Source organism: Pelobates fuscus, chromosome 3 (genome assembly GCF_036172605.1).
Source record: "Pelobates fuscus isolate aPelFus1 chromosome 3, aPelFus1.pri, whole genome shotgun sequence".
Classification (NCBI taxonomy): Eukaryota; Metazoa; Chordata; class Amphibia; order Anura; family Pelobatidae; genus Pelobates; species Pelobates fuscus.
Window position 1 is genome coordinate 115,047,602 of NC_086319.1, and position 144,179 is coordinate 115,191,780.

The 144,179-nt window shown below is 44.2% G+C and overlaps 1 protein-coding gene across 2 annotated transcripts; it reads left to right on the forward strand.

The window, feature by feature from the left end:
* The first annotated feature begins 9,272 nt into the window (after positions 1-9,272).
* Positions 9,273-103,874, forward strand: MAT2B (methionine adenosyltransferase 2 non-catalytic beta subunit). Of its 2 annotated transcripts, none has more exons than XM_063447434.1 (7): positions 9,273-9,520; positions 82,038-82,232; positions 84,985-85,099; positions 90,229-90,381; positions 90,497-90,690; positions 98,060-98,173; positions 101,733-103,874. In XM_063447434.1, exons 1-7 carry the CDS (start codon positions 9,491-9,493, stop codon positions 101,901-101,903), a joined length of 972 nt encoding a protein of 323 aa, XP_063303504.1. In that variant the 5' UTR covers positions 9,273-9,490; the 3' UTR covers positions 101,904-103,874. The 2 variants fall into 2 exon arrangements, with proteins under 2 accessions (XP_063303504.1, XP_063303503.1); XM_063447433.1 differs by lacking the exon at positions 9,273-9,520 and adding an exon at positions 74,395-74,494.
* Positions 103,875-144,179: the final 40,305 nt, after the last annotated feature.

Consider the following 144,179-nt stretch of genomic DNA (forward strand, 5'->3'; position numbering starts at 1 on the left):
ATTTCTGACCTCACTTCATATGATTCTCTCTATCCCTTTCATGATTAACTAATATACCCCTTAGATTAAGGTCCAATTCAGTGGCAGACACAGACAAATAACTTTATTGCAACTCTTTGCAACATTACATTATATTACAGTCTTAGTCTGCAATGATACAATTTGGATCTATACAATTGATACGGTTGGTCCTATTTTCAGGTTTCAGGTTGTAGAGGTGGTAGCGAATCGTGAGTAACTTATGCCTGTATGCCCCAACTAAGGTGGGGGTGAAGTAAATGGATGTGCTACTGTGGCGAAACCGACCTCGCCATGTGTCCGTGGAGGGAGCTGCTTGCCCGCCTCTTGCCTTTGGACTATGGCCCGGGAAGATGTGGCCCTTTAATTACAAGTTTTGGGCTTAATGGATATTTGGTGTGCTGCTGCTGGCCCTTTAACTCCCAGAGAAAGGGTTTGTACTTTTAAATTGGCACTTCGAATGCCGTCGAAGTGCCGAAGTAGTCGAAGTGGCCGCCATTCGAAAAACGAACACGTGGCGGCGGCCATCTTGGTTCCTTCCATGTGGTCAGTGGTATGTGTAGCCAAATTCATGGAACTGAAATCGGCTACACAGTTCATGTTTGTGACATGTATATTTTAGAAGTTATAAATATTGTGTAAAAACGGTATTCCTCTGCCAGTGGTAATGAGATTACCCATTGTGTTCAGTAATCATATCACAGGCAGAGGGGAGGATTTTGTGTGGGAGTGTCTGTGTGTATTGTACGGATTGATCGGTTGTTCTGTAATACCCTGTGGGCTGTACTGTGGTTGTGGACTGGGAATAAAAGAGACTGTATTTGCCAGGACAGTCATATTCTGCTTAACCCTCAAACCGAAGTGTCGTCTCGTTATTGGGGGAATTGGAATGTATGCTGACTGCCAGTAGTGTAACCCTTTTGTATGGTTTTCCTGTTTGGCTGTTTCCAGGATTCGTAGAGTTTGCAGTTCGGGAGATTGGTGCTTACAGTTGCTGCCTGTGCATCTGGAAAGGGGAATATCGCCTAAATGGTTTTTAACCTCTGGTGAGCAAAACAGTCGGTTACAATTGGTGGCAGCGGTGAAATTGTTCCTACAGCCAGAAGGACAGCTACAGGTAACACCATCCCCTGGATTTACAAACTGAGGGCAACGTTAGTACCCGTACAGCGACCCTATCTACAAAGGAACTAATGTCGGCAGAGCCAGCATGGCGTCTGACTACACTCAGGAGGAGTTTGACAGAAAGGTTGCCAGACGGCTGTTTTACTTTGGACCCAACCCCCCTGAGAAATACATACTGAGCGCGAGGAAATTAGCAGCAGAGTACCTACAGGCCATGGCAGATATAGCCAAAGGTGTCTTCCGCCCTCCCCAGTGGCAGAGTGCGTAATGGGGAGTCAAAGGTGTCGTCCTTCCTCCCCAGCGACAGTGTGTACCCCAGGGAGCTGAAGGTGCCGTCCTTCCTCCCCAGCAGCAGTGTGTACCCCAGGGTGCTGAAGGTGCCGTCCTTCCTCCCCAGTGGCAGTGTGTATCCCAGGGAGCTGAAAGTGCCGTCCTTCCTCCCCAGCGGCAGTGTGTGTCCCAGGGAGCTGAAGGTGTCGTCCTTCCTCCCCAGCGGCAGTGTGTATCCCAGGGAGCTGAAGGTGTCGTCCTTCCTCCCCAGCGACAGTGTGTACCCCAGGGAGCTGAAGGTGCTGTCCTTCCTCCCCAGCGGCAATGTGTATCCCAGTGAGCTGAAGGTGCCGTCCTTCCTCCCCAGCGGCAGTGTGTGTCCCAGGGAGCTGAAGGTGTCGTCCTTCCACCCCAGCGGCAGTGTGTATCCCAGGGAGCTTAAGGTGTCGTCCTTCCTCCCCAGCGGCAGTGTGTGTCCCACGTTGCTGAAGGTGTCGTCCTTCCTCCCCAGCGGCAGTGTGTGTCCCAGGGAGCAGAAGGTGTCATCCTTCCTCCCCAGCGACAGTGTGTACCCCAGGGAGCTGAAGGTGTCGTCCTTCCTTCCCAGCGGCAGTGTGTACCCCAGGGAGCTGAAGGTGTCGTCCTTCCTCCCCAGCGACAGTGTGTACCCCAGGGAGCTGAAGGTATTGTCCTTCCTCCCCAGCGGCAGTGTGTACCCCAGGGAGCTGAAGGTGCCATCCTTCCTCCCCAGCGGCAGAGTGTCCTGCAGGGAGCACAGACCGTCGGTCTCGCCCCCCAGCCGCAGGACAAAATATTGAAAGGGGAGACAGTCGCCCCCCCCCCCCTTCTCCAGCAGAGAGAGTGTCAGTGAGAGGAGTCTGCTAACCCCTCTCTCCAGCGGCAGGCTACGGTTCAGGGAGAGGAGCTTGTTACCCCCTCTTCCCAGCGGCGGTCTACGGTTCAGGGAGAGGAGCTTGTTACCCCCTCTCCCCAGCGTCAGCCTAACCCACCAAGGGGAGATGTTAAGCCCCACAACTGTGCAGATGGGAGCAGAGTCTCTGCACTTACAGCACAAGGGGGAGGGACGGTCGGTCCTGTCTCCCAGCCACAGAGCGGTGTATCCAGAGGGGAGACAATCGGTCTCCCCCTCCCACATCCAGGCTCCAACCAGACTACTTCCGTAGTAGCGATGGCACCAGGGCAGAGTACCGCTGGTCTCTGCACACTCAGCAAGCTGCCAAGGCAGCCTACCAGTTTCCCGTACAGCCGTGGTGAGGCACCTGGACATGGACAAGTTCCCACGTTATCCAGGTGGAGTAACCATTTATTGTAGGTGGGCTGTACTGCTGGATTAACCAGGGCACTGACCGGCAGGAGGTCAGATACCCTGTTAGTCTGGGGGGTAAAGGGGAGAAGTGAGGCGAAACCGACCTCGCCACGTGTCCTTGGAGGGCACTGCTTGCCCGCCTCTTGCCTTCGGACTATGGCCCAGGAAGATGTGGCCCTTTAATTACAAGTTTTGGGCTTAATGGATATTTGGTGTGCTGCTGCTGGCCCTTTAACTCCCAGAGAAATGGTTTGTACTTTTAAATTGGCACTTTGAATGCCGTCGAAGTGCCGAAGTAGTCGAAGTGGCCGCCATTCGAAAAACGAACACGTGGCGGCGGCCATCTTGGTTCCTTCCATGCAGTCAGCGGTATTTGTAACCAAATTCATGGAACTGAAATCGGCTACACAGTTCCGCGAACACCGCTAAGCCTTACCTTCTCCCACGTTGATTTTGCAGCCGCAGAGACTAAGTCCCGTTCCAAGAGTCTGAAATAGACCGACCGCACAGCCCAAATCTATGGAACTGTTTTGGGCATGAAAATGTGCTTGCGGTCGGTCCTAAAGGACTTCCATATAACTTTTTAACCCCTGAACCGATTGCCCTGATTTTTGAGTATGTGTTTATTTCTCGTATGCGGATTATGCAAATGTATGTTTTATGTTTGTGACATGTATATTTTAGAAGTTATAAATATTGTGTAAAAACTGTATTCCTCTGCCGGTGATAATGAGATTACCCATTGTGTTCAGTAATCATATCACAGGCAGAGGGGAGGATTTTGTGTGGGAGTGTATGTGTGTATTGTACGGATTGATTGGTTGTTCTGTAATACCCTGTGGGCTGTACTGTGGTTGTGGATTGGGAATAAAAGAGACTGTATTTGCCAGGACAGTCATATTCTGCTTAACCCTCAAACCGAAGTGTCGTCTCATTATTGGGGGAATTGGAATGAATGCTGACTGCCAGGAGTGTAATCCTTTTCTATGGTTTTCCTGTTCGGCTGTTTCCAGGATTCGTAGAGTTTGCAGTTCGGGAGATTGGTGTTTACGGTTGCTGCCTGTGCATCTGGAAAGGGGAATATCGCCTAAATGGTTTTTAACCTCTGGTGAGCAAAACGGTCCGTTACAGCTACCATGCTGTATGCCCTTTACCTAGGGGGCTGCGGGGGGGGGGGTGTGTGGGGGGTTGGTATTCGCTGTGGTGATTGTCAGCCTACTCTGCCCTTGCTTGTGCTGTGTTCATGCCTGTGTGGTGTTGCCATATGTGAGCAAAAGGTTAAATTCCAATCTACAGAATTAACTCTACTATCATCGCAAACTGGATTAGAATTGGTTTGACAGGGCGGTCTTTTGGGGTTTGCACCCTGCAGTCACGGTATTTCTGGATGTGGGTTCATCTCTCTTGGGGTGAATGTCATGATGTTAGCAGGGTCCCATGTGGTTGTCTGCTGCTTGGAGGTTGAAGGTGTGGCTGGGTGCAACAAGCCCAGTGTACCCAGGAAAGTCTGTGCTTCTCCCATATTCTATAGCGTATGTGCAGTCCCGCTTTGAGTCACTACTAAGGAGCCATTCGCTCCCCAGCGGTATGCCAGTCCTGCGTTTCCCAGCTGGGTTGTGACCGGTCCATAGCTTTTACGGATCTGGAGGGTGGCTCTTGTAAGATCCTGGTAAAATGTGAGGCTTGAGTTCTCGTATGTGAGTGGTGCCTTATCTTTTATTGCCGCCATAATTTGGAGCTTATCGGGTAGCGTGAGGCATCTGAGAATGACGTCTCGTGCCAAGGTTGTCATGCGTTGAGTGGGGTTTGGGAGGCGGTATACACGGTCTATGGTCATGCGTTTGGCCACAGTGTGTGACATGATGGTTGTCAATAATCTTCTAACGTAGTGTGGCAGTTCTTCCGCGGTGATCGTTGAGGGGATGCCCTTGATCTTGATATGCGTGCACCTCTGGCGGTCTTCTAGGGTTGCGAATCGGAGTGACAGTGTCTGATTTTGGGCTTGGAGCGCTTGCACAAAGGTATTTACATTGGTAAGGTGGGTTTGTACTGTTAGTATTTCCTCCTCTGAAGCTCACACTCTCTCAGTGACCGCCTGTACCTGTCTTTAATTGCGCAGAGTCAGCCGCCAGTAGCTTATGGATTTCTGCTAGGAGTTTTAGATCCCTCTTTGTGGTAGGTGCTGAGTCGTCTGTCTGTTCTTGCAGCTCCGCTTGAGGGATTTGTGAGGGTTGCGAGTTCTCAGGTCTGTCACGGCCTGCTGCTGTACCCAAGTCCCTGATTGGCAGGTTTCCTCGGGAGTGGGTCTGTGTTGGGCAGGCCTTTGTAACATGGCCCCTATGTCCTGACCTTCTGTCTGGTTTTGGGGCTTTTGGGAGCGCCTACCTTTGCCTGGCATTACTGCTGCTGAGGCTGATGGAGTCTGGGATTGCTGTCTGTCTGCTCCGCTCACGGCAAAGCGACCCAGGAGTTCCTCTAGGCTGCGAAGCGCTCGGTAGGCCTCAGGCCTGTGCTTCCTCCTTGCTGTTTTTGGTTCCTGGAAAAAAAGGCATCAGACGGTTCTTCTTGCCCTGCTGGATCCGGTGCGGTTTTTCTTGCCTCATTAGGGATTAATAAAATGTATAGTTTCTATCTTGCTCTTAATTTATCAAGAAACTCTTAATCTATTTAAAGTAGAGCAGCTTTCTCAATGGTACTAGGTCTAATAGTGGGTCGGTTTATTTAATTTACCCCTTCCAGTCCTTCTTTCTATACAGGGTTTTAATTAGCATTACAACTAAAGTTACTCCAAAATGTAACGTTGATTAGTAAAGAGATCTTTCTTAGCACAAAGTGGTCCGCAAAAATCTATAGAAAACATGATGTCATTCGGCATTTAATAAATTGTATTGTGATTTCAAAGGCTCACAAAAATACCTTTTACTGGCATAAATGCTATGTTTAGTGAGACCAGGTGTAAGGGCTCACTAGGAGAGTGCTGCCATTAAAATTGGCAACTAGCAATTTTAGTACCACATCCAAAAACAGCACAATTTGTCTTTTTGCAACTGGCTGCAAGCTTTTTGTATATTGGCAAGTATATTAGGGGAAGAATTCCCGGAGTGTTGTTCCCAGTTCTTTTGCTACTTAGATAGGATTTGGGAGGCCTATGGTAAAGATTGTTGCGGGAGGGTTTTTCGAAGGGTTTTTTTATTCCACTCAAGGATAGGGTTGTCGTTTGTCATTTTCACAACTAGAAGTAGTTTTTTCAGTACCCTGGGGTGGTTTGGGACAAATTGTTTAAGGAGTTTCAACTGGGAAGGATAGCGGGGCCAGACTTACGGATTTTGCCATTAGGGTTTTTTCCTAAAAAGGATGTGGGTAAGTTTAGGTTAATGATGACATCGACACAGAGATCTGTTCTGTTTCCTATGCATCATTCGACCATGGGGTTTAGTTTGTGAGGAAACCAGGTTTCCGTCTCCCTCATGGTGAAAGCGGATATTGAATCAGCTTTTCGGTTGTTGCTAGTCCACTTGGGCCGTCATCATCAACTGAGTTGTTTTTCGACTATGCTTATTATGTGGATCTTTGCTTACCCATGGGGTGCTCAATATCATGTGCTTATTTCAAGAAATTCAGTACCTACCTTGAATGGGTGGTTAGGGAGGAAACAGGTGGCAGGTCCATGGTTCACTTTCTAGATGACTTTTTGTGCGTCGGACCCGCCGATTCTGGGGCGCGCAGTTATGTGTTATGCTCGTTGGAATGGGTAACTCACTTGTTTGGGGTTCAATTGGCGGCCGAAAAGACTGTGGGCCCAACGACTTATCTCAGTTTTTTAGGCCTGGAAATTGATTCAGTGGTGGGGAAATGTCGTTTACCATTCGATAAGCTGGCTGCGAAAGTGAGGGCGGTATGGAGTGCACAGAAGGTGACGCTGCGGGAAGTACAGTCGCTGCTGGGAAGCCTTAACTTCGCCTGTTGCGTTATTCCAGTGGGCAGGGTTTTCAACCATTTACTGGCGATGGCCACATGTGGGATTCGATCCCCTCACCATTATGTTCAGGCTTCTCATTCAATGAAGGAGGATTTGAGAGTTTGGGACATGTTTCTTGAAGACTTTAACAGGAAGCTTTTCTTTCAGGGCCCAGTGTCATGGCCGTTACCAGTAATTCCTGTCTCTTCCGGGTTGACGGACTGTAGCCACACCCCCTCTCTGACGCGGTCTCATTACGCTACATAATGCGACCTCGCCAGACAACAGACGCTGGATTAATGAACAGCGTACCGCGGAATTAAACCGGCTGCCACTCTTCTCTACAATTTTCCTGTGTACCGAACATATATGTGTCATTTCGTTCTAACTGTATTTTGATATTAATATATATTGATATTAAAATACATGTAGAACGAAATAATATATATATCTATATACATATCACTATATATATATCACTATATATCACTATATATATATATATATATATACCTATATATCAATAAAAATTGTTTAAAAAAATTATATATATATATATATATATATATATATATATAATATTTTTACATAATTACGTCATTTTATTGATTACAATTTGCAGGACATGCCTGACAAGCCAGGCAGAAAGTCCAGGGAACTAAATTTGCTATCACTATATTTAACCCTGTAACTTTCCAAGACACCATAAAACCTGTACATGAGGGGTACTGTTTTACTCGGGAGACTTCGCTGAACACAAATATTAGTTTTCAAAACAGTAAAATGTATTACAACGATGATATCCTCAGTGAAAGTGAAATCTTTTGCATTTTTCACACACAAATGGCACTTAACGATATAATTGTTGTGATACGTTTTAATGTTTTGAAACACTAATATTTGTGTTCAGCGAAGTCTCCCGAGTATAACAGTACCCCTCATGTACAGGTTTTATTGTGTTTTTAAAAGTTACATTGCCATATATAAGGCTTGCGTTTCAGTTTTTTCACATTGAAATTCGCCAGATTAGTTATGTTGCCTTTGAGACCGTATGGTAGCCCAGGAATGAAAATTATCCCCATGATGGCATACCATTTGCAATAGTAGACAACCCAAGGTTTTGCAAATAGGGTATGTCCAGTCTTTTTTAGAAGCCACTTAGTCACAAACACTGGCTAAATTTGGTGTTCAAATTAGTTGTTTGCATTTTTCACAGACAAACAAATATTAACGCTAACTTTGGCCAGTGTTTGAGGCGACTGGACATACCCCATTTGCAATACCTTGGGTTGTCTACTATTACAAATGGTATGCCATCATTGTGGAAATTTTCATTCATGGGCTGCCTTACGGTCTCAAATGCAACATAACAAATCTGGCGAATTTCAATGTGAAAAAACAGAAAAATGTAACATGCTATATTTGACCCTGTAACTTCCTAAAACACCATAAAACATCTACATAGGGGTTACTGTTTTACATGTGAAACATCACTGAACACAAATATGTGTACATTTCATTGCAGTAAAAGCAAACAGTATTATGGCATTCACAGTTAAAATGTCATGTAGAACTAAAAAAATTAAAAAAAAAAATATTTTCTCCCATTTTTTTCATATTACATTATGTTTCATAGCTAAATATTTGATATTGAATGAAAGCCCTGTTTCCCCTGAATAAAATGATATATAATAAGGGGGGGGGTGCATTTAATATGAAAGAGGTGAATTACGGTTGGACAGACATATAGCGCAAATGCCAGGTTTTGTTTACATTTTGTCTTCTTCACAACGTGTACATTTGGCTCAGTCCTTAAGGGGTTAAGTGTTCCCTTTTTTTTGTTTGAGCATTGTATATTCTAGATATCTCTGTCCTTGGACCCAGACAGAACAAAATCTCAGGTTAGTTCTGGAGAGAGAGGGATTTTTGACTATAGTTTTTAAGTAAGATCACAGATTTATCACAAATAATTTGTTAAAGGGTTAATTCATTCAAACTGGGGAAGATGTTCCTTTTTGCAGATTGCATAAATGTACAAAAACAAAACTTGAATTTGGGGTGGAGGGGGTTACTTGTCAATCAAACATTTTCCATGTTATACTGAACTCACTTTTGATGGGGAATTAACAGACAACATTGAGATATATATATATATATATATATATATATATATACAAAAATCTGTATCTGTACAAATAAAAAATAAAAACATATGTTCCAAATCTACAGCTCCACTAAATGCATTACAAGGTAATGCAAAACATGAGGCAAAAAAGGGCAAAACACCAGACAGTCATGAAAGGGTTAAATCTGCATTGCTCTTGGTAGTTTACCAGGCATCTGTTACTATTTCTAACAACAATACTATCTAAATCAGACCTTTGAAAAATGTGCACCAATTAAAGATATACCTCATTCTGAACGAATAATAGACTATTTGCAAGTAAAAAATGCACGAATGACTTATCAGACTTCCAGTTTCAATGCACCTCCCACTCAGAAGACACAAAAGAGGAATTACATCATCTCCCATCAAGAAACACGTTTTTCATTATTTTTTTCTCTTAAACAAGCTTTTTCTGCCAATCTCAGATTTTATTTTCGGTTTAAATTACTGAACCATAAACAGTTAATGCGTAACCTGCATGAGGGCTAAAGTCTGCCCATAGTGTGCAAAGTGCATTCACATTTTCTACACATCTGTTTCCCCGGCTTAGCAAGACAAAGGCTAAACAAAGACCTGCAGCTACTTCCACTCCCCACGTTGTTTTTGTAACATACTACACTTGAAAATGCCTGAATTGCTGATGGAAATAGAGGAGGTAAGGCACTGTCTTCATAGATCAAGGAGGACAGATACATTTGTAACTGTTTTACAATTACATCTTGTCTTGCCTACTGAGATACATAATTTGAAATGCATCTACTCTTGGTACACTATGTTCTTATTAGTCTGGATAATTATTTGTACAAATGTACTGGGTCTTTTAATTTAATGCACCTGTCAGTTTGATTTGTAATACTGTACCATATAAAGTTTTTAAATAAGAAATACAAATTAATAATACAAATACAGTACTCGTTTTTCTGTTATTAGAAACAACACTGTTTAAACTGTCTCTGTTGTTACAGAATAGAAAAAAAAAGATTTTAAATAGAATTATAAATGTTTGTTTCATAAAGTCAGTATGTTTTTTTTAGTTTTTTTTAATTCTTTATTTTTCTTGTGCATAGATTGACATTAAGCGTGAAGAGTCACAATAGCATCAACAAGCTTGACCACAACATTACAGATTGTGACAGATTAGCTGGCAATTTTTTTTTTTTTGTACATGAAAATATCAAACGAGTAGGCATCAAATAAACACACATTGTTTAAGAGTAATAAACAAGCAGAGTCAAGTTATGTCAGATAGTGGGATGACAGTCAACACATTTTAGACATTTTAGATTTTTATTGAGTAGGCTGACAATAACGCTGTCAAGGAAGAGGTCTCGTAACATGCTAAACAATAATTATTGTTACGACAGATTTTACATTGGTGTTATATTAATGTGCCCCTCTTGAGCTAGAAATTAGACAATAGTGATGTACCGAACTGTCCGCCGGCGAACAGTTCCCGGCGAAATTAGCGTGTTCGCGTTCGCCGCGGCGGGCGGACACATGCGCAGTTCGATCCGCCCCCTGTTCGTCATCATTGGGCAAACTTTGACCCTGTGCCTCTCGGTCAGCAGACACATTCCAGCCAGTCAGCAGCACTCCCTCCCTTCCACACCCTCCAACCTCCCTCCCAGCATCCATTTTCGATTCATTCGGAAGATGCATGCTTAGTGAGAGGAGGGAAAGTTTAGCTGCTGCTGATTAGATAGGGAAATTGATAGCTAGGCTAGGGTATTCAGTGTCCACTACAATCCTGAAGGACTCATCTGATCTCTGCTGTAAGGACAGCACCCCAAAAAGCCCTTTTTAGGGCTATAACATCAGGCTGCTTTTTTTTTTTTTTCCTGTGTAATGTAATTGCAGGTGCCTGCCTGCCAGCTTCTGTGTGAGGTTCACATTGGATACTGTGCCTATTTGCCCAGTGCCACCACTCATATCTGTTCTAACAATAGGTTAAGCTTTACATTTAAAATAAATTATTTTTTTTCACTGTAATAGAAGAGCAGTTGCCTGCCTGCCAGCTTCTGTGTGAGGTTGGATGCCTTGCCCATTTGCACAGTCAGTGCCACCACTCATATCTGTTTTAACAATTGGTTAAGCTTTAGATTTAAAATAAATAATTTTTTTTCACTGTAATAGAAGAGCAGTTGCCTGCCTGCCAGCTTCTGTGTCAGGTTGGATGCCTTGCCCATTTGCACAGACAGTGCCACCACTCATATCTGTTTTAACAATTGGTTAAGCTTTAGATTTTAAATAAATCATTTTTTTCACTGTAATAGAAGAGCAGTTGCCTGCCTGCCAGCTTCTGTGTGAGGTTCACATTGGATACTGTGCCCACTAGCCCAGTGCCACCACTCATATCTGTTTTAACAATTGGTTAAGCTTTAGATTTAAAAGAAATATTTTTTTTTCACTGTAATAGAAGAGCAGTTAGTTGTCTGCAAGCGTCTGTGTTTCAGGCCTACTTCAGCGTGTGCTCTGCAGACCTGTGCCAGCGTGCTTTGACAGTTGCCACTCATATCTTGTGTCTCTATAGCGTGCTTTTACAACCAAAATTTTGTTTCCACTGTAATAGAAGAGCAGTTGCCTGCCTGCCTGCCAGCTTCTGTGTGAGGTTCACATTGGATACTGTGCCTACTTGCCCAGTGCCACCACTCATATCTGTTTTAACAATTGGTTAAGCTTTACATTTAAAATAAATAATTTGTTTTCACTGTAATAGAAGAGCAGTTGCCTGCCTGCCAGCTTCTGTGTCAGGTTGGATGCCTTGCCCATTTGCACAGTCAGTGCCACCACTCATATCTGTTTTAACAATAGCTTAAGCTTTAGATTTTAAAGAAATCATTTTTTTTCACTGTAATAGAAGATCAGTTAGTTGTCTGCAAGCGTCTGGGTGTCAGGCCTACTTTAGCGTGTGTTCTGTAGACCTGTTCCAGCGTGCTTTGACAGTTGCCAATCATATTTGGTGTCTCTATAGCGTGCTTTTAAAACCAAAATTAGTTTTTCACTGTTATAGATTGAATAGCAGTTACTTGTCTTCAAGCGGGTGTCTCAGGCCTACAGTGTGTGCTCTGCAGAACTGTTCCAGTGCACATTGCCAATCATATCTGGTGTCTCTATAGCGTGCTTTTAAAACCAAAATTTGTTTTTCACTGTTATAGATTGAATAGCAGTTACTTGTCTTCAAGCGGCTCTGTCAGTCCTTCCTTCAGCGTGTGCTCTGCAGAACTGTTCCAGTGCACATTGTCAATCATATCTGGTGTCTCTATAGCGTGCTTTTAAAACCAAAATTTGTTTTTCACTGTTATAGATTGAATAGCAGTTACTTGTCTTCAAGCGGGTGTCTCAGGCCTACAGTGTGTGCTCTGCAGAACTGTTACAGTTCACATTGCCAATCATATCTGGTCTCACAGTAGCTTGCACGCATAGTACCACTAATCCCCCAAAAAATGACAGGCAGAGGCAGGCCACCCCGCAGGGGCCGTCGTGGTCGTGGTGCTGTGATTCCCTTTTGCCCTAGAATAATGCCCAGTTTTCAGAAGCCACGTACCCCGAACTTGAAAAGTTCTGAGGACATAGTTGACTGGCTAACACAGGACACCCAATATTGTACAGCCTCCACTCGGAACCTTGACGCACCATCCTCCTCCAGCTTAGCTTCAGGCACCTCTCAAGATAGCACTCACCCGCCTGCCGCCACCACCAAAACTAGCACCACAGCCGCTTTACTTGGTATGTCAGAGGAGTTATTCACACACCCGTTTGAAGAAATGAGTGATGCGCAACCATTATTGCTAGAGGATGTAGATAACAGGGATATGTCTCAGGCAGGCAGCATTAAACACATGGAGGTACGGTGTGATGATGATGATGTTGTACCCGCTGCTGCTTCCTTTTCTGAGTTGTCAGATACAAGCGAAGCGGTTGATGATGACGATGCGTCCATGGATGTCACGTGGGTGCCCGCTCGGCAAGAAGAAGAACAGGGCGAAAGTTCAGATGGGGAGACAGAGAGGAGGAGGAGGAGACGAGTTGGAAGCAGGGGGGGGTCGTCGCAAGGAGCTAGTGGCACAGTCAGACAGCATGCATCGGCACCCGGGGTCAGCCCGACAGCACGCCAATCAACGCATGCTGTGTCCACCACCAGAATGCCGTCATTGCAGAGCTCAGCAGTGTGGCATTTTTTTTGTGTGTCTGCCTCGGACAACAGCGATGCCATTTGCAACCTGTGCCAAAGGAAACTGAGTCGTGGGAGGTCCAACACCCACCTAGATACAACTGCTTTGCGTAGGCACATGATCTCACATCACAAACACCTATGGGATCAACACATGAGTACAAGCAGCACGCCTACTCTAAGCTGCCATCCTCCTCCTGGTCCAGCATCTTCAGCCACGTCAACCACTGCTGTCCTTCTTGCCCCCTCTCAACCATCCGCCACTCCGTCACCCGCCTTGAGCAGTTCCCGCTCATCTGCCCACAGTCATGTGTCTGTCAAGGACATGTTTGAGCGTAAGAAGCCAATGTCACCAAGTCACCCCCTTGCCCAGCGTCTGACAGCTGGCTTGTCCGAACTATTAGCCCGCCAGCTTTTACCATACAATCTGGTTGAGTCTGAGGCGTTCAAAAAATTTGTAGCTATTGGGACACCGCAGTGGAAGGTACCCGGACGGAATTTCTTTTCACAAAAGGCAATCCCCAACTTGTACTCGATTGTGCAAAAGGAAGTCATGGCATGTCTGGCACACAGTGTTGGGGCAAGGGTCCATCTGACCACTGATACCTGGTCTGCAAAGCATGGTCAGGGCAGGTATATCACCTACACTGCGCATTGGGTAAACCTGCTGACGGCTGACAAGATAGGAATGCGTGGCATTGCAGAGGAGTTGGTGACACCGCCACGAATTGCAGGAAGTCCTGCTGCCACCTCCTCTACTCCTCCTACTCCATCCTCTTCCATAACCTCCTCGGCTGAGTCCTCTTGTGCCGCTGCTTCTTGCTCCACATCAACGGCACCCCCCCAGCTCCCCAGGTACTATTCCACATCCCGGATACGGCAGTGTCACGCCGTCTTGGGTTTGACTTGCTTGAAAGCAGAGAGTCACACCGGACAAGCACTCCTGTCCGCCCTGAAGGCACAGGTGGAAAAGTGGCTGACTCCGCAGCAACTGGATATCGGCAAAGTGGTGTGACAACAGCCTCTGGGGAGCTGGGAATTTTTTTGGCACGTTACTGGACGCTCATGCGCAATGCCTGTAGGCTCATGCGTCCTTTTGAGGAGGTGACAAACCTAGTCAGTCGCACCGAAGGCACCATCAGCGACATCATACCATTTGATTTCTTCATGGAGCGTGCCCTGCGAAGAGTGCTGGATCAGGCTGTAGATGAGCGTGAAGAGGAAGAGGAAGAGTTGTGGTCACCATCACCACCAGAAACAGCCTTATCAGCATCGCTTGCTGGACCTGCGGCAACGCTGGAAGAGGATTATGAGGAAGAGGAGTCAGAGGAGGATTGTAGCTTTGAGGAGGAGGAGGAGGAGCAAGACCAAACACAACAGGCATCCCAGGGTGCTCGTTGTCACCTATCTGGTACCCGTGGTGTTGTACGTGGCTGGGGGGAAGAACATACCTTCAATGACATCAGTGAGGAGGAGGAACGGGAAATGAGTAGCTCGGCATCCAACCTTGTGCAAATGGGGTCTTTCATGCTGTCCTGCCTGTTGAGGGACCCTCGTATAAAAAGGCTGAAGGAGAACGACCTGTACTGGGTGTCCACGCTACTAGACCCCCGGTATAAGCAGAAAGTGGCGGAAATGTTACCCAATTACAACAAGTCGGAAAGGATGCAGCATTTGCAAAATAAATTAAAAAGTATGCTTTACACAGCGTATAAGGGTGATGTCACAGCACAACGGGAATCTAACAGGGTGAGAGGTGGAAGTCATCCTCCTCCTCCTCCTCCCACGACCACGCCGGCAAGGACAGGACGCTTGAAAGACGTGTTGTTGATGGAGGACATGCAGACCTTTTTAAGTCCTATGCATCGCCACAGCCCTTCGGGATCCACCCTCAGAGAGCGACTCGACCGACAGGTAGCAGACTACCTCGCCTTAACTGCAGATATCGACACTCTGAGGAGCGATGAACCCCTTGACTACTGGGTGTGCAGGCTTGACCTGTGGCCTGAGCTATCCCAATTTGCGATAGAACTTCTGGCCTGCCCCGCTTCAAGTGTCCTGTCAGAAAGGACCTTCAGTGCAGCAGGAGGTATTGTCACTGAGAAGAGAAGTCGCCTAGGTCAAAAAAGTCTAGATTACCTCACCTTTATTAAGATGAATGAGGGATGGATCCCGAAGGGACTGACACTGGGCGATACATTCGCTTAAAAAAGGCCTGATGAGATGAGCTGCCTTGGGCTAAAAATGGTCCACACGCTGCTGTATTTTAGCTCTGAATGACGTTTGACTTGCGTGACTTATCCGCCACCAACTAGGGTTCAAGCCGCCATGTTTTAGGGCACTTTCTGCCTGTGAAACAAACATCAATTTTTCTGGCCGCTGCTACAGCAGCGGCTGCAACAATACCAAATTTTTCAGGCATGTGTACATGCCTAATTTTTAGGCCCACTGGTGCAGCACTGTGGCTTCAAAAAACAAACCAAAAATTAAAATCCTCCAAGATGGCACCAATATAACAGTGGTCTAAGCATCTTACCACCTTGGCCTAAAAAGGGGAGGTGATTCAACAATTAAAAATCTCTGCCATTTACACGTCCACTTATAGGAGACGCGGAAGGTATTAAACTGATATGAACAATACTCCACTCCTATCAGTAGGTACGTCCCATTGTGATTTATGCCCCCCCACCCACCGCGCAGGGGTGGGGGCCGAGGGGGGGAGGACAGTAGGTCACCCCATTGTGATTTATGGCCCCCACCCACCGCGCAGGGGTTGGGGAGGACAGTAGCTCCCCCCAGTGTGTATCAGGGGCTTTGAGGACAGGTGTCAATCCATACCTGCCAAGTGACCCTATGTAGGGGGAACAGTCCCTATTCTGCTCTGTGTCAGTGTGTATCAGGGGTTTTGAGGACAGGTGTCAATCCATACCTGCCAAGTGACCCTATGTAGGGGGAACAGTCTCTATTCTGCTCTGTGTCAGTGTGTATCAGGGATCATTAGGATAGGTGTCAATCCATATCTGCCAAGTGACCCTATGTAGTGGGAACAGTCTCTATTCTGCTCTGTGTCAGTGTGTATCATGGTCTCTGTGGACGGTGAACAGTCTCTATTCTGCTCTGTGTCAGTGTGTATCAGGGATCATTAGGATAGGTGTCAATCCATATCTGCCAAGTGACCCTATGTAGGGGGAACAGTCCCTATTCTGCTCTGTGTCAGTGTGTATCAGGGGTTTTGAGGACAGGTGTCAATCCATATCTGCCAAGTGACCCTTTGTAGGGGGAACAGTCTCTATTCTGCTCTGTGTCAGTGTGTATCAGGGATCATTAGGATAGGTGTCAATCCATATCTGCCAAGTGACCCTATGTAGGGGGAACAGTCTCTATTCTGCTCTGTGTCAGTGTGTATCATGGTCTCTGTGGACGGTGAACAGTCTCTATTCTGCTCTGTGTCAGTGTGTATCAGGGATCATTAGGATAGGTGTCAATCCATATCTGCCAAGTGACCCTTGGTGTCACTTGGGGGTGTATCCAGACACATAGACACCCCCGTCTGGATAACTATGATGCCTAACACACATTTAAACATTTATGGAGACTTACGCTTAAGCATGGCTCTCTGAGCATTTAAGTTTATGTAGATGAAGTAGTAATATACAATTGATTTAGGACACAATATCGGTCTACACAATAGAAATTTTACACAGGAATATGCGGACAATGTATTATATTATTATTTCATTCTATTTAATTCATTCATTATTACTTTTTCAGCACATGCAGCCGAACAACATAAAATACAAAATACATCCGATAAGATATAGCTCGCCGTGTGGAACCTAGTCCTACACAGAGGTGTCTCAGCCTCTGATTTCTACTATAGCAGCATACAAAGCTCTCTCGATCCCCCTCCGGCAATGAGCCGGTTAAATTCTGGATAGAGACATGTCGGATTTTAAGGCATATGATAGGCTGATTCAGAACAGCCTATTTACATATGCCCACGTGGGACCCGATACGTAGTATCAACACGGCTAAACCTTGTTAAAACATTGCCGTGCAACATCGGAACCAGGCACTCCTGATCTAACACATATAAAATGTAGCCATACAACTTGCTACAGTCTCCTGAGTCTCTGTCAGGGCTAGCAAAGTAGTGCCCTTAATTTACTTTCGGCACATATTTTGCCTAACGGTGCCAGATAAACGTCAGAATACAGGGCAATGATTGGCTGGCTTAGTCCAGATCATTAGCATATGCCTAATAGGGATTTTGGCGCCAGATATCGGCTTTCTGATTGGATATTTTTCAAGTTACTGGGATTTGACTACATATAAAAGGAGACTTGGAACAGTCTCCTATTAGCCCCTGACGAAGGTGCATCTAAGCAAGCACCGAAACGCGCGTCGGGTTCTATGGGCTCCTTTTTCATTTACTTTATTTTCACTTAGGACTATCTATCACCATGTGTAGGCAACCAACATTCTAAGTATGGTTCTGCACATGGAGTCACTTTAATCTCTGTCTTTTCACCTCTCTATTTGGTCACTACGTAACAGTCTATTGAGATTAAATTCCCACAGACTGGACTGGGGTATACATTGTATATACTGTAACCATTATTGATTGGAGTTACATTTTACCTGGCACTAGACTTTGGGGGATATCCCAAATTCCCTGCTAAATGCTAGATCTATCTAATCAATATACCAAGGACAATAGCTACTTACTGCCCCATATGCCGCACTGGTCAATGACTCAATTTTTCTACAGTGTTGTTACTGTCTATACCAAGACCTCTACAGGTCAAGAGCATTTAACCAGTCATACTGGCCACTGCATAATAGTCTGTATAAGAAATATTCCCACAGACTTAACTGGTGTTTAAACCTGTATCCTCTGTAACCATTATTTGTTTGGTGTTACAGTTATCTAGCACTAAGGTTTTGGGGGGGTACATCGTATTCCCTCCTAAATACTAGATTCGTCTACCGACCTATACAGGATAATAGCTATACATTGCCCATATGCCGTGTTGGTTTATGACTCCCTTATCTACAGTGACAGTCACTGTCTATACACAGACTATTTCAGGATAAGAGCCATTAACCATTCACATAGCATATAAGAACCATTTTAGGTTCTTCGTAGTGACCTATTCCCTAGATATCATGTCAGCCATCTGACATACACTTACTCTATGCACTCTTAACTCTGGACTTGACCTTTTGTTGTAGCCTAATAAAGTCAGCAGTCAGTTGTTTATTTCAGAGTTGTATAGGTAATAGGGTTTATTAACCTTTATAGAGGTGAGCCATTAAGGCAAGTTTTCACTGATTTTTTTCACACATTTTTTAATATTAATTATTTGATTATCTCTATTACACTGTACATATCCATCTACCTATATCCAGTATATACTCAGCCAGTCTGGATTTTTCCAGCTCTTTGAGTATTTTGTTTGTTCTATGGATTAAAAGCAGACTCTGCATCAACTGTGCAATTTTCCATGGGAGTTTTGCCATGGATCCCCCTCTGGCATGCCACAGTCCAGGTGTTAGTCCCCTTGAAACAACTTTTCCATCACTATTGTGGCGAGTAAGAGTCCCTGTTGGTTTTAAAATTCGCCTGCCCATTGAAGTCAATGGCGGTTCGCGCGGTTCGCCGGTTCGAGAACATTTGCGGAAGTTCGCGTTCGCCATTCGCGAACCGAAAATTTCGGGTTCGCGACAACACTATTAGACAACCTCCATATTTGGGTCATCCTGGCTTGTTAACTAAGAGGCAAAACAAAACAGTCTCACAACAGGACATACGATTCATTACATTGTACCGGCAAGAGCACCAGCTGGCATGCTGGAACAACTCGACTGGCATAGAAACATTAAGGCTGCGGTAAACTAAGGGATAAAATCAGGTGGGAGTGTGAAGGGGATGGGCCATCAGTGTACATATTCTAGCTCGTAGTGTCCATGGCAGGTGACACGGAGGTCTAACTTTGAGTCCAGTATCAGGATCAGCCAATTCCCGTCGACGGTAGTGATGGTACCGGTTCAGGCACGTCTAGTCCTCCTGCCATCTCGGTGCTCCGCTTGGAACGGTATAGCCGCTGGCGTCGGGTGGATCCGTGGTGATAGAGCTGCTGCCGCCTCGCTCCCTCAGCCCAGGCTGGGACGGGAGTCATTCCCCTGTGCCTATGGATCCCCCCGCGACGTGCGGTAGGATCGTGTGCCCTCGTGAGCACCGATGCCCGGATGACCTTTCGGGTGTATGGGCGGTGTGTAGGGTGCTTTCTTTTGTGGCTTCCCAGTCCAGATAGGAACCGGACGATCCCTGTTACAGTCTGCTGTTTGACTCGGGGTGTTGAGCGGTGAGGTGGCTGTGAGGGAACCGGAGGCCTGGCGCAGCGGCCATTTTGCGTGTACCTCGTGGACTTTGAGGTAGGTTGTTACCTTGCTTAGGTTTCGCTTGCTGCCTTTGACGCTGGGCCAGTTTTCTCCAAAACTCATTGAATATCGCATCCAGCCTTGCAGAGATGTCTGCTTGCTCAGTGAGGCAGTTAGTCTCTGTTCTCCCAGGGTTGTGTGCGAGAGACTGTGACTGCTGACTTTGGTGCCTTCTGTGGCTATATGGGTTCAGTCGGCTGTGTAGTAAGTGACCCCAGCGGGGACCGGGATAACCCCCGGTCCAAAGGAGGGGGGTGACAGGGCTGTTATGAGCCTGCTGTTTGGTGCCTGTTCTGTGCCGAGGGATCGTCCGCCTCCCCCAGACACATGGCCCCGGTCAGAGCTAGGCCGCATGGCCGGACAGAACGGTATCTTGGCGTGTGTATAAGAGATGGGTTTCCCCATTGTCTCTGCTTGTTTCTGCTTCGTCCTCCGGTCAGCTTGAGCTTCTTTGGGTGTCGATTCGGACAAAAATTGCCTATTTTTGCTCATTAGTGCTGGAGCTCTTGGAAAGTGCTGCCGGCCATCTTGGCTGTCAGGCCCCGCCCCCTAAAGTCAGTATGTTAGTGCAAAGATATATTGTTTAGAATTAAAGGGACACTATACTCATCAGAACAACAACAGCTTAATGTAGTTGTTCTGGTGAGTATAGTATGTCCCTCAGAAAAAAGGCAGTGTTTACATTGCTCCTTAGGGACACCTCCAGTGGCAGTCACTCAGATGGCCACTAGAGGTGCTTCCTCCTTGTGCAGCACTGATGTTCAGCTTCTCCATGCTCTGCACCAAGATGCTGAACCTTCCCCTTAGAGATGCATTGATTCAATGCATCTCAATGAGGAGATGCTGACTGGGAAAGCATTGGCTTGGCTGAGATAATTAGTTCTGATGATGTGAGCCAAGGAGGTGGATTGAGGATGGAGCCAACGCTGGTGGTCTCGCATTGTGCTGACATCCAGATAAGCAAGATACCTTTTTGTTAGGGGGGGCAACTACCTAAATAGTTAGTTAACACTGTAGGGCTAGGAATACATGTTTCCTTTGGGAAACCTATTCATAAAATATATATTTTGTAGATCAAATGGGCTCCAGTAGTTTATAATACTGAGATATTTATATTCAAATAAATCTGTTTATTATATCACTATAATGATATCATTATAATATAATGATATTATATATCATTTGAAGCATGAGAAACCAAAAGTAATTATAGAGATCAAATATATTCCATACTTTGTGCTATCCAAAACACTTGCAAATGTATTGAATTAAACTAGTCTATCTATTTCTATTTGTTGGGAATTCAAAATTAAATAATCACTGTCATGCCGTACTTACCCTTTGCCAATCACTTTCTCTTCTCTTCAGCTTTCCTATTTTGTCTCTCTTTTTCCCCCCATCTATTTCTTACTAAAAACAAGAGACAAAGTAGGGATTACTTTGTCTTATGTAATTTTCCTACACTTCTAGACACTGGGCAGATCCATCCATCCCCCTAGCTCTCATCAGTGGCCCTGTGATGGAGGATTTAGCGGGATCCTCCATAGACCTCAATGCTGTACACTTGCACGTGCGCAACAGTACAGCAGTGATGTCGGCTTCAGCGCCAGGAGCTAAAGAAGACCCTCTTGAAGAAGAAAGTGGCACCCACAAGGGACAGCGTCAGGTAAGTAGAACTCACATTTCCCTGCTTCCCGGCCACCAGACCCCCATCAGCAATGTCACCATTGCGAATCTTTGCTAATTCTGCAAAATCCCCAGATGGTGGCAGTGCTGCTTTCAATTTAGATGTTTACATTAGCTGTACTAAAAACACAGGTGATTTGGAGAATTTTTCCAATTTGGTTATTTTGGCCTAAAAAATTAAGCTCTCTATAAATAAAAACTTACCTATAACCCAGTGCCCGGTGAAGGTGTTATAGATACTCTCCAGGGCTGCTATCAGAAATTTTGGGGCCATTTTCATGTATTTTGGATTTGTGCTGCCCTAGACATGACGAAACTTGGGCACACCTCCATCTCCCTCAATCTAAATTTGCCCAACCACTTCCTATTAAGGCCACACCTCTTCCTTTTTAAGACCAACACGCACTTTGACTGACAGATACATACACACTGACACACCCACTCAGCGACAGACACACTCTCAGATACACATACACGGACATATACACACACTCAGTGGCGGCCCTAGACTTTGGGTGGCCTTAGGCGAAACTCAAACATGAGGCCCCCACTAACACCCAAAGTGTATAAGTTGCTGTAGTTGTATTGAAGGATGGGCTTGCAGAGCTGGATACAGAGAGCTAGTCTCTGTATTCATTGTCCAGAGGCTTGCAGTGTCACGGCTCCCTTTGCCGCTGTGTTGTGAGCTCTCAGGCTGTAGTTATGGCATAATTTGCAAACGAAATTAATTTGCAATAAACAAATGTAATTAGCAATTATGCTAATCATTTATACACAACTGCGGGGTATGATTACATAGTCGTGTATACATGTATGTACGTAGTGGGCATTGGATAGCATTCTCCCAATCCCCCCATAAAACCATAACTTACCCCTTCAAATAACGACAGACAACTCCTTGGGAAAAACAGGCCACAACATTTATTAACATAACCAAATACTGTATAACTCCTTAAACGTATAACATAATAATAAATTAATAAATTAACATAAACACTTTTCATACCGTCATACAGTAATCAAGAAACTGTCCTTGCCCATCTAACTTCCCCAAAGCTCTCACCTCCCCCCCTCTGCATAATAAAACCTCCCCCCCTCTGCAACACTTTTCAGGGCTCCCCACCAGCCAGTTTTCCGCTAGGTGGGGCCCAACCATAATGCTCCCCACCGGTCGACTTACAACCCAGTGGGGACACGTCCAACCTGGTACCTCCTCCAGGTTCACCATGTCAGGGTACCTGAGGTCTCTACCTCTAAAAGAGGTAGAGACTTAGTAGTTTATCCGTCCAAACGAGCTGTTTCCTTCGTTCCTCGCGGTTCATCCAGTCACTTAAACACCGACCGCGAGGAATCCACGTCCTTTTCTAGCGGGACGCTCAATACGTGACGTCATGACGCTATCACGAGCGACCTGCCACTCAAGTGTCCGATATCCAATCGGTACTTGTCAGAGGTGTGTCTACCATCCGGAGCCAGGGTATTTAAGCTTACTTCTCTCTTCAGCTCATTGCCCTGTCGTGGTTCTAGCTTGTCTAGTCACTCAGTGCTCTGGTATTCTAGTTTGCTCTATTGGTTTTGACTCGGCTTGTCGTACTACTCTGCTTACCTCTGTTATCCCTTGACCCGGCTTGTCTCTCGCTTATCTGTCTTCTCGTTCCCTCGACCTCGGCTTGTCTCTGACTATTCTCTATTACTCTCGGTACGTTAGTCCGGCCATTCTAAGGCCCGGTATACGTACCTTTCCACTCTTTGTACCCTGCGTGTTGGATCCCTGTCCCGATCCTGACATTACGACAGGGCCAATGGATCCTGCAGGTACAAACAGTCAGCTTGGTTCTTCTGATCCCAGGTTTGACGCCATGGAGCATAGGATGGATCAGATGGCTCTAGCACTACAGGCACTTTTGTCTCGTGCTAGTAACCCACCTGAGGAGACACGTACTCCTTCTATTTCTCCTGCAGTCTCAGGTCTAGAGGTAGCCACTGTAGGTGCTTCTTCCCGTATTACCCCACCAGTACGTTATGGCGGGTCACCGGAGAAGTGTCGTGGCTTTCTGAACCAGATTAGCATCCATTTCGAATTACAACCCCGCTCTTATCCTACAGATAGAGCGAAGGTTGGATTTGTTATTACTTTACTCATTGAGAAAGCTCTGAGATGGGCCAATCCTTTATGGGAGAATGATAATCCACTAGTCTATAATTATAATGCCTTTGTAGCTGCGTTTAGAAGAACTTTTGACCCTCCTGGTAGAAAGGTCAATGCAGCTAGATTACTGTTGCGCCTTAGACAGGACAATCGAACACTTGTGGATTATGCACTAGAGTTCAGGTCCTTGGCGGCAGAAGTTAAGTGGAACGAACAGGCTTATATAGATGTGTTTCTGAATGGGTTATCAGATGTAATTCTTGACGAGGTCGCTACTAGAGAACTCCCTGAGAATTTGGAGGATTTAATTTCTTTTATATCTCGTATTGATGAACGCCTAAGAGAGAGGCAGAACACTCGAGATAGGACCCGTAGACCCTCCTTTAAACTAGCGCCTACCTTTCAAAATTCTGAGTTCGAGGACTTACGTATTTCTGAACCTATGCAGATAGGCAGTACTCATCTCACAGAGAGGGAGAGACAGTACAGGAGAAGGGAGGGTTTATGTATGTATTGTGGAGTCAGAGGTCATTTACGCCTAAATTGTCCTAATCGTTCGGGAAACGCTCGCACCTAAGTTTCTCTAGAGGACAGGCCTTGGGTGTTTCTACTTTGTCCTCTATTCACAACTACAAAGAGCTCAGGCTTCTGTTACCCGTTTCTTTAAAGTGGGAAAAGGGAGTAGTAAAGACTATGGCACTAATCGATTCTGGAGCTGCTGAGAGCTTTATAGATCAGGGTTTTGCTGCCAAGCATGCTATTCCATCCCAGTTAAAAGAGACACCACTGGCTGTTGAGGCCATCGATGGTAGACCGTTACTTGAGCCTGTTATTTTCCGTGAGACCATACCGATTAACTTAACTGTTGGCATCCTACATAGAGAGGACATATCCTTACTGCTCATTTCTTCTCCGTCTATTCCCATAGTCCTGGGGTACTCCTGGTTGAGGAGACATAACCCTATTATTAATTGGGAGTCAGGGGAGATAGTTTCATGGGGACAGAATTGTCAAGAGAAATGCTTGCGGAAGGTCTCACCTCTCTGCTTAACCAACACCTCGGCTAACTCTGACAATCCTACAGAGACACAAATTCCGCCTCAGTATCTCGATTTAAAGGCAGTATTTGACAAAAAGAAAGCCGATACCTTACCCCCACACAGGTCCTTTGATTGCAAAATTAACCTACTCCCTGGTACCATGCCGCCCAGAGGTCATGTATACCCGTTATCTACGAAAGAGAACTCAGTTCTAGAGGAGTATATTCACGAAAATTTAGACAAGGGATTCATTAGGAGGTCCTCCTCCCCTGCCGGGGCTGGATTTTTTTTTGTTAAAAAGAAGGATGGTTCTTTAAGACCTTGTATTGATTATCGAGGCCTAAATAAGATAACCATTAAAAATGCCTACCCGATTCCCTTGATCACCGAACTCTTCGATCGTTTGAAGGGCTCTACAATTTTCACCAAGTTAGATCTCAGAGGGGCATATAACTTGGTGAGAATCCAGCAGGGACATGAGTGGATGACGGCATTCAATACTCGATATGGCCACTATGAATATACAGTTATGCCTTTTGGGTTATGCAATGCACCAGCTGTATTCCAGGATCTGATAAATGAGGTTCTTAGGGAATTTCAGCAAGATTGCGTCATTGTATACCTAGATGATATACTCATACATTCTAGTGAGATTGAGACTCATCACAAGCAAGTCAGGAGGGTTTTGCACAAGCTTCTCCAGCATGGCTTGTACTGCAAGTTGGAGAAATGTAGCTTTGATCAAACCCAGGTAACCTTTCTCGGCTATGTGATCTCTGGGGAGGGATTTAAGATGGATCCGGAGAAGCTCCAGTCCATTCTAGAGTGGCCTTTACCCAAAGGTCTTAAAGCCGTTCAGAGATTTATTGGTTTTTCTAATTATTATAGGCGCTTTATTAAGGGTTATTCTTCAATTATCGCGCCTATCACCAATATGACCAAACAGGGGGCTGATACTAAGAATTGGACTACTGAAGCTCTTCTTGCGTTCAAAACTCTCAAGGAGCTTTTCGCTTCCGCTCCAATTTTAGTTCACCCCGACACTTCCCTGCCTTTCCTACTTGAGGTAGACGCATCAGAGACTGGTTTAGGTGCTGTCCCATCTCAAAGGTTGGGTGTTGATAAACCATTACATCCTTGTGGATTTTTCTCTAAAAAATTGTCTGGTACAGAGAGCAGATATGACATTGGTGACAGAGAATTACTAGCGGTTATCAAGGCTTTGAAAGAGTGGAGACATTTATTGGAAGGTACATTACATCCTGTTACCATTCTAACGGACCACAAAAATTTGTCTTATATCGGAGAGGCCAAGCGTTTGTCCTCCAGGCAGGCTCGTTGGTCGTTATTTCTTACCCATTTCAATTACGTTCTGACTTACAGACCTGGGTCAAAGAATTCTAAAGCCGATGCGCTATCTCGCCAATATGAGCCTTCTGCTTCAGTTGAACCACTTTTGTCCTCCATTGTACCCAAATGCAATATTATTGCTAATACCAGTCTCAAAATCCATTCTCCGCTACTTGACCAGATCTTGAAGTCACAACATCTGGCACCCGGAAACACTCCTGAGGGAAGAAACTTTGTCCCTCCTGAACTCCAACTGGAGCTCTTACAATGTTTTCACGAAAGTAAAGTAGCTGGCCATCCTGGTATTCGCAAGACATACTCTCTGATATCCAAGGATTTCTGGTGGCCTTCACTACGAAAAGATATTGAGGAGTTCGTCGCAGCTTGTGAGACTTGTGCCAAGACTAAACAACCTCATACATCTCCTTGTGGTCTGTTACACCCCTTGGACATTCCTGAGAAACCTTGGTCCTGTTTGTCCATAGACTTTATCGTAGATTTGCCTGCTTCCAAGAGACAGACTGTTATTCTCACGGTGGTGGATAGATTTACTAAGATGGCCCATTTCGTGCCATTACCTAAACTTCCGACTTCTCCTGAATTGGCAGAGATTTTTGCGAGAGAGGTTTTTCGCCTACATGGGATTCCTTCGGAGATTGTTTCTGATAGAGGTTCTCAATTTGTCTCACGTTTCTGGAGATCCTTTTGTTCTCAAATGGGAATCAAATTGAACTTCTCCTCTGCCTATCACCCTCAGTCTAACGGAGCTGCTGAACGTACCAATCAAAAGATCGAGCAGTATCTGCGTTGCTTTGTTTCCGAACACCAGGACGATTGGGTCGGTTTGATTCCTTGGGCGGAGTTCGCACACAATAACCTTGTTTGTGATTCAACTCGTTCTAGCCCTTTCTTCATGAACTATGGCTTTCATCCTTCAATTTTTCCTGCGGTTTCCTCTTCTCAGGGGATACCGTCGGTTGATGATCATGTCGCCAACCTGAAGAAATTATGGGATCAGACTCGGCAAATTCTGTTACATAATTCCTCGTTGTTCAAGAAACACGCTGACAAGCATAGAAGAGCGGCTCCTGTCTTTGTTCCTGGGGAGAGGGTGTGGCTGAGTACTAAGAATATTCGCCTAAAAGTTCCATCTATGAAATTTGCTCCTCGCTACATAGGTCCTTACAGGGTTCTCACTCGTATCAACCCGGTTGCGTATCGCCTTGCTCTGCCCCCTGCCTTACGCATTCCTAACTCTTTTCATGTCTCCTTGTTGAAACCTCTTATTTGCAACAAATTCTCCTCTAAGGTTTCCTCACCTCGTCCTGTTCAGGTGGAGGGTCGGGAGGAGTACGAGGTCAGCTCCATCATTGATTCCAGAATTTCAAGGGGTAAATTGCAATATCTGGTCAACTGGAGGGGATATGGTCCTGAGGAGAGGAGTTGGGTACCTCAGGAGGACGTTCATGCTTCTCGCCTTCGCAGAGCATTTCACCTCCGCTTCCCATCTCGTCCCGGTTCCTTCCGCCCGGTGGGCGTATCTGAGAGGGGGGGTACTGTCAGGGTACCTGAGGTCTCTACCTCTAAAAGAGGTAGAGACTTAGTAGTTTATCCGTCCAAACGAGCTGTTTCCTTCGTTCCTCGCGGTTCATCCAGTCACTTAAACACCGACCGCGAGGAATCCACGTCCTTTTCTAGCGGGACGCTCAATACGTGACGTCATGACGCTATCACGAGCGACCTGCCACTCAAGTGTCCGATATCCAATCGGTACTTGTCAGAGGCGTGTCTACCATCCGGAGCCAGGGTATTTAAGCTTACTTCTCTCTTCAGCTCATTGCCCTGTCGTGGTTCTAGCTTGTCTAGTCACTCAGTGCTCTGGTATTCTAGTTTGCTCTATTGGTTTTGACTCGGCTTGTCGTACTACTCTGCTTACCTCTGTTATCCCTTGACCCGGCTTGTCTCTCGCTTATCTGTCTTCTCGTTCCCTCGACCTCGGCTTGTCTCTGACTATTCTCTATTACTCTCGGTACGTTAGTCCGGCCATTCTAAGGCCCGGTATACGTACCTTTCCACTCTTTGTACCCTGCGTGTTGGATCCCTGTCCCGATCCTGACACACCATAAGAGACAGGGGGAGGATGAGACCTTATTTATCTAATCTACCATCCCTCATTTGGCAAGGACATGCCCCCGCCTTGCTGTGATCACCCCCCCGGCCCAAAGCAGCAAGTGGCTAACTGGCACTGAGGTCAGTCTGCTTTGTCACCACCCACTTCCTCACATCTCCCACTCCCACACATAGCACATAGCCAATCATGTATCATCCATCCCACACTCATACATGTGCCCCCGTCAGCTAAGCTGTGCACTCTCTCTGGGGCCTTTACTGCCAGTGTGTGTATTTCTAATTGTGTGTCTGGTATTGTCTACCTGTGTATGTGCATGAAAGTGTGTGTCTGACTGAGTATCCTTGTATGTGAATATATGTCTTTACGAGCATGTGTCTGCGACCGTATGTGTGTGGGGTAGCTGCTTGTGGTGTGTATGGGGGCTGCCGGTGAACTTTGTGCATGTGTGTATGATGAATGTCTTCAGTTTGTGACTGTGACAAGGTCAGTGAAGGGGTAACTGTGGCAAGGTGAGTCTGACAGGGTGAGGGGGGTAAATGAGACATGGTTGGGGGGTGAGTGTGTGATGAGGGAGGGTGAGAATGATGGGGGGGCAATTGTGACATGGTTGGAGGAGGAAGTGTGACAGCACATGGGGAAGTAAGTTTGACAGGATTGGAGGAAGTTAATGTGACAGGCTGCATGTCGCATAGTTGGGGGGTGTATCACAGGGTTGGGGTGTATGTGACATGTTTGGAGGAGGCAGTGCAACAGAATGAGGGGAGGTGGGTGTGACAAGATTAAGGGGGTTAATATGGCAGGATTAGATTAATGTGGAAGGGTGAGTGTGGCAGGGTTGGGGGGAGTGTGTGACAGGGTTTTTTGGGGTGTGTGTGGCACAGTTCGAGGACAGGATTGGAGGGGCTTATATGGTAGGGTGAGTGTGGCAGGGTGAAGGGGATGAGTGGGGCAGACTGAAAGAGGATGAATGTGACAGGATTGGGGACTGTGTGCGACAGTGCAAGAGAAGGGGAGTCTGACAAGATGGAGCAAGGGTTAATGTGATAGGGTAATAGTGAGTTTGGTAAGGTTGGAGGCAGGCCCGGACTGGCCATCGAGCACACCGGACAAATGCCCGGTGGGCCGCGGTGGCCATGGGCCAAGGCCAGCAGGGGAGGTCACAGGATCTCCCCTGCCGGTCCATGCAGGGCCGGCACTTTCCAAACGCCAGTCCCGCTGTTTTCCATGATGGGAAAAAAAGATCTCCCTCACTGGCCCACTTGCATAGACATGCGGCTGGGGAGGGAGAGGAGGAAAGGGCGGAGCTCTATCTTGCAGCTCCGCCGGGCTCCTTTCACGAGATCCAGAGTGTTGCCATGGCAACTCCACGATCTCACGAGAGTGAACTCTAGCCCCGCAGCCTAGAGTTCACTCACCACTAGGACCACCAGGGATGGTGTGAGAATGCCCCCCCCCCCCTCTCCCAGGTACCACTGTGCCGGTCCCCCCCTCCCAGGTCAAAGGTAAGATGGGAGGGGGGGATATAATGCCTGCTTATTTTGTTTGTTTTTTTACCCCCAAACACACAATCCCTTCCAAAATTCAAACACAGCACCCTCACACACATCACACACAGCACCCTCACACACAGCACCCACACACATCACACACAGCACCCTCACACACATCACTCTCACCCATAGCACCGTTACAAACAGCACCCCTCACACACAACATCCAACACACACACATACTGCACCCCTCCCATACACACTACACCCCTCACACATACACACAGAACCCACCCAACACACTGCACCACACACACACACACAGTACTTCCAAACATATTTATATTAAATAACAAGGCATTTGCCTTGGGTGGCAATTTCCAGGGGGCGTCAAAAAACGCTGCCCCCAAATGCCCAGGCAAATACCCTGTTTGCCTAATTTTATGGGAGCTCCCTCAGGGCAGGCAGGTGGGCGGGCAGCCGGCGAGGGAGCACTTTCCCCTGAGCTCTCTGCTGAGCTGAGCAGAGAGCTCAGGGGAAAGTGCTCGTCCGGACGCCTCCCTGCCCAGAAATCCACCCACTGGACCCCAGGTGAGAAATCCACCCAGCTATCCCAAAAGTAGGGAGGCTGGCTGGATTAAAAAATTTTAAAAAGTGTCTGTAAGTGAGTGTGTGTGTCAGTGAATGTGAGTGAGTGAGTGTGTGTGTGTCTGTCAGTGAGTGTGTGACTTTGGCAACTGTCTTTCCACTTTTTAATAATTTTTCTCACTGTAAAATGATGGACTTTGAATTGTGTGGAAATGGCCTTATAATTCTTCCCAGTTTGATGGGAGGCAACAATTGCTTTTCTAAGATCATTGCTGATGTCTTTCCTCCTTGGCATTGTGTTAACACATACCTGAATACTCCAGACCCGAAAACTGCTAAAACTTCGTCTTCGGCCAGGCCCGGACTGGCCATCGGGCACACCGGGCAAATGCCTGGTGGGCCACGATGTCCATGGGCCGAGGCCAGTTGGGAGGTCACAGGATCTCACCAGTCGGTCCAGCACTATCCGAGTGCCAGCCCCGCTGTTTTCCATGACGGGCCAGTGGGGAGATCAAAGATCTCCACAGGCATGCGACTGGGGAGGTAGAGGAGCACCCGGCAGATCTCTATCTTGCAGCTTCATCGGATTCCTCTCGCAAGATCTGGGGCGTTGCCATGGCTATGTCCTGTAGTTTGTTCGTTTTTTAAACGTCTGTACTAGACTGACCGCAAGCCCTAATTCTCTAACTGTTTTGGGCAGGAGCTTCGTGTGTGATCGGTCAAATTATGCCTTCCATGGAAATCCCGAACCCCTGAACCGATCTGGGTGGTTTTTGGATATGTTGGTCCCCCAGATCAGGGGATGTGGCTTCCATGTGTTTTGATGGTACTTTTAAGGTGTTGTTAAAATGTATGTTTTCTGTGCCTGGAGATAATTGAGTTGAGTATAGTTCCTGAATCAATTATCTCACAGGCACAGCGGGAGGGATTATCCTATTTTGTGTGGGAGTGTCCTGGACCTGAGAACCAATGTAATTACAGTGTGTACTTTGCCATAGTCCCCTCTCAGGTCCAGTGGGGAATGCCCCTGGAATATGTCACATTAAACCCATTGCATGGGGACTTACATATACAGGGAGTGCAGAATTATTAGGCAAGTTGTATTTTTGAGGATTAATTTTATTATTGAACAAGAACCATGTTCTCAATGAACCCAAAAAAACTCATTAATATCAAAGCTGAATATTTTTGGAAGTAGTTTTTAGTTTGTTTTTAGTTATAGCTATTTTAGGGGGATATCTGTGTGTGCAGGTGACTATTACTGTGCATAATTATTAGGCAACTTAACAAAAAACAAATATATACCCATTTCAATTATTTATTTTTACCAGTGAAACCAATATAACATCTCAACATTCACAAATATACATTTCTGACATTCAAAAACATAACAAAAACAAATCAGTGACCAATATAGCCACCTTTCTTTGCAAGGACACTCAAAAGCCTGCCATCCATGGATTCTGTCAGTGTTTTGATCTGTTCACCATCAACATTGCGTGCAGCAGCAGCCACAGCCTCCCAGACACTGTTCAGAGAGGTGTACTGTTTTCCCTCCTTGTAAATCTCACATTTGATGATGGACCACATGTTCTCAATGGGGTTCAGATCAGGTGAACAAGGAGGCCATGTCATTAGATTTTCTTCTTTTATACCCTTTCTTGCCAGCCACGCTGTGGAGTACTTGGACGCGTGTGATGGAGCATTGTCCTGCATGAAAATCATGTTTTTCTTGAAGGATGCAGACTTCTTCCTGTACCACTGCTTGAAGAAGGTGTCTTCCAGAAACTGGGAGTTGAGCTTGACTCCATCCTCAACCCGAAAAGGCCCCACAAGCTCATCTTTGATGATACCAGCCCAAACCAGTACTCCACCTCCACCTTGCTGGCATCTGAATCGGACTGGAGCTCTCTGCCCTTTACCAATCCAGCCATGGGCCCATCCATCTGGCCCATCAAGACTCACTCTCATTTCATCAGTCCATAAAACCTTAGAAAAATCAGTCTTGAGATATTTCTTGGCCCAGTCTTGACGTTTCAGCTTGTGTGTCTTGTTCAGTGGTGGTCGTCTTTCAGCCTTTCTTACCTTGGCCATGTCTCTGAGTATTGCACACCTTGTGCTTTTGGGCACTCCAGTGATGTTGCAGCTCTGAAATATGGCCAAACTGGTGGCAAGTGGCATCTTGGCAGCTGCACGCTTGACTTTTCTCAGTTCATGGGCAGTTATTTTGCGCCTTGGTTTCTCCACACGCTTCTTGCGACCCTGTTGACTATTTTGAATGAAACGCTTGATTGTTCGATGATCACGCTTCAGAAGCTTTGCAATTTTAAGAGTGCTGCATCCCTCTGCAAGATATCTCACTATTTTTGACTTTTCTGAGCCTGTCAAGTCCTTTTTTTGACCCATTTTGCCAAAGGAAAGGAGGTTGCCTAATAATTATGCACACCTGATATAGGGTGTTGATGTCATTAGACCACACCCCTTCTCATTACAGAGATGCACATCACCTAATATGCTTAATTGGTAGTAGGCTTTCGAGCCTATACAGCCTATGCATGTAAGACAACATGCATAAATAGGATGATGTGATCAAAATACTCATTTGCCTAATAATTCTGCACACAGTGTAAACTGACCATTCCTATTGTACCCTATTGTATTCCTAAATTCATTCCTATTGTACCCTTCATTTAGTTTAGGCTGATGTTTGGGTATACGTCTGATAGCTTGGAGAATTTACTTGGATACTGCATTTTCTTCTGGAGAATGTTCGAATCAACACCTGAACTGCGAGTTATAATCACTCAGCCTTTACCAGTTTGGGAGGAACCGAAAGCGAACAGGTATCTGAAATACCAGCGTTCCTAACAACTATGATTTGTCTTGTTTTAATTTCAGCTCTGGTAATATTGTGCTTCTTATTTCTTTTTATATTTGCACTGTGTGCTGACTAAGTGTTGTGTGTGTCAGAGCATGTGTAATAGATAAGTTTTTGGTGTGTGGAGGAGAGCTGTATAGAGGGGACTGAGCGTCTCTGTGTGCTGGTTGAGTGTTGTGAATTTTTGGTGTGTGTGTGGGGGGGGGAAGTATGAGTGTGGCTCAGTGTTGTGTATATGTTGTGCCCCCCCTTTGCTTACCATCCCTGGTATAGTGAAGGATGAGCACTGAAGGGTAGCTGGATCCCTGGTGGCCCAGTGGGGGAGCTCCATTGTCTCTATCAATATCAGGTACAGTTTGCTTTAAGAGAACCCTTGCGGTTCCAGGACTCAGTCTATGACTCAGAGTGACAGCTGTAGTGCTCTGGGTCATTGGGAAGTGCGGACTCTTAATGTGGTCTGTACCTGATTAGTATAGACTCTCCCAATGAAGTGATTGAGAGCAGGGCCCAATATAGGGCGATCTTTTGAAATCTCTGCCAGCTCGAGGAAGGCCTGTTTAGAGCTGCTGGGCCCTAGGCACCCTCCTTGGTCACATAATGGGTAAACTGGCTTAAAGATATGCCAACTTCTTAATAAATGTATGTGTCACATGATTATAACAATCTCATATCTGCCATGGAAGTAAAATATTAGTTTAGCTCAATCCTCTGGCATTGTTCCATGAGTTATACTGCAGTCTCACATCCCCTATTTTGTAATGCTATAAAGCTGTATTTTATTTTTTTTTTTAAAGTGAGCTATTTAACCCCTTAAGGACACATGACATGTCATGATTCCCTTTTATTCCAGAAGTTTGGTCCTTAAGGGGTTAAAGGGATCCTATATTGCCAGGAACACAAAGCCGTTTTCCTGGCACTATAGGGTTAATAGGTCCCCCCCTCCCTCGGGGCTGAAGGGGTTAAACCCCCTTCAGCCACTTACCTGAATCCAGCACGGATGTCCCTTGGTGCTGGGTCAGGCCCCGCCCACACTCCTCCTCCGCCAACGTCAGCCGGTGGAGGAGACCTAATGCGCATGCGTGGCAATGGCCCGTGAGCATGTCCAGCATCAGATAACGGACCAAAAGTCAGTTTGGATTCCGGAAGCTCTCCAGTGGCTGTCTGAGGGCAAAGAGGGCAGACTTAGAGCTGTAATGTAAGCATTGCAGTTATCTGGAACTAAGTGCAAAAAGATCACAGAACCCAGACTACTGTACTTAAATTAGCTTAAGTGGTCTGGGTGCCTGCAGTGTCCCTTTAAGTAAGGTTTGAAAAAGATCTCCACCAGATGTGTTTAATCTGGAAGAAGGTTTGGTTCATTTTCTGGGCTTGTTGAAGGTGGCTTTTCGTATATTGTGGATTCTTATTTTGTACTGTTGCAGCTGGCTGCTCTTTATTATGGACCTTGAAGCAAGGCTGGATTAAAATAGTGGCAAGATTACAGTATGACCCAGCACGTAGAACTGTGTAACACAGGAGACTAATAGGTAATGTATACCGGGCCTTACAATAGCCGGACTAACATACCAAAGAATAGCCGAGGTCAGGGGACACAGAAAGGGACACAACGATAAAGGAAAGCCAGAGGTCAGGGGTACAAAAAAACAGGGAAGTCAATAACAATGCCAAAGTCAAATAATCAGAAAAAGGAACGTGCTCTTGGCCAACCACCAGGGAAACCATGACAGGGCAATGAGGAAAGGTATTTTTAGGCTTAAATACCCGCTTTCCTATTTTGATTGCCAGCAGCCGGCGTCCATTAACATGCCGCAAGTGTCAGTCATGCAGACGCACGGCCGCTGGGTGCAGAAACCACAAGATGAGGAAGAATATGTTACACATAGTGGCTGATGAAGCTGCAAATCCAGAACAATGCCCAAGGAATAGGCCCATTGACGTGAAGAAAAAAAATTTTTTTTTTACAACTCTTCACATGCTCTTGCGCAAGTATGGAAATTTAAGAGCGTAAAGAAACAAAAACTAGTGTGGACTGGCTGACAGCGAGTGCTAGGGGTCAGTCCTTAGAAAGCGTAGACCTATTATATCATTACACGCATTTATGCCAAGCTCAGGGTGCTGTCTGCACAGTATGTCCTTGGTGTGTCATCCTGCATGATTTGTAGCCAGTCTGACATGCATTCATGCCAGGCTGACTGTAATGACATGAAGGGGTGCTGCCCTGGAACAGCACTGTCACTTTAAAATGTGGGAACCCATACAGCAGAGAAATAATCAAGATATATATATATATTTACAGGAAACCAAAGGAGAATGCAAAACAATAATATATATATATATATATATATATATATATATATATATATATATATATAGAAGGCGTATGCCTGAAATTGTGGGAGGGATTTTATGCCTATTTAAACCCAGCATTCCCCTCACTCACCTGTCTGCGACGATTTCGGAAATTCCCTCCCACCACACCCTCTTTATATATCATTATACCTGGGTGGGCCCTCTTTTGCAGGCCTAACCTCACGTCGGTTTCGGCACACCTCAACCGACTCTCATATATTAAAATTACACACAGTTTAATGTGCGCCCCTTCCATAATCCCGTACACAAATATATATTTATATATAGTTCTGCATACACACACACACGCGCACACACGGCCACAAAATATATACAGTAAATCAAAATAAACACTAATCTTGCAGGCAACAAATACTGTAACAGTCCTTTGGGATTAGGGCAGGATTGTGCAGCTACCACAAGTATCAGGTAGGGCACAGATCCAGAGTCACCAGACTAATATAGTGACATCAAGATCAAAATGAGAATAAATGAACAAGTCTGCAGGGACAGGATCACTGGTAGTAAAGCCGGGACCACGGAACCAGAACACAGGACCAGGAGGACACTATAACGCAGGATCAGGAGGACACAGAATGAAGACCAGGAGACACAGGACCAAGTTACAGTATGCAGGAGCCAGGAGCCAGGAGCCAGGAGCCAGGGAAACAGGAAACAAAAGGCAATGATCTGGCAAGGAGTGAGGGGAGAACCCAAACTAAATAGGTGCTAAACAAGGACCAGGTGAAGTGCTTAATGAAAAGAAATCAGGAACAGTGCCAAACAAAGATAGTGGTGAATGTGGGTACTGCACGAGGGCAAATCAACTAAGGAGTGTCGTGACACTGACTATCTAACTCTTCATGCAGACACGCCTGAATACACACACACCAACTGCTGAATATACGCACACACCGAGGGCTAAATACCCGCATGCACGGATGGATGAATGTGTGAGGGGTGCAGTTTGTGATGGGCGCTGTGTGTGTGTGTCTGTGTGTGGGGTGCTGAGTGTGTGTGAGGTGTGTTGAGTTTGTGTGAGGGGTGCTGAGTATGTGTGTCAGAGGTGCTGTGTGTGTGAGGGTGCTGTGTGTGTTAAGGGGTTTTGAGTGTGCGTGAGGGGTGCTGTGTATGTGTGTCAGAGGTGCTCTGTGTGAGGATGTTGTGTGTGTCAGGGGTGCTGTGTATGTGTGTGAGAGAGGTGCTGGGTGTGTGAGGGGTGCAGTGTGTGTGTGAAAGAGGTGCTGTGTGTGTGAGGGGTGCAGTGTGTTTCTTTCGTGAGTAGTGCAGTGTGTGTGATGGGTGCTCTGTGTGTGTGTGACAGGTACTGTGTGTGTGTGTGTATGTGAAGGTGATGTGTGTGTGTGCTGGGGTGCTTTATGTCAGGGGTGCTTTGTGTGTGTGAGGGTTGCTGTGCCCTGGTGGTCTGGTGGCGGTGACTTGTCACAAGTTCACTACAGACAAGCTCACTGACACACACACAAGCTTTCTCACTAGCAGGGCCGTCTTTAAAAAGGGGCAAAAGGGGCAGCTGCCCTGGGCCCAGTTACTCCTGGAGGGCCCAAAGTAGCTGCCCCGTGGGACCCCATGCCAGCACCCAAACCCTGTAGACTGCAGCACCTGATGTAATTAGGGGCCCTCAGCCCTTTAAGAGTGGTCCGGTCCCTTTCATGTTGTCTGCTGGGAGGAAGTGAGGTGAGATCACTTCCTCCGAAGTAACAGAGTGTCGCTGGGGAGGTGGAGGAGGCATACACAGGAGGAGGAGAGGGACTGAGGAAGTCAGACTAAGTCAGACAAAAGGGTGGCTTCCCTGGGGTCCAGTGGGAGCTAGAGGGCCAAGGCCCTCTAGCTCCCACTGGACCCCAGGGAAGCATCACTTTTGTATTCAAAAGGTAAGGAGACAAGAGGGTGGCTAAAATATGATGTAAATTGATATATGTGTGTGTACCTGGGTCTGAGTCAGTGCATCTGGCTATATGCGTGTGCTTATCTGACTGTGTGTGTGTTTGTGTGTATATCTGGCTGTATGTGTGTGTGTATCTGACTGTGTATATGTCAGTGTGTGTGTCTGGTCATGGTGTGTGTATCTGGCTGTGGTGTGTGTATCTAGCTGTGTGTATCTGGCTATATGTGTATGTATATCTGTGTGTATCTGAATGTATACCTGTGTATGTGCACTGGTGTGTCAAAGTGTTTGTGTACCTGCGTGTGTGTGGGTGTGTGTTTCTGAGCATTTGTGTGTGTGTGTATATATATTATATATATATAATGTGTGTGTGTGTGTCAGTATATGTAAGTGTGTATCTATGTGTGTGGCAATGCGTTCATCCCAGCATTCCAATGCCAACACTGCACACACATACGCTAACATTGCACACAAATACACCACTGCATGTGTGTCTGTGTTCCTGTGTGTATCTCAGTTTTTGTGTAAGTGTGCATCTGTGTGTATGTGGAAATGCATACATCCCAGCATTACAATGCCAACACTACACACAAATACACCCCTGCATGTAAACCTGTGTGTCTTTATGTATCTGAGTGTGTGTACATACCTGTGAAAGTGTGTATTTCTGTGTATCTGTGTGTGTGCACCAGTGCTTGTATCAAAGTGTGTATCTGTGTGTCAAAGTGTGTATCTGAATGTGTGTGTGCTAGTGTGTGTGTATATGCCAGTGTGTTTGTGTTAGTGTGTACCTGTGTGTAAAGATGTGTGCATGTGTCCAGGTGTGTGTATGTATCAGTGTGTTTATGTATGTATCTGCGTGTCAATGTGTATGTATATCTGTGTTAGTATGTATATGCATACATCCAGGCAATCAAACACACCGCTGCAAACGCAATCATTATATACAAACACACCCCTGAATTCAAACTCCAAAATTGCATACAGACATGCCCTTCACTCATCAATACTACACACAAATGTACATCTGCATTTAAAGACAGCACTACATCCAAACACACCCCTGCATGCAATTACAAACGTTACATACAAACACACCCCTTTATTTAAACACTACAATTATATACAAACCTCAACTCAATATACAAAAGCACAACTGCATTTAAAAGCTAATGCTACATACAAACACACACCCCTGCATTCAAACGCAAACACTACACACAAGTACACCGCTGCATTCCAAGGGTAACAGTACATACAAATACACCCCTACATGCACACATATACCCTATAAAAAAACATGCTTACCCACACGTAAAGACAGACCAACATGACAGAGATCCCCAAGTTGAACATACTTCTAAACTGTATAATGCTGAGATACATAAATAATTTGTCCTAACCACGCAGTTAATGTTAATGTATTACAGTTGGTCCACTGTTGGTACCACATATTATTCACCACAATATGATAAAGGTGTGAGTATCTATGTATGAAAATTCAATAAAATACAAATTTAAAAAAAAAACAAAAAAAAAAAGCCATGCTTACATTCAAATTCACAAACACTGCTCACAAATACAACTCTACAAGAATGGCCAAATGGTAGATCACCAGCTCGCATAGCATCATGGAAGTTGTATGACAGATGGGTAATTATCTTTTCTCCACTCTTGCGCTATAGGGGAGACTGAAAAAAAATTATTGCACCACAGCCCCTCTCTACATTAGTCCCATCAGTAGGTTGGGGTGGAGGCCGTGATTGCATGCCAGGTACCTGGGGGTTGGGAGTGGGGGGGGGGGGGGCAAGATACAGGGTACAGGGGGCCCAAGCAAATGCTTGCCCAGGGTCCAATCAATATTAAAGACGGCCCTGCTCACTAGCAGGCACATACACACACCAGGCTGAGTATATCAAGCCTACCTGGCACTGGAGGCTGTTGCTGGGAGGTCAGGTAGCCATTTTCTCCAGCAAGGACTTCTGCTTAACGTTGGGGTGGAGCTAAATGGCGGGAGATGGAGCATGGGTGGAACTTCTGACAGAGGGAGACTGTCAGTGCTCCCTCTGGGCCCAGGAGCCCCCAGCATCTATCTACAGCCCCCAGCATCTCCCAGCAGCTCGGTCCTGAATTCCCTCAGACTGTAACAGTCCGAGAGAAAAAAATAAAAGCACATGGCCCTGCAAGTTGCTGGGACTGTTCCGGGAGAGTAAATTGCTCGGGACAGACTCCAGCTTGCCGGGACTGTCCCGGCAAAGATGGGACAGTTGGCAACTATGCAATATCTTTTTTTTTCTTTCAAGGCCAGCCTAACCCTCACATGCAAACCTATGTAAAGACAGGACAGAAGTGCATGCCAGTCCATTGAGTGGCCCGGCTGGTGCTTAGAATAGGGTGTCTGCAAGTAGACTGAGAGTACTTGAAAACTGATAAACAGATTGAGGTCTATAGACCGGCCAGAGTCAGAAGCCAAACAAACCAGAAATACAATGAATGCACAGTCGGATCTACAGGGACTATGTTAATGTGAGAAACTATAGGAACCCCAGAATTACATATACTCTTGGTATCAAAGATTGATGTAAACCCTTGGCAGTATAAAAGGTGTCACTTGAAGAGCTTTCCACATCATACTTGATGCCAAAATAATGCCAAGTGTGGCATACAGAGTCAACATCCATGGCCTAATGATGCCATGATGGCAGCAAAGAGGAGACACTATATCCCCCCCCACTTTATTAATTTAATAATAGCCCCACTTTTTTTATAGCCAGCAGTAGCATCCAGTGGGTGAATGGTTATATTTAAACTGTCATTTTAGATACGCCTATTTAACAGTCATTCAGTGACTGTTAAATGGAATTGGAATGCTGAAGCCTATATTTTCATTGTAAACTATAGGCTTAGGATTTATTATTCGGAACAAAGTTTATTAGCTTCCGATAATCCTTTAATTCACTTTAAACTGGAATTTCATTGGATTTTAAATGATAAAAGACTTATCAGGAGCCGATAAAATGTTAATAATATGGACTGGCTCTAATTAAATTGAGGCTTCTGTTTTTGTTTTTTTTTACTTTTGTGTTTTTGTTTTACATCAGACATTTTATCATTTTATTTATAATTTTCTCTTTCTGCCAAAATGTCCTGTCCTTGAACAAAAGCTGACGAGATTAGGTTACGTGTTTACAAACTACACCTACACAGATCGCCTAAAGCACTTCCTTTTGGCCTTCTTTTCTTGATACGTCTTGTTGTCTATCTGGGATAAAAAGAGATGAGCTGCTTTATCTACAGGATGAGCCATTCTTAAAACTGCTTGCAGCAAATAGAAATTAAATTTAGTAATTTTCTTTACTCTGTTTTTCAATAGCTAATGCAAACAGTCATGTGGGCATAATCTAATTTCCTTTCCCCTCTCTTATATAAAGCAAATGTGTTGCTAAAGAAACATTTGTGATGCTGAGATGCTTATGTTCTGTGGTTTCTGTCCTCGAACTTTTCATATTAACCATCAGGTATGTCATAATATTGAGCTTCAATATTTGCGTTTTATAATATATATATATTTTTTTTGGTAGCGTAATATATGATGGATAATGATCACACAGTGATAATAATGTTCTGTCATTATGTCCTCAGTCGCCATGCTCACACTTACATTACGCACACAGAAACATTGCCCACACACACTGCACACACACAACGAACACATGTACAGACATATTGCGCACACAAATTCATTCTCACGCCCAATTCGACATTGTACACACATAAACCCACACTGATATTGCAAAGAAATAACACACCCAGTCACACTGACATAAACACATGCACATAAAGAGATGAATAAATGAACAAATAACCAAATGTCTGTTTCCATGCATTTATGTAAGTATGTATGCATATGAATATGCCCACCTTGTTATATATGAATGAGAGAGTGTAGCTACGATGACCCTTTTCTATAAATACAGACATTTAAATTTTATGGGTGTGAGTGTGGGGTGTTGGCAGGGTCGGGGTTGTTCTGGGTAATTTTTGTGGACTTACCTGAAAACAATTTATGTAACTAAAATGTAATTAAGAACAAGTAATATATCTTACTTACTCAGGCTAATTTCTAAACATTTATTGTTGATGAAAGACAATATTACTGGGAGTATTATTGCTGATGAGCTCTGTTATACACTCAAACATACTAACACTATGGAGCTCCTAGAAATGACGGACAGATAGAAACATAGAATGTGACGGCAGATAAGAACCATTCGGCCCATATAGTCTGCCCAATTTTCTAAATACTTTCATTAGTCCCTGGAGTTATCTTATAGTTATGATAGCCTTATGCCTATCCCATGCATGCTTAAACTCCTTTACTGTGTTAACCTCTACCACTTCAGCTGGAAGGCTATTCCATGCATCCACTACCCTCTCAGTAAAGTAATACTTTCTGATATTATTTTTAAACCTTTGCCCCTCTAATTTGTTGTGGTAGGTTTTTTTTTCTTTTAAATTTAGTCTCCTCCTCCTACTGTGTTGATTCCCTTTATGTATTTAAATATTTCTATTATATCCCCCCTGGCTTGTCTTTCCTCCAAGTTATACATGTTAAGATCCTTTAACTTTTCCTTGTAAGTGTTTTTGGATAGAAACATTCTCTCATACATACAGAATCTTGTATCCACATTCTAGCATACACACAGGCAGGAATATCTAGAGATGATGGTCTATACGTACCAACAGTACAGATTTTGATAGTTCCACATAGGGGGGTCTTGTACCCGCAAATGATTCTCAGTAACCTGTCATGCATTCTTATATCTGCCCAGTTCAAAGCTGCAGGATGCATATGGGGTCAGGGAACTAGGATCTTTCAGAGAGCACTAGATGTGCTCTGTGCACGGTCTGACTTGCGAAATGTTTGCCCTATATAAATGCTAATAATAATATGCAGTTTACACAGGTAACAGTACACTGTGGTACAGACTGTATCATTTACATTAAGAGACTTCCATACATAGTATAAATGACACAGCTGCTGTCCCACCATAAATAGGGAGCTGATTTATATGTAAGTATGCTTGGATAAGGTTTGTTAACGCAGTGCTGATACGGTGGCAGATCATGTTAACCTGGCTACCAAAAAGGTAGACCCTATGTCTCTATGGTGGTAGAAGGTTCTCTATATTTTAAACAAAGGTGCTACAGTTTTCCATTTTTCTACCTGCTATGGGAATATATCCGTATTTTAAAAAACACTGTTTAAGAGCTTGGGACTGCAGAGCAGACTAGTTCAACGGTTTATGCCACAATCAGCACAGATATCTGCTTTCTTATTAGCCAGTGAGGAAAAAACTATCCCAAGCTGTAAAAGTAAATAAGGGGAAGTGTTTCATGAATTTAACTTATTTAGAAAACTGTCTATAGAACAGCTGCTTGCAGTTGCCTTTGCTATGTTTTGGCATTACTAGTTTGTGTACTCGTTGCCTGACACCCATAGAATGATTTACAGTTTGCCTGTTATTCCCAAATAGGATGTTTCCTCTGAAACAAGCAGTTAGATTATCAGAGTATCATACAAATACAAAAAAACAAGACCTGCACTCACACTCCCATCACTCCTGGGCTGCAGCAACAACCATAGTACACATCAGCCCCAATACATACAGTAAAAACCGAAGGAAAAAAGTTACCTGGCCATTCCCTATTAAGGGTTAATAAGTATGTAGGGGTGTATATAAAAAAATACCTCTCTATGTCTCATTAGAGATATCTTTGCAAGAAGCTCAAGGAAGCAATGTGAAAGGTCAGTGTAGGACCCAAATGAGAGGTTTGCCTTGACGTGGCAGGCGGGCATTCCCTCCAATGGCCATTGAAGTAACTAAATAACCTACATTTGTTTAAATATACATAGGGATTTAGGAGAGAGCGCAGGTAACTTTTTTTCTTCGGTTTTTACTATCGGAGTATAAAAGCTGTATAGTATTCATTTTTGCTAGTTTTATATTCATTCTTTCAGGTCAATGGTAATACGTATGTGTACTTTATATTAAAGGGACACTATAGTCACGAGAACAGCTTGATGAATGTGTTCGGGTGAGTCCCTGCAGGCATTTCCATGTAAACTGCCTAGGGACACCTCCAGTGGCAGACACTCAGAAGGCCACTAGAGGTGCTTCCTGAGTCAGTGCTGCACCATGTGCAGTGATGTTCAGCGTCTCCACACTCTGAATGGAGATGCTGAATTTTCCCATAGAGGTGCATTGCTTCAGTGCATCTCTATAAATAGATGCTGATTGACCAGAGCAGCTCATGGTCGTTTTGCCCCCCCCCCCCCTTCCCTTACCCCCAGCCTCCTTGGCTGAGATTTCATATGGGAAAGCATTGGATTGGCTGAGATTATCAATTTTCTTCATGCCAGCCAAGGAGACGGAGTGGGGGCAGGGGAAGCCAGGGGGCAAATGTCGTTTTATAACACTATAGGATCAGGAAAACATGTTTGTATTCCTGAACCCAGGGACGGACTGACAGTGGCCTGGGCCCCTGGGCAAAATTAGCACCTGGACCCCCAGCAGACCGATATATATGCTGGTATAGGTGTACCGTATATTTGATTGTATGTACATGTAAAGTGAATGCATGTTTCTGTGTGTATATTCACTGTGAGCGCTTGTGTAAGCGTAAGTGTAAGTGTCTTTGTGTGTAGTGTCAGGATATGTGGATTATTAGTATATTTGAATAGATGTTTTTGGTTTTGTGAATAGGGTAGTATTTTTTTGTGTGTGTTTGTGTAGCATGGCAGTATGTATAAGGGGGTATTTGTGAAACTAAGTGTTATATGTTACGAGCCACCGTAAAGGGACTCTCCAGTGCCAGGAAAACAATCCGTTTTCCTGGCATTGCAGGTCCCCTCTCCCTCCCACCTAACATCCCCGGTTGCTGAAGGGGTGAAAACCCCTTCAGTGACTTACCAGAGGCAGCGACATGTCCCACGTCGCTGCTTCTTCCTCCGCTCACGCTCCTCCCCTTCATCACGTCAGCCGGCGGGGGAGACCTAATGCCAATGCGCGGCAATGCCGCGCAGGCGCATTAGACCTCTCCATAGGAAAGCATTGAAAATGCTTTTCAATGCTTTCCTATGGGGATTTTAGCGACGCTGGAGGTCCTCACACAGCGTGAGGACGTCCAGCGAGGCTATAGCACAGAAAACCTGTGCTATAGACCAGGAAGTGCCCTCTAGTGGCTGTCTAATATAAAAACTGCAATAACTACACTTGCAGGTTTAAGGGTAGTGGGAGTTGACACCCAGACCACTCCAATGGGCAGAAGTGGTCTGGGTGTCTGGAGTGTCCATTTAAAGGAACACTATAGTGTCAGGAATACAAATGTGTATTCCCCCCTTAAAAATGTGATTTACTCACCTGTTTCCCAGCACCGACCAAACTCCTTGGCAGAGTTCATCAATTTAGATCAGGGCTGTCCAACCTGCGGCCCCCCAGATGTTGCTGAACTACAACTCCCATGATTCCCTGGCTATTTATTTCATTGAAAGAATCATGGGAGTTGTAGTTCGGCAACATCTGGGGGTCCGCAGGTTGGACAGCCCTGATCTAAATTGATGAACTCTGCCAAGGCTGGCTGGGGAGATTGTTTAACTCCCCAGCTCAGCCATTACTTACTGCAGCAGGGGCGGGCCCCCCAGAGCTTCGGGCCCTCGGTCCATGACTAGTGTTGTCGCGAACCCGGAATTTTCGGTTCGCGAACGGCGAACGCGAACTTCCGCAAATGTTCGCGAACCGGCGAACCGCGCGAACCGCCATTGACTTCAATGGGCAGGCGAATTTTAAAAACAACAGGGACTCTTTCTGGCCACAATAGTGATGGAAAAGTTGTTTCAAGGGGACTAACACCTGGACTGTGGCATGCCAGAGGGGGATCCATGGCAAAACTCCCATGGAAAATTGCACAGTTGATGCAGAGTCTGCTTTTAATCCATAAAGGGCAGACATCACCTAACATTGACACCTGTCCTCAAAGCCCAGCCCTGATACACACTGACACAGAGCAGAATAGAGACTGTTCCCCCTACATAGGGTCACTTGGCAGATATGGATTGACACCTGTCCTCAAAACCCCTGATACACACTGACACAGAGCAGAATAGAGACTGTTCCCCCTACATAGGGTCACTTGGCAGATATGGATTGACACCTGTCCTCAAAACCCCTGATACACACTGACACAGAGCAGAATAGAGACTGTTCCTTGTCCACAGAGACCATGATACACACTGACACAGAGCAGAATAGGGACTGTTCCCCCTACATAGGGTCACTTGGCAGATATGGATTGACACCTATCCTAATGATCCCTGATACACACTGACACAGAGCAGAATAGAGACTGTTCCCCCTACATAGGGTCACTTGGCAGATATGGATTGACACCTATCCTAATGATCCCTGATACACACTGACACATAGCAGAATAGGGACTGTTCCTCCTACATAGGGTCACTTGGCAGATATGGATTGACACCTGTCCTAATGATCCCTGATACACACTGACACAGAGCAGAATAGAGACTGTTCCCCCTACATAGGGTCACTTGGCAGATATGGATTGACACCTATCCTAATGATCCCTGATACACACTGACACAGAGCAGAATAGGGACTGTTCCTCCTACATAGGGTCACTTGGCAGATATGGATTGACACCTATCCTAATGATCCCTGATACACACTGACACAGAGCAGAATAGAGACTGTTCCCCCTACATAGGGTCACTTGGCAGATATGGATTGACACCTATCCTAATGATCCCTGATACACACTGACACAGAGAAGAATAGGGACTGTTCCTCCTACATAGGGTCACTTGGCAGATATGGATTGACACCTGTCCTAATGATCCCTGATACACAAGGACACAGAGCAGAATAGGGACTGTTCCTCCTACATAGGGTCACTTGGCAGATATGGATTGACACCTATCCTAATGATCCCTGATACACACTGACACAGAGCAGAATAGAAACTGTTCCTCCTACATAGGGTCACTTGGCAGATATGGATTGACACCTGTCCTAATGATCCCTGATACACACTGACACAGAGCAGAATAGAGACTGTTCCCCCTACATAGGGTCACTTGGCAGATATGGATTGACACCTATCCTAATGATCCCTGATACACACTGACACAGAGCAGAATAGGGACTGTTCCTCCTACATAGGGTCACTTGGCAGATATGGATTGACACCTGTCCTAATGATCCCTGATACACACTGACACAGAGCAGAATAGGGACTGTTCCTCCTACATAGGGTCACTTGGCAGATATGGATTGACACCTGTCCTAATGATCTCTGATACACACTGACACAGAGCAGAATAGAGACTGTTCCTCCTACATAGGGTCACTTGGCAGATATGGATTGACACCTGTCCTCAAAACCCCTGATACACACTGACACAGAGCAGAATAGAGACTGTTCCTTGTCCACAGAGACCATGATACACACTGACACAGAGCAGAATAGGGACTGTTCCCCCTACATAGGGTCACTTGGCAGATATGGATTGACAAATCCCTGACAAACAGCTACCACATGCAAGGAAGGCAGCAGGGGCGCAAATGACCCACTCCCGACGCGGGAAGGTAGTGACGACAAATAACAATACAGGACTCTTTAGAGGCCCTGTAATTGTAATCAGTCCACTTACACCAGTGGGCCTAAAAATTAGGCATGTACACATGCCTGAAAAATTTGGTATTGTTGCAGCCGCTGCTGTAGCAGCGTCCAGAAAAATTGATGTTTGTTTCACAGGCAGAAAGTGCCCTAAAACATGGCGGCTTGAACCCTAGTTGGTGGCGGATAAGTCACGCAAGTCAAACGTCATTCAGAGCTAAAATACAGCAGTGTGTGGACAATTTTTAGCCCAAGGCAGCTCATCTCATCAGGCCTTTTTTAATCGAATGTATCGCCCAGTGTCAGTCCCTTTTTTTTTAGACCTCTCCATAGGAAAGCATTGAAAATGCTTTTCAATGCTTTCCTATGGGGATTTTAGCGACGCTGGAGGTCCTCACACAGCGTGAGGACGTCCAGCGAGGCTATAGCACAGAAAACCTGTGCTATAGACCAGGAAGTGCCCTCTAGTGGCTGTCTAATATAAAAACTGCAATAACTACACTTGCAGGTTTAAGGGTAGTGGGAGTTGACACCCAGACCACTCCAATGGGCAGAAGTGGTCTGGGTGTCTGGAGTGTCCATTTAAAGGAACACTATAGTGTCAGGAATACAAATGTGTATTTCCCCCTTAAAAATGTGATTTACTCACCTGTTTCCCAGCACCGACCAAACTCCTTGGCAGAGTTCATCAATTTAGATCAGGGCTGTCCAACCTGCGGCCCCCCAGATGTTGCTGAACTACAACTCCCATGATTCCCTGGCTATTTATTTCATTGAAAGAATCATGGGAGTTGTAGTTCGGCAACATCTGGGGGTCCGCAGGTTGGACAGCCCTGATCTAAATTGATGAACTCTGCCAAGGCTGGCTGGGGAGATTGTTTAACTCCCCAGCTCAGCCATTACTTACTGCAGCAGGGGCGGGCCCCCCAGAGCTTCGGGCCCTCGGTCCATGACTAGTGTTGTCGCGAACCCGGAATTTTCGGTTCGCGAACGGCGAACGCGAACTTCCGCAAATGTTCGCGAACCGGCGAACCGCGCGAACCGCCATTGACTTCAATGGGCAGGCGAATTTTAAAAACAACAGGGACTCTTTCTGGCCACAATAGTGATGGAAAAGTTGTTTCAAGGGGACTAACACCTGGACTGTGGCATGCCAGAGGGGGATCCATGGCAAAACTCCCATGGAAAATTGCACAGTTGATGCAGAGTCTGCTTTTAATCCATAAAGGGCAGACATCACCTAACATTGACACCTGTCCTCAAAGCCCAGCCCTGATACACACTGACACAGAGCAGAATAGAGACTGTTCCCCCTACATAGGGTCACTTGGCAGATATGGATTGACACCTGTCCTCAAAACCCCTGATACACACTGACACAGAGCAGAATAGAGACTGTTCCCCCTACATAGGGTCACTTGGCAGATATGGATTGACACCTGTCCTCAAAACCCCTGATACACACTGACACAGAGCAGAATAGAGACTGTTCCTTGTCCACAGAGACCATGATACACACTGACACAGAGCAGAATAGGGACTGTTCCCCCTACATAGGGTCACTTGGCAGATATGGATTGACACATATCCTAATGATCCCTGATACACACTGACACAGAGCAGAATAGAGACTGTTCCCCCTACATAGGGTCACTTGGCAGATATGGATTGACACCTATCCTAATGATCCCTGATACACACTGACACATAGCAGAATAGGGACTGTTCCTCCTACATAGGGTCACTTGGCAGATATGGATTGACACCTGTCCTAATGATCCCTGATACACACTGACACAGAGCAGAATAGAGACTGTTCCCCCTACATAGGGTCACTTGGCAGATATGGATTGACACCTATCCTAATGATCCCTGATACACACTGACACAGAGCAGAATAGGGACTGTTCCTCCTACATAGGGTCACTTGGCAGATATGGATTGACACCTATCCTAATGATCCCTGATACACACTGACACAGAGCAGAATAGAGACTGTTCCCCCTACATAGGGTCACTTGGCAGATATGGATTGACACCTATCCTAATGATCCCTGATACACACTGACACAGAGAAGAATAGGGACTGTTCCTCCTACATAGGGTCACTTGGCAGATATGGATTGACACCTGTCCTAATGATCCCTGATACACAAGGACACAGAGCAGAATAGGGACTGTTCCTCCTACATAGGGTCACTTGGCAGATATGGATTGACACCTATCCTAATGATCCCTGATACACACTGACACAGAGCAGAATAGAAACTGTTCCTCCTACATAGGGTCACTTGGCAGATATGGATTGACACCTGTCCTAATGATCCCTGATACACACTGACACAGAGCAGAATAGAGACTGTTCCCCCTACATAGGGTCACTTGGCAGATATGGATTGACACCTATCCTAATGATCCCTGATACACACTGACACAGAGCAGAATAGGGACTGTTCCTCCTACATAGGGTCACTTGGCAGATATGGATTGACACCTGTCCTAATGATCCCTGATACACACTGACACAGAGCAGAATAGGGACTGTTCCTCCTACATAGGGTCACTTGGCAGATATGGATTGACACCTGTCCTAATGATCTCTGATACACACTGACACAGAGCAGAATAGAGACTGTTCCTCCTACATAGGGTCACTTGGCAGATATGGATTGACACCTGTCCTCAAAACCCCTGATACACACTGACACAGAGCAGAATAGAGACTGTTCCTTGTCCACAGAGACCATGATACACACTGACACAGAGCAGAATAGGGACTGTTCCCCCTACATAGGGTCACTTGGCAGATATGGATTGACAAATCCCTGACAAACAGCTACCACATGCAAGGAAGGCAGCAGGGGCGCAAATGACCCACTCCCGACGCGGGAAGGTAGTGACGACAAATAACAATACAGGACTCTTTAGAGGCCCTGTAATTGTAATCAGTCCACTTACACCAGTGGGCCTAAAAATTAGGCATGTACACATGCCTGAAAAATTTGGTATTGTTGCAGCCGCTGCTGTAGCAGCGTCCAGAAAAATTGATGTTTGTTTCACAGGCAGAAAGTGCCCTAAAACATGGCGGCTTGAACCCTAGTTGGTGGCGGATAAGTCACGCAAGTCAAACGTCATTCAGAGCTAAAATACAGCAGTGTGTGGACAATTTTTAGCCCAAGGCAGCTCATCTCATCAGGCCTTTTTTAATCGAATGTATCGCCCAGTGTCAGTCCCTTTTTTCTTTGTAAAAGCACGCTAAAGAGACACCAGATATGATTGGCAACTGTCAAAGCACACTGGCAGTGTTGTGCAGGGCACACGCTGAAGGAAGGCCTGACAGAGCCGCTTGAAGGACACTGACTGGCTGCTATTAGCTTACACTGGAAACCTTTTTTCTTTGTAAAAGCACGCTATAGAGACACCAGATATGATTGGCAACTGTCAAAGTACGCTGGCAGGGTTGTGCAGGGCACACGCTGAAGGAAGCCCTGACAGAGCCGCTTGAAGGACACTGACTGGCTGCTATTAGCTTACACTGGAAACCTTTTTTCTTTGTAAAAGCACGCTAAAGAGACAGCAGATATGATTGGCAACTGTCAAAGCACGCTGGCAGGGTTGTGCAGGGCACACGCTGAAGGAAGGCCTGACAGAGCCGCTTGAAGGACACTGACTGGCTGCTATTAGCTTACACTGGAAACCTTTTTTCTTTGTAAAAGCACGCTAAAGAGACACCAGATATGATTGGCAACTGTCAAAGCACGCTGGCAGGGTTGTGCAGGGCACACGCTATAGGAAGGCCTGACAGAGCCGCTTGAAGGACACTGACTGGCTGCTATTAGCTTACACTGGAAACCTTTTTTCTTTGTAAAAGCACGCTAAAGAGACACCAGATATGATTGGCAACTGTCAAAGCACGCTGGCAGGGTTGTGCAGGGCACACGCTGAAGGAAGGCCTGACAGAGCCACTTGAAGGACACTGACTGGCTGCTATTAGCTTACACTGGAAACCTTTTTTCTTTGTAAAAGCACGCTAAAGAGACACCAGATATGATTGGCAACTGTCAAAGCACGCTGGCAGTGTTGTGCAGGGCACACGCTGAAGGAAGGCCTGACAGAGCCGCTTGAAGGACACTGACTGGCTGCTATTAGCTTACACTGGAAACCTTTTTTCTTTGTAAAAGCACGCTATAGAGACACCAGATATGATTGGCAACTGTCAAAGTACGCTGGCAGGGTTGTGCAGGGCACACGCTGAAGGAAGGCCTGACAGAGCCGCTTGAAGGATACTGACTGGCTGCTATTAGCTTACACTGGAAACCTTTTTTCTTTGTAAAAGCACGCTAAAGAGACAGCAGATATGATTGGCAACTGTCAAAGCACGCTGGCAGGGTTGTGCAGGGCACACGCTGAAGTAGGCCTGACACCCAGATGCTTGCAGACAACTAACTGCTCTTCTATTACAGTGAAAAAAAATTATTTATTTTAAATCTAAAGCTTAACCGATTGTTAAAACAGATATGAGTGGTGGCACTGACTGTGCAAATGGGCAAGGCATCCAACCTCACACAGAAGCTGGCAGGCAGGCAACTGCTCTTCTATTTCAGTGAAAAAAAAATATTTATTTTAAATGTAAAGCTTAACCGATTGTTAAAACAGATATGAGTGGTGGCACTGGGCAAGTGGGCACAGTATATGCTGTGAGCCTGACACACAGGCTGGCAGGCAGGCACCTGCAATTACATTACACAGGGAAAAAAAAAAAAAAGCAGCCTGATGTTCTAGCCCTAAAAAGGGCTTTTTGGGGTGCTGTCCTTACAGCAGAGATCAGATGAGTCCTTCAGGATTGTAGTGGACACTGAATACCCTAGCCTAGCTATCAATTTCCCTATGTAATCAGCAGCAGCTAAACTTTCCCTCCTCTCACTAAGCATGCATCTTCCGAATGAATCGAAAATGGATGCTGGGAGGGAGGTTGGAGGGTGTGGAAGGGAGGGAGTGCTGCTGATTGGCTGTAATGTGTCTGCTGACCGAGAGGCACAGGGTCAAAGTTTGCCCAATGATGACGAATAGGGGGCGGATCGAACTGCGCATGTGTCCGCCCGCCGCGGCGAACGCGAACAAGCTAATTTCGCCGGGAACTGTCCGCCGGCGGACAGTTCGGTACATCACTGTCCATGACCGATTTGCCCGAGTGCTCAGTCCGCCCCTGCCTGAACCTATACTGTTCCTTTAACAGCAAAAGATATCACACCACATTGTGTCTTCCTTTTTTAAGGATAGCCTTTATTATAAATTTAGAATGAATGATTAAACCCCTTCATTAACTTAAAAACATCTGCAATCCAGAGTTACTATAGTGCCAACATTTTTCAGGCAGGTTGGTTGCAATTAAAACAACACTTTTAGTTATCCTGATAAAAGTCCAAAACTTTAAATGTACACTAAACCATCCAATAATCACTTTATAGTAATAACTGTGAGTTATTTTCTTTATTTAATTTGCTTTATTCAATCTATTTTTTTTTAATTTACAATAACACATTTCGATTTAATATGTGAGGTTAATTCACTAAATTCAAAATTGCAGTGACTTTAAATTCAAATGACAAAATATAGACAAAAATAGCTAACCTGGAAATAAAATCTCTAACTCATCTGCAATCACAGATTAGTTATTTTATCCTCAATTTTGCTATTTGTATTTTCATTTATTACAATTTCTGTATGTCACCATAATGCTGCTCTCAACTGCTTGTCATCCTGCACCAATAACCCTACTCTTTTGTCATTTGGCTATAATTAAGCTGAAGTTATTATTTGATTAAGTCTTACTGATACTATAGCATTCTGTTCAATCTAATTTAAAAAAAAACAACAACTTCAAAGAAATGTTATCAGCCTTTGGAGAATTGAAATTAATAACAGGATTGAATGTGCTGTATCAATTTGGTTACTTAGTGAGTAGACCCAAATATATTTTTTTCTTGGGTTGACATAAATGTACCAGAATTCTTGTGTCTTGTTGAAGTTGTACAAAAACAAAGGAAATGATGGCACAAAATGAAACTGAAATTATGTAGAATGACATACTATCGTCTATGTACCGTATGTCTATTTTGCACAAGTACAGTGAATAGAAAGTAATACGAAAAAAAAGACTATTCAACATCTATTTATATATGTATATAAATAGTGGTTGCTGTTTGATTACCATAATATATTTGTATGTAGTGTTCGTGTTTAAAATGTTGTGTGTTGTGTTGGTGTTTGAATGTTTAGATATATGTACATATACACATACACAAATCAACACACTGTGCCACATAAAGACAGACGCATACACATACTGACATACATACACCACAAACAGAAGCTATGATTTCAGTATTTTTAAGCAACCTCCTGTTTCCATACCATATAGGTGCAGGAGGATGACTTTCCTGGGGTCCAGTGGGACTGCTAGATGAGGCTCTCTGGCAGGCTCTGCTTACGTCCCCTATTTTATCTGCCTAACCTGGGAAACTCTTGCTGTAGGCTGGGAGGAAGTGACCTGAATGCTCTTCCTCTGTCAGGGTACCTGTTGTCTCTACCTCTGAGGAGGTGAGACACTTGGACGTTCTTCCTCCCAAAAGGGTTGAATCACTCATTCCTCGCGGTTCTCCCGGTCGTTTACACGCCGGCCGCGAGGTACCCACTTCCTTTTATGACGCGGCGCTCAGTAGCCGATGTCATGACGACAACCCGTCCCGATCTGTCAATCAAGTCCTGAGCACGAATGAGGACTCGTCGGAGGCGTGATTACCTATCTGGAACCAGGGTATAAAGTAGGGCTTTCTACATTTGTTCATTGCCCTGTCGTGGTTCTAGCTTGTCTAGTCACTCAGTGCTCTTGTTATTATTCTGTCTCTTTGGTTTTGACCCGGCTTGTTTGTTATACCTCGCTTACCTCTATTACCCTTGACTCGGCTTGTCTCTCGCTTACCTGCTCTCTCGTTCCATCGACCTCGGCTTGTCTCTAGACCATTCTTTACTTTCTCCTACGTTAGTCCGGCCATTCTAAGGTCCGGTATACGTACCTATTACCTGTTTGTACTCTGCGTGTTGGATCCCTGTCCCGATCCTGACATCCTCCCATCCCCGTTGATTTGACACAGGCACAGTGGCACTGTTAAAGGGCATCAGGCCTCACCTGGCCTTCTGACCAGAAATGCCCATTGAATTGCCCAATTGTGAGTGCCACCTGATGTGTCCATCCCACTGTGCTGCACACCTGCTGCATTGGCAGTAGTTATGCTAATGAGGAAGGGAACCTATGGAAAATAATAGGAAACGATGTGTGGGGTCACGTGCTCCCCCCCCCTCCCCACACACTAAAAACTCAGATACCACTCAGACTCCTATCCCCACACAATATTCAAACAACCGTTGGCCACTGCACACTCTCACATACAACACTCAACCACCCACACATACAACACTCATCTACCCCACTCACAGAGCAGTACCCAAAGCACTAGTAGGAGGGGACAAATTTGCATCATATCTAATGCCCTGGACACTGTGTGCAGTGGTGTATTTAGGATTTGGGCTGCCCTAGGCAGGACAGTGCTCGGGCACCCCCCACAGTCCCCAATTAAAATTTTCCCCACCCCTTCCTGTCAAGGCCGCACTTTGACAGACGCTCACTCACTGAGAGACGCATACACTCATTGACAGACACACACTCTCATATACACTGACAAACAATGACACACACACTATTACTTGGACACACACATTAACAGACGCATGCACTCTCTGACCGACACACACACACTCACTGACCCACACACACTTACAGACACATTTCTCCCATCACTTACAAATTATTATTTTTTTTTTATCTACCCAGCCTCCCTGGAAGAGCTGGAGTGGATTGCTTACCTGTCCAGTGGTGCTGCTGGTCGGGCAGGCAGGGGTGCACAGGCTGAGTTGACGGTGCTTAGTGATGCCAGGAGCCGGTCTGATGTCATATTCCGGCTCCAGGCTTCATTAAGCAGCGCGGAGGGAGCTGAGCATGAAGTGCCTGGGTGAGTATGCTCCCTTGCTGCCCGCATCGGGGGGGGAGGCTCAAAAGGGGCCAGCAGGCAAGCTCTTGAGACCCCCAGGACGCGAGGCAAGCAAGGGATCTTCCTGGGTGTTTGGGGGCAGATGCCTTGTTTGCCTTGCGGAAGACACGTCCCTGCAGACACACACACAAACTCTCACTCACTGACAGACAGCCTGGGGTCCAGTAGTTCTGGCAGGGAGGAAGGCAGGCATTCAGGCAGGCATGCAGCTAACTAAAAATCCGGGCGGGCGGCGCTGGCGAGGAAACACTGATTAGTGAGCTGTCTCTGCTCAGCTCCCTCGCGCACCGCAGAGTGATGCCGGGAGCTGGAATATGACGGCATATTCTGGCTCCCGACATCACTCTGCGGCGTGTTAGGGAGCTGAGCAGAGAGCTCACAAATCAGTGCCCTCACCAGCGCCGCCCACCCGCCCGCCTGGAATTTTAGTTAGCCGCCAGGCTAACAAGGTATTTGCCTGGGCATTTGGGGGTGGCTGCCCCCTGGAAATTGCCGCCCAAGGCAAATGCCTTGTTTGCCTCACAGCAAATACGTCCCTGACTGTGTGTACTGCTCACAGTAATGTGTCCTTAAACTACAATGAATAGTTTCCTACAAGGAGATCCTAATGCAAGTGCGGCCATTGCTGCGCATGCGCATTAGGTTTCCCCCTCCAACGGACGTCGGCCAGGGCCGGATTAAGAGCACACTGGTAGAAAGATACAAAGAAGGTGTGGCTATAAGGCGCTTAACGCTTATTTGGTGCAAACTTATTTAGTGTAGCTGCTATATGCACTTATAGTGGATACTCCAAAACCACTAAAATGTTGAAACCAAAAAAAACAGAATACCAAGCAGTGAGTTTAGAGTGTGAGAAACATTAAACCAACACTTGATATAGGTGCAGCGCTTAAAAAGTATAATGTAAATAATCCTTATGCACTTACCCCTTACAATAGGCACGGGGTGTACATGAAAAATAAACAAAGGAAATATATAGGGTAGTACTGTCAGATAACTTGATAATAGAGTGAAAAGTATAAAAGGGGGAACTCACATTGTAAAGAGCCTTTTATAAGGGTATAGGCTCTAAACACATCAACCAGTGTGCCTTTCAAGGTAGGCAGCAACACCTAGGAATAGAAGATGCTCCTTTCTTCCTTCTGTCTGCGAATTATATCTCCAAAATAAAGCACAAAAGAAGACTCCTAGTGCAGATTTATCTTCAATTAAGTATTGTAGAACACAAGTATAAATTTGGTGCTCACCTTTTATAGAGCCTTTTGGGGACTGGCTCTAAGTGCTGTAGGCATCAGTGTCAATTTAGAGGTGACACTTCCCTCAGGTGGATACCAGATATATGGAGGAGATGGAGTAAGGGTATTTAAAAATTACATTTATTGAATATCACAAAAAAATATATATAAAATGCATACGAAGTAGCATGTATAAGTATACTACTACTAAAATGTCCAATCTCCTCTTCTCCCAGAAACGCGTTTCGCCGTCCTTATCGGCTTCCTCAGTCTGTACTTCTGAGTCTGCTGGTATCCAGTTTATAAATCATCCATTCGCGCCCTTTTCCTCGCCGTCCTGCAGCTGAATTTCATTTCCTGGTTAGATGCCGTCGCGTCACTTCCGGTTCGGCTTGTATTGCCGATACATCATTTCCGGGCTCCAGTTGTTCCTACAACTCCCGGCATGCTTCAGTTTGTACTTCCGTTTTTTTCGAACCTGTATGTAGGGAATGAGCTGTGCAGGAAAAAGGGGTCCTCTACCATTGCTCAAGGGATGATATGTAATTAATGTATTGCATAAATCTCTCTTCAGGGCAAAACATTTAATAATAGCCATATATCAAATATCCTGGTGTATTATAGCATACATATTTTTTCATATTCAACCAGGAATAGCAAATAATTTTCAAATAATTTTCAGTGTGAGGTAGACAGGAATATACAAATGTTAATTTTTTAAAACATACAATGGTCATTATTAGTTAAAATTTCCATAAAAGTTACGTTTGCATAAAAAATAAATGAACAATAAATAGTATTAAAAATATATGGTCAGAAAATGTATTATAAAAAATGACATAACTCAAAATCAACGTTAAGACCAAAAGGGACAAGGGTATTAAGGTTAAAAATCCATTTCATTTCTGTTTGGCCAAGTTTTTTGATTACATCTTCCCCTCTCCAATTTGTCTCCACCTTCTCAATAGCAAAAAATTTTAAAAGACTTGGGTCACTATTGTGTAGTGTTTTAAAATGTAGGGATACATTATGTTTTTCATAACCTTTTTTGATATTTCTTACATGTTCACTGATACGTATATGTAGGGGGTGTTTTGTTCTCCCCACATAATACAGATCACATGGGCACTGCAGGATATAGATAACCTTTTTGGAGAAACATGTAGTCATAGTTCTCAATCTATATTCCTTTTTGTTATGGGGGTCTTCAAAAGATGTAAGGTGTCTCTTGCTACTGCTAGTGCCCCTACAGGCCAGACACTGTCCACACCCAAAAAAACCTAACTTATGAAAAAAAGGTAGTCGACTTTTTTTCTTTGATGTGGTTTTTAGTTAGAAAACATTTTAGATTGGGAGCACCTCTGTATACAATTTTCGGCTGGTCTGGTAGTATGCTATACAGCATAGGGTCATTTCTTAGTAAGGGCCAGTATTTTTTCATAGTTTTCCTGATTTGGTTGCTGTTCTGATTAAAACCACAAATAAAAGAGATCTCCTTATATTTTTCCTTAAATGGTTAAGTCTAAAAAATTCACCATAGTGCTGACCACGGAATTTAGCAAAGAAAAGGTGAATTTTTTAGACTTAACCATTTATGTGGAAAACAACATATTAAAAACTAAAACTCATTTTAAAAAAGTTGATGTCAACAATTACATCAGTCTTAAAAGCTGTCATTTTTCCCCGTGGCTAAAAAATATTCCAAGGTCACAATTTTTAAGAGTTCGGAGGAATTGCTCGGATATAGACACTTTTAAAAATCAAGTCCATAGAGTTAGAGAACAATTTCTGGAGAAAGGTTACGAAAATCAGGCACTACAAAACACTGAGAGGGAAATAGAAAATATAGATCGTAAATCCCTCTTAGAATACAAACCTAAGAAAGAGGAAAAATATAAGGAGATCTCTTTTATTTGTGGTTTTAATCAGAACAGCAACCAAATCAGGAAAACTATGAAAAAATACTGGCCCTTACTAAGAAATGACCCTATGCTGTATAGCATACTACCAGACCAGCCGAAAATTGTGTACAGAGGTGCTCCCAATCTAAAATGTTTTCTAACTAAAAACAACATCAAAGAAAAAAAGTCGACTCCTTTTTTTCATAAGTTAGGTTTTTTTGGGTGTGGACAATGTCTGGCCTGTAGGGGCACTAGCAGTAGCAAGAGACACCTTACATCTTTTGAAGACCCCCATAACAAAAAGGAATATAGATTGAGAACTATGACTACATGTTTCTCCAAAAAGGTTATCTATATCCTGCAGTGCCCATGTGATCTGTATTATGTGGGGAGAACAAAACACCCCCTACATATACGTATCAGTGAACATGTAAGAAATATCAAAAAAGGTTATGAAAAACATAATGTATCCCTACATTTTAAAACACTACACAATAGTGACCCAAGTCTTTTAAAATTTTTTGCTATTGAGAAGGTGGAGACAAATTGGAGAGGGGAAGATGTAATCAAAAAACTTGGCCAAACAGAAATGAAATGGATTTTTAACCTTAATACCCTTGTCCCTTTTGGTCTTAACGTTGATTTTGAGTTATGTCATTTTTTATAATACATTTTCTGACCATATATTTTTTATACTATTTATTGTTCATTTATTTTTTATGCAAACGTAACTTTTATGGAAATTTTAACTAATAATGACCATTGTATGTTTTAAAAAATTAACATTTGTATATTCCTGTCTACCTCACACTGAAAATTATTTGAAAATTATTTGCTATTCCTGGTTGAATATGAAAAAATATGTATGCTATAATACACCAGGATATTTGATATATGGCTATTATTAAATGTTTTGCCCTGAAGAGAGATTTATGCAATACATTAATTACATATCATCCCTTGAGCAATGGTAGAGGACCCCTTTTTCCTGCACAGCTCATTCCCTACATACAGGTTCGAAAAAAACGGAAGTACAAACTGAAGCATGCCGGGAGTTGTAGGAACAACTGGAGCCCGGAAATGATGTATCGGCAATACAAGCCGAACCGGAAGTGACGCGACGGCATCTAACCAGGAAATGAAATTCAGCTGCAGGACGGCGAGGAAAAGGGCGCGAATGGATGATTTATAAACTGGATACCAGCAGACTCACAAGTACAGACTGAGGAAGCCGATAAGGACGGCGAAACGCGTTTCTGGGAGAAGAGGAGATTGGACATTTTAGTAGTAGTATACTTATACATGCTACTTCGTATGCATTTTATATATATTTTTTTGTGATATTCAATAAATGTAATTTTTAAATACCCTTACTCCATCTCCTCCATATATCTGGTATCCACCTGAGGGAAGTGTCACCTCTAAATTGACACTGATGCCTACAGCACTTAGAGCCAGTCCCCAAAAGGCTCTATAAAAGGTGAGCACCAAATTTATACTTGTGTTCTACAATACTTAATTGAAGATAAATCTGCACTAGGAGTCTTCTTTTGTGCTTTATTTTGGAGATATAATTCGCAGACAGAAGGAAGAAAGGAGCATCTTCTATTCCTAGGTGTTGCTGCCTACCTTGAAAGGCACACTGGTTGATGTGTTTAGAGCCTATACCCTTATAAAAGGCTCTTTACAATGTGAGTTCCCCCTTTTATACTTTTCACTCTATTATCAAGTTATCTGACAGTACTACCCTATGTATTTCCTTTGTTTATTTTTCATGTACACCCCGTGCCTATTGTAAGGGGTAAGTGCATAAGGATTATTTACATTATACTTTTTAAGCGCTGCACCTATATCAAGTGTTGGTTTAATGTTTCTCACACTCTAAACTCCCTGCTTGGTATTCTGTTTTTAAGAGCACACTGGGCCTGGTGCTGACAATTATGATGGGCCTAATTACGGAATGTTATCGACCAAAAACACTAAAACAGTCCTACCTCCCAAGCGTCATGTATCTGATGGAGTTGGTGCTGGAGGGAAACTCATAGGATGCAGCTATAAGAAAACATACGCTCTATGCTAATCTCTCTCTAATTTATGCTTTCATCTTTCAAGTAAATCCATAACCCCTAACAGCAGTGTCCAGTGAAGCAGGAAGTCAATGGGCAGAGTAAATGGGTGGGCCACTGGTGCGACCAGACCTGCCAAAAGGGGAGAACATGACCAGGCCTGCCAAAAGGGGAGAACACGTGACCAGACCTGCCAAAAGGGGAGAACATGCCCAAAAAGGGGGCATGTCTGTCCAAAGAATTTGAAGGACAGCCTGGCATGAATGCATGTCAGGCTGCCCACCAATCCTGCAGGCTGTCCAACTAAGGGCATACTATGCAGGCAGGACCCTGAGCTTGACATAAATGCGTCTAATGATTCGCTCACTCCAGGCTTTCTAAGGACTGTCCCCTAGCACTCGCTGGTCCACTTGTCTCCTTACCTTCTTACTAGCAGGCAGAAGTTCCTGGTATATAGTCTGAGACAGAGAAAAGGTGTATGTAGTGAGTGTAGAAGAAAGGGGACATGCCACAGTGTTAGAGAGACCAAAGTCTGCATTACCTAAACTAATTTTATTGTCAGCCAGTCCACACAAGTTTTGTTGCCATACATCCCTCTTAAGCTTCCAAACTTAAAGGGACACTATAGTCACCAGAACAACTACAGCTTATTGTATTATTGTATGTTCTGGTAAGTAGAATCATTCCATTCAGGCCTTTTACAGTAAACACTGTCTTTTCAGAGAAAATAACTCCACTGGCCACTCCTTAGATTGCTGCTAGAGGTGCTTCCTGGGGCAGTACTGCCTAGTGTGCAGCACTGCCATTCAGTGTCTCCACCCTCTGCATGCAGACACTGAACTTTCCTCATAGAGATGCATTGATTCAATTTACCTTTATGAGGAGATGCTGATTGGCCAGGGCTATGTTGGACTTGTGCCCGCTCTGCCCCTGATCTGCCTAGTTGACAGTCTCAGCCAATCCTATGGGGAAGCATTGTAATTTGCTCAGACCACCACTTCTGATGATGTCAGCAGACAGTCAGTTCAGAGGCAGAGCCAGCAGCTGCAGACTTGAATACAAGTTATATTTACTATACTTAGGGAGGCAAGAAGAAATACATGATTGTGTTCCTGACCCTATAGTGCTCCTTTAAGCAAGAGTATGTGAAGAGTAGTTAGGGTTGCCACCTTTCTTGGAAAAAAATACCAGCCTTAATCATTTGTATAATCACAAGGAGTGACATCAGAGACAATTCTGTAAAATCACCAACAAACTACTCACAGTTTGATTCTGCTGTATAGATGGATTGCTCCCAGTGTCTCAGTCTTGCAAGTCACCCAGTGTCTCAGTGTCCCTATGTATCACAGTGTCAGTGTCCCCATGTCACCCAGTCCCCTAGTCTCCCAGTGTCTCAGTGTCCTCATTTTTCCCAGTGTCCCAATGTCTCAGTGTGTCCCCATGTCACTAGGATACTGGGGACACAGTGAGACATGGGGACATTGAGAGACCCGGGGACACAGAGACATGGGGACACTGAGAGACCCGGGGACACAGAGACATGAGGACACTGGGAGACATTGGGACACTGAGACACTAGGGACACTGAAACATTTGGGGACACGAAGACACTAGGGACACAGAGACATGGGAACACAGACACTGGGAGACTAGGGGACACTGGGAGACTAGGGGACATTGGGGACACTGGCTGGGAGACAGACACTTGGGGACACTGGGAGACATGGGAACAGTTGTGGACATAGACATGGGGCACTGGGAGACATGGGGACACTAGGCACACTGTGACACTAGGAACACAGACACTGGGAGGCATGGGGACACTGAACCATTTGGGGACACTAAGACACTAGGGACACGACATGGGAACACAGACACTGGGAGACTAGGAGACACTGGCTGGGAGACATGGGGACAGTTGTGGACATAGACATGGGGACACTGGGACATATAGGAACACTGGGACACATGGGGACACTAGGCAGACTGAGAGACATGGGACACAGACACTGGGAGACTAGGGGACACTGAGACACTAGCGACACTGGATGGGGAGAAATGGGGACATAGTGTCTCGGTGTCTCCCAATGTCCCTATGTCTCACAGTGTCCCCTAGTGTCTCAGTGTCCCCATGTTTTCCAGTGTCCCCAAGTGTCTCAGTGTTTCCAGGTCTCCCAGTGTCTGTGTCCCCATGTGTCCTAGTGTCTCAGTGTCCCCTATTGTCTGTGTCCCCATGTGTCCCCTAGTGTCTGTGTCCCATAGTGTCTCAGTGTCCCCATATGTCCCCTAGTGTCTCAGTGTCCCCTAGTGTCTCAGTGTCCACATGTGTCCCCTAGTGTATCAGTGTCCACATGTGTCCCTGCTGCCTTTCCCCCCATCCCTCACTTACCTGAGCTGTAGTCTGTCTCTGCAGGCTGGGTGCTGCTGTCTGGACTCTGTGCTGTGTAGCTGTTCCCCCACGGATCAGTGAGTAGTAGAGAGAGGCAGGGAGGGATATGCTGTAACTTCCTATCCCTGCCTCTCTCCACACACAGTGACCCCTACTGGCCGGTGCTGGTATTGCAGAGTAATCTCCATTTATTCTGAGAAAAATACCTGCATTTGTATTGCTGGTATTACTGCAATACCAGCACTGCCAGGCAGTAAAATACCAGTCAGGTGGAAAACCTAAGAGTAGTGTGTAAAAAAAAAAAAATTTTTTTTTTTTTTAAATGGGCCTATTCCATGGGCCTGGGCCTGGGCCTGGGCCTGGGCCTGGAGCTGCAGCTCCATCAGCCCCTATGTTAATCCGGCCCTGACGTCGGCTGGGGAGGAGCGTGGGCGGAGCATGACCCAGCGCAGAGGGACATTGGCGCTGGATTCAGGTATGTGTCTGCGACGTTGGATGGGGAGGCGGGAGGGAGGGAGGGGGGCACTCCAGGATTCTAAAGTGCCAGGAAAACGGGTTTGTTTTGTAGGTTTCTTATTCTTGAAAGTTGGTTTCCCATTTGGAGTCAGCTCCGGTTATAATTCGAATTAAACCTAAATGATTTATTGCAATACAACCCAAATTTAAATAATGACAAGCTGTGTGTGTGTGGGAGGTGGGGAGTTTCCAGGCATACAAGTATGCATTCTCATCATTGGTATTTTAGTATTTTGGGCAGTAAGTCATGGTCAAAAATCAGAATTAATGCATTAAAATATATTTTGAATAAGTAAGTGATATTTACAAAGGGTTAAGACTCCTTATACTGTGTTGCACATGACTTTACACAGTGTAATTTTCCCTCTATTAACCCCTTAAGGACCAAACTTCTGGAATAAAAGGGAATCATGACATGTCACACATGTCATGTGTCCTTAAGGGGTTAAAGGGACACTATAGTCACCTGAACAAAGTTAGCTTAAAGGGACACTATAGTCACCTGAACAACTTCAGCTTAATGAGGTTGTTTAGGTGAGTGCTACAGCTACCCGGAGCCTTTTTCTTGTAAGCACTGTATTTTCTGAGAAAATGCAGTGTTTACATTGGAAGCTTGGAACACCTCTTGTTGCAGTCAATCAGACGGCCACCAGAGGGACTTCCGAGTTCAGAGGCCCTAAAAAGGCCTCTCGTCCGATGCATTCTGGGTGAATGCATCAGACGGGCTATCAGCACACAAAGCACTGTGAACGCGCTTTGTGTGCTGACAGCCTGTCAGCACTGCTGTGGGCGTGGCTTCAGCTGACAGCTGAAGCCCGAACCCACAGGGATGCTGTCCGGCCACAATAGTGGTTGAAGGGGGGGGGGGGGGGGGACCTACTCTCCTCCCCCCCCCGGCCCCCACCCCTGAGCGGTGGGTGGGGGCCCTAAAAATAAGGGGGGCACATACTGCCCCCCCGGCCCCCACCCCTGTGCGGCGGGTGGGGGCCCTAAAATTATCAATAAGGGGGGACCTATTGTCCCCCCCCGGCCCCCACCCCTGTGCGGTGGGTGGGGGCCTTAAAATAAAAAATAACGGGGGGACATACTGCCCCCCCCCGGCCCCCACCCCTGTGCGGCGGGTGGGGGCCCTAAAATTCACAATAGGGAGGGGACCTACTGTCCCCCCCCGGCCCCCACCCCTGTGCGGCGGGTGGGGGCCCTAAAATTCACAATAAGGGGGGGGGGCTACTGCCCCCCCCCGGCCCCCACCCCTGTGCGGCGGGTGGGGGCCCTAAAATAAAAAATAAGGGGGGGACCTACTGTCCCCCCCCCCGGCCCCCACCCCTGAGCGGTGGGTGGGGGCCCTAAAATTCACAATAGGGAGGGGACCTACTGTCCCCCCCCGGCCCCCACCCCTGTGCGGCGGGTGGGGACCCTAAAATTCACAATAAGGGGGGGGGGGACCTACTGCCCCCCCCCCCGGCCCCCACCCCTGAGCGGTGGGTGGGGGCCCTAAAATTATCAATAGGGGGGGACCTATTGTCCCCCCCCGGCCCCCACCCCTGAGCGGTGGGTGGGGGCCCTAAATACAAAGGGGGTGGGGACCCTAGTTAACCCTCTCCCCCCCACCCCCCCTCCCCAAAAAAAAACTTATCTCCCTACCTACCCCCCTCACCCTAAAAATAATGAGGGGGGACCCTTTAACTAAAAACCTGTAAAGAAAAAAAAAATAAGATAAAAACAACTTACCATTCGATGTTTTCTTTCTTCTAAAATCTTCTTTCTTCAGCCCCAAAAAAGGCCAAATAAAAATCCATAATAACCGACGGAATAAAAAAAAAAAAAAAAAAACCAGAGCGCAAAAAAAATAATCCATCTTCACCCATGGAGGGCTCCGCGCAGACTGAGCTCCGCAGGGCGGGGGAAGGCTTATAATGCCTTGCCCCGCCCTGCAATTAGGCTAAGAACACTCTGATTGGTGGGTTTAAGCCAATCAGAGTGCTCTTTGTCATTTTACAAGCGTGGGAAAATTCCAAAGAACTTTCCCACGCTTGTAAAATGACAAAGAGCACTGTGATTGGATGGCTTGAAATCCATCCAATCACAGTGCTCTTTGTCATTTTACAAGCGTGGGAAAGTTCTTTGGAATTTTCCCACGCTTGTAAAATGACACAGAGCACTGTGATTGGATGGATTTCAAGCCATCCAATCACAGTGCTCTGTGTCATTTTACAAGCGTGGGAAAATTCCAAAGAACTTTCCCACGCTTGTAAAATGACAAAGAGCACTGTGATTGGATGGCTTGAAATCCATCCAATCACAGTGCTCTGTGTCATTTTACAAGCGTGGGAAATTTCCAAAGAACTTTCCCACGCTTGTAAAATGACACAGAGCACTGTGATTGGATGGCTTGAAATCCATCCAATCACAGTGCTCTGTGTCATTTTACAAGCGTGGGAAAATTCCAAAGAACTTTCCCACGCTTGTAAAATGACACAGAGCACTGTGATTGGATGGCTTGAAATCCATCCAATCACAGTGCTCTGTGTCATTTTACAAGCGTGGGAAAATTCCAAAGAACTTTCCCACGCTTGTAAAATGACAAAGAGCACTCTGATTGGCTTAAACCCACCAATCAGAGTGTTCTTAAAATAATTGCAGGGCGGGGCAAGGCTTTATAAGCCTTCCCCTGCCCTGCGGAGCTCAGTCTGCGCGGAGCCCTCCATGGGTGAAGATGGATTTTTTTTTTTTGCGCTCGTTTTTTTTTTTTTTTTTTTTAATTGCGTCGGTTATTATGGATTTTTATTTGGCCTTTTTTGGGGCTGAAGAAAGAAGATTTTAGAAGAAAGAAAACATCGAATGGTAAGTTGATTTTATCTCATTTTTTCTTTTTTTACAGGTTTTTAGTTAATGGTCCCCCCTCATTATTTTTAGGGTGAGGGGGGTAGGTAGGGAGATAAGTTTTTTTGGGGGGAGGGGGGGTGGGGGGGAGAGGGTTAACTAGGGTCCCCACCCCCTTTGTATTTAGGGCCCCCACCCACCGCTCAGGGGTGGGGGCCGGGGGGGGACAATAGGTCCCCCCCTATTGATAATTTTAGGGCCCCCACCCACCGCTCAGGGGTGGGGGCCGGGGGGGGGCAGTAGGTCCCCACCCGCCGCACAGGGGTGGGGGCCGGGGGGGGGGACAGTAGGTCCCCTCCCTATTGTGAATTTTAGGGCCCCCACCCGCCGCACAGGGGTGGGGGCCGGGGGGGACAGTAGGTCCCCCCCTTATTGATAATTGTAGGGCCCCCACCCGCCGCTCAGGGGTGGGGGCCGGGGGGGGGACAGTAGGTCCCCCCCTCATTGATCATTTTAGGGCCCCCACCCGCCGCTCAGGGGTGGGGGCCGGGGGGGGCAGTAAGTCCCCCCCCTCATTGATAATTTTAGGGCCCCCACCCGCCGCACAGGGGTGGGGGCCGGGGGGGACAGTAGGTCCCCCCCTTATTGATAATTGTAGGGCCCCCACCCGCCGCTCAGGGGTGGGGGCCGGGGGGGGACAGTAGGTCCCCCCCTCATTGATCATTTTAGGGCCCCCACCCGCCGCACAGGGGTGGGGGCCGGGGGGGGGGCAGTAGGTCCCCCCCCCTTATTGTGAATTTTAGGGCCCCCACCCGCCGCACAGGGGTGGGGGCCGGGGGGGGGGACAGTAGGTCCCCTCCCTATTGTGAATTTTAGGGCCCCCACCCGCCGCACAGGGGTGGGGGCCGGGGGGGACAGTAGGTCCCCCCCTTATTGATAATTGTAGGGCCCCCACCCGCCGCTCAGGGGTGGGGGCCGGGGGGGGACAGTAGGTCCCCCCCTCATTGATCATTTTAGGGCCCCCACCCGCCGCACAGGGGTGGGGGCCGGGGGGGGGGCAGTAGGTCCCCCCCCCCTTATTGTGAATTTTAGGGCCCCCACCCGCCGCACAGGGGTGGGGGCCGGGGGGGGGGACAGTAGGTCCCCTCCCTATTGTGAATTTTAGGGCCCCCACCCGCCGCACAGGGGTGGGGGCCGGGGGGGACAGTAGGTCCCCCCCTTATTGATAATTGTAGGGCCCCCACCCGCCGCTCAGGGGTGGGGGCCGGGGGGGGGACAGTAGGTCCCCCCCTCATTGATCATTTTAGGGCCCCCACCCGCTGCTCAGGGGTGGGGGCCGGGGGGGGGCAGTAAGTCCCCCCCCTCATTGATAATTTTAGGGCCCCCACCCGCCGCACAGGGGTGGGGGCCGGGGGGGACAGTAGGTCCCCCCCTTATTGATAATTGTAGGGCCCCCACCCGCCGCTCAGGGGTGGGGGCCGGGGGGGGACAGTAAGTCCCCCCCTCATTGATCATTTTAGGGCCCCCACCCGCCGCACAGGGGTGGGGGCCGGGGGGGGGACAGTAGGTCCCCCCCTCATTGATAATTTTAGGGCCCCCACCCGCCGCACAGGGGTGGGGGCTGGGGGGGGACAGTAGGTCCCCCCCCTTATTGATAATTTTAGGGCCCCCACCCGCCGCACAGGGGTGGGGGCCGGGGGGGACAGTAGGTCCCCCCCTTATTGATAATTGTAGGGCCCCCACCCGCCGCTCAGGGGTGGGGGCCGGGGGGGGACAGTAGGTCCCCCCCTCATTGATCATTTTAGGGCCCCCACCCGCCGCACAGGGGTGGGGGCCGGGGGGGGGACAGTAGGTCCCCCCCTCATTGATAATTTTAGGGCCCCCACCCGCCGCACAGGGGTGGGGGCCGGGGGGGGACAGTAGGTCCCCCCCCTTATTGATAATTTTAGAACGCGAGCTGAGCTGTCAGTCAGACAGCTCAGCTCGCGAACGCGCATTCCGCGCACATGCGCGGTAAAGCGCTCAGGTTCTTCATAGGGCGGCATTCAATGCCGCTCTATGAAGAACGCGATTGGTGCAGCGCGAAGCCGTCCCATTGGGCCCCGCGATTTCGTCATTTTGACGAAAAAGGGGGCGCGGCCTAGCGGGGAGCTCGGCGCTGGAACGGAGGTAAGTTTTTAATATAAAAACACCTCGAAATTTATTTTTAATAAATGAAAGTACATATAAAAGCAAGAAGGAAGGCGGGGGGACCTGTCTTTCTTGCTTTTATATGGTGACTATAGAGTCCCTTTAATGAAGCAGTTTTGGTGTATAGAACATGCCCCTGCAGCCTCACTGCTCAATCCTCTGCCATTTAGGCATTAAATCATTTTGTTTATGAACCCTAGTCACACCTCCCTGCATGTGACTTGCACAGCCTTCCATAAACACTTCCTGTAAAGAGAACCCCATTTAGGCTTTCTTTATTGCAAGTTCTGTTTAATTAAGATTTTCTTATCCCCTGTATATGATTATAGTTCAATTTAGAGATTGAGATACAATTATTTAAGGTAAATTACATCTGTTTGAAAGTTTTTTTTCATGCAGGCTCTGTCAATCATAGCCAGGGGAGGTGTGGCTAGGGCTGCATAAACAGAAACAAAGTGATTTAACTCCTAAATGACAGTGAATTGAGCAGTGAAATTGCAGGGGAATGATATATACACTAAAACTGCTTTATTTAGCTAAAGTAATTTAGGTGACTATAGTGTTCCTTTAAACAACATTCAAGCAAAAGGTAAATAGATGCAGCGCTGACTCCAAAAATGCCAGCAAACTCTGGTGCTTGAATACCCTAACAATCCAAAGACATATCGTGGAAAGAAAGAAAACAGATTGCGCCAAATAACATATGAGCATATCAGGCCAGTGCCAGGTAATCCAGTGCATTATCAGATCAGCGCACACACACACACATATACATATATATATACATATATATAAATATATATATATATATATACATATATTTATATATATATATATATATATATATATATATATATATATTTATTTGTGGTCAGGGACAATAAGCCGAGTTATGTTAGTGGTTTAGTGGTGCACAAGTCAGTTGTGGTGTGCCGAAACCGACATTCGGGTAGGCCTGTAAAAAGAGGGCCCACCAATTTAAATGGCTTGATAAAGGGAGTGGTGGGTGGGGTGAACCAGACAGTCTCAGCCCAGAGGGAGGGGTGACCTGTGTATTTATAGCAATATCCCCTCCCACAACTACAGGCTTCGCCTTTCCATTTGTGGTCACGGAAAGGGTTAGTGGTGCACAAGTCGGTTGTGGTGTGCCGAAACCTATATTCGGGTAGGCCTGTAAAAAGAGGGCAAAAAGTTAATAGTTTAACACTTTAATACGTGTCTACATTACACCATCAATATATTTTATCAGCATTTATAACTATACCTGAAAGAGAAAATTGGTTAGTGGGAGATACTGGCTGACCTGTGTTATGCCAAGTGGTGAAACAATTAAGCTAAATTGGTGACTTGGCAACCTAACTAGTTGCCAAGTGGCGATGAGAGGCTCTACCTATGATTTGGCCCTTTGGGTATGTTTGCCACCGAGCGTTGTGGCGGGGTGTTGGCCTCTCGGTGAGGATTAAAGAGATTCAAAATAAGTTGGATGTGACAGGTGAGGCCCTAACTGCTTTGCCAAGAAGGCGGAGATGCGAGGCAGTAACTATGATTTGTCCCGAGGGGCGAATACCTCCGTAGTTAAGGATGGGAGATGGCCTCGCAGGACAGCTATATAATGGCACAAGAAGCCGAAAACTACTTATGGCCACCTAGAGTACCCTAACAGCCAGTCCAAGCTAAAGATAAGTTTTGTAGAGCGAATTGTTATTGTAAGAATGGAGGTAGTATCGTAAAGCGACTCACTTACGTGGTGACTTAAAAAACTTAAATGCAAAAGAATAAATGTGGCATGATAAGATATACATCTGGCAGATACCGTAAATGAAAGCTATGCTAGAAATTGATGGTAAGAATAGGTGAATGGAAAGTGGAGGGCAAAAGAAAAATGTTTACCAAGATCCAAAACCAAAATCCAACCAGAGAGAGAGACCCAAGAAGTTAGTGTTCAGAATTCAGATCTATGACACCAACACCAATGAAAATGCAACAGTTTGCCGGTAAGGTAGGTAAAGTAAGTGCAAGAAGCCCAGAACCCAAAATACTCTGTTCAATTTCCTTTGTTAGTTTGGCAACAGATATTAATAGAGTATTTTGGGTTCTGGGCTTCTTGCACTTACTTTACAAGCTATATCTGTGAGCGGGATTATACAGCTTTAAGATCTAACTACCAAAAAACAAACAAGAGTCCTGCGCATCCAGTATAGGTGTGCACACTCAGGTGCTACCACAATTTATTTGAGGACAAAGTTAAAGCAGCAAACGTTTCAGGCAGCAGCCCTTTCTCACTGCTAATGTCCTACGGTATATGCAAGATAACAACGATATATACAAAAAAATAGTGCTTAAATAACCCAAAAGTGCCACCCCCAGGTAATCAAATGTAGAAGCAGGATCAGATGTGCAGTATATTTCCATCACTCTGGCATGTTTGATGATTCCAGTAATTTCCTAGATCAGTGATGGCGAACCTATGGCACGCGTGCCACAGGTGGCACGCCGTGCTATCTCTGTGGGCACGCGGCCACAGGTCCGCCATCACTGCAGAGTAGGCACCTGCCTGCCCGAAACGGCAGGCGCCTACTCTGCTTCTGTGTCGGGAGGCAGGGGAGGGATCTGTGATGCTGATCCCCTGTCCTCCCGCGCGATGCTGTGTGGAGCGTTGCCGAGCGTTACCATGGCAAAGCTCCACACAGCATCGCGCGGGAGGACAGGGGATCAGCATCACAGATCCCTCCCCCTGCCTCCCGACACGGAAGCACTGCCTGCCACCACCGGACCACCAGGGATGACGGTACCACCACCGGACCACCAGGGATGGCTGTGTCCCCCCCCCCACTTCATTAAAGGTAAGAAGGAGGGAGGGGGGGGGGATACTGACACACAGCACCCCTACCCCCCACAGAAGTATTCTTACACCCCCAGCACCACCCCTATCTCCCCAGCACCACCCCTACCCCCCCCCAGCACCACCCCTACCCCCACAGCACCCCTACCCCCCCAGAAGTACCCTTACCGCCCCAGCACCACCCCTATCTCCCCAGCACCACCCCTATCTCCCCAGCACCACCCCTACCCCCCCCAGCACCACCCCTACCCCCACAGCACCCCTACCCCCCCAGAAGTACCCTTACCGCCCCAGCACCACCCCTATCTCCCCAGCACCACCCCTACCCCCCCAGCACCACCCCTACCCCCACAGCACCACCCTTACCCCCCCAGCACCACCCCTATCTCCCCAGCACCACCCCTACCCCCACCAGCACCACCCCTATCTCCCCAGCACCGCCCCTACCCCCCCAGCAGCACCCTAACCACCAGCAGCACCCTACCCCCCACAGCACCACCTCACCCCCCCAGCAGCACCCTACCCCCCCAGCAGCACCCCACCCCCCAGCAGCACTCTACCCCCCCAGAAGTACCCCTACCACCCCAGCAGTACTCCTACTCCCCCACAACAGTATCCCTACCACCCCCAGCAGTACCCCTACCCCCCAGCAGTACCCCTACCCCCCAGAAGTACCCCTACCACCCTAGCAGTACCCCTACCCCCGCAGTACCCCTACCACCCCCAGCAGTACCCCTACCACCCCCAGCAGTACCCCTACCCCCAGCAGTACCCCTACCACCCCCAGCAGTACCCCTACCACCCCCAGCAGCACCACTACCCCCCAGCAGTACCCCTACCACCCCCAGCAGTACCCCTACCCCCTCAGCAGTACCCCTACCACCCCCAGCAGTACCCCTACCACCATCAGCAGTACCCCTACCACCCCCAGCAGTACCCCTACCCCCCACACACAGCACCCCTAACCCCCACACACAGTACCCCTACCCCCCCACAGCACCCCTACCCCCCCCACACACAGTATCTCTACCCCCCACAGCAGTACCCATACCCCGCCAGCAGTATCCCTACCCCCCACACAGTACCCCTACCCCCCAGCAGTACCCCTACCCCCCCACAGCACCCGTCTCACACACACACAGCACCCCCCAAACACACACACACAGCACCCCCTCACACACACACAGCACCCCCTCACACACACACAGCACCCCCCAAACACACACACACACACACAGCACCCCCCTCACACACACACAGCACCCCCCCAAACACACACACAGCACCCCCCCCACACACACAGCACCCCCCTCCACACACACACAGCACCCCCCCACACACACACAGCACCCCCCCACACACACACAGCACAGCACCCCCCCCACACACACACACAGCACCCCTCATACACACACACACAGCACCCCTCATACACACACACACAGCACCCCTCATACACACACACACACACACACAGCACCCCTCATACACACACACACACACACACAGCACCCCTCATACACACACACACAGCACCCCTCATACACACACACACAGCACCCCTCATACACACATACAACACCCACCCCCCACACATGCACCCCCCCCCCCCACACACACACCCACACCCCCCACCCACACACACACACGCAATTGTCGTGTTGGCACTTTAAGGAAAAAAAAGTTGGCATGTATTGCGGTTTGGGCACTCGGGCTCAAAAAGGTTCGCCATCACTGTCCTAGATCGATAGAAATGTGCGTGATGACGTCATCACGTTCAGAAACATTTGCTGCTTTAACTTTGTCCTCAAATAAATTGTGGTAGCACCTGGGTGTGCACACCCATACTGGATGCGCAGGACTCTTGTTTGTTTTTTGGTTGTAATTTTCTTTGTTTATACTTTGAATTCTGTAGGCATTTTTGCCTCTACCTCACCCTATATATTTAAGATCTTACTAAGAGCTGCATTGGAAGCTCTTTGTTTGTGAGTACATTTTAATCTCTTTTTATATACACACTGGGTTTGTTCTATTGATTTGCACTATTGGATCCCCTTTTTATGTATTCCATGTGAGATGCATTTACTGTGAAGATAACGTAAGACGTACCAGTGTCCCTACAAAGACCCTGTTATGATTCTTCACCTAATGTCCAGTGACAAGGATTATATTGTCAGAAGCAGATACAATTGAGCCAACAGATGGCTTCTCGCTTGACTTTCTTATTATTTACGAGGACATGCTTTGTAATTATAGATTCCAGTTACTACTACTTGCATACAACTGTATTCCTTAGCAATACCAGTACTGTCTAGTTATCTGGGGCAACCTGTTTTCTTTCTTTCTATTAAACACCATTGTTTTAGCCTGACCCAAAGGCAATTTGGACATAAAAAACATTGTTAACCCTGCAATGGGTGCTGTTTTTCATTATTTTCAATAGGTAACTGATGTTTTCAAACAATTTAATTGCCCTTGGACCACTTATTTTCCCATAGATTTCCACAGAGTAGTGTGCACTCTATGAAACACAATTGTTTTTAGTGTGGCCCAATGGCAAGTTTGGCATGAACAACAGAAGTTGTGATTCCTGCGACGTTGGTAGTTACGCCACTGCCTACATGTTGTCATTTTTTTAAAATTTGGGTTGCATTGCAATGAAACATACAAGTTTAATTTAAATTATAATCAGAGTTGACTCCAAATAAGAAACCAACTTTTACGAATAAGAAACCAACTTCCACGAATAAGAAACTTGCCTAATAAGAAACCAACTTCAACCTCGTAACCAAAACCTCAAAATTACAACGTCCATCTTTGTCAATTTGACATGTTGGTAGATATGATAACTGAGTGGAGTGAGAGTGGTAGTGTGCAAAATATGTATCTTTTTGTTTTTGATGAAATTTCTTTAACTATATATACATTACAATTTAAGGTTAAAGGAAGTTTGCTTACATAAAATGATGTAGTAATATTGTTTAAAATGATCTATCCATAGGAATACACAGTTTATATGAATGTAGAGCGGCCTAAGAAACTATTTCGCAATAATAATGCTTTAAGGCAGAATGCTATTATCAATGCATTATTAGCAAAAGTTTAACATTTACAGAAACATTTCGATTCACTCAGTCACTTGCTGTCTGTTTATCACATTTATGTTCGTTGACACTTTATTTATTGCAATAAAGTATATTGAAATGAATGTTGGTGACGTGATGTTGTTTACATGCGGCAGAATGTATGGGATTGCTGTGTTCCAACACGTAACGTTCCACAAAAACAACATGTATCTACAATTGGCTGCAGACAAGGTTATACTTAGTTGCTGCGTGTTCCAAATACTGTAATTGGTTCATTGCAATGAGAAACGTTCAGCAACAGCCAATTAAAGTTCGCCTAGCTCTGAGTGCCTGAAGTGCTGTTGTGAGGGGGAGTCAGGACCATGCCGAGACCGTGATACGCGTGCTGCTATTGGCTAGAACAGAACGTCCAGGACGCAGACAGCCTATGGTGTGGTTGGCCACGCCCACCGGCTTCCTGTCTTCGCTGCGATCTGTCACAGTCAGGCAGTGATACAGAGTGTGAAGGAAGGAAAACAGCGCAGGTTCGATGGAGGGCAGACAGCTAGAGTTCAAGATACGCTTCTTTCCTGGCTGGGTGGAGGTGGTGCAGGTGAGACAGAGTTTGTGCGTTAGGCAATTAATAGACAACGTCCCCATTCATCGTAATGTATGCATGAGGTTGTCATATTCTGCTGGGCACATAAACCCATCATCGTGTGAATAGTCATTGTAAAGTTATTTATGTTCTGCTACACGTAGCATTCACATGCTACAGATATATAGAGATACATTACTTAGGGAGAAAGGCACGCCTGCAGCATTTAATGCCTACATACTGCAGGGCATCACTTATTATGCCCTGCCCATCAGCCTATAGAAAGGATGTGTATTTAGAAAAACAAGGCAGATCTGGCAACATATATTTTGGCTGCTCCTGTGCCATTCTAATTTTGCCCATGCCATGACAAGATTTGCAGGCGAATGTACCATATTATTTATTATTATTATTATTATTTTGTTGTGTGTTTTAATTTTTTTTTCGGGGGGGTAGGAGGAGGGGTGCAATTGAGTTTGTTTATGCTGCAATCTTCAGTAGTTCTGGTAACGTTTTACCTTTAACTTTTATGGACTGTGTCTGTCTCCTGTTATGCTCAGGCCAGTAGATCTGTTTGCTTCGCATCATAGAACTGAATGCTATGAAATAATGGGTACAAAAAAGTTTGCCTTTGCTTTCATTACTACATGAGAAGTAAAGGGGAAAATATTGCTTATTTTAATTTTTCTAAAAAATAGTATGTCTTACAGAAACTGATATGTTGTAATAACTTCACCAGATGAAATAAAAAAAAAAAAACAACAACATTTTTGTTGTAAATTCTGGTAGAAAATGTAGTTGTCGCATGTAGCTGCAGAACTTTTTTTTTTTTTTTTTTTTTTCTTTTTTTTTTTTTTTTACAAGAGTTTCCCATTCCAGTTTACTAAGAAGTTAGTTCAATGCTATGGTGAATCACATCTTGATAATTGATGAATTTGTATTACCACAAATAGTTCTAGCAGATATCTGAGTTGCTGAAACATTAGTCTGTCAAATAACACTATCTGCGATATTAGATTTAAACTCCCTGCTTTAACTCCTGAATTACAGGTTTATACTTTTATACTGCAAAGCCAAACAGACAGGGCACATCTTCATTTGACACTGAAATGAGAAAGTTGGGACTATTGTGGCAAAGGAGCAGCTTATTGATATTGAATGGGGTAGAGATGTCACTTCTGCTAGGCCCATTGGATGTACAGACGGTGCCAGCATAGAGTGGTATCAAAGGAGTATTTGGACTGTTTGCTACTAATTTAAATATAATCCCATTGACTGCTATAGTTGGAAAAGAGGCTAAGAAGAAACCAATTATTGCTCTCTCATTTGTCTATTTGACTGCTACTTCAGGAATTGTATTTAACATTCATCTTCTCAAGTGGAGCAGGAAAATAGGAGGGGGGCCAGGGGAGGACATCCAGTTAGCATTAACCCATATCACACCAAGAGAATTGGATGAAGAGATAATAGGGCTGTATTTACTGTAGCTTAGACATGCCTGCCGTACACTGAGTAATGGGGTAGGTGTTCCTGTTAATTGATTAAAGGTGAATTGCCAAATTCATATAATGTGCATTGAAACCTATATTTTTTTTTTTCTCCATGAGAAATCCTGTTTTTGCACTAAATTGCATTTACAAATCATTAATTCAAATCTTTTGTTAGTTTGGCAATTTTACATGAATTTCGATATGTGGAAGTTTCATAACACTCATGGTATCACTGTCAGCTGTTTTGTTGAAAAATGTCTGTTTCCAACATATTTCAAAAGGCAGCATCGTTGTAACATTTTGCCTAAGATTTAATGAGGAAGTCCTGGAAATAATAATAACCCTAGCATCATGAAAGTCTTAATTTCCTGTATAAGAAGAAAAGGAAAACATAAGATGTCAGATTTTTGTCTCAGGGCTAGTAAAAAAAACCCCACACTTCACAAACTCCTTTTAACCCCTTCAGGACAGCATCAATTGTTCATGTTCTGATCAAAACAAAAACTGGAATTTGCGCTATGTCTGTTCAACCATAATTCACCTTATATATTAATATTTCATATTAAGTGCACCTACACTAAATATATATCATTTTATTCAGGAGAAACGGGGCTTTCATTTAACATTAAATATTTAGGTATGAAACATAATTTAATATGAATGAAATAAAAAAAAAATACGGTGAGAAATAAAGATTAAAATATATATATATATATATTTGTAGTTCCGCCTGACATTTTTGCTGTAAATGTCATAACACTGATGGCTCTTACAGCAAAATGCACATATTTGTATTAGACCAATATTGATTTTTTTTTAGAGCCGATATCGATATTCTGTGAACTTTCAGGCCTATAGCCGATAACTTGCCAATATTCTGTACATTTAACATTTTGAAAAAATAAACTATTTCTTAAGGTAAATGCACAAAATATACATACAAATGTAGTGGATGCAGTGTGTTTAGACAGGGGAGCTGTGTGTGTGTTTGTGTAGTGTGTGTGCGTAAAGTGAATGCAGTATGTGTGTGCGTAAAGTGAATGCAGTATGTGTGTGCGTAAAGTGAATGCAGTATGTGTGTGCGTAAAGTGAATGCAGTGTGTGTGTGCGTAAAGTGAATGCAGTGTGTGTGTGCGTAAAGTGAATGCAGTGTGTGTGTGCGTAAAGTGAATGCAGTATGTGTGTGCGTAAAGTGAATGCAGTATGTGTGTGCGTAAAGTGAATGCAGTATGTGTGTGCGTAAAGTGAATGCAGTATGTGTGTGCGTAAAGTGAATGCAGTATGTGTGTGCGTAAAGTGAATGCAGTATGTGTGTGCGTAAAGTGAATGCAGTATGTGTGTGCGTAAAGTGAATGCAGTATGTGTGTGCGTAAAGTGATTGCAGTGTGTGTGTGGTGTGTGCGTAAAGTGAATGCAGTGTGTGTGTGGTGTGTGCGTAAAGTGAATGCAGTGTGTGTGTGGTGTGTGCGTAAAGTGAATGCAGTGTGTGTGTGTGGTGTGTGCGTAAAGTGAATGCAGTGGGGTGTGTGGTGTGTGCGTAAAGTGAATGCAGTGGGGTGTGTGGTGTGTGCGTAAAGTGAATGCAGTGGGGTGTGTGGTGTGTGCGTAAAGTGAATGCAGTGGGGTGTGCATAAAGTGAATGCAGTGGGGTGTGCGTAAAGTGAATGCAGTGGGGTGTGCGTAAAGTGAATGCAGTGGGGTGTGCGTAAAGTGAATGCAGTGGGGTGTGCGTAAAGTGAATGCAGTGGGGTGTGCGTAAAGTGAATGCAGTGGGGTGTGCGTAAAGTGAATGCAGTGGGGTGTGCGTAAAGTGAATGCAGTGGGGTGTGCGTAAAGTGAATGCAGTGGGGTGTGCGCGTAAAGTGAATGCAGTGGGGTGTGCGCGTAAAGTGAATGCAGTGGGGTGTGCGCGTAAAGTGAATGCAGTGGGGTGTGCGCGTAAAGTGAATGCAGTGGGGTGTGCGCGTAAAGTGAATGCAGTGGGGTGTGCGCGTAAAGTGAATGCAGTGGGGTGTGCGCGTAAAGTGAATGCAGTGGGGTGTGCGCGTAAAGTGAATGCAGTGGGGTGTGCGCGTAAAGTGAATGCAGTGGGGTGTGCGCGTAAAGTGAATGCAGTGGGGTGTGCGCGTAAAGTGAATGCAGTGGGGTGTGCGCGTAAAGTGAATGCAGTGGGGTGTGCGCGTAAAGTGAATGCAGTGGGGTGTGCGCGTAAAGTGAATGCAGTGGGGTGTGCGCGTAAAGTGAATGCAGTGGGGTGTGCGCGTAAAGTGAATGCAGTGGGGTGTGCGCGTAAAGTGAATGCAGTGGGGTGTGCGCGTAAAGTGAATGCAGTGGGGGGTGCGCGTAAAGTGAATGCAGTGGGGGGTGCGCGTAAAGTGAATGCAGTGGGGGGTGCGCGTAAAGTGAATGCAGTGGGGGGTGCGCGTAAAGTGAATGCAGTGGGGGGTGCGCGTAAAAGTGAATGCAGTGGGGGGGTGCGCGTAAAAGTGAATGCAGTGGGGGGGTGCGCGTAAAAGTGAATGCAGTGGGGGGGTGCGCGTAAAGTGAATGCAGTGTGTTTCTGTAGCTATGTAATGTGTGTAAAATAGGGAGGGGGCATTTTTTTATTTTATTTAAAAAATCATATATATATATATTTATTTTGTCCCCCCCTTCCTGCTTCTTACTTGGCTGGGGGGGGGGGGGAGAGATATGTACATGTGTGAAAAATGCAAAAAAAAACATAACTTTTGCTAAAAATATCATCATTGTAATACAATTTATATTTTTGAAAGACTAATATTTGTGTTCAACTAAGTCTCCTGAGTAAAACAGTACCCCCCATGTACAGGTGTCTTGGAAAGTTACAGTGTTAAATATAGTGCTTGCAAATTACATTCTCTGCACTTTCTGCCTGGGTTGTCAGGCATGTCAATCAAAGTTTTATTAAAAAAAATCACTTAATTATGCTAAAAGATTATTTTAATATATATGCATTTATAGGTATTTAAATTCTACGTGTATTCTAATGTAATCTTTTATGTAAATATATATATTTATATACTTTATTAATATACACACAAGTCACATAAATTGCATGTGTTCCTAGTGGCACTATAAAACTATTATATGTCCTTACAGGATAAACCTCTATAGGCTCTCTATTCACCTTATGTCACATTGTATTTAATATTATCCTCTTTTTTTCATCCATCCACATTCTTTATAAACTCACACATGGAGTTTCCTAAATTCACAATAAGCGGATCGTCCGCATTACGTTGCCTAGCAACGCCCCACTAGCCGGTATTTATGACGGCACGTGTCACGTGCATCTCTGAGGGTGGAGCTTCGGGATGAGTGCTCGCGCACACCCGGAAGCATAGCCGACGCTACAGGCGCGGTTGATATGCCGCACCCCCTCTCTATTGATTTGCAGCAATCCCAACACGTATAGGAAAAGGGGCGGGGCTGGGCGGACACCTAATGCGCACACCCGGAAGTGTACACGGCGGAAACGCCGAGGACACCATGCACCTGGGTGAGTCACTCCTAATTATTGTTATGGCTATGTATTGACATACATTGCAAGTATTATGTGTTGTCCTATCATTTTTGTCTGACCCTGAGGAAAGTCCCGAGCGGGGACTGAAACGTTGGTCACAGGTTTTAACATGATTGAATAAAACTTTTGGATTTTAACAAGACCGGTGAGAAGCTATTATTTGGCATTCTATATCTATATCTATATCTATAGATATAGATATAGATATATAGATCGATCGATCTGAGGTTATTTGTAATTTGTATATAGATTGTCATTCCGTGTATGTATGTATGTGTGTGTGTGTGTGTGTGTGTATATATATATATATATATATATATATATATATATATATATATATATATATATATATATATATTAAAAAAAAATAGTTATAATGAAATTTCATATGTATAAATTTATTTTCATTTAAAAAAAATATTACATTTATTATGGTTATTATACGTGTGTATATATAATATGTAACCTCATTCTAAGTGTATTTTAATACTAATATATGTACTTATATTAATACTAAATATATTATGTACATTTAATTTATTTTAAACATGTTTAATTTTTTTTTATTTTTTTTATACGTCCCATCAGCAGTGGGACTGTCTGACAGTCCAGACAGTCCCCATGCTGGCAGATCCACAGCCAGCTATAGGGGGCCATATCATCGCTCTTTGAGCACGATCACATAACCCCTGGGGGCCTGATTTCCCAGGCAGTCCCCTCGAAGAGGATTGTGGCGGAAGTCCACCGGAGCTCATGGGGCCTTAAGCCGTTACGGCTTTAAAGCCCATTAGAATGGGGATGGCATAGAACGCCGTAACGGCGTTAAGGGGTTAAACATACCTACAAAACAGTGCCAGTACAGATTTCTTGCTGCAGCCCAATCCTTGTATTGAGAGATTATTAAAGGGATACTCTAAGTAGCAAAATAACATTAAAGGGACACCCACTGCCTAATACAAAGTAAATTAAAATCCTAGTTTAGTACATATAACCCAAATGTGTAACATGCATGCATTTAATTATATATATATATATATATATATATATATATATATATATATATATATATATATATAATTTTTTTTATTTGGAGTATATCTAAAACAACTTGCAAAACCTGCAGTTCTTTTAACTGCTGCCTTTGTCACCCCTCCTCTTCTAACTCTGCCTAGACTTTGTGTGGCTATCCAATGACAGTGTGTCTGTGTGTGTGTGTCTGGGGCATTGTTACATTAGCTGCGACTGGACAGTGGAGTGCATGGAGGTACGCAGCGCCACGTCACATTCTGACGTGACATCAGCGTGCTCCACCTTCACAGGGTTTCAAGAAGTAGCCGGAGGATAAGATTTGGTACAGCGTGCGGATGGCGCCATTTGGGGTATACCAGAGGCCGGACTCCGGAGTTGCATACTGGCAGCGGCAATGTGAGTGGAGTCTGCTTGTTGACCAGAGGGGAGGACTGGGATTTAGTATATGGGGAGGACTGGGATTTAGTATATGGGGAGGACTGGGATTTAGTATATGGGGTGCTATGGTTTAGTAGAGGGGGATGCTGTTTTTTTTGTTTGTTTTTTGCTTTTTTTTTTTTTTAATACTGTCATTTTCAAAATAAATCTACGTTTCTATGAAAATGTAAGGGTTTTTTTTTCTTTGCGGCCCACATAAGCTTAAACCTTGTTTATGTGGCCCGTGCTAGACTTTGAGTTTGACATGCTTGCTTTACAACACGTCTGATCTTCTGGTGTCTCAGTTGAACTTTAGTCACACACTCGTAGATGTTGCAGGCACTAGCAGATTATTACAAGAGCAGAAGAAAATAACTTCTACATTAAACTCAAAATTTGGTAAGAGAAGCAAAAAAATGTGTGTGTGTGTGTGTGTGTGTGTGTATATGTATAATATTATCTCAGCCTGAGTATGTGTGGCTAGTGCTACAAAGTGATGTAACTACTAAATGGCAGGGCTTTGAGCAGTGACACTGCAGGGGCATGATCTATACACCACAACTATTTACCAAACAACTTGTACTCATTAGATTGAGCATGCAGTTCTATCTGTACATTGTGCTAGCAGTTTTGTATAGTTTAGGAGAACACCGACTTAAGAACAGGCATACTGAGGCACTAACTGGCAAGGAAGAGCAGAAAAGATCTCCTACAGGATGTCCTGCTCAACTAAGTATAGTGCAAACAATCAAAACATATAAACAGAGCAGTGGTGGGAGTGCAGGAAACAGGGACCGGAAGACAACCACCAATGATGTGACACCAGACTAAACAAAAATAGAGGTAAACAAAAAAAAAAAGAGAAGTTACAAATAATAAAATCGGGATGAAATTGTTATGTTGCTTGAAGTGCTCCGTGAAGTAATAACAGAGATAAGAATTTTTTATTTTTAGAAAAAAGATGTTGAATATATTTTTCCTTTTATATTTCTTGAGGATATAGTCATTATCCTGTATACTTACCAAAATTACAAGATTAATTAAAACATAACATGCTTGTCTTTTTTTTTTTTTATAGGAGGATGTTGTTGTTCCCAACAGAAGAGCTCTTATAACTGGTGCCACTGGACTCCTTGGCCGTGCTGTGTATAAAGAGTTCAAAGACAACAGCTGGCATGTGGTGGGTTGTGGATACAGTCGGGCACGGCCCAGGTTTGAACGTGTTGACCTATTGGATGCAACAGCCGTGGAAGCACTGGTCCAGGATTTTAAGGTAATGTGTGATTTATATTCTTTTTCCAATAAGTATGTGTCTTTTTAGCCTTGCCATGGGGTGTGTGTGGCTATAATTGTGCTCTATGGGAAACTTGCAGCCTTGTGCAGTATAGAGCTCAATCCATTATAGGCACTTTTTTCTTGTATTAGATTTTTTTTTTTTTTTTTAAATTACTACATTTGTTGCAAATCATCAGTCTGTACAACTAGACTAGACTAGTCAACTCAGTTTTGGTTTATCTTTTTATAGGATCATTGCATGTGTGATACAGCTAAAGGGTACCACAAGTGTGTGCAGCTAATAGATTTCTACTAAAAAAAGAAAATAAAAATCAGTGCAAAAGCAAAATTCATGTATAACTTTTTTCAAGTGGGATTTTATGGGGATGGCTTGCATCATTATTGTTATTACTGGTATTTTTAAAGCATCAACAAATTCCGCAGCGCTGTACAATATACACAGACAAATACAAGAGGTCGAGAGAGCCCAACCCTTAAGGTGAAAACTAGCCATCGGGGCTCTTTTATAAAATGTAGAAGCCTTGGTTTCTGTTTTGCATGACCACACTTTCAGGAGCACTGATCTCAAAAATTATAATTCAATATCTGGGTTCTGTTATAAACACTATCTGTGAAGTAAGTCACATAAAATCAGTTACCGGTGGATCACATGGAGAGGGTGTATGGTGGTATCACTTAATGTTGAATTTCATAAAATACAGACTAAAGAATAGCACGCACAAAATTACAGTTTTAAATTCTACAAAGTTACTTAAAATCACCCATCTTAGGAAACAAATGTGGGGTTTCAGTTACACTATATGGCCATATTTTGTTAAGCCCACCACTACGTCGCAGTTACCCAATATCTGTGGGTTCTACACTAATTTTAATATGGGAGATGAACATGCTAACTGCAATACTTACTGCTTAAAATGCTTCCAGAGACACTCCTTCATTTATTCCTTCCTGTGGACACCTCCAGTGTGACTAGTGTGGATGCTCAGCCCAATAGAAATCTGGCCTTGATTTAAGAGACAAAGAAAAGGGGAGAATTCAGGTCATACCTGGAACATGCATTTCTAAATAGGGGTGCTGCCTTAAAGACCATAATGTATACAAAATACAGAGTCTATTTTATGCATATTTTGGTCTTTAAGGCAGCACCACTGTGACGGACCGCTTGGCACCCGACTGGGTACCACCGGCAATCGCTACTTTCTAGTACTTGCGAGCACTATAAGCACTGCACTGGAACACCATAACCACCGTAAACCCCACGAACCGCCGCAGCTTGGCTGGGGCTTCGCTGTCCTCCACCACCCTGGACCCAAGGCCAGGATCCAGCTTCCAGTGGGTAGACCTCTCCTAGTCCAGAGAGCGTAGCAGAAACAGCTCTTATAAGAGCTAGTGCTTATACTCAGGGGAGTATTGTGATATAGCAATCCCCAGAGTGAAGATAGTGTTTTCTTTTAATCCCCCAAACATGAGCCAAGACTTCATGAAGGGTTAAACAAATTTCAGTTTAATGGGAGCCACACTTGGTCTTATATCACAGTCCCCATGCAAGGGTTACGCCCATATGGACCTGATGGCAGACTGATTTGCAACGTCACAGACCAATAACAAAAAGGTTACAAGACACGACACAGCACACAATCCCTCCCCTCTGTCTGGGAGATAAGTGAGTCAGGTACTGTATTATCTCCAGGGCAGAAAAAAACACATATTTCTATAAAACCCCCAAAACACACAAAATCCCCACAAATTTTACATCCTCTGATAGCCATGATCTGGGTGACCAACATATCCAAAAATCACCCAGATCTGTTCAGGGATTCAAGAATTATATGTAAGTCAGACTATTTTGGAAATTCTAAATAAAGTCCAAAATACTGAACACAGCCATTCGTGAGTATAGTCAGTTTATGTCTCTCGTTCGGGAGTTTATTCTTACGGAACGCTGTTCAACTCCCGTTCGAATAGCTGAACATCCATGGAAGGTACATAGTTAGCGGAGTTCGTGCCGTTGAGTGTCTGATTTGAGTTCCATGAACTTGATGACCAAACACCGCTCATTGTACTCGCGGCTTAAGATGGCCGCTGCCACTTGTTCGAATGCTGCTTCGAACCACTTCGACCATTCGATAGTTTGAAGTGTTACTGTACCAGTCCAAAAGGGCACAAACAGTGGTTTCAACCAGGGTTTAACACGGGGGCCATAGTCACAGGGTAGGAGGCTGGCAAACAATAGCCAGTGGCCAGGTTACTTTCGTCACAACCACTACTTAAAAATGCATGTTCTGGGTATGCCCCAACAACCTCCTTATCTGCCTTTGCTTATTTCACTGCTTCCATTTCCCAATAAGTGCAGACTCCATGCAGTGGTGGAGATATAGAGGTAGGAATGGATTAAAACAGCAGGTCTTGCTAAACCCTCAAGTTGTGGAAACATATGGCACACAATTTGTTACATGCATTAGTAACAAACTGCTTTAAAAAAAAAAAAACATTTTCCAACTACTACATACTGAGAGTTAAAAATCCTTTATTTTATGGTATACAGCGGGTTAAATAGGCATTGCCTTTTGCACCTTGTAGTTTTTTTTTTGGTTACTTTTTTTTAATCTAGGTATATGTTCTGGTACAGCTCCACCTATGATAAGAATTACTCTATAATAATATGGCGTGCCATATATATTTTTTTTTAACTGAAACAAATATAGTCTTTATTTGTTCTTTCATTTCAGCCCCATGTGATTGTACATTGTGCTGCTGAGAGAAGGCCAGATATTGTTGAAAATCAGCCAGAGTCTGCTTCATTGCTGAATGTTGGTGCTTCTGAGAATTTAGCAAAAGAAGCAGGTAATTCACTATAGTGATCTGATTCACAATAAAATGCTAATTTTATTGAGATGCTACTGTATTCTTTCCAGTGAATAATTCATTATTACAAGGCTATTCACTGAACTTTGAAGTGGCAAGGAATTGCAAATCATAGGCAAAAAAAAAAAACAACCCAGTTGAAAAACATTTCCAATTTAATTATTTTGTTCTAAATTGGTAATTCCCTTGTGAACGACTCCCTGTTCAGTAAGTAACCTTGGATGAATGAACCATAATGATGCTTGGCACTGGAAAAAAATGACCTGGTGCCTGACTGGTAGGTCCAATGATATTTAGCTACATCTGGAATAATCTTTTAAGCCTTATTAAAGGTTATGAGACACAAAATGTCATATGCTTTGGCTAGGAACAAGGATTTGCTAGGGTCAAAAATACCTGGGTCTGAAGCCCTAAATGAAATTTGGTGAACCCTCAAAGTTTCAGACCTGGTCCCTCCCAAATGTGACAAAAAATAGTGTAAAAAAAGCTTGTTCTATTTTTTTAATTATATGCCTGTGGATGCACCCAATTCACTGTAAATAGTTTGGGTGTCGGTTTTACATTTTATATAATTTACAATTTTTTATTTCTGATTTTATACAAAAGTGACTATAGTGTCCCTCAGTGTTTACATTTCCCCTAGGGACAACTCTAGTGGCCACTGCAGTTGCTTCCTGGTACAGTGCTGCCCATCTCACCTCCTTGTCAATTACATAAATTCTGTCAGAAAAGAGGTGGATCGGGGAAGGGGCCAGTGCCAGCAGACCCGCGCGTCACTGAAAATTAGGTAAATTTAATTAAATTTTAAGGTGTTTAACAGGCGACACGCCACCGAAATGATGGTTTTAACACTGTAGGATCAGGAATACAGGTTTGTGTTCCTGACCCGATTGTGTTCCTTTTAAAGGGACACTATAGTCACCCAGACCACTTCAGCTCAATGAAGTGGTCTGGGTGCCAGGTCCCTCAGGTTTTAACCCTTCAGATGCAAACATAGCAGTTTCATAGCTATGTTTACATTTGGGGTTAAGCCAGCCTCTAGTGGCTGTCTTCCGGACAGCCACTAGAGGCGCATCTGTGACGCTGGAGGCATATTATGCCTCCAACGCGCAGAGCGTCCATTGAAAAATGCTTTCCTATGGACACTTTGAATGTGCGTGCGGCACTTGCCGCGCATGCGCATTCGGCTCCGCTAACGTCGGTGGGGAAGGAGAGGTCACCAGCGCCGAGGGAGCCCGGTGCTGGAATAAGGTAAGCTGCTGAAGAGGTTTTAACCCCTTCAGCGCCACAGGGTTAAATGCTCCTCTTCCCCTCATTCTGCTAACCTACATTGACTGTCGAGTTGATGTTAGCTGTTAAAAAGTAGTTCTTTAATTGTACATTTCCTTTGTATGCGATTAGCGCCCTTGCAACCAGGCACTCCTTTTCACTCTAGGAGTTGGCATCTGCTCAAACGTCTACAGAGAGGGGAAGGAAGACCTCTAGTTCTTAGACTTTCTCACAGCAACGTCCTGCAGGCCACATGCAGGATGGATTCTTGCAGGGTTATTTAATTTACTAAAGTGAGAATTCTAGGTGAATTTCAAATTTACGGCCAGCATAGCTGACTTAGTGAAATTTTTCCAGTTTGGCTATTATGATCTCAAGTATTATATATTTTCTTTGAATTCTCACTTTAGTAAATAACCCTGTCAGTTATGCATGATGCCAGAAGTAATATCTAGTTATGTCATGGCTGTGAATTATGACAAATCTATTGGATACATGGATTCTGGTTCTTCCAAAAAACTGTATAATATTGCAAGATTAAAAAAAATAAATGAATAATCTAACGCAAATCTTTCAAATTTGGTGTTCCTTTATTATGTGCTGCAGCAGAACAAGGAATATTTCAGCCTTAGATCATGCTTTTATCGAAAATTAAAAAAGAAAGGTTTCTCTTAAATAATTTTAAACTGTAGTATAAGCTAATGAAAATAAAATTAACAGATGTATTTGTGAAATATCAATAAAGCATAGCAAGTAAGTTATAGTTAGTCTTCTGCAATTCACATAGTGAAAAACTTAATGAATTAGACCAAAATAGCCAAACCTTATATCTGACTTTAAAAATGTTTCCAATTCATCTGTTTTGGCCTAAAACATTCCCAATTTATTTGAATAATTTGTGTGCTTGAGAATTGCTCTAAGTGCAATATAGAGCTGCTGACCGCTTATTATGTGGTGAAGAAAAGTTGCATTAACAAACTTTCTGTATTATCTTTATAATATAAACACAAAAGGAGAGTGCAACTCAAATAAAAGTAAAAGGTAGATAAAACTAAAAATAAATAAATTAGCAGCTATACACACAAAAACTATTTTCCTTAAATTTGTTTTTTTACATTCAATGGTACTATTAAAATTCAGTGAAAGCGCTATAATTCAAAAACCCAAGGTTGTGTGTGTGTGTGTGTGTGTGTGTATATGTAGATAGATGGATATATATATCCATCTATCATACTGAAAAAAGGCTTGCACTCACGGTCCCTTTCTTTTGTAAAAGTTTTCTTTCTTTATTCCATATCTTGTTAAAACATAATCTTAGTCATCAACGTTTCAGCCATCTTACGTGGCTTTCATCAGGATCAGTTCAGCAAAAAATACACTTACAAACAATTGCAGTTATATAGCTAAACAGACTGATTATTTAATCATTATAACACTCACCACCTGTATCGCAACTTTCCTGGCGTGTCTCTGCCGTCTTTGCGCATGTGCGAACACGCGGAAACCCGGAAGTGCCGTGTTGACATCAAGGGCCGTCGCCAGGGTTACCCGATATGTTTAGACTCCCTGGCAACGAGGTGTATCTATTCTGCGCCCAGGCATGTATACAGTTTACAGACAAATTAAAATCAATGGCAAAATATGCCTAACCGTTATCCATCCATCTCCGCAAAACATATTCATCAATACCAATATTTCTTTACTATACTATGATATATATCCTATAACACAATTATCTGACTTCATTTTTTATCAAGTAGAAATTACACAAAATAATGCATCCATACAGTTATATAATTTTTAGAGTTTCCAAAGAATTTTTTAGTATCAAGTCAACTTATTAAATATCTTCATCTTATTAGAATACCTCTAGATATCCTTATTATGCACTAAATCATTACAATATATATTTGACATGTAATGTATTATTTATATATGCTTAGAAGTACTTTTCAATTCTTTATAAATCAACTTACATACTAGTTAATCTTAAAGTGATACTAATGCCACTATTTATATTAAAGTGTCATGTGTATATTATGTACATTAAAGTGAACTTGTGTTAATTTATATACATCAAAGTGCTACATACTTTCCTTAAAGTGATACTTGTGCTATTATGTACATTAAAGTGCTATGTGTGTTTTAAATACATTAAAGTGAACCATTTCTCTTAATTTTTCATTATTACATATGTATCTTAGACTACATCTTAAAGTGATACTGGTGCCACTATTTACATTAAAGTGAACTTGTATTAATTTATGTACATCAAAGTGCTACGTATTTTCCTAAAGTGATACTTTTGCAATTATTTACATAAAAGTGCTTAGTGCTTAGTGGCACCAGTATCACTTTAAGATGTAGTCTAAGATACATATGTAATAATGAAAAATTAAGAGAAACGGTTCACTTTAACCCCTTAAGGACACAACTTCAGAAATAAAAAGGAATCATGACGGAATAGTTCCGTCATGTGTCGTTAAGGGGTTAATGTGTATATAAAACACACATAGCACTTTAATGTATATAATAGCACAAGTATCACTTTAAGGGAAGTATGTAGCACTTTGATGTACATAAATTAACACAAGTTCACTTTAATGTACATAATATATATATGACACTTTAATATAAATAGTGGCATTAGTATCACTTTAAGATGTAGTAATGGTAAAGTAAGAAATTAAAATGGATAAAATAAAACATTATACTGTAAAACAAAATTAACTAGTATGTAAGTATTGATTTTATAAAGAATTAAAAAGTACTACTAAGCATATATAAATAATACATTACATGTCAAATATATTGTAATGCTTTTAATATTACGCTATGTAGTGCCTCTTTGTATCCTTTTAAGGTACAACAGATACTGTGTTATACAGTGTATGCAAAGACGCTGGATCATAGCTGAAAAACAGAATTAACCCTAAATGACTACTCCCCAAAGACTTTTGGACTCTACAGCATATTCAACGGTTATTTTAAATTACATACCCAATAACTTATGTGCGGTTGATTACTCACATAAGTGGTTTTATCTATTATCAGAATATTGCATATAGAGGTGTAGGTATTTCATAATATAAATATAACAACCTATTTTGGTGTTGTGGTCGTGACTTAAATCTGAATATTAATCTCTTAATACATAATAATTAAGCAATACGGAACAACATTAATATTTTTATAGTTCATGGTATTATGGTCGAATATGTGGATAGAAAATACACAAAACGTTGTAATATTAAATGTATATTTAATATAACTATAATAAATAAACAGATGCTAGCAGAATGTCAATTTACCACAATAATTATACAATGCAAAATTACTTACAAAAGGCTATTACAATTGCTAAATGTTACAATGGATTTATATTACTTACAAGGCCCCAGCCCTTTGGCTGGGGTTAAGTCAGAGCTGGTACTACATCTAGGGTCCAGTCAGGTACAGGCAAAAAGAAACAGTTTTTATTCAGTGTAAGGAGGCTGGCCTGTGATGTCACTGCCAGAAGCACATGTCTTCCTACACACTGCCCCTAGTGGTGCCTCCAAAGCATTACACTAAATATGCTTTCTTTATGATGTAAAGTCATTAATTAATAGATACCATTACATTTGGGTTTTCGAATTAAAGCGCTTTCACTGAATTTTAATATTATCTTTATAATGCTTACAGTGACTAGTAAAGCCACAAGTGAACTTAACATCAAAAATGCCTGCTGTATTTTTTTTTTCTTAATCTCATTCAGAAATGATTGTAATTTATTCCATAAATGATTTCAGTTTACAACAATATATATTTTAATGTATTTATATTTTTGTATGTTCTAGCTAAAGTTGGAGCTTTTTTGATCTACATCAGTTCAGATTATGTTTTTGATGGAAGAAATCCACCATATCGAGAAGATGCTGTGCCAAATCCTTTGAACCACTATGGCAAAACAAAACTAGAAGGGGAGAAAGTAGTGTTGCAAAATAATGAAGGTTAGATCATGCGTGTCCATTATATTTACTGCAATTTCCATAAATTTGCATAAACCTTTTACTTGTCAAGTTCAATGTCAAGATCTTGTATTGTTTTGTATTGTTTTGTTCCTAGGTGCTGCTGTGCTTCGTGTTCCTGTGTTGTATGGAGACGTTGAAAAAATTGAGGAAAGTGCTGTTACCATACTGTTTGATAAAGTCCAGTTTAGCAACAAATCAGCCAATATGGACCATTTGCAACAAAGGTTTCCTACATATGTCAAAGATGTAGCAACGGTTTGTCTTCAGTTAACTGAGAAGAAACTTCAGGTAGTTAACCTCTGATGACTTTCTGTGGCTACAATTATTTTTAAAGTTAACTATACGTGGGTAGCATTTTTTTTAGTAAATGCATCACAGCAGTATTGTCAGTTTACTGTCTTGGTAAAACACATTCAAGGCCATTGCTAGTGTATGTCAGTACAGCGGTACTACTTTTCCCAAGTGTACCTAGTCTGGATGTCACGGCTGTGATTAGACATTATTCACATTATTCTGGCTGTGCAGCTCCCTTGTGTGGCCTGTAGTGATGCTACGGTGATCTCAGCTACCCCCATTGGATACCAGGGAGAGAATACACTCTATTTCCCCTCGAGGTTGGGTGGTCATAAACAAAAATCTAGTAAAAACAATGTATATTGGGGTTTGGGGGTTGTGGCGGCAGCACAATACATCTTTGCCTGTCTAAGCAAAAATTCTTGCACCAGCCCTGAACGCATTGCACTTATTGTGAATACATCTTGGTTCTGGTACAAGGTAGAATTCCTTTTAAAATATGCTTGAAGACGGTTAAACTTCTCATACAAATTTTGTAGATTTGCTTGTGCAAGTGTCTTAAGTTATAGCATGGTCTGTATATTTATTTTCTTCACACGATCTTGATAATTTGTGAGAAATGCACAGGTACTGGGCGTCTTTCCACTGGGGTGCTCCAGGAGGACAAGGCAACACCCAAAATTAACACTGGAAAGTTCAGAAAAAGCCCAGACACGTACAGTAGCTTCCTCACATAGGCTATTTAGCGCGAGGCTGACAAGGCATTTGCCTTGGGTGGCACTTTCAGGGGGGTGGCAAAAAAAGCCGCCCCGTAAACACCCAGGCAGATGCATTGTCAGCCTCTTGTCTAAGTTCTGGGGGGTGCAAAAGCTGGCCGACTGGCATCTGCTGATGATGGAGACGGGCGGCAAGGGAGCTGTAATCTTCCTGCTTAGTGATGCCAGAGCTGGTATATAACCTCACTAAGCAGCGAGGGAGGGAGCTGAACAGGAGGATTACAGCTCCCTCACCTCCCGCCTCTGTGCGCCTACCTGCCCATTCGCCCCCTGTTCCTGAATGCCCTGCCAGCCGAGTTGCAGGCAGCCCCACTAGACCTCAGGGAAGAATCCACTCCAGCTCTCCCAAATGAAGGCTGGGGAGATGGAAATGTAAAAAATAAAATTGTGTGTGTTAGTTTGTGTGTAGGCGTGTCTGTCAGTGTATGTGTGTCGTTGAATTTGAGTGTCTGTCAGTGAATGTGAGTGTGTGTATATCTGTGAATGTGTACGTTTCAGGGAAAGTGTCTTGGTTAAACCGTGTGTGTGACAATGACTTTGTATATGTCAGTGTATGTCTCAGTGAGGGCGTGTGTCTGTCAGGCAAAGAGCATGTTGGTTTTAAACAGGCATATAAATTTTAGAATGGTGGGTGGGTGTGCCCGAGTTTTGTCATGCCTAGGACAGCACAAAACGAGAATACACCACTGCATATAGGCAGACTTTATTCAGGAAAAGTGTGCAGCACGTTTCATCCTTTAAAGGGGCCTTTGTCAAGCACATTTTTGAATATATATTGTCTAAGCGATTTTGAAATACAACATACATAAAAAAAAAAAAAAAAAAAAAACCTGTTTACATGCTGGAGTTTAAACAAGCAAATTAAAGATGAAATTACTTAAGTATGCCAAATACAACCCTCTAAATGTGTTTTGCATTGGCAGCCTGCCTCTTTGTTCTAGCTTCTGCTTGAAATCGATGTTATTTATTTAATTTTATGTGATGTTCTGCAGTGTCTTGGTACTAAACAAGATACTCCTTTCATGAGCTAACATAGGGCTGACTAGGCGCATGCAAACTGACAAGATGGTGGTCTAAGCTACAGAATGTCGAATGTTGTACAAGGTTCATACAGCACATGTTAGCTGTGACATCATTTGTCATGGTTGTATTACAAAAGCCACTGAGAAAACCCTCACAGAAAAGCATTATGTGTCAAACTCTTCACAGTACCATTGTTTCCTTTATATTACTTGAAAGCTGGCTTTGTTTTGAATAAATATAGGTTTGTAGAGTCTAGGTCAGTTTATGGGAATTCTTTATTCCTGGAGCCAATACAATACCGTGCACATTTAAACTATGTATTGAACTTTTTTGTTACTTTTGAAAAGTAAAAAAATATATATATTTTTAAAGTAAATTATTATTATTTTTTTTTTGGTAAAATATGTTCAAAAAAATAAACCACTAAAATATGCAGTTGCGTAAATGGTCAATTACTTTCCTCTGGAAACTTCAAGTGTACATAGCTAAAAAAAATGTCTTAGTGGCATTGCAGTTATCTACCTGTGAGATGTTTAAAGTAGGAAGCATTTTTATTTAAAGCAGCTCTGTCACCTTTCGATGGTGACATTCTGCTTGGTGACTGGTAGCCTCGGGGTGCTGAGGAACGTGAGTTTTGCTTACCTGAACCTGTCCCTCGCATTAGCATACGATGGGTCCTATTCAGCTTGGTGCTTCATCTGCCAGCATGCTAGAGTACAGTTCGCAGGTCTATGGAGGATCCTGCAAGACTGCAGACCCTTCAAAGATATTGTCTCTAGTGGGGAAGTGACAAAAACTGACGAATGTACAAATGTAGCTCTGCCTTTTTTCAAGTGGAGGAAAAATACACAAGTCAAAGCAGTCACAACTTTACTTTATGTATTTTAGAAGAAATAGATATTTTTTAAAAAATGGTGTAAGAAATAGAAGAGGAACAGAGTAAAGTAAGTATAGAGTGACATAGCTGCTTAAAGTATAAATCCCAGTCTGGATAAGAATCATTGGCCCGGTGCAGATCTGAAGGAAATCTTTTCCTATTGTGAAAGAGCATTTTTCGGTAGTAAAAGGTTGAGAACTTGGACTGCATCAGTCAGGAAAATGGTGTAAACTGATATCAAAGTGTTTGGATATTAATTATCTGGAAGTAGACCAAGGACCAAGAACCTGCACCAAACAATGCCGATTTTGAGATAAGCCAGTAAGAGGCAATCTGTTGCTTTAAAGGTGTTGCAGCACTAAAATGCACACAAGCTAAAAAGGGCTTGTCAAATTTACCTGTGTGGGAAGGTAGCAAGAAAAAACTTAGTTTGGCTCTGATATGTACTCTTACAATAAATGAATTTGAAATACAATTATTATCTGGGCATTTGTGGCAAATACCATTTGGGGGGATATATATATATATATATATTATAAAATGTGCAAGCAGTCTGAATACCTTTGCAAGGAACTGTATATTTGGATCTGTGTCTGCAATACGTTCATGAATAGAATTGGTGTGGGAGTAGTAGGCACTCTGCCTTTGGCATTAGTACAAAAATGCTTCCAGTCTCCCTGTGTGAAAGTGAAGGTCACATAATTGATAAGAGTGAAACTAGACTATTCATAACAAATGGCAAAAACCCTTTTTCTTCAGTTGTCCATAGAATATTTTACATGTTAAGTATGTTTTCAGAGCTAAGAGAGAGAGAGAAACTGTCCTTATCGGGGAACCTGATAGAGGGATGTTGGTATCAAAAGAAATATAGAACAGGTATAGTGTCTTGTCCCAAAAGGTATAACAAGATCATACTTTAATAGGGTAAGTAGACGCCAGTTCTAAGTGATAGTAGGTACTGGTTAACTCTTGGCTGGCAGCCAGACCTACTAGCATAAGACAGAACAAGGCGTGTGGGTAAGGGGGTTGGTGCTATGTTAGTATGTATACTGAAATCACATAATACCAAACACATATAAAGATAGCACATAGAGAGTAGACAAATAAGTAATAAAAACCACCCTATCCTTGCCCATAGAATGATCCAAAGTTTTGGTCAGTGGCAGTAGGAAGGGGAGGGCGAGTAAGGAGTAGGGGAAAGGGGGAGAGGGTGAGCGAAACTAGGTAGAGCAGAAAATGCAGTGCCTAGGAGAGCAAACTTTGATCTCGTGTACTAATAGTGATTGCCCACTAGGGGTCGCTCCAGAGTCAGTAGCTGGCAAGCCCGCCGGAATGACCCAAAAGTATGTTTGATGTGGATATAAATATATCAGTAACGGCTCAAACCAGTGTCTGACAGGCACAAGTGGGGTGTAACGAGTCTGTCACTCTGGTATTGAGCCATATACTGACTTGATATCCAGTACTTGGTTAGTTACCACTAGGGGTCGCTCCAGAGTAAGTGTCAAATCTGGTAAGCCTGCCTGGTTGACACAATAGTATCCAATGTAGATGGATATACAAGTAACGGCTTAGACCAGTGTCGGACAGACCCAAGTAGAACGTAACACGTTTGTCACCGTGGTATTAAACCTTGAGCGGACTTGACATCCGACATGGGGAGTGAAAACATTCCGTGGTGTGGGCTTTTAGTAATGATTTATGTACCCTGTTAATCCTATGCGGCATCTGATAATGCTTGTGATTTAATAGGATATTAACAGCGGTACTATTCACGGGTTTGCTTCGTTGACACGATAGTGTCCAATGTTGGTGTGTATACAGGTATAGGCATAGACTAGTATCCGACAGATTGCGGTAAAGTATAACGGGTCTGTCGCTACGGTACTCAGCCTAATACTGTCCTGATACCCAACATGGAAAATGAAGCGAGACCGTGGTGTGAACTCTTCCAAGTTGTTTGAGTTCACTGTTGGTCCAGTGTGACATCCAACTATGCTTACAATTTGTCAAGATCCTAGCAATAGTTAGAATAACAGGTCTGGTTCACATACTAGACAGTCTATACTGGGAGAAACCCGAAAAAGGAATAGTGCCTTCATGGGCACTGGTAATAGTAAAGAGAGTGCCAGGGAGACGGCACGATAGTTGGTAGATAAAGAGAGTTATGTACACTGTGAGATAGTTTGCATGAGTATATACCCAAATCAGTATATAGTTAGCTTTCCGATTGAATAATGTCAAAGTGTCAGATCCCCAAGGTTAGTGTATCAATCGTGTCCTCTTCTTAACAAGATCGGTCAGTTCAGCTGTGTGTGCTGCCGTGGAGTAATAGAGCCCGATTACAATGTGACGGGTTCTGGGTACCGATCATAAGGTATCTAGAGGAGTGAAATCTTTTCTTGAGGGTGACGGAAAGCAGATAACGGTCTGAAAGTTATGTCGGTGTCCTGACGAGCCGCTAAACAGGGCGAAACGCGCGTCGGGTTTACACCGACATAACTTTCAGACCGTTATCTGCTTTCCGTCACCCTCAAGAAAAGATTTCACTCCTCTAGATACCTTATGATCGGTACCCAGAACCCGTCACATTGTAATCGGGCTCTATTACTCCACGGCAGCACACACAGCTGAACTGACCGATCTTGTTAAGAAGAGGACACGATTGATACACTAACCTTGGGGATCTGACACTTTGACATTATTCAATCGGAAAGCTAACTATATACTGATTTGGGTATATACTCATGCAAACTATCTCACAGTGTACATAACTCTCTTTATCTACCAACTATCGTGCCGTCTCCCTGGCACTCTCTTTACTATTACCAGTGCCCATGAAGGCACTATTCCTTTTTCGGGTTTCTCCCAGTATAGACTGTCTAGTATGTGAACCAGACCTGTTATTCTAACTATTGCTAGGATCTTGACAAATTGTAAGCATAGTTGGATGTCACACTGGACCAACAGTGAACTCAAACAACTTGGAAGAGTTCACACCACGGTCTCGCTTCATTTTCCATGTTGGGTATCAGGACAGTATTAGGCTGAGTACCGTAGCGACAGACCCGTTATACTTTACCGCAATCTGTCGGATACTAGTCTATGCCTATACCTGTATACACACCAACATTGGACACTATCGTGTCAACGAAGCAAACCCGTGAATAGTACCGCTGTTAATATCCTATTAAATCACAAGCATTATCAGATGCCGCATAGGATTAACAGGGTACATAAATCATTACTAAAAGCCCACACCACGGAATGTTTTCACTCCCCATGTCGGATGTCAAGTCCGCTCAAGGTTTAATACCACGGTGACAAACGTGTTACGTTCTACTTGGGTCTGTCCGACACTGGTCTAAGCCGTTACTTGTATATCCATCTACATTGGATACTATTGTGTCAACCAGGCAGGCTTACCAGATTTGACACTTACTCTGGAGCGACCCCTAGTGGTAACTAACCAAGTACTGGATATCAAGTCAGTATATGGCTCAATACCAGAGTGACAGACTCGTTACACCCCACTTGTGCCTGTCAGACACTGGTTTGAGCCGTTACTGATATATTTATATCCACATCAAACATACTTTTGGGTCATTCCGGCGGGCTTGCCAGCTACTGACTCTGGAGCGACCCCTAGTGGGCAATCACTATTAGTACACGAGATCAAAGTTTGCTCTCCTAGGCACTGCATTTTCTGCTCTACCTAGTTTCGCTCACCCTCTCCCCCTTTCCCCTACTCCTTACTCGCCCTCCCCTTCCTACTGCCACTGACCAAAACTTTGGATCATTCTATGGGCAAGGATAGGGTGGTTTTTATTACTTATTTGTCTACTCTCTATGTGCTATCTTTATATGTGTTTGGTATTATGTGATTTCAGTATACATACTAACATAGCACCAACCCCCTTACCCACACGCCTTGTTCTGTCTTATGCTAGTAGGTCTGGCTGCCAGCCAAGAGTTAACCAGTACCTACTATCACTTAGAACTGGCGTCTACTTACCCTATTAAAGTATGATCTTGTTATACCTTTTGGGACAAGACACTATACCTGTTCTATATTTCTTTTGATACTATCATCCCTCTATCAGGTTCCCCGATAAGGACAGTTTCTCTCTCTCTCTCTTTGCACTTTATACTTTGAGGGTTACCCCCTCCCTGTCCGGTCACATTTGACAACGTTATGGGCCAATCCATCTCTCTATGTTTTCAGAGCTGACAGTTTGGTGATACAACTTGCTGTAACACAATTTATTACATACTAGCTTTATATTTTCTTTTTTTTTTCTTCTCTGAAAGCAGAGTTTAGGAATAAAGTTAATGTTAAGGTGTATTCTTACTTTAACAATTGAATTTCTGCTAAAAATAAAACTAAATTAAGCGTTTCTCTCTAATACATCGCTTTTTCTTAAACTATTTTGGGAACATCTGTAAAAAATCTCTCTCTCTGTGAGGGCACTTCTGGAGGGAGTAAGTGATACCACTGAAAACATTAATATGAGATTTTAAAATGGGGTTTCTGAGAACCGTGAGGAGAATAATAATAAACAAAAATATAGAACAAATGCTGTGAAAACACTAAACACCTGTATGCTACAATTTAGTTCCATTTAAAGGTTGTACTTAAGGTCATTTTTAATCAGTATTGTAATTATGTATTTTTGTTTTGTCTAAGAATCCATCCCTCAAGGGAATATTTCATTGGTCCGGAAATGAACAAATGACTAAATATGAGATAGCGTGTGCTATGGCTGATGCCTTCAACCTTCCTAGCAGCCATCTGAGACCAGTAAGTGAACTTATATAACAAGGAAATTGGGCATTGTTTGTCTTACAGCATTATAAATGAACAGTTGATTGATTTGAAAGGATAAAAATCTGTTTGGGCAATATGTTCTGGAAGAAATTACTTTTTAATTGTATTTCTACTTCCCTCCAGCACATCACATGTGATTTATTACTCTTCTGGTCTAGAAATAGAAAATGTTGTTTCAATATCGCTAGCTTGACATTATTCTAGATCGTTGGTTCAGTTCAGCTCTTCAGTACAACAAAAAACAGCTTTATCATAAATATAGGTAGTGAAAAGGGGAGTGGCTAACCATGTATTGGGGTTATACCATATTCTTCTCTGTTATATTGGTATTTGTCCTTTTAACAAGTTTTTTTTTTTTTTTTACATTGTTACATTAAATATTTTAACAGCATTTATACTCCATACATCATTCATTCTGGCATGAGGGAAAAGGGTGGTGGATTAGGGATTAAGACTTAAATTCCTGTTAGTCATATAGTTCGCAATTTACTGGTCTTGGTTAAGTTTCTAGTTCTTATTGATATAGGAAGATGTTTTCCAATTATCCCATATTTTTTTTAAATAAGATTTGATAGGTTACTGTTTGATGAACAACCATTCTCCATTGCACACTGGTAATTTATTTGGTTTATTTCATACCAATTGTGCTGCCCTTGCTTTTTCCAGTTTCTCACTATGCATATTTTTACTGCCAGCATAATATGGATCGTTAAATGACCACTATAGTGCCTCTAGGTCCCCCCAACCCTCACGGCCCCCCTCGTGCTGGGCTCTAGGGGGAGGAAGGGGTTAAATCTTACCTGTTTTCCCCCGCCGGGCTCCCTCGGCGTGGGGAACTCTCCTCCTCCTTTTCGCCGTCATCGGCTGAATGCGAGTGCGCGGCAAGGTGTGTTTGTGAAAATCACAGTGAGAAGCGTGGAAGCGTCTCTAGCGACTGTCAATGAGACAGCCACTAGAGGCTGGATTAACCCATAGGTAAACATAGCAGTTTCTCTGAAACTGCTATGTTTACAGCAGAAAGGGCTAGATGGACCTGGCACCCAGACCACTTCATTAAAGGACCACTCTAGTGCCAGGAAAACATACTCGTTTTCCTGGCACTAGAGTACCCTGAGGGTGCCCCCACCCTCAGGGACCCCCTCCCGCCGGGCTCTGGAGAGAGGAAGGGGTTCAACTTACCTCTTTTTCCAGCGCCGGGCGGGGAGTTTTCCTCCTCCTCCTCTCCATCTTGATCGCGACGTCATCGGCTGAATGCGCATGCGCGGCAGGAGCCGCGCTCGCATTCAGCCGGTCGCATAGGAAAGCATTTACAATGCTTTCCTATGGACGCTTGCGTGCTCTCACTGTGATTTTCACAGTGAGAAGCACGCAAGCGCCTCTAGCGGCTGTCAATGAGACAGCCACTAGAGGATTTGGAGGCTGGATTAACCCTCATTATAAACATAGCAGTTTCTCTGAAACTGCTATGTTTATAAAAAAAAAAGGGTTAATCCTAGAGGTACCTGGCACCCAGACCACTTCATTAAGCTGAAGTCGTCTGGGTGCCTAGAGTGGCTCTTTAAGCTGAAGTGGTCTGGGTGCCTATAGTGGTCCTTAAAGTTAATTTGGGGAAAGTCCAAATGGCGAAGAAGAAGCTGTGAAGTCAAAACAATCTCTTTCCCCAAGATTTCAAAGAGAAGTCTTTAGGTTACTTTTCAAGGTATCTAACCCGGAACACTCCCACCAAATAGGGAGATGGGATCCCTTAGCATTATTGCATCTCCAGCATTGGTCAGAATGGTCACTATATATTTTATGTAATTTTGTTGGAACCATGTACCACCTGTATAAAACTTTAAAATACAACTCAATCAAACTTACTCAGTATGTACCCTGTTTGACCCATTTGATACTTTTACAAGTCTGTTTCTCAAACTTTAAAAAAAAAAAATATATAATATATATATATATATATATATATATATATATATTTCCCATTTTAATATTAGAGACTCTTTTTAAGGTATAATTGATACTCAGAAATTTAAGTGAGCGGGATATTCTTTTGAGGATTATGGTTCTCTAAGAAATCAGTGGTGTCATTTTGATCTAAAATTTGTTTAGTAGATAGGTCATTTTTTTTTTTACTCTCAAGTACGTAAACACTTCACCTGAAGCAATTGAATAAGTAGGCTGCAACAGCTGGAAAGCAATTAAGCTACCATGAGAATAGATATTCGTAAACTGACTAATCCCACATCTTCTCCTGCTACTCAGATCCAGATCTCTTGCATTATTTTTTTTTAGTAATTCTAATGGAGAAGATGGCGTAATTCCATTTATTTGGTTATGTTTTTTCCTTGTGTTTTTAACCGTAATCACAGTCACCTTTATTAGGATTTTTTGTGATTTTATCTAATGGGCATTTTTATCTATCCAAAACAATCCTAAAGAAAATCTGCTTTGAACTCTTGAATTTTGATTCCTTTCCATAAGTTGGTGGTGTTATTTTTATCCCAGGCTAAATAATGAGATCACATCCAGGCTTCATGTAACACATATTAAATCTCGAAATCCCAATCCTCCATTTCTCCCTGATTTATTATTTTATTTTTTTTTTTTTTTGTGTGGAAATTCTGGATTTCTTGTTTGCCCATATAAACTTTGAGATAGCAACTTGAAAACAGCTCAAGGTTTTGTAACTGACTGAGTGGGATCATTCTAAATAGATACATTATCTTTTGAAGCAAATAGGCTTCAGTTGATTCTATTCTACCCAACCAATATAGTTTGACCCTACTCCATCTGAACTATGTTCTAAAGTCTTCTAAGTGCCTTAGATAGTTAGTGTTGATCAAATCGTCAAACGATTGAGTGATCTTCACCCCCAGATAATCAATAAATCTGCGGTCCCAATTAAACTCCTAGCAATCCCTGAGCTGATTCTTCTCTGACGTATGAAGCCCAAAAGTCGATATCTGTGTCATAATTATATTAATTATTAAGGTTCGAAAATTCACTGTAGTTTCAGCGCTGCTAGCACGAAATCGAGGGGGTTCGTCAATCAGAAGGGCATCATCCGCAAATGAGACTCTTATGCTCAGTTTGGCCAACCAGGATACCCTGTGCGTCGTCTTTTTGTCTGATTAACCCCTTAAGGACACATGACATGTGTGACATGTCATGATTCCCTTTTATTCCAGAAGTTTGGTTATAGTGCCCGTCATGAAATGTTGGAGTTATATTAATACAAACACATGGGAATTACTGAACACTTGCAATGGCCCTGTTCATGCTTAGGGTAAGGCATATTGTTGGACTAGCTATGTACAGAATCATTCAGAAGTGCCTCCTATTAAAGGATATAAATGAGAAAAAAATTTGGTTCATATATCCATTCAAAATGTGCTTTTTAAAGTTAGTTATAAAATTATTTAAAATCAATCATAATTTATATTCATTATAGATCAATGTAATAGAGAATTTGTGTCTTGTGTCCATTTATTGTAAAGTTATGCATAAATAGCTGTATTGATTTTTATCCTTATTTCAGATTACAGATGAACCTGTGGGAGAAACTCCTCGACCACGCAACCCACAACTCAACTGCTCCAGATTGGAACAACTTGGCATCGGACAGCGCACACCATTTAGGGTTGGCATCAGGGAGTCTCTTTGGCCATTTTTAGTGGACAAGCGGTGGAGGCAAACAGTCTTCCATTAGATATATATTGTTTCTTCAAGTGAAAGATTTCTACTATTTTTTTTTCTTCTTTTTCTTAAAGAAAATTTAGTTTTTTATGTGTATCCAAAACCTATTGGAAATTTAAATGTCGAGTAATGTTGTACTATGTCAAAGCTCTGCTAGTCGTTATTTTGTTTTAGTTTATGCATACAAACACAGCCAGTTCACAAAAGGTGTGTTTTTTTTTGTTTTTGTTTTAAGACCCAATTTTGAAATTTTCACTGGTAATTCCTTTCACTTAATGCTATACAAAACTTTAGATGCACTGCATACTAAAATGGTACTTTATTTCCGAAGGCAGTATAAGAAATTAGATGCTGTTAAGATCCACATATACCAATTAGTGTCACGTTAACATGATTTGTCTTTAACACATATGTTGTATGCCTATGTTAAAGGGATAGTAAAGTATAGGTTTTAGTTTTTAAAAACTATAGACAGCTCTTTAAAATTACAGATTTTTGAGGCTGTCACTATTTCATAAAGGGAAACATGCCAACTGTTCTCTGTTTGCATGCTTTCACAATTAAGGAAAACCGATTGCTCTACAAATCTTGAACATTTCAAACTCACAGACTTCTGCTAATTTTCAGATTTTGCTCAGATTAAGTTAACTTTTATAAGGTAAAAGTAAGCACACATTGGTACTAATATAGTCATTGAAAAGGCTTTGCTATCCTTTTAAAGTGTTTCACTTTATACGGATGCAATCTTCTTTTAGGCAAAAAGAAAACAAAACAAAAACACGAAACTGTTAGTAATTCCATATTTTGAAACGTAAATGGAGATGGCACTGCATGCATATATGATATGAACATTTTTTTTCCTTTTTTTTTTCTTCTGGAACAAGGTATATAGTTTACATGTTATATTCCAAATCTTCTGTTCTTGTAAAAGTAATACATTTGGAAATGAGATTCAACTGGTGAATTTGTTTTCTGAACCTTTTTTTCCTCCAATCACCATTGGACAAGTTATGCATAAAAATGACTGGTTCACTTTTAAGGTGTTAATCCTATTAACCAAAACAAAGGTAGTTCCTCTTTAAACTACTATACTGGTGTGCATATACACTTTAAATGCTACCATCAAATAGAAGCTCCGAGTATTGCTGTTTAGCAACAACAATTAGGAAATACCCAACACACAAATGGAGAAAATACAATGACCGGAATGTAGCAGTTGTGTATATGTTTTCAGTAGTTTTGTGATCTGTACTGATTGTATAAACTGGCCAACTGTTTGGTGTTATTGCTGTATTGGAACTCTGTGAAACTGCAGGTTAATTAAAGGGACACTCCAGGCTCCCACCACCCTTAACCCTGCAAGTGTAATTATTGCAGTTTTTACAAACTTCAATAATTACCTTTGCAAGGTTAAGTCTTCCTCTAATGACGGTCTATTAGACAGCCGCTAGAGGGACTTCCTTGTTCAGAGAACACGAAAAGTGTGTTATACGACGCTGGATGTCCTCATGCTACGTGAGGACCTCCAGCGTCACAGAAATCCTTATAGGAAAGCATTGAATAATGCTTTCATATGGGGAGGTCTAATGCACGTTAGGTCTCCTCCCGCCGGCTGGGGAGGAGAGTAGGCAGAGCGTGACCCAGCGCCGAGGGACATCGGCGCTGGACTCTGGTAAGTCACTGAAGAGGTTTTAACAAATGTTTTCCTGGCACTGGAGAGTCCCTTTAAGTAAAGTGTTACAAAGAAATGCTAAGAAATGTGTTATTTACACTTTCCAGGTATTAAAATTCAACATTTTCACATCTGATCACTTCCATTAAATTTATAGTTTTTCATAAGTTACAAGAACAAATAAATCTGTCTTTGCTTCCTACCAATACTGTATTTTTCTCTGACATTGTGAAATAGTCTCCAGGTTTTTTTTTTTTCCTTTTCGGTATAGTTTCATACATACAGAATAAATATGAAAATATATTTCTGAAACTGGAATTGTGTGGTGTTTTATTATTTCTGTTTTTCAGAACTGGTTCTTGCTTTGGGTTTTCTTTCCAATAACTCCTTGTGATTGGTAGTGAGCTTGGCCTGATTCTAACTTTAATTATTTAATTAAGATAATCAGGGATCCTAATAACAATAAAGTCTTTAATCTATATACACTCTGTATCTTGATGTCCAAATTATATTTAATATTGGGTATTCCCACGGTCATTGAACCAGGCTTTGGTCCTTTTGGCAGTCCAAGTCCTGCTGGAAAATGAAGTCTGCATCCCCATAAAGCTTGTCTGCTGGAGGAAGCATGATCCAAACCTCTCCTGGTAGATGGCTGTGTTGACCCTGGACTTAATGAAGCACAGTGGACCAACACCAGCAGATTACATGACTCTCCAAATCAACACATACTGTGAAACTTCACACTGGATTTCAAGCATCTAGCAGTGTGTGCCTCTCCATTCTTCCTCCAGACTCTGGGTCCTTGGTTTCCAAATGAGATGCAAAAGTTGCTCTCATCAGAAAAGAGGACTTTGGACCACTGAGCAACAGACCAGGTCTGTTTTTCTTTAGCCCAGGTAAGACGCTTCTGACGTTGTTTGTTGTTTAGGAGCAGCTTGACAAGGGGAATATGTCATCTGAAGCCCATGTCCAGGATCCGTCTGTGTGTGGTGGCTCTTGATTCACTCACTCCAGCCTCAGTCCACTCCTTGTGAAAGTCCCCAACACATTTGAATGGCCTTTTCCTGACAATCCTCTCCATCCCTGCTGCTTGTGCACCTTTTTCTTCCACATAACTTTCTATTAATGTGCTTTGCTACAGCACTTTGGGAACATCCGACTTCCTTCGCAATTACCCTTTTTGAGGCTTTACTTCCTTATGGAGGTTGTCAATGATGGTTTTCTGCACAACTGTCAGGTCAGCAGTCTTCCCCATGATTGTGATTCCTACTGAACCAGACTGAGAGACCATTTAAAGGCTCAGAAACCCTTTGCAGGTGTTATGGCTTACTTAGCTGATTAGAGTGGGACACTGTGAGCCTAAAATATTGCACCTTTTCACAATATTCTAATTTACTGAGTTGGTATATATTTTTTTTTTTTTTAATTCTTTATTTTTGATAAGTCGGTGTGGTACATTATACATTTGTTATGATCACATACGCAATACATACAATAAGGTCATCATAAACATTCACTGTGTTGTGTTGCTTTGACCCTGGGAGAGGTAGCTTGCGTACTGACGACTTCGGTTTCATTCGATCTATATACTTTTTAACCGGTAATACAAACAATTAACAATTTAACTGTTTCCAAGAGAGTTATTATGGTTGCATTTGTTTTATATCGGTCTACCTCCGCTTCGTAGACTTGTGCCTTTTGTTTAGGCTTACTCTCTGAAAAGTCTATGAACTAATAGATAGTAAAGAGAGAGAGAGGGAAAAAAAAAAAGTGGGTTCTTCTCGTGGTTAGGTCGGAGTGAAGCATATTTTTCTGGTTCACGTGCTCCTTTTGTCTTAGCCGCTACGTAGCCTCCTGGAGGTTTGTTGGCCCGGCGGGTGCCCCATCGCCATTCCGGGTTCCTGGATCCCATGGGCGTTGTGTGGACCTTTGGGTGTGCGTTGGTCGTGTAAGTGGGCGTATGTTATCCCTATTTCCTTCCCCTCTCCTAGTCTCCCCAGTCCCCCGCCAGCCATAGCTCCCATATCCTTTCATGTGCCTTTAGTGTGCCTCTGATTTGAGCTGTTAGACGGTCCATTACGTGGGCGTCTTTTATCTTATCGATAACTGTATCTATCCGGGGGGTATCTGGCTTGAGCCAGCTCTGTGCCATTGTTCGTCTGGCTGCTAGGGTGATTTTGTTTAACAATTTTTGTTCCTTCCTGGGCCAGTTGTCTATTGTTCTAGACAGGAGGAACACCCATGGGTCCAAGTTTATTTGTCGTTGGAATACTCTCTCTAGCAAGCCCTGAACTCCCACCCAGAAGGTCTATGCTTTGTGGCAGTCCCACCACATGTGCTTGTACGTCCCTTTATGTCCACACCCCCTCCAACACAGGTCGTCTGTAGATTTGTGCATGTGGTATAATTTTACCGGTGTGGTATACCATCTAAACATGGTTTTGTATGCTTGTTCCTGTTGTGTGACGCATATTGATGTAGCCTTGTTTGCTTCCCAGATTTCTCTCCATTCTGTGCCCTCTAGAACCTCCCCCAGGTCCGCTTCCCATTGTGTTGTTTAGCGGAGCTCACCCCATTCCGAAGTGTTGGTGCTTAAGTGGGCGTATAAGGAGGTGATAAGTCCAGACTGGGGGTTCTCTCTGAGGCACATCTGTTCGAATCTCGTTAATGTAGTGTGGGCTGCTGTCTTAGCTAAGGTGTGCTGTGCAAAATCTCATATTTGCATATATCTAAAAAAGTCAGCAGGCTTCAGTCTGGCCTTTTCTGCTAGAGCCTCAAATGTTACCACCCGGCCGCCCTCATATAGGTGTATTGCTCTCTGCAGGCCCGTCTCTTCTATGTTTTTATAATCGTGTGCTCGCATTCCTGGGGGGGAACGCCCTATTTCTTAGTATGGGCATCATGGGAGAGGGTGATGACGTTAATTTATATTTCAGGGCCGTTGCGTCCCACACCCTAAGGGAATTGAGGATCGCTGGGCATTGTGTGCGGAGGAACGCCCTGTGTTCCCTCGGCAGCCATATGTAAAATTGGGGTAGATCTATTCCCATCATTCCTGACTCGAGGTCCACCCACCTGCGTTCCTCTGGTGTTGAGTGTCACATGGCTATCTGAGCCAACTGTGCCGCCAGGTAATAATTGTGTAGATGGGGCAGGCCCAATCCCCCCCCCCCCCCCCCCGTCTTTGGGGTGATATAGTACGTGCCTAGCCACTCTGTGTCTTTTGTGTTGCCATATAAATTCCCCTATCGTTTTCTGTAGGGGTGCCAGGTCCGATTTAGTAATCGATATGGGCGGTGCCTGGAAGAAGAACAAAAGCCTAGGTAGGATGTTAATTTTTATTGTGTGGACTCTTCCAATCCACGAGATTGGTTTGTCCACCCATTTCCCCAGGTCTGTTATGAGCGTCTTAAGAAGGGGAGTGTAATTAGCGGTGTATAGCTGTGTTGGGTCTACAGTGATCTGTATTCCCAGGTATTTTATAGACTTTGTGGCGATTGGGATGCAGTGTTCGTCCCGTATGTAGTAAGTGTCAGCGGTCGTCATGGCTATAGGGAGTGCGTTTGATTTTGAGAGGTTAACTTGGTATCCTGAGAAGGCGCCATATTCTGTCAGTTCGTTAGTTAGGACCGTCATAGAGCTTTTAGGGTTTGTGAGAGTGAGGAGTATGTCGTCCGCATATCCGGAAACTTTATATGTTTGGCTCCCCACTGTAATTCCCTCAATGCGGTGATTGGTGCGAATGGCCTGTAACAGGGGCTCCAGAGAGCACAAACAGCAGGGGCGATAGTGGGCAGCCCTGTCTTGTACCGTTATGGAGGGGGAACTGTGTAACCTTTGTCCCTGTAATTTTGATTTGAGCTTTTACATCTGTGTACATTGCTTTTATTATCGTGAGGTACGTCTCTGGGAAGTTCAGGTGCTGTAGGAGAGTGAACAGGTATGGCCATTTCACCCTGTCAAAAGCCTTTTCGGCGTCGAGGGAGAGCATTAGCGTCGGGACTTTGGCCTTTGTTTGGGTCCATATGAAGTCAATGTTACGTCTGGTGTTCTCAAATAGTTGGCGTCCTGGAATGAAACCCGCCTGGTCTGCATGTATCAGTTTTGTTAGCTGTGGGGATAGTCTGTCGGCTAGTATCTTGGCTAGTATTTTGACGTCATGGTTGATAAGTGATATTGGTCTAAAGTTTTCGGGTCTTGTGGTGTCTTTCCCCGGTTTTGGTAAAAGGACTATGTGAGCTGTGGACATTTCAGAGTCCGGGCGCCCCCCCTCCATTAAGTAATTGTACCATTTGAGCATGTGAGGTATCGGCTCCGTCCGGTATGTTTTATAGTAACTTCCCTCGTACCCATCCGGTCCGGGGGCTTTCTGTCCCTTGAGCCGTGTTATGGCCCGGTCTATCTCCTCCGCAGTTATCTCATCCCCTAAGGCCGCCGTTACAGCTGGGCGTGGTTTGGGTAACTGTAGTTTAGTGAGGTAAGTGTGTATGGCCTCTCTGTATAGTGTGTTGTCTGTGTTTTCCCCCGGGGAGTGATTGTAAAGGGTTTTGAAAAAGTCCGTAAATACCGCTGCTATGTCCGCTGGCGCTGTTTTTGAATGGCCATTGTGGTCTTTAATCATGGTGATGTGCGCATGTCTGGGTCTCGGGCGTAGTGTGCGGGCCAGGAACGTGTCCATCTTGTTTGCTTGTTCGTAATATGTCCTCCTGGACTGTGTTATGTCTCTGGCTACATCGTCTAGAAGGGTTTCTCGAATTTGCCGTCTCACAGTTTTCAATTTTTGGAGACCGTCGGGGGTCGGATCTGTTTTGTGTTTGTGTTCTAGAGTGCGTAAGGTGGTCAGTAGAGCTTGTAACTTTTGGGTCTTAAGTTTCTTTTTACGTGTGGCTTCCCTGATAAGTGTCCCTCTGATTACTGTCTTGTGTGCTGCCCAAATGGTCGCCGGAGTTATATCCGGTGTAGCATTGAGTTGAAAGTATTCCGTAATCTCACTTTGTATGATCGTTTTTACCATGGGGTCCTGTAGCAGGGATGTGTTCAATTTCCACGACCATGATGTCGTGGTGCATAGGTCGTCTAGTTCTATGCTTACATCCGCGTGGTCCGACCAAGTGATCGATCCTACTGTGGATGTTTTAACGTTATGTATGGCTTGGTTGTTCACTAAGAAATAGTCAATGCGTGAGTACGAGTCATGTGGTGCAGAGTAGTATGTGTCTTCTGGGTGTTGTGCCCTCCAAATGTCGATTAGTCCTGTAGCTTGTATAAATTCATGTATCTGTCTGTCATGTCTCCCTCTGCCTTGTGAACGCGGTAGTCCCTTTCCATGTCCCCTATCTGCAGCTGGGCTGGGTACCGCGTTGAAGTCGCCCCCCCATTATTATCATTCCGAATGATAGGGCGGCAATTTTGGTTTGGATGTGCTCCCAGAATTCCCTGGATAGGTCGTTGGGTGCATATATGTTTATGAAGTGTACTGTGTGTGCAAATAGCAGCCCCGTGACTATCACAAATCTGCCCTCAGGGTCCGTATCTATTCCTGTGACTTTCATGGGGCATCGCTTATGGATTAGGATTGCTACCCCATTGTGTTTCCGGTGTGATCTTGCCTCATAGCCCGTGGTGTATATATGGTCTTTTAGTTTCGTCCCTAGGGTGCGTGGTAGGTGTGTCTCCTGTAAAAAGGTTATGTCCGGGTTTAGCCTTTTAAGTTCTCTGAAGAGAAGGAGCCTTTTTTTGGGTGCATTTAATCCCTTAACATTTAAGGAGGTGTTTTTTAAAGGCATGGTAGTGTGTGAGTAAGGGTGTTTTGCGAACACTTACTATTTACAGCTACTGTCTCCGTTTCCCCGCTAGGTCCTGTGAGTCCCCGCCGGGCCTGGTCTCCATCTGCCTCTGTTCTTATTTCATTGTCCGGAGCATTCCAACATCCACGAGGAGGGAAAAGGGGTAAAGAAGCGAGTAGAGTTAGACATATAAGTAAACAAGAGAGAACAAGTAAAATATGTGAATAACAAAACAAATATTGTCTGGTCTTATCTGTTGCCAGACTTGAGTGGAGCGCATGCGTCCGTTCGTCCCACCCTTTGCCATGAGGTGTGTCGCGCGGAGGCATGGACCCTCTTCTGTACGAACGCGCCGATCGGCCGTTTCTATTATGTATTAGTGCACATTTAAAGTAATTTCCGCTGCAGTCTCCCCCTAAGGGGTCGCTTTCCCCCCTTGCCTGTCTATCTTAGGCCCAGGGTGTCTCCGGTGTAGGTGTCTGTTCACCCCTGTCCCTGTGGTAAAGTGGTCCCCTCTGGATGGGAGTTTAGTCCCTATAGTCATATTGGTGGTCGGAAGTCGCTGGAAATGGCGGGGGGGGCGGGTTTCCGTTGCCTTGAGGCCGTGGGCCCCTATGTCACCATGGTCTCCCCCTGTGGGCCCCCTACCTGTCGCCTGAAGCCACGTGTCCGGGTCCGGGAGCAGGAGTCTACCCATGCGCCACCGTCCTGCATACCCCATAGTATAACCCGTCCCACACAGCCCCAATTGCCCCAGAGTTCCCCATTGTCCCGGCACTTTTTGTTGGCTTTGTTGTATCTTTAGGTCGAAGCCCCGAGTGTCTGTGCTCAAAGCCCCGTCTGGTCTTGAGAGCTTTGGGGAGCTTAATAGCCCGCCAGTCCCCTCCCCTCCCCCCCAACGTGGTATCACCCCCCAACAATGACTCTGCCCCTGGCTTGCAGTGCAGATCTATATGGTGAGACCCGGCGGTATGCCAGCGGCCTACGTATTTACCTCTAGGTTATTGTCCCTCCTGCCAGTGCTTGTCTCGGTCCCCACGGTTTAGCGTGGATGGATCTTTCCTTGATGGCCGGTAGCGTTACTCCCCCACCGCGTATTATACATTATTCCCCCACAACCAGTAACCTGTGCTTATTATACATTATCTCCCCCATAGCCAGTAACCTGTGTTTATTATACATTATCCCCCCATAGCCAGTAACCTGTGTTTATTATACATTATCCCCCCCATAGCCAGTAACCTGTTTTTATTATACATTATTCCCCAACAACCAGTAACCTGTGTTTATTATACATTATTCCCCCACAACCAGTAACCTGTGTTTATTATACATTATCCCCCCATAGCCAGTAACCTGTGTTTATTATACATTATCCCCCATAGCCAGTAGCCTGTGTTTATTATACATTATCCTCCCCATAGCCAGTAACCTGTGTTTATTATACATTATCCCCCCATAGCCAGTAACCTGTGTTTATTATACATTATCCCTCCATAACCTGTGTTTATTATACATTACCTCCCCCCATAGCCAGTAACCTGTGTTTATTATACATTACCCCCCCCCCCCCCATAGCCAGTAACCTGTGTTTATTATACATTATCCCTCCAATAGCCAGTAACCTGTGTTTATTATACATTATAACCCCCATAGCCAGTAACCTGTGTTTATTATACATTATTCTTCCCATAGCCAGTAACCTGTGTTTATTATACAGTATCCCCCATAGTCATTTATCGTTGGACCTAGGCAGCATGATGCCTCAGGACGGCCCAGAGAGTGAGTGAGTGAGTGAATAATATAATATATATGTTTAGAAACATATTCGTAATATATGTAAATCGGGTTCATGCAAAGAGGGTGAAAAGGTATTAAAGAAAAACACACTTATTGCATCAATTTTACAGAGCCAAACTTTTAAAAGCTTTCCTCATTTCTTTCTCGGGATGAGTAATATATCGGTTGTAGACTGAGGATTTCCATCTGCCCAATCTTTTAATAATATGCACTGGAGTGTTGAAGGAGACCGAAGCTGCCCCTATTCTAAATGAAAGACCCGAGACATGGATACAACCCAATCTTAGGAGTAGTGTTTTGATGTAGAAGATGAATTTAGCCGTAGTCAGAGGGATTCAGTGAGAGTAGTGGTGAAATGTGTGTGGCATGACTGGGTGTGGGTAAGTAAGAGTCAAGTATTTTAACTTGGCACTAGTTCTAGGTGGGATAAAGTGGTATAGTGGATGGATGAGTAGTTTGGTTGGTTTTAGAGAAAGTATATAGTGATCATGATTTTTAGCGATATCCAATATTTTTAAGGTGGTCCCAGTGCCACCACTCAAATCAGGTGTCACAATAGCTTGCATTTAAACAAAAAACTAAAAACTTTTTTGACTGTGAAATAATAGCAGTTAGTTTCCTTCACACGTGTGCGTTTCAGGGCCTGCCAGGGCACAGTGTCACACCAGTGCAACTCATATCTGGTGTAACAGTAGTGTACATTTTAAAAAAAAAAATAGAGGGGGCTTGTTGTCACCTTTCGGGGACCCTTGGTGTTGTACGTGGCTGAGTGGAGGATGAGACCTTCAATGACATCAGTGAGGACAAGGAACGGGACATGGCTAGCTTGGTATCCTACCTTGTGCAAATGGGGAGTTTGCGGTTGTGCAAATGGACTGTTTGCAGTTGTTTGCGGTGCGTTAAACGGGGAGTTTGGTCTGTCACTGTGAAGCGGGCGTAACCCTTACACTACCTGATCGATACAACATCATACCTGATGTTTTAAAGCATGTTAGTCCAAACAATTTAGGAATGTTAGGTGATTTCTGCCCTTTATGGATTAAAACCAGACTCTGCATCAACTATGCAATTTTCCATGGGAGTTTTGCCATGTATCCCCCTCCGGCATGCCACAGTCCAGGTGTTAATCCCCTTGAAACATCTTTTCCATCACTATTGTGGCCAGAAAGAGTCCCTGTGGGTTTTAAAATTCGCCTGCCTATTGATGGCGGTCTATGGCGGTTCGCCGGGTTCGCCCGTTCGCGAACATTCGCCCGTTCGCGAACACCAGTGTCACTGGTGTGACACTGTGCCCTGGCAGGCCCTGAAACACACACGTGTGAAGGAAACTGACTGCTATTATATTACAGTCAAAATTTGTTTTTTATTTTAAATGCAAGCTATTGTGACACCAGATATGAGTGGTGGCACTGGGCAAGTGGGCACAGTATACGCTGTGAGCCTGACACACACGCTGGCAGGCAGGCAACTGCAATTAGATTACTCAAAAAAAAAAAAAAAGCAGACTGATGTTCTAGCCCTAAAAATGGCTTTTTGGGGTGCTGTCCTTACAGCAGAGATCAGATGAGTCCTTCAGGACTGTAGTGGACACTGAATACACTAGCCTAGCTATCGATTTCCCTATTAAATCAGCAGCAGCTTCACTGTCCCTCCTCTCTAAGAATGCAGCTTCTGGGGGGCGGGGCCTAGCTGTCATGGAGGAAAGACGCATTTCGTGTGAGCTCCCTCAATAAGCAGCTATCAACAAGCGAATTTCACCCCAGAAGGGGATGACCCAGCAATGTTGCTCCTACCTGACCGACCCGACATGCTTAATAGCGGTCAGCAACTCAACAGAGTCTTACTTACCTCCGCGTGGCAAGTGTGGCCTGGTGCTCACCGGGCGGGAGAGGCGGCCGATCTCCCGATCCTGGGATGCCCAGGAGCAGCTACTTACCGGCAGGAGCTCCGTTACCCCCCCTCGGACCGGTGGGGGTTATCCCGATCCACCCCTGAGAGGCTGTCTGGTGCTAATGGACGCACAGAGCACAGTCGCCCAGGCTGACATACTCATCTGCGACTCTCCCAATATGGCGGCAGCCGCGTGTTCTCCTGGTACCAGCAAAGCATGGCAGGATATTGAGTCTAAGCTGGACAGACTCTTTAATCAATTTTGGAAGCAAATAACAAGCAGGAAGCCCCAACAAGCTCCACCACAGCCCCAACAAGCTCCACCACAGCTAAGCGAAGCAGTCCCCATTAAAATCCACCAACGCAAAAGGCGTTGAAGACGAGACCGGAGGCACAAACAGAAATGCAGAGCCTGCCCCACGTCAAGCACTCACCTCCACCTTAAGCCACCACAATCCCTCACCGGACATGAAGCACCACTGGGACAGATCCGACCACCTGACAAAACAAGCTTCCACCACCTCAAGCCGCGAACCCGGCACTCAGCCAGAGACTTGCCTTTGTTGTTCCAGGTATCAGGGACTTCCAGGGTCTGCACCTGGCACCCAGAAGGGATCGGATGAGCACAATCAGTAAACAGCAGCCTGCCAAGCATGTCCCACTATAGCCGATCCTCCACACCATGCCTTTGATCACATGAACTGCTCTCTGCACATTAACTAATCGTAAAGTAGCAAGCGTTTAAACATGTCATTATTTCACCTCCTAAAGAGTTTATTGTCGTAGTTCCTTACATACCTTTACCTTAACCGTTCATGTATTATGTTATTCACTAGTCTCATCTCATGGGGCGACTCACACTTGATTTATAACTAGTGGTGGAGCTGCTGATATAAATACACAGTTGATAATGTGCAACAGAGGCGGCTCTAGACTTTATGAGGCCTTAGGCGAAACTCAAACATGAGGCCCCACTAACAAAAAAGTGTCACATATACACATTGATGCACAGTTTACCTGTGTATGTGCCTGAGAGTGTGTCTGACAGAAAGTATCCTTGTGTGTGAGAATGTATGTCTCTGTGAGCATGTTTGCGTTTTTGTCTGACACTGAAGTGTGTTGTGTGTATGGCAAGTGATGGTGTGAGGGGGTGATGGTGAGAGGGAAAGGGGGGTAATGGTGAGAGGGAGAGCGGGGTGATGGTGAGAGTGAGCGGGGGTGATGTGAGAAGGAGGGGGGTGATGTGAGAGTGACGAGGGTGATGTGAGAGTGAGGGTGGTTGATGTGATGTGAGAAGGAGGGGGGTGATGTGAGAAGGAGGGGGGTTTATGGTAAGGGGGTGAGGCTGAGGGTGGTGAGGGGGTGAGGCTGAGGGGGGTGGGGGGTGAGGCTGAGGGTGGTGAGAGGTGAGGCTGAGGGGTTTGGGGGGTGATGCTGAGGGTGGTGAGGGAGGGTGAGGCTGGGGTGGTGAGGCTGAGGGTTGTGGGGGTGGTGAGGCTGAGGGTGGTGGGGGGTGGTGAGGCTGAGGGTGCTGAGGCTGGTGGGGTGGTGAGGCTGAGGGTGGTGAGGGGGTGAGGCTGAGGGTGGTGGGGAGGGTGGTGAGGATGAGGGTATTGGGGAGGGTGGGGAGGCTGAGGGTGGTGGGGGTGGTGAGGCTGAGGGTGGTGGGGGTGCTGAGGGTGGTGGTGAGGCTGAGGGTGGTGGGGAGGGTGGGGAGGCTGAAGGTGGTAGGGAGGCTGAGGGTTGTAGGGAGGCTGAGGCTGTAATGTGTCTGCTGACTGTGAGGTACAGGGTCAAAGTTTACTCAATGATGACGAATAGGGGGCGGACCGAACATCGCATATGTTTGCCATCCGTGGCGAACACGAACAAGCTATGTTCGCCAGAAACTATTCGCCAGCGAACCGTTCGGGACATCACTACAAACAAGACTTGATCTCAGTCAGAGCCCAGTGACAGGCTTCTGCACTACGTGTTGAATATGAGCCATCCGAGGATATGAGCAGTGTGTATGATGATGTTTCATGATAAACTTTGGACCAGGAAGGGAACGGTTCACAGCAGTACCGTGTTGACGGAATCAACACTGTTTTTGAGGCTCCTGCCTCTGTTTCCACACCATTGGCACAGAGTCAGGGTCTTGTCCAGCTCATCTTAGTTATTAGATAGTCGGCATTCGTCACACAGTAAGGACATACAGGAGCTTGCTATACACTTCATTTTTTTTCATTTCTGTTTATCTTAGTTTAGTTTATCCATATAATAAACATCCATCATTTATACATGTGCTTCTGATAGTCTGCAAAACAGTGATTTGTAGCTTTCCAATCTTTAGGACTGAATACTCAGACCGTTAAGGGTTAAATTCCCTCTCCAACATCTTTTAGGGCTATTTCGGCTAACTAATTCACGTCACCAATTAGCATGATTCCAATTGGCTAACACAACGATGACGATTTTTGAACTTACCAATCAGAACTGTCTCTTCAACTTATAACTCTGGTTATCTCCCACACATCGTCTCCCCTCTGATGAGTTGTGGACGAAACGCGCGTCAGGGGCACTTGGAGATCCAGAGACTTTACATTTACTTTATCTTTATTTAATAATTCATTTCTACGTCTCGGATCCCGAGTTTGTTTCACCGCTGCTGTTTCCTGTTGGGGGGATCGGGCTATACATATTTAGAATCTGGTATCTTACCATTCCATAGACAGTATGACCTCTGAAGCTTTAAATCAATAGCTTACCTATCCCCATAGCAGTAGCGGTTGAACATGGAGGCTGCCCCCTTAGCTTTCTGCAGCAGAGCTTATTACAGCCGATGAATAGAGCAAAGGTCTCTGCAAACGTTTGATCAGAACCTTTCTACTTATGCAATAGATGTTAACGTACTACCTATACTAGTGTTTTAGGAAAGTTTTCTCAGATACCTTTCCTTGAACTACTGCAGTACTGCCACATTGCCTTTCCTATCATAGACTTGTGACATCATCTACCAAGATATTTTGTTCACTTTTAGCACAGCAATACCACTCTACTCAGCCCATGTGGATTGCAAAACTTTGCTTTTGCACACATTATCAAGTGCAGGGCCGGATTAAGAGCACAGTGGGCCTGGTGCTGACAATTATGATGGGCCTAATTACGGAATCTTATCGACCAAAAACACAAAAACAGTCATACCTCCCAAGCGTCATGTATCTGATGGAGATGATGAGGCTGAGGGTTGTGGGGGTGGTGAGGCTGAGGGTGGTGGGGGGTGTTGGAGGGAAACTCATAGGATTCAGCTATAAGAAAACACATACTCTATGCTAATCTCTTTCTATTTTATGCTTTCATCTTTCAAGTAAATCCATACCCCCTAACAGCTGTGTCCAGTAAAGCAGGAAGTCAATGGGTGGGGTAAAAGCAGGGCCGGACTGGCCCACCGGGATACCGGGAAATTTCCCGGTGGGCCGCGGCACCTGGGGGGCTGGAGATGGAGAGGGAGCCCTGCTCCCTGTATTTTAATAATATCGCGGCCGCCGGCCGCATGTCGGTGCCGCCGGGTGGCCGGTCCGGCGGCACACTATGAGGTGATTACTCACCTTGTGGCCGGCGGCCCCATCTCCTGTGCTGACAGCTATGCTGCTGTCAGTATCAGTGAGTGTGCCGGGCGGCCGCCTAAGCGATCCGGCGGCACACTCACTGATACTGACAGCAGTACAGCTGTCAGCACAGGAGGACTGAGGGAGGGGGCGGAGCTAACTACCAAGCTCCCTCGCGGTTCCCATGATTCCTAGCATCTACACATCATAGAGTAGGGATTACTCTATGATGTGTAGATGCTGGGAATTATGGGAACCGGGAGGGAGCATGGTAGTTAGCTCCGCCCCCTCCCTCAGTCCTCCTGTTGCAGCAGGTACAGAGAAGAATAGGGGAAGGGGACAAAAAGAAGGGAAGGGGGGGACAAATAGAGGGGAAGGGGGGACAAAAAGAGGGGAAGGGGGGACAAAAGAGGGGAAGGTGGGACAAATAGAGGGTAAGGGGGGATAAATAGAGGGGTAATAGAGAGACAGGGAATGGGGGGGGCAAAGAGAGGGGTAATAGAGAGACACCAGGGAAGGGGGGGACAAAGAGACAGAGGGGTAATAGAGAGACAGGGGATGGGGGGACAAAGAGAGGGGGTAATAAAGAGACACCAGGGAAGGGGGGGCAAAGAGACAGAGGGGTAATAGAGAGACAGGGAATGGGGGGGGGCAAAGAGACAGAGGGGTAATAGAGATACATCAGGGAAGGGGGGGGACAAAGAGACAGATGGGTAATAGAGAGACAGGGGATGGGGGGATAAAGAGAGGGGTAATAGAGAGACACCAGGGAAGGGGGGGCAAAGAGACAGAGGGGTAATTGAGAGACAGGGGATGGGGGGCAAAGAGATGAGGGTAATAAAGAGACACCAGGGAAGGGGGGACAAAGAGACAGATGGGTAATAGAGAGACAGGGGATGGGGGGATAAAGAGAGGGGTAATAGAGAGACACCAGGGAAGGGGGGGGGGGCAAAGAGACAGAGGGGTAATTGAGAGACAGGGGATGGGGGGCAAAGAGATGAGGTAATAAAGAGACACCAGGGAAGGGGGGGGGGGCAAAGAGACAGAGGGGTAATAGAGAGACAGGTAATGGGGTGGACAAAGAGAGGGGTAATAGAGAGACACCAGGGAAGGGGGGGACAAAGAGACAGAGGGCTAATAGAGAGACACGGGATGGGGGGGATAAAGAGAGGGGTAATAGAGAGACACCAGGGAAGGGGGGGGGGCAAAGAGACAGAGGGGTAATTGAGAGACAGGGGATGGGGGGCAAAGAGATGGGGTAATAAAGAGACACCAGGGAAGGGGGGGCAAAGAGACAGAGGGGTAATTGAGAGACAGGGGATGGGGGGCAAAGATATGGTGTAATAAAGAGACACCAGGGAAGGGGGGGGGCAAAGAGACAGAGGGGTAATAGAGAGACAGGTAATGGGGTGGACAAAGAGAGGGGTAATAGAGAGACACCAGGTAAGGGGGGGACAAAGAGACAGAGGGCTAATAGAGAGACACGGGATGGGGGGAAAAAGAGAGGGGTAATAGAGAGACACCATGGAAGGGGGGGGACAAAGAGACAGAGGGGTAATAGAGAGACATAGGGGTTGGGGGGACAAAGAGATGGGTAATAGAGAGACAAAGGAGAATGGGGGACACAGAGACAGGTGGGGTAATAGAGAGACACCAGGGAAGGGGGACAAAGAGACAGGGGTAATAGAGAGACACAGGGGATGGGGGTACAAAGAGAGAGGGGTAAGAGAGAGACACAGGGAGGAGATGGGGAAGAGAGACTCAGGGAGGAGAGGGGGAAGAGAGACAGGGAGGAGAGGGGAGAAAGAGACACAGAAGGTTTGTTGGCTGGGGCTAAGAACAACGCAAAAGGGGCTAGGGAAAGAGAAATACAGAGGCTGGAGAAGGGTAAAAAGAAACACACAGGGACTGGGATGAAGTAAAAGATGCACAAGGGTCGCTGTAAGTGAAAAAAAGGAGACAATTGGAGACAAGATACACTAAACGAGGTAAAAGTAATAGACGTAAATTGATGTGATCCTGATAGTAATACACACACACACACATATATATATATATATATATATATTGATGTGTGTATTAGTAACATATAATTATGCCTATAATATTTACACATATAGTAATATACATTTATATATGCATAATACACACATAAATGTCATTAATATATATATATATATATATAGAATCAAACCAGGAATAATTGGGTTGCACTCACGGTCTTGGATAAAAAGTTATAAATTTATTCCATGAATTGATGCAAAATCGACGTTTCGGTCCTCTCAGGGACCTTCCTCAGGATCAAATGACATACATACATACAACAAATATCGCCATTATATAGCTATAAAATTAATACTTAATTGACTTACCCCAGGTGCAAAGAGTCCAACCGCGGCGTTCTCCATTCGCAATTGCGCATGCGCGAAATAGACGCGACCTTCCATAACCCGGAACTTCTCCGTAATGACGTCACTAAACGTCGTTTCCCTGGTTACGCGGTATGCGTTGCCTAGGGAACTATTCTACACAGGAAAATCGCTTGCAGGTTATACTCCGTGCACCTTGGGACCAGATCGAATAAACAGACAATTTAAATATTTGATAAAAGGACTGTATGTTCTGCTATTAAAGGATACTACATTAATCTAACATTATACAATATGCATTTTAATACAACTAATGAATTAACATTGTACAGTATGTATTTAAATACACCTAATGTCCTTCATTTACTTAATTATAAAGAAAAAATTACTTGTGATTCCTCCATATTAATGTATGATATACACATGGATAGTGCTTTGATTCGTATGCACGCAAAAAAAAAGGCATACTTAGCTGTCAACTATACAAAATAATAATTAAAAAATTAAAAAATTAAGAAATCACTAACTTTGCAATAAGTGTGTAACCCATCTACAAATGTATTCAAAAAATAATCAAAAATATTCCTATATAGTGATGGATTGTGTTGTGACTTATAATAAATAATATACAATGTATAGGAATCCCTGTTTTAATCAGGGATTACGTGCAAGTTTTTATAAAAGCTAACTCTCATTAACTTTGTGTGTTGAGTGCCAGTGTTGGAAGAACCATGTGAATGTTATTCAGTGTTCCTTGTATGGTAGCAGTGCATACAGTTATATGACCGTCTCGCTGAATATACTGTGTGGAGTATTTTCTTCATTTACGTTAATAGTACATTTATTGACAATTTATTAATTGTAACTATAATGTATCTATCTGAATTACTATGACACATTGTATAGTCTTAATTGATCTTTCTATGGATATTGTATCTACATCTAAGTTTCACTTTCTTGTAGTACCTACTTATCCAATACAATAAAGAAAAATGTGCCATTATTATTCCTAATCACAGTTATCTATAAGCCTACAACGGTTCATTTTTAAAATCAAAAAACACAAGCAAAAATGGAGCTTATTAGAGAAAGGAATGATACGAGATCATTTCGTTGAGTCCTTTTGGAGCAACTGTGTCGAGTAAATATATCCAATACGTCTCTCTGTTGAGAAGCATCTTGCCTCGGTTTCCCCCACGTCTTGGTTCCGGTATATGATCTATCGCCGTAAATTTAAGAGATGCTAAAGGATGTTGATTCTGCAAAAAATGTTTTGCGACCGGTTTGTCGCTGGTGCCGTCCCTATACGCTGTACGGATATTCGATCTATGGCCGCGTATACGTTCACATAGTAGAGTCTGTGTTTTACCTATATAGGACAAACCACATGGACAGGTTAATTTGTATATAACAAACTAAGTTTTGCAGGTAATAGTATGATTTATCAGGAACTTCTTACTGGTATGGGGGTGGTTGAATGTGCGGGACGGGACCATGTGGCTACAGGTCACACATCCCAAGCATCTGACACTTCCTCGATGCTGTATCTTCCCCTGCCTTACATAACTTTGTATAGGATCAGTTTTAACCAATAAATCACGCAAATTTTTATTTCGTTTGTAACAAATTAAAGGTTTCTGTTGAAAAGTTGATGGTAACGTGGAGTCGCAGGCCATCATATTCCAGTTATCTCGGATAATATTCGATAATTGAACTGAAGAATCATTATATGTGGTTGGGCAAATTAGACGATTCTGTGTCTTCACAGAGGTTTGTGGGATAAATTCTCTCGCTTGTTTCAATGCTGTTTCCAATTGTGTGTGGTTATAACCTCGATTAAGAAACTTTGTTTTCATCTGTGTTAGTTGTTCTTCCCTAATTCGAGCATTAGAGTTGTTCCTTATGGTTCTGAGGAACTGTGCTTTAGGTAATGAAGCTTTGAGACGTTCCGGGTGTGCACTTTGAGCATGAAGGATAGTGTTGCGGTCGGTGGGTTTGGTATATAGTGAATACTGTAAATTATTCTCCTCCACCCAAATGAGTAAATCCAGAAAGTGTACTCTGTCTTTACTTATTTCTGATGTGAATCGGATTGGACTGTCGATTTTATTCAAATCATCTACCATCTGTTGGGCTTCCTGTATTGTCCCGGTCCATAATACAAGCAAGTCGTCGATAAATCTAAAAAATCGAAGTATTTTATCTCCATATACTGGTAAGATGTTAGTAGTTTCATATATATACATGTAACCGTTTGCATAAGCTGGGGCCATGGCCGCACCCATTGATGTACCGGCCCTTTGCATAAACCAGTCTTCTTCGAATCTGAAATAATTGTTAGATAGAGCTAGTTCCAATAATTGTAATGTGTATTCAATAGGTGGACCGCTGTACGCCTCTGATTGTGTCAAAACTTGTCTCATAGCATCAATACCTTGTGTATGGGGAATGACAGTGTATAGGCTTTTGACGTCCATAGTTATAAGGACAATTCCTTTGTCATTAAGTTGTATAGTTGACAATACCTTAATTAGTGAAGGGGTATCCTTAATACACGTGTCCAATTCCAGTACGGGTTGTTTAAACAGTGCATCCAACCATTTGGCAATAGGTTCCAACACACCCCCAACCGCTGAAACGATTGGCCGTCCCGGGGGGTGTGTTGGATCCTTGTGCATTTTAGGGATAGTGTATATGACTGGTGTAGTGGGAGTTGTATTATACAGATATTCTGCCAATTTTGGTTCCAAATATCCAGCCATCAAACCCTCATTCAAAGAGACATCTATTTTACGTTGTACCTGGGTCGTAGGATCTTGAGGTAATTTCTCATATGTTTGCTGACATTGGAGTTGTTGTCGTATTTCTTGTGCGTAGTTTTCGTATTGCATCACCACAATACCTCCTCCCTTGTCTGCCGGACGTATGATTATACTTGGATCTTGTGCAAGATTCTTAATAAGGTTCTGTCAGGATCGGGACAGGGATCCAACACGCAGAGTACAAACAGTAGCCAGATACGTATACCGGACCTTAGAATGGCCGGACTAACGTAAGTAGTACCGTATAGAATGGTCAAAGACAATCCGAGGTCGAGGGTAACAGAAGACAGGTAAGCGAGAGACAAGCCGAATTAAGGGTAACAGAGATAAGCAGAATAAGGTAAACAAGCCGGGTCAAAACCAAAAGGGAAAATAGAATACACAAGCACTGAGTGACTAGAACAAGCTAGAACCACGACAGGGCAATGAGCTAATGAAGGAAGCTCTGTTAAATACCCTGTTCAGAGCAGTAACCACACCTCCGAGACGTCCTGATTGGTCCTGCAGCAATTGACTGACAGGTCGATCCGGGGGAGTGTCCTGATGATGACTTCCTGCCTAGATGGTGTAAAAGGCAGTCACTCCCTCGCGGCCGGCCTTGCATGACCGGATAGACCGCGGGGAAGGGAGTCATCAGACCGTCTGGATGGTGGAACAGCTAAGTCTCTACCTCTTTTGGAGGTAGAGACCACAGGTACCCTGACAGTACCCCCCCTCTCAGATACGCCCACCGGGCGGAATGAACCGGGGCGAGATGGGAAGCGAGAGTGATACGCCCTGCGGAGACGGGGAGCATGAACATCCTCCTGAGGTACCCAACTCCTCTCCTCAGGACCATATCCCTTCCAATCAACCAGATATTGTACTCTCCCCCGGGAGATTCGAGAATCAATAATAGAGTTGACCTCATACTCCTCCTGACCCTCCACCTGAACGGAGCGAGGAGGGGCTATTGTGGAGGAAAATCTGTTACATATGAATGGTTTCAGCAATGAAACGTGAAACGAGTTCGGAATGCGTAAGGTATTAGGAAGAGCTAAACGATACGCAACCGGATTGATACGGGTCAGCACCCTGTAGGGTCCAATATACCGAGGAGCGAACTTCATGGAGGGCACTTTTAAACGGATGTTCCTCGTGCTCAGCCATACCCTATCACCTGGAACAAAGACCGGAGCCGCCCTTCTACGTTTATCAGCGTGTTTCTTGACCAACATAGAGTTGTGCACAAGGATTTGTCGAGTTTGATCCCACAACTTCCTCAAATTGGCAACATGAACATCAACCGACGGCACCCCCTGGGAAGGAGAATCCGAAGGAAGAATAGACGGATGAAAACCATAATTCATGAAGAAGGGGCTTGAATGAGTAGAATCGCAAACGAGATTGTTGTGTGCAAACTCCGCCCAAGGAATCAAACCGACCCAATCATCCTGGTGTTCAGAAACAAAGCATCGTAAATATTGTTCAATTTTCTGGTTGGTACGTTCAGCAGCTCCGTTAGACTGAGGATGATAGGCAGAAGAAAAGTTTAATTTAATACCAAGTTGAGAGCAGAAGGACCTCCAAAAACGGGAAACAAATTGGGAGCCTCTGTCCGATACAATTTGAGAGGGTATCCCATGTAGGCGAAAAATCTCCTTGGCGAATATCTCTGCCAATTCGGGAGAAGACGGAAATTTAGGCAGGGGAATGAAGTGTGCCATCCTAGTAAACCTGTCAACCACGGTGAGGATAACAGTCTGTCTTTTAGAGATAGGTAGATCGACAATAAAGTCCATGGCCAAACAGGACCATGGTTTCTCTGGAACCTCCAAGGGTTGCAGGAGTCCACATGGAAGCGTATGGGGTTGTTTGGTTTTAGTACAAACTTCACATGCAGCGATGAACTCCTCAACATCCCTCCGTAAAGTAGACCACCAGAAGTCCTTAGAGATCAAGGCGTAAGTTTTGCGAATACCAGGATGTCCCGCCATCTTGCTATTATGTAAACACTGTAAAAGTTCCAGTTGAAAAGCAGGAGGAACGAAATGACGACCCGCAGGGGTCTGTTTAGGTGCGAGATGTTGCAACTTAATGATCTCGGCCAGTAATGGAGAATGAATCCTGAGATTCGTATTAGCAATGATATTGCACTTCGGAACTATAGAAGAAAGAACTGGTTCAGGTACAGTAGAAGGTTCATATTGGCGAGATAATGCGTCGGCTTTAGAGTTTTTAGAACCAGGTCTGTAAGTCAGTACATAATTGAAGTGAGTCAGGAATAAGGACCAACGAGCTTGTCTAGAGGATAAGCGCTTAGCCTCCCCAATATATGACAAGTTTTTGTGGTCTGTCAAAATCGTAATAGGGTGTAGGGTCCCCTCCAACAAATGTCTCCACTCCTTTAAGGCTTTAATGACTGCTAACAGTTCCCTGTCTCCGATGTCATATCTGCTCTCAGCCCCAGAAAGTTTCCTGGAAAAAAAACCACACGGGTGTAATGGTTTATCTACCGCTAATCTTTGTGACAGAACCGCACCTACTCCTGTCTCAGAGGCATCGACCTCGAGTAGAAACGGCAAAGTCGTATCAGGATGGACTAATATTGGAGCAGAAGCAAAAAGTTCTTTGAGCCTCTTGAAAGCAGCGAGAGCTTCAGGAGACCACGTCTTAGTTTCTGCCCCCTGTTTGGTCATATTGGTAATGGGCGCAATAATAGACGAGTAACCCTTAATGAAGCGCCTATAATAATTGGAGAAACCAATAAACCTCTGAATAGCCTTGAGTCCCTTAGGTAATGGCCAATCTAAAATAGACTGGAGTTTGTCAGGATCCATCTTAAAACCTTCCCCAGAAATCACGTAACCAAGAAAATCTATCTGAGACTGATCAAAGCTGCATTTTTCCAATTTACAGTATAGACCATGTTGCAGAAGTTTCTGTAATACCGCTCTGACCTGTCTATGGTGAGTTTCAATCTCCCTAGAGTGTATCAGTATGTCGTCTAGGTAGACAATGACACAATCATGTTGAAACTCCCTAAGTACCTCATTAATCAGATCCTGAAATACTGCAGGAGCATTGCAAAGTCCAAACGGCATAACTGTGTATTCATAGTGACCGTACCGAGTATTGAACGCCGTCATCCACTCGTGTCCCTGCTGGACTCTCACCAAATTATATGCCCCTCTGAGATCTAACTTGGTGAAGATTTTGGAGCCCTTAAGACGATCAAATAACTCGGTAATAAGTGGAATAGGATAGGCATTTCTGACAGTTATTTTATTCAAGCCTCGGTAATCGATACAAGGTCTCAGCGTGCCATCCTTTTTCTTAACGAAAAAGAACCCAGCCCCGGCCGGGGAAGAAGACCTCCTAATGAATCCCTTTTCTAAGTTCTCCCGAATATACTCCTCTAGAACCAAGTTTTCCTGAACAGACAAAGGATATACATGGCCCCTCGGAGGCATAGTCCCAGGTAGGAGCTTAATTTTACAATCAAATGGCCTGTGTGAGGGCAAAGAATCGGCATTCTTCTTGTCAAATACTGCCTTTAAGTCTAGGTAAAGGTCTGGTATCTGTCTTTCTGTGGACTGAATAGGAGTCTCAGGTATGTTAACATTAGCTAATGGAGAAACCTTGCATAAACACCTATCCTGGCAACCCTGGCCCCACGAGAGTATCTCCCCTAACTCCCAATCGATAATAGGGTTATGTTTCTTCAACCATGGGTACCCCAGAACTATGGGAACGGAAGGGGATGAAATGAGCAAAAGAGATAAATTCTCCACGTGTAGGATACCAACATTTAAACTAATGGGTATGGTTTCACGAAAGATAACAGGGTCTAGTAGTGGTCTACCATCTATGGCCTCAACGGCCAAGGGTGTCTCCCTTAGCTGGGATGGGAAATTGTTCTTAATAGCAAATGCTTGGTCGATAAAATTCTCAGCAGCACCGGAATCTATCAATGCCATAGCCCTTACTACTTCCTTCTCCCAAGTTAAGGAAACTGGTAGCAGAAGCCTGTGATCTTTATAATTAGGAGTAGAGGACAAAATAGAAACACCCAAGGCTTGTCCTCTAGAGAGACTTAGGTGCGAGCGTTTCCCGGACGGTTAGGACAGTTCGAGAGTAAATGACCCTTGGCTCCACAATACATACACAAACCCTCTCTTCTCCTGTACTGTCTTTCCTCCTCAGAGAGGCGGGTATAACCTATCTGCATAGGTTCAGGAAGCAAAGATACCGTGGAGTCAGGACTTGGAAAAGCGGGGGCTAACCTAAAAGAAGGTCTCCGGTTCCTCTCTCGAGTGTTCTGTCTCTCTCTTAAACGTTCATCTATACGAGAGATGAACGAAATTAAATCTTCTAAATTCTCAGGGAGTTCTCTGGTAGCAACCTCATCAAGGATTACTTCAGATAGGCCATTCAAAAATACATCCATATACGCCTGCTCATTCCACTTGACTTCTGACGCCAGAGACCTGAACTCTAGTGCATAATCCACCAGTGTTCGGTTCTCCTGTCTCAGGCGCAACAGTAATCTGGCTGCATTAACCTTTCTACCTGGAGGATCAAATGTTCTTCTAAAAGCAGCTACAAATGCGTTATAGTTATACACTAATGGGTTATCGTTCTCCCATAGTGGGTTGGCCCATCTCAGAGCTTTCTCAATAAGTAGGGTGATAATAAATCCTACCTTTGCCCTATCTGTAGGATAAGAGCGGGGTTGCAATTCAAAGTGGATACTAATTTGGTTTAAAAAACCACGACACTTCTCAGGAGTCCCACCATAGCGTACTGGGGGGGTAATGCGAGAAGAAGCACCCACTGTGGCTACCTCTAGACCTAAACTGACAGGAGAAACAGGGGTGTTACGTATCTCCTCTGGTGGGTTATTGGCACGAGATAATAGAGCCTGTAGCGCAAGCGCCATCTGATCCATTCTGTGATCCATGGCTTCAAACCTAGGATCAGGAGAAGCCAGCTGACTGTTTGTACTTGCAGGATCCATTGGCCCTGTCGTAATGTCAGGATCGGGACAGGGATCCAACACGCAGAGTACAAACAGTAGCCAGATACGTATACCGGACCTTAGAATGGCCGGACTAACGTAAGTAGTACCGTATAGAATGGTCAAAGACAAGCCGAGGTCGAGGGTAACAGAAGACAGGTAAGCGAGAGACAAGCCGAATCAAGGGTAACAGAGATAAGCAGAATAAGGTAAACAAGCCGGGTCAAAACCAAAAGGGAAAATAGAATACACAAGCACTGAGTGACTAGAACAAGCTAGAACCACGACAGGGCAATGAGCTAATGAAGGAAGCTCTGTTAAATACCCTGTTCAGAGCAGTAACCACACCTCCGAGACGTCCTGATTGGTCCTGCAGCAATTGACTGACAGGTCGATCCGGGGGAGTGTCCTGATGATGACTTCCTGCCTAGATGGTGTAAAAGGCAGTCACTCCCTCGCGGCCGGCCTTGCATGACCGGATAGACCGCGGGGAAGGGAGTCATCAGACCGTCTGGATGGTGGAACAGCTAAGTCTCTACCTCTTTTGGAGGTAGAGACCACAGGTACCCTGACAGGTTCCTCTGTTTGAGTGTAAGATTATGTTGTTTTATTTTATCCATCTTGATGTGTTCCTTGGTCTCATGCATAATTGTAGACATATATGTTTTTAAAGTTGGATTATTGGATATAGGGTCAAATGTCGATTTAGATTTGAAAGAAAAAAGTTGTTTTGGTTCTTGTGTTACCGCCTGGGAAGGTCTTTTTGCATAATATTCCTTCAGGCGTAAGTTTCTTCCAAACTTGAACATTTCTGTGTTCCATTTGAATAATTGTGGTTTTGATGTAGGTACGAATGATAATCCTTTGCTTAAAATGTCGTTTTCCTCTTGTGTGAGTTCTCTTGATGATAGGTTGAATACTGGTATTATTTCTTGAGAGGGGGTTTTGTGCGGTTGCTGATAGATCTTACCACCCTGTCCTCTCCGGATGTTGGTTCGTCTTGACTTTTTGTTTGGCTTCTTGTTATACTGGCTCCTCCCATTGCTCCTAAAAAAGTCTTTTGTTTGTTCGTTTCAGTATCTGAGGCGGACTCTCCTGATGTTATATCTATCGTGGAGACATTGGGTTTTTGTATACGCTTTCTTGGGCGTCTGGGTCTTTGGTGACCACCCGATAACCATTTATAAACTGTGTGTTCTCTGTAGTCTTGTTTTACTCGCTCCATTTTCTGCTTTTTAAATTTAATAAGCTCATTCTGATATCTTGCTACATCCTCCTTGAGGGTTTGCTGTAGCTTTAAGCCTTCAGCCGAATTCAATTGAAGTGCATGTGTTGATTCCAATTCCAGGATTTTCTGGCGTATTTCTGCCAGATCAGTTTTCACATCTTTTATTATAATGAGTACAAGATCTAAAGATGCTTTGTTGAGCACCTGTGTCCAGTCCCTGCAGACTTGAGGTTTCAATCTGCCTATTGTAGGCACATTCATAATTCTAAAGCCTCTGGGGATTTGTTTCATTTTAAAATAATCTGACAAAAAAACTCCATGTAAATCCAAATCAACTGCTTTTTTATGTAATCTCAACAGTTGAAAATAAATGTCCTTATTTGAATAATGAGTAGTAAATTCAAGACTAGATTTGTCCCACAAGATAGCCTGAGTCTCCTCAGGTGTAAACTGCAAAGTCTCTGCTATGTCTGAATAAGCTCCTGCTTGTATAAAAAAATCATCCATATTTTATCCTTTAGGGAATGTCAATTAATGTAATAATTTCCAAAAAACTGTTACTAATACCAGTATTCACAATTTAAATATGCAGGTGCTATGGGAGAGCTTTCCCCTTCGGCTCCCAATAGTAAATATACAAAAAATGGAATGGTCCATGCACTCTTGCTCAAAAGATAAATAGTATAAATGTTACTTGCCGGGTGCCACTTCCCATGGGGTTGTAGATAGAATCAAACCAGGAATAATTGGGTTGCACTCACGGTCTTGGATAAAAAGTTATAAATTTATTCCATGAATTGATGCAAAATCGACGTTTCGGTCCTCTCAGGGACCTTCCTCAGGATCAAATGACATACATACATACAACAAATATCGCCATTATATAGCTATAAAATGAATACTTAATTGACTTACCCCAGGTGCAAAGAGTCCAACCGCGGCGTTCTCCATTCGTAATTGCGCATGCGCAAAATAGACGCGACCTTCCATAACCCGGAACTTCTCCATAATGACGTCACTAAACGTCGTTTCCCTGGTTACGCGGTATGCGTTGCCTAGGGAACTATTCTACACAGGAAAATCGCTTGCAGGTTATACTCCGTGCACCTTGGGACCAGATCGAATAAACAGACAATTTAAATATTTGATAAAAGGACTGTATGTTCTGCTATTAAAGGATACTACATTAATCTAACATTATACAATATGCATTTTAATACAACTAATGAATTAACATTGTACAGTATGTATTTAAATACACCTAATGTCCTTCATTTACTTAATTATAAAGAAAAAATTACTTGTGATTCCTCCATATTAATGTATGATATACACATGGATAGTGCTTTGATTCGTATGCATGCAAAAAAAGGCATACTTAGCTGTCAACTATACAAAATAATAATTAAAAAATAAAAAAATTAAGAAATCACTAACTTTGCAATAAGTGTGTAACCCATCTACAAATGTATTCAAAAAATAATCAAAAATATTCCTATATAGTGATGGATTGTGTTGTGACTTATAATAAATAATATACAATGTATAGGAATCCCTGTTTTAATCAGGGATTACGTGCAAGTTTTTATAAAAGCTAACTCTCATTAACTTTGTGTGTTGAGTGCCAGTGTTGGAAGAACCATGTGAATGTTATTCAGTGTTCCTTGTATGGTAGCAGTGCATACAGTTATATGACCGTCTCGCTGAATATACTGTGTGGAGTATTTTCTTCATTTACGTTAATAGTACATTTATTGACAATTTATTAATTGTAACTATAATGTATCTATCTGAATTACTATGACACATTGTATAGTCTTAATTGATCTTTCTATGGATATTGTATCTACATCTAAGTTTCACTTTCTTGTAGTACCTACTTATCCAATACAATAAAGAAAAATGTGCCATTATTATTCCTAATCACAGTTATCTATAAGCCTACAACGGTTCATTTTTAAAATCAAAAAACACAAGCAAAAATGGAGCTTATTAGAGAAAGGAATGATACGAGATAATTTCGTTGAGTCCTTTTGGAGCAACTGTGTCGATACGGCGACATTACGGCGATAGATCATATACCGGAACCAAGACGTGGGGGAAACCGAGGCAAGATGCTTCTCAACAGAGAGACGTATTGGATATATTTACTCGACACAGTTGCTCCAAAAGGACTCAACGAAATGATCTCGTATCATTCCTTTCTCTAATAAGCTCCATTTTTGCTTGTGTTTTTTGATTTTAAAAATGAACCGTTGTAGGCTTATAGATAACTGTGATTAGGAATAATAATGGCACATTTTTCTTTATTGTATTGGATAAGTAGGTACTACAAGAAAGTGAAACTTAGATGTAGATACAATATCCATAGAAAGATCAATTAAGACTATACAATGTGTCATAGTAATTCAGATAGATACATTATAGTTACAATTAATAAATTGTCAATAAATGTACTATTAACGTAAATGAAGAAAATACTCCACACAGTATATTCAGCGAGACGGTCATATAACTGTATGCACTGCTACCATACAAGGAACACTGAATAACATTCACATGGTTCTTCCAACACTGGCACTCAACACACAAAGTTAATGAGAGTTAGCTTTTATAAAAACTTGCACGTAATCCCTGATTAAAACAGGGATTCCTATACATTGTATATTATTTATTATAAGTCACAACACAATCCATCACTATATAGGAATATTTTTGATTATTTTTTGAATACATTTGTAGATGGGTTACACACTTATTGCAAAGTTAGTGATTTCTTAATTTTTTAATTTTTTAATTATTATTTTGTATAGTTGACAGCTAAGTATGCCTTTTTTTTTGCGTGCATACGAATCAAAGCACTATCCATGTGTATATCATACATTAATATGGAGGAATCACAAGTAATTTTTTCTTTATAATTAAGTAAATGAAGGACATTAGGTGTATTTAACCCCTTAAGGACCAAACTTCTGGAATAAAATGGAATTATGACGTGTCAGACATGTCATGTGTCCTTAAGGGGTTAAATACATACTGTACAATGTTAATTCATTAGTTGTATTAAAATGCATATTGTATAATGTTAGATTAATGTAGTATCCTTTAATAGCAGAACATACAGTCCTTTTATCAAATATTTAAATTGTCTGTTTATTCGATCTGGTCCCAAGGTGCACGGAGTATAACCTGCAAGCGATTTTCCTGTGTAGAATAGTTCCCTAGGCAACGCATACCGCGTAACCAGGGAAACGACGTTTAGTGACGTCATTACGGAGAAGTTCCGGGTTATGGAAGGTCGCGTCTATTTCGCGCATGCGCAATTACGAATGGAGAACGCCGCGGTTGGACTCTTTGCACCTGGGGTAAGTCAATTAAGTATTAATTTTATAGCTATATAATGGCGATATTTGTTGTATGTATGTATGTCATTTGATCCTGAGGAAGGTCCCTGAGAGGACCGAAACGTCGATTTTGCATCAATTCATGGAATAAATTTATAACTTTTTATCCAAGACCGTGAGTGCAACCCAATTATTCCTGGTTTGATTCTATCTACAACCCCATGGGAAGTGGCACCCGGCAAGTAACATTTATACTATTTATCTTTTGAGCAAGAGTGCATGGACCATTCCATTTTTTGTATATATATATATATATATATATATATATATATATATATAATGAACACGTATTGGCCCAGTCTTGTTGCTAGTTGCATACTCATGCACCATAACATATTTAAAGTTTAGAGCGCACCCATAGAACTTCAAAATAAACAAGCTAACTTAATTTTTGTTTAGTTGTGCAATTGCAGACATTCAGCATTTCAGTATCATTACTAAAATGTCCTTAATAGGCCAAAGTAGTTGTACTGAAACATTGATTACATGCAAATGTACATCTACTTAAAATAAAGGCACTCTTTTGTTTATTTTGAAGTCCTATATGCGTTCTTTCGTTGGAGTAAGAGTTTTCAATTTCAAGTTATTTTTTCACCCTCTATATCAGCACACTATGCTGGCGCGACGCATTATTGGGCTGGTATAGAATTTTTTTCCAGGGCTGCTTTTAGTTTCCAGTCCGGCCCTGGGTAAAAGGGTGGGCCACTGGTGCGAATCACGTAACCAGACCTGCCAAAAGGGGAGAACATGCCCAAAAAGGGGGCATGTCTGTCCAACGAATTTGAAGGACAGCCTGGCATGAATGCATGTCAGGCTGCCCGCCAATCATGCAGGCTGTCCAACTAAGGGCATACTATGCAGGCAGCACCCTGAGCTTGACATAAATGTGTCTAATGATGCACTCACTCCATGCTTTCTAAGGACTGTCCCCTAGCACTCGCTGGTCCACTTGTCTCCTTACCTTCTTACTAGCAGGCAGAAACTCCTGAGACAGAGAAAAGGTGTATGTAGTGAGTGTAGAAGAAAGGGGACATGCCACAGTGTTAGAGAGACCAACGTCTGCATTACCTAAACTAATTTTATTGTCAGCCAGTCCACACAAGTTTTGTTCCCATACATCCCTTTTAAGCTTCCAAACTTAAAGGGACACTATGGTCACCAGAACAACTACAGCTTATTGTATTTTTTTCTGCTAAGTAGAATAATTCCATTCAGGCCTTTTGCAGTAAACACTGTCTTTTCAGAGAAAATAACTCCACTGGCCACTCCTTAGATGGCTGCTAGAGGTGCTTTACTGGGGCAGTACTGCGTATTGTGCAGCACTGCCATTCAGTGTCTCCACCCTCTGCATGCAGACACTGAACTTTCCTCATAGAGATGCATTGATTCAATTTATCTTTATGAGGAGATGCTGATTGGCCAGGGCTATGTTGGACTTGTGATGGCTCTGCCCCTGATCTGCCTAGTTGACAGTCTCAGCCTATGGGCAAGTATTGTAATTTGCTCAGACCACCACTTCTGATGATGTCAGCAGACAGTCAGTTCAGAGGCAGAGCCAGCAGCTGCAGACTTGAATACAGGTTATATGTTACTATACTTAGGGAGGCAAGAAGAGGCCAGGGTGGTGGTTTTAACATAATAGGGTCAGAAATACAGGATTGTGTTCCCGACCCTATAGTGCTCCTTTAAGCAAGAGTATGTGAAGAGTAGTTAGGGTTGCCACCTTTCTTGGGAAAAAATACCAGCCTTAATCATTTGTATAATCACAAGGAGTGAAATCAGAGAAAATTCTGTAAAATCACCAACAAACTACTCACAGTTTGATTCTGCTGTATAGATGGATTGCTCCCAATATCTCCCTGTCTCCCAGTGTCTCAGTCTCGCAAGTCACCCAGTGTCTCAGTATCCCTATGTATCACAGTGTCAGTGTCCCCATGTCACCCAGTCCCCTAGTCTCCCAGTGCCTCAGTGTCCCCATTTCTCCCAGTGTCCCAATGTCTCAGTGTCCCCCCATGTCACTAGGATACTGGGGACACAGTGAGACCCGGGAACACTGAGAGACATGGGGACACTGAGAGACCCGGGAACACACAGACATGGGGATACTGGGAGACATGGTGACACTGAGACATTTAGGGAAACTGGGAGAAATGGGGACACTGAGACACTAGGGACACAGACACTGAGAGACATGGGGACACTGAAACATTTGGGGACACTGAGAGACATGGGAACACACAGACATGGGGACACTGGGATACATGGGGACACTGGGAGACATGGGGACACTGAGACATTTAGGGAAACTGGGAGAAATGGGGACACTGTGACACTAGGGACACAGACACATGAAGACATTGAAACATTTGGGGACACTAAGACACTAGGGACACAGAGACATGGGAACACAGACACTGGGAGACTAAGGGACACTGGGAGACAGACACTTGGGGACACTGGGAGACATGGGGACAGTTGTGGACATAGACATGGGGACACTGGGACATATAGGGGCACTGGGAGACATGGGGACACTAGGCACACTGAGACACTAGGGGACACTAAGATACTAGGGAAACAGAGACATGGGAACACAGACACCGGGAGACTAGGGGACACTGGGAGACTAGGGGACACTGGGAGACTAGGGGACACTGGGAGACTAGGGGACACTGGGAGACTAGGGGACACTGGGAGTCACTGGGATACTAGGGGACACTGGCTGGGAGACAGACACTTGGGGACACTGGAAGACATGGGGACAGTTGTGGACATAGACATGGGGACACTGGGACATATAGGGACACATGGGGACACTAGGCATACTGAGAGACATGGGACACTGGGAGACTTGGGGACACTGAGACACTAGGGACACTGGCTGGGGGACATGGGGGATATGGGGACACATAGTGTCTCCGTGTCCCAATGTCTCAGTGTCTCCCAATGTCCCTATGTCTCACAGCGTCCCCATGTGTCTCAGCATCCCCATGTGTCCCAGTGTCCCCTAGTGTCTCAGTGTCCACTAGTGTCTCAGTGTCCCTATGTTTTCCAGTGTCCCCAAGTGTCTCAGTGTTCCTATGTGTCCTAGTGTCTGTGTCCCCATGTGTCCTAGTGTTTGTGTCCTCTAGTGTCTCAGTGTCCCCATATGTCCCTTAGTGTCCCCTAGTGCCTCAGTGTCCCCATGTGTCCCCTAGTGTCTCAGTGTCTCCATGTGTCCCTGATGCCTTTCCCTCCATCCCTCACTTACTGTAGAGCTGCTGTCTGGACTCTGCTGTGTAGCTGCTCCCCCACGGATCAGTGAGTAGTAGAGAGAGGCAGGGATATGCTGTAACTTCCTATCCCTGCTTCTCTCCACACACAGTGACCCCTACTGGCCGGTGCTGGTATTGCAGAGTAATCTCTATTTATTCTGAGAAAAATACCTTCATTTGTATTGCCGGTATTACTGCAATACCGGCATGGTCAGGCAGCCTCAAATACCGGCTGTGCCAGTAAAATACCAGTCAGGTGGCAAACGTAAGAGTAGTGTGTAACTAAATCAATGGGCCTATTCCATGGGCCTGGGCCTGGAGCTGCAGCTCCATCAGCCCCTATGTTAATCCGGCCCTGATCAGGTGAGGGTCTCTGAAAACTTTAGAACAGAACCTTCCAATTAACATTGTATATATTTAGTTCACTCCTTCGTTCAGACTTACCTTTCTGTATGTACTTCAGTTATTTATTAGGTTATTTCACTCTATATACTTCAGTTATTTATTTGATTTATACCAACAGATTGATTAGACTTCAGTGTTTTATCTAATATACTCACTGTTCTACTCTCTCTAGTGTATGACTATGTACACATATTTCTGTAGCTAGTACCACAAGATAAGGTCTCTGAACACTTAGCTAGTGTTAATTACCTAGTGTCAGGGTACCTGAGGCCTCTACCTCTAAGGGAGGTAGAGATTTGGTGGTTTGCCCGTCCAGGCGAGCTGTTTCCTTCGTTCCTCGCGGTTCATCCAGTCACTTAAACACCGGCCGCGAGGAATCCACGTCCTTTTCTAGCGGGACGCTCAATACGTGACGTCATGACGCTATCACGAGCGACCTGTCACTCAAGTGTCCGATATCCAATCGGTACTTGTCAGAGGCGTGATTACCATCCAGAGCCAGGGTATTTAAGCTTACTTCTCTCTTCAGCTCATTGCCCTGTCGTGGTTCTAGCTTGTCTAGTCACTCAGTGCTCTGGTATTCTAGTTTACTCTATTTGGTTTTGACTCGGCTTGTTGTACTACCCTGCTTCTCTGTTCTCCCTTGACCCGGCTTGTCTCTCGCTTATCTGTCTTCCCGTTCCCTCGACCTCGGCTTGTCTCTGACTATTCTCTATTACTCTCGGTACGTTAGTCCGGCCATTCTAAGGCCCGGTATACGTACCTTTCCACTCTTTGTACTCTGCGTGTTGGATCCCTGTCCCGATCCTGACATTACGACAGGGCCAATGGATCCTGCAGGTACAAACAGTCAGCTTGGTTCTTCTGATCCCAGGTTTGACGCCATGGAGCATAGGATGGATCAGATGGCTCTAGCACTACAGGCACTTTTGTCTCGTGCTAGTAACCCACCTGAGGAGACACGTACTCCTTCTATTTCTCCTGCAGTCTCAGGTCTAGAGGTAGCCACTGTAGGTGCTTCTTCCCGTATTACCCCACCAGTACGTTATGGCGGGTCACCGGAGAAGTGCCGTGGTTTTCTGAACCAGATTAGCATCCATTTCGAATTACAACCCCGCTCTTATCCTACAGATAGAGCGAAGGTTGGATTTGTTATTACTTTACTCATTGAGAAAGCTCTGAGATGGGCCAATCCTTTATGGGAGAATGATAATCCACTAGTCTATAATTATAATGCCTTTGTAGCTGCGTTTAGAAGAACTTTTGACCCTCCTGGTAGAAAGGTCAATGCAGCTAGATTACTGTTGCGCCTTAGACAGGACAATCGAACACTTGTGGACTATGCACTAGAGTTCAGGTCCTTGGCGGCAGAAGTTAAGTGGAACGAACAGGCTTATATAGATGTGTTTCTGAATGGGTTATCAGATGTAATTCTTGACGAGGTCGCTACTAGAGAACTCCCTGAGAATTTGGAGGATTTAATTTCTTTTATATCTCGTATTGATGAACGCATAAGAGAGAGGCAGAACACTCGAGATAGGACCCGTAGACCCTCCTTTAAACTAGCGCCTACCTTTCAAAATTCTGAGTTCGAGGACTTACGTATTTCTGAACCTATGCAGATAGGCAGTACTCATCTCACAGAGAGAGAGAGACAGTACAGAAGAAGGGAGGGTTTATGTATGTATTGTGGAGTCAGAGGACATTTACGCCTAAATTGTCCTAATCGTTCGGGAAACGCTCGCACCTAAGTTTCTCTAGAGGACAGGCCTTGGGTGTTTCTACTTTGTCCTCTATTCACAACTACAAAGAGTTCAGGCTTCTGTTACCCGTTTCTTTGAGGTGGGAGAAGGGAGTAGTAAAGACTATGGCACTAATCGATTCTGGAGCTGCTGAGAGCTTTATAGATCAGGGTTTTGTTGCCAAACATGCTATCCCATCCCAGTTAAAAGAGACACCACTGGCTGTTGAGGCCATCGATGGTAGGCCGTTACTTGAGCCTGTTATTTTCCATGAGACCATACCGATTAACTTAACTGTTGGCATCCTACATAAAGAGGATATATCCTTAATGCTCATTTCTTCTCCGTCTATTCCCATAGTCCTGGGGTACTCCTGGTTGAGGAGACACAACCCTATTATTAATTGGGAGTCAGGGGAGATAGTTTCGTGGGGAAAGAATTGTCAAGAAAAATGCTTGCGGAAGGTCTTACCTCTCGGATTAACTAACACTTCGACTACCTCTGACAATCCTACAGAGACACAAATTCCGCCTCAGTATCTAGATTTAAAGGCAGTATTTGACAAAAAGAAAGCCGATACCTTACCCCCACACAGGTCCTTTGATTGCAAAATTAACCTACTCCCTGGTACCATGCCTCCCAGAGGTCATGTATACCCATTATCTACGAAAGAGAACTCAGTTCTAGAGGAGTATATTCACGAGAATTTAGACAAGGGATTCATCAGGAGGTCCTCCTCCCCTGCCGGGGCTGGATTTTTTTTTGTTAAAAAGAAAGATGGTTCTTTGAGACCTTGTATTGATTATCGAGGCTTGAATAAGATAACCATTAAAAATGCCTACCCGATTCCCTTGATCACCGAACTCTTCGATCGTTTGAAGGGCTCTACAATTTTCACCAAGTTAGACCTCAGAGGGGCATATAACTTGGTGAGAATCCAGCAGGGACATGAGTGGATGACGGCATTCAATACTCGCTATGGTCACTATGAATATACGGTTATGCCTTTTGGGTTATGCAATGCACCAGCGGTATTCCAAGATCTGATAAATGAGGTTCTTAGGGAATTTCAGCAAGAGTGCGTCATTGTATACCTAGATGATATACTTATACATTCTAGTGAGATTGAGACTCATCACAAGCAAGTCAGGAGGGTTTTGCACAAGCTTCTTCAGCATGGTTTGTACTGCAAGTTGGAGAAATGTAGCTTTGATCAAACCCAGGTAACCTTTCTCGGCTATGTGATCTCTGGGGAGGGATTTAAGATGGATCCGGATAAACTCCAGTCCATTCTAGAGTGGCCTTTACCCAAAGGTCTTAAAGCCGTACAGAGATTTATTGGTTTTTCCAATTATTATAGGCGCTTTATTAAGGGCTATTCTTCAATTATCGCACCTATCACTAATATGACCAAACAGGGGGCTGATACTAAGAATTGGACTACTGAAGCTCTTCTTGCGTTCAAAACTCTCAAGGAGCTTTTCGCTTCCGCTCCAATTTTAGTTCACCCCGACACTTCCCTGCCTTTTCTGCTTGAGGTAGACGCATCAGAGACTGGTTTAGGTGCTGTCCTATCTCAAAGGTTGGGTGTTGATAAACCATTACATCCATGTGGATTTTTCTCTAAAAAATTGTCCGGTACTGAGAGCAGATATGACATTGGTGACAGAGAATTACTAGCGGTTATCAAAGCTTTGAAAGAGTGGAGACATTTATTGGAAGGTACTTTACATCCTGTTACCATTCTAACAGACCACAAAAATTTGTCTTATATCGGAGAGGCCAAGCGTTTGTCCTCCAGGCAGGCTCGTTGGTCATTGTTTCTTACCCATTTCAATTACGTTCTGACTTACAGACCTGGCTCAAAGAATTCTAAAGCCGATGCGCTATCTCGCCAATTTGAGCCTTCTGCTTCAGTTGAACCACTTGTGTCCTCCATTGTACCCAAATGCAATATTATTGCTAATACCAGTCTTAAAATTCATTCTCCGCTACTTGACCAGATCTTGAAGTCACAACATCTAGCTCCCGGAAACACTCCTGAGGGAAGAAACTTTGTTCCTCCTGAACTTCAACTGGAGCTCTTACAATGTTTTCACGAAAGTAAGATAGCTGGTCATCCTGGTATTCGCAAGACATACTCTCTGATATCCAAGGATTTCTGGTGGCCTTCACTTCGAAAAGATATTGAGGAGTTCGTCGCAGCTTGTGAGACTTGTGCCAAGACTAAACTACCTCATGCTTCTCCAAGTGGCCTGTTACACCCCTTGGACGTTCCTGAGAAACCTTGGTCCTGTTTGTCCATAGACTTTATCGTTGATTTACCTGCTTCCAAGAGACAAACTGTTATTCTCACGGTGGTGGATAGATTTACTAAGATGGCTCATTTCGTACCATTACCTAAACTTCCGACTTCTCCTGAATTGGCGGAGATTTTTGCGAGAGAGGTTTTTCGCCTACATGGGATTCCTTCGGAGATTGTTTCTGATAGAGGTTCTCAATTTGTCTCACGTTTCTGGAGATCCTTTTGTTCTCAAATGGGTATCAAATTGAACTTCTCCTCTGCCTATCACCCTCAGTCTAACGGAGCTGCTGAACGTACTAATCAAAAGATCGAACAGTATCTACGTTGCTTTGTTTCCGAACACCAGGACGATTGGGTCGGTCTGATTCCTTGGGCGGAGTTCGCACACAATAACCTTGTTTGTGATTCAACTCGCTCTAGCCCTTTCTTCATGCACTATGGCTTTCATCCTTCGATTTTTCCTTCGGTTTCCTCTTCTCAGGGGATACCGTCGGTTGATGATCATGTCGCCAACCTGAAGAGATTATGGGATCAGACTCGGCAAATTCTATTACATAGTTCTTCGTTGTTCAAGAAACACGCTGACAAGCATAGAAGAGCGGCTCCTGTTTTTGTTCCTGGGGATAGGGTATGGTTGAGTACTAAGAATATTCGCCTAAAAGTCCCATCTATGAAGTTTGCTCCTCGCTACATAGGTCCTTACAGGATTCTCACTCGTATCAACCCGGTTGCGTATCGCCTTGCTCTGCCACCTGCCTTACGCATTCCTAACTCTTTTCATGTCTCCTTGTTGAAACCTCTTATTTGCAACAAATTCTCCTCTAAGGTTTCCTCCCCTCGTCCTGTTCAGGTGGAGGGTCGGGAGGAGTACGAGGTCAGCTCCATCATTGATTCCAGAATTTCAAGGGGAAAATTGCAATATCTGGTCAACTGGAGGGGATATGGTCCTGAGGAGAGGAGTTGGGTACCTCAGGAGGACGTTCATGCGTCTCGCCTTCGCAGAGCATTTCACCTCCGCTTCCCATCTCGCCCCGGTTCCTTCCGCCCGGTGGGCGTATCTGAGAGGGGGGGTACTGTCAGGGTACCTGAGGCCTCTACCTCTAAGGGAGGTAGAGATTTGGTGGTTTGCCCGTCCAGGCGAGCTGTTTCCTTCGTTCCTCGCGGTTCATCCAGTCACTTAAACACCGGCCGCGAGGAATCCACGTCCTTTTCTAGCGGGACGCTCAATACGTGACGTCATGACGCTATCACGAGCGACCTGTCACTCAAGTGTCCGATATCCAATCGGTACTTGTCAGAGGCGTGATTACCATCCAGAGCCAGGGTATTTAAGCTTACTTCTCTCTTCAGCTCATTGCCCTGTCGTGGTTCTAGCTTGTCTAGTCACTCAGTGCTCTGGTATTCTAGTTTACTCTATTTGGTTTTGACTCGGCTTGTTGTACTACCCTGCTTCTCTGTTCTCCCTTGACCCGGCTTGTCTCTCGCTTATCTGTCTTCCCGTTCCCTCGACCTCGGCTTGTCTCTGACTATTCTCTATTACTCTCGGTACGTTAGTCCGGCCATTCTAAGGCCCGGTATACGTACCTTTCCACTCTTTGTACTCTGCGTGTTGGATCCCTGTCCCGATCCTGACACCTAGCTTTTGTGGTCTGCAAAACGATCTCTTGCAGGTACCACAAGATAAGGTCTCAGAACACTTAGAAATAGGACCTATTCTAGCCCTGTACTCTACCTATCTTATGTTTACAGGACTTACTCTACATATTTTCATATTTGATAAGGCACCTATCAGAGTATGCATATACCGTAGTTTTTTACTATACTTTTGCATATTAGCTCCATTAATGATACTCACACCAGATCTTATGATTACTATTAAAGCATATATTTTAACTATTTAGGCAACTCATCTTCTCTCTTTTTTTTTCTAATACTTCTTTAGTCCTTGGGTTAACTCCAAAAGAGTGTTCCTTTAGCTTCCTCCTTCCTGCCTTCGTCTGGACAGTGGGTTAGGACTATACAAGCCACAGTTTGTTAAATCTGTTCTCAAAGTGTTGCACCCTCTCTGGGTCTGCTTTACTTAGTAGAAGTTTTGGCTCGGTGAGTCACCACGCGGCTTCAGGAATGGCAGAGAATAAGGTGGCTACTGCAGCTTAGATAGTGTTCCCAGCGGGGACCGGGATATCCCCAACCGGTCCAGTAGGGGGTAACGGGGCTTCAGTAGATTTGCTTCGGGATGAGAGATTGGCCGCCTCGCCCAACCACCAGGCCACCAAACCCGGTACAGGACAGACTTTATAATATGCTTGCAAAAGCAAATATTTGTGGATCCTTAGCATCCCCTTTGTAAAAGACGCTGTCTGCACTTGGTTCTGAACTATTTGCCATTTTAGCAGGTTTAATGCTTGTTCTGACAGGAGCTACTAGAAAGCATGTCTGGCCAGCTTGAGAGTCAGGTCTCCCCTCCCTCCCCCCCCCCCCCTTGTGAAAGTCACTCAGATCTTTTAGCTTGCCCATTTTTCCTGCTTCCAACTCATGAAGTTTTGGAACTGACTGTTTACTTTCTGCCTAATATATTGCACCCTTTGAAAAGTGTCATAGTAACTATATAATCAATGCATATCCCTCAAAAATGTGTGATTTGATTTGCATGTTTTCTTTGGAGCTATATGAAATGTAGACTTTACGTTGCTGCTTATCTAGTACCTGCAGCTACTGCGAGCTTCCCTACCTTCTTTCCAAACTTAGTCTTAATGTGGTTTTCCAATCACAGACTTCTCAATTAGCTGTGCTACAGAAGTCTTTGCAAGGCAGATGCTGTGGGTAATTGCCTAACTTTTAGTTTAGACCACATAGCTAAACTACCAGGAAGAACATGTCAGGGTATCTGATTGAAAGGCGAGGAGGTGTAACAGATTCTTTTATAAAAGTGATTATTTCTACTGAAATCAACACGTTTATAAAATAAAAATGATGAGACAAGATACCCGACACCCATCGACCCAAACCAACGACGGGCACAGCGTCTGGGCACCCTGCTGAACACGCAGATGCCTTTTTTTTCAGCCGTCGGGCACGAAACGCCGGAGCAAGGGGCAAGGGGCCTATCGCACACGCGACCAGTACATCACCAGGGAGCTGACAACGTGGCTTGAACAAAGCCCGCAACCCACAGAGGTAAACTCCCCGACAGCTGCAGATATGGGACGGAGGTCCAACAAACTGACAGCAAGCACCCCCACACTTAACAGGGACAGCAGCAGCATACTGCAGCATCATCCACCCGCACAGGCCCAGGCTCCCAAGGCAACCTCACCTAAAAGGTCTGACGATGAGGACTCCATACACAGCACAACTGAGACCACTGCAGGCACCTCGAATGCACAAGCCCATAGTGCAATAACCCCAGCGACGAAAATGGACATCCAGGCCATGTTAATGGGACTCCAAAGTAACTTACAACTCATGTGGCAAGCAGACCTGAAGGGGCTGGCAGCAGAGGTACAGACACTGTCGGCCCGAACACAGACCACGGAAAAAGAAGTAAAAGACCTGAGCCAAGCCCTGAACTCACTGACAGACAAAGTGGCCCAGTTACAAACATCACAAGCTTCTGTCGTCAGACAGGTAAACATCCTCGATGATAGGGGTAGGAGGAAAAATATTAAGATCAGGGGGGTCCCAGAGTCCATACCTTTGGACGAACTGCCCCACTTTGTAAGACGCTTGGTGGCCTCGCTCATTCCTAACAAGCAGGCAAAGCATTTTACGTTTGACGGGGTGTACCGCATTGCTTAACCCCAAAGGGCACCCAAGTCGGCCTCTCGGGACATAATCCTCCGCTGCCAAACCGTCACAGATAAAATAGCCCTAATAACGGCCATAAAAGGGAAAACGCCATATGACTTTGAGACTCACCAAATTACGTTTTTTCAGGACTTATGCAGAGATACACTAGCATGGCGTAAGAGTTTGCAGACCATAACCACCACCCTGCGCACAGCGGGCTTGACTTACAGATGGGCAACCCCCAGAACGCTTTGGGTGACCAAAGGAGAGCAACACTACAGAATCGCTAACGGGGAAGAAGGGCCTTGCTGCACACACTGGGACTCTACAACAACACTACCGGTGAAGACGACTCGCACCCAGAACCAATTCCCTGAAACATGAACTGTTCAAAGACCAGACCTTCAGTTCCTGTTATTGTTCAAGTTTTTCTATGCTCTACTCTCCTGTTTAATGCACCACACTGAGTTATGTTTAACCTGTATACAATCAGCTCCCTTTCTCTAACGACGTTAGGTTGTAACTGACCGGGTACCCGTAAGTCAACGCGGCAGCGGATTGCCATTGCCCCCCCCCCCCCTAATGTCTCAGGGTTAAGAGGCGTAGCAACCGTTGGAACACATTACGCCTGAATGGTACAAGCTTTCACTCACACAGACCTCCATTGCCATCTTCGAGAACCCCTCCTCAACACGGCTCAGACACAAATATCTTGGGTTATAGACAACCCACACATAGACGATACTCAAACTCCTAGTTCCTACACTAGTACATTCACCTATGCCTCTCCACGACTAAAGGGGACAGGTGTCTTCATAGCGCAACCCCCGTACCAGTACCATCTCGTTATAGGTGCAACACCCTAATTTCACACTAGACATGATACGCATAGTTTACACTGGTATTGAGACCATGTCGTTATAACTATTTAGCCTTGTATGAAAAAATGTGTACGATCACTCTAGCCCCAATGGCAATATATATTGATTGTTGAAACGTTTTGTAAGACTGCTGTTGTGGCATATTTCAAACTTGTAATATTGAACCGGCACTGAAAAATAAAGATTTACAAAAAAAAAAAAAAATGATGAGACAAGCAAAAGTAAGTAGAAGTATTGATCAGGGTATTGCAGTGGATGTGATCTATTTGGATTTTGCCAAGTCATTTGATATAGTTCCACACAATAGATTAGTGTACACACTCAAAGAAATCGGTCTAGATGAAAATGCTTGT

Coding starts and splice junctions, on each gene's coding strand:
- MAT2B (XM_063447433.1), top strand. CDS start 74,432: ATGGAGGGCAGACAGCTAGAGTTCAAGATACGCTTCTTTCCTGGCTGG. Junction 85,100..90,228: donor GAATTTAGCAAAAGAAGCAG/GTAATTCACTAT, acceptor TGTATGTTCTAG/CTAAAGTTGGAGCTTTTTTG. Junction 90,691..98,059: donor TAACTGAGAAGAAACTTCAG/GTAGTTAACCTC, acceptor GTTTTGTCTAAG/AATCCATCCCTCAAGGGAAT.